We start from the raw sequence: 135,645 nt of genomic DNA, 5'->3' as shown, positions 1-135,645 counted from the left end.
ATATTATGAATTTCACTATAAAAAAAAAACATACATTTCTTGGGGTTGCTTAGCAGTTGCTCGGCCAATTGTTGGTGTTGCTGTAGCAACTGCAAGCTACCGCCTGGCGCCGCCCCTACATGCACGTGTATGCATGCGCGAGTCATAGTGAGTGTCTGCATTTTGGGGGGGGCGCCAGCTAAAATCTTGCCTAGGGCAGCAAATTGGTCAGGGCCGGCACTGTGCGCCCTTATGCAATTTATTTTTAACTGTGTAATAAAGTTAATTATTCATAATGTTAAAGTTCCTTATTTTTAAACTGAAACTTGCACTACTGTTCAAAATAAATAAAAAACAAATCTAGAATTATGTATTTGGGACTTTTTTTTTGCTTTTTCTTGTTGTACCGAACCCGTACCGAACCGTGACCCCCAAACCAAGGTACATACCGAACCTTGAATTCTGTGAACTGTTACACCCCTAGTCACTTTATTTGACTAAATGTGTTTACTTATACATTTAATAGGTTTACACCTTCTGTCCATATGTGCTTTTTATTTAAAACATGTTTGATTAACTTTTGGTTCACATTTCAATAAATTGTATTTGCACTCCTTTTGTCCATTATTCTTACTGAAAATGTTAGATTACACATTCAAATCTGACTGAAGATTGGCCCAATTTATTTGTGACGTTGCAAACTCTGCGGTACAAGGCACAAGTGAGGCAAATAGAAATAATCAGCTGATGGAGTGTAGATGTGGAAATAGGTGCATTCGATCAGCTGACTGTGTTTTCACAATAAAAGTAGTTTCTTAGTGAATGTCCTGTACTGGTCTTAAATCTTATAACATCAGCTTTTAATTTTCCTCTTGGATGTTCTTCTTGACCCTCAGAGAAGGAGAAAATGTTGAGTCGTGTCTTTCAGGCATGTCCTTTCCTAACAAAAATGACAGGAAACATAAAAAATATTATTGCAGAACAAGTGTGTTATTTATGAAAGCGGTATATTTGTGTGTGTTACGGTGAGTGACACATCACTAGGGCCACCAGGGTGGGTGGAAGGGGTCAGGAGGACGGGATTGTGCTGATAACCCAGGGGCACAGCGGAGGACCCGGAAGGGATCTCGGGCGGACAGCCCGGGGGCAAGGCAGACACCATGGAGGGGGTCTCGGGCGGACGGCCGGGGGGCAAGGCAGAGACCATGGAGGGGGTCTCGGGCGGACGGCCCGGGGGCAAGGCAGAGTCCATGGAGGGGCGAGGGCCACAGCGGGCGAACTCAGGGGGCCGAGCATGAGGGCGAAGGCAGCGGCAGGAAGAGTCAGGGGGCCGGGCCCGAGGGCGAGGACTGCGGCCGGGAAAGTCAGGGGGCCGGGCTCGAGGGCAAAGACCGCGGCTTCCAGGGCGCCGGGCTCGAGGGGGAAGACGCGGCTCTCAGGGGGCCGGGCTCGAGGGCGAAGACCGCGGCTCTCAGGGAGCCGGGCTCGAGGGTGAAGACCGCGGCTCTCAGGGGGCCGGGCTCGAGGGGGAAGGCGCGGCTCTCAGGGGGCCGGGCTCGAGGGCGAAGACCACGGCACTCAGGGGGCCGGGCTCGAGGGCAAAGACCGCGGCTCTCAGGGGGCCGGGCTCTCAGGGGGCCGGGCTCGAGGGCGAAGACCGCGGCTCTCAGGGGGCCGGGCTCGAGGGCGAAGACCGCGGCACTCAGGGGGCCGGGCTCAAGGGCGAAGACCGCGGCACTCAGGGGGCCGGGCTCGAAGGCGAAGACCGCGGCTCTCAGGGGGGCGGTCTCGAGGGCGAAGCAGGCGATGACGGAACAACTCCGGAGGACGGGCAGGAAGGCGCTGATGGGTCAGCTCCGGAGGCCGGGCAGGAACCGGAGCCGGTGGGACAGGCTTCGGCAGGATCTCCCACGGAAGAGTACCAGGAGTTGGCAGGACCCCCGGCGAGACAGGTGGCGGCGGGACCTCCAACGGAATACGACACGAGATTGGTAGGACTCTCAGCGGGACCTCCAATGGAACAGGACATAGGGTTGGCAGGACCCCCGGCAGAAAAGTAGTTGGCGGGGCCCCCAATGGGACAGGACATGGAGTTGGCAGGACCCCCAGCGGAAGAGTTGTCGGCAGGACCTCCAACGGCACAGGACATAGGGTTGGCAGGACCTCCGGCAGAAGAGTAGTCGGCGGAACCCCCAACGGGACAGGACATAGTGTTGGCAGGACCCCCGGCAGAAGAGTAGTCGGCGGGACCCCCAACGGGACAGGACATGGAGTCGGCGGGACCCCCAACGGGACAGGACATGGAGTCGGCGGGACCCCCAACGCGACAGGACATAGTGTTGGCAGGACCCCCGGCAGAAGAGTAGTCGGCGGGACCCCCAACGGACAGGACATGGAGTTGGCAGGACCCCCAGCGGAAGAGTAGTCGGCGGGACCCCCAACGGGACAGGACATGGAGCTGGCAGGACCCCCAGCGGAACCTCCAACGGCAATTCAGTAGGGACTTGAGTAGGGACTTGAGTAGGGACTAAAGAAGGGACTTGAGTTGGGACTAGAGAGGGGACTCGAGAAGGGACTAGAGGAGGGACTAGAGGAGGGACTAGAGGAGGGACTAGAGAAGGGACTAGAGAAGGGACTAGGGAAGTGACTAGAGGAGGCACTTGAGAAGGGACTTGAGAAGGGAATTTAGTAAGGACAAGAGAAGGGACTAGAGAAGGGACTTGAGTATGGACTAGAGGAGGGACTAGAGAAGGGAAGAGAGAAGGGACTTGGGAAGGGACTAGGGAAGGGACTAGATGAGGGACTAGGGAAGTGACTAGAGGAGGGACTGGAGAAGGGACTTGAGTAGGGACTGGAGAAGGGACTAGAGGAGGGACCATGGCCGCTGGGGCCAGAACTGGGGCCGGGACCATGGCTGCTGGGGCCAGAACTGGGTCTGGAACCATGGCCGCTGGGGCCAGAACTGGGTCCGGAACCATGGCTGCTGGGGCCAGAACTGGGTCTGGAACCATGGCTGCTGGGCCAGGACTGAGGCTGGAACCATGGCTGCTGGGCCAGAACTGGGGCCGGAACCATGGCCCTTGGGGATCGGGCAGCTAGCCTGGACTTGCGACTCCTTCTCTTAGGAGCCGTTTGGAGGCTCCGTGGACCTCCAAAAGGAACTGGGGCAAAAGCAAGGGTTGACTCCAGACGGAGCACACCGAGGCGTTTGGTGTCAGGTTGGGAATTGGGAGGCAGGGAGCTAGCATGCCTGGGGCTAGCAGGCCGGGAATCACACACAGAGAGGAAATTCAAAATCCAGCCAGGTAAGAATTTCACCAAGCCTGGTTTCTCCGTAGCCATCTGGCGCGCCTCTGCCAGAGCAGCCTCTCGCTGCTGAACCCCGGATGCTCCCCTCCATCGATCAGAGCAGTAACCCAAAGAAAAGGAAAAATCCAATAATTCCTGCTCAAATGGATCTGCTTGGACCATCCTTGGTTGGTTGGTTCTGTTACGGTAGAGTGAAGCAAGCAGGACCCAAAAGCAGATAATACTGATAATACCTTTATTTCAAGGATAAGAATAAAAATCGGACAAACAGAACACTCCCCGGTGAACTCAGTCACCAACAAAAGACGAACCAACCCTGAACACAGGAAGAGACAAGACTAAATACAGGGGTAATCACGAGACGAGAAACAGCCGGGCAGGGGAGGAGAAACACAAGGGCAACAGGTAAACACACTCAGACAATTAGACACACCAGGGAAACTAACGACAGGGAGGAAAAACACAGGGAGAGGGACCAGACAATACACAAGGAGGAAAACATGACAAGGAGAACCGAACAGCAAAATAAACCCAATACAAGACACAAAACTAAAAACGTGACATAACACAAGAATCGTGACAGTGTGTTTAGGGGCTGTAGATATAATTATTTTTTAATTGTAATGTTTTTTTTTATCAGATTATGAATCAACAGTATGAAATTCATCAACATTGAAATATATTGTATTATCAAAAATAATATTTAACTGTTATCAAAACTTAGTGCAACTGTAGAAGCTTGCTCTGTTGTCTCACTGAAAGAATAACTTTTACCACGTTTTTTACAGACAATATTCAGAGACAAATAGTAGCAGTTCTCACTATGTGTTGAATATCTTTGCCTTCAATACATTAAATTAGAAAGCTGACAAAGTCATATTGCTTGTTAACATCTAAATGTAACTTTTTGAATGGAAAAACCCCTCAACTTAACTGATGTGTCAATACTTCATTCATTTAAACCAATATCTTTCTTGATTCTTTGTACAGTGTGAAAAAAATAGTCTTTATACCTGTGCTGGAGTTCACTGCTGTGAGGAGTCCAGTTCTGTCTCTCACTCTCTGGTCCAGCCTGTCTGCATCACCTGGAAACTTTGAACAAACAGATATATATGTAAAGTACCATGTGTACAAACAATATCACTTATTCTCTTCTGTTGAACAAGGATTTTGTATTGTCCGAGTCAGGGTCCTTTTTATTTTACTGTAACTTTGGAAGTTGGATTACCAATGCTTACTGTTTATTTGATACCAATTTGGTAATGCAATTAATAAAAACAACAAGGTTTGGGTTCGTTCTTCAGATGACTGTGACGTTAACGTGTAAGCTCAATAATGAACTCCAGCTCAACCAACCATATTGTAATATCTAAGTAATCATCTTGAAATATGACATTAATAATTGTAATATACACACATCTTATTGTGAGGTTGATTTCACATACACTACTTCGACATTAGCTTACTTGAGCATAGCCAATTTAAATTAACCTCAGCGATGCATACAGTTCCTACCTACATAATAAAATATCTCTCTAAGTTACAAGGATGACCCTATTTTATCAACCTCAAACAGAAGCTGTTTGTTCTACAGTATTATCCCACTTAACGCTTAACACTTGTCTATTTCGTTTTAACCTTTATATACAGTCTATGGTTTTAACTTGGAGGCTACGATTAGCATCGTTAGCACCGATGTAGCTACCACTCGCTTACACGCTAACCAAAGCCTTAACATTCATTACGTACACACATAAATAAAGTACTCAAATTTCACTTACCGCAAAACCGCATTCATGCACCGTCTGTTTTAACGAGTCACAATAGTCCGATATAAGTGTAACAGTGTAAATAATGAATGTTTGTTTTATTACATCCTGTTAAACTGGGACTCCAGCCATAGTTTTTTCATTTTATTTTATTTTGAAAAGCCGCAGCCGCTAGCTAGTGTTGCGCTGAATGTGGTGCATTTTGGGAATCCGTCAGTGTTAGAGGATTCTTAGCTTTGGGTGAGTTGTTGCTCTGTTCACTCAGTTGTAAATATAATAATAATTGTGATCTACGTGTACTATTCTGTGTATAATCTATCTGCATTTATTGGTTATATTTTATGTTTAGCTAAATGTCTTTAGATTCCGTAGTGTATCACTTTTTTAAATAATTGTACATAAACTGAGAGTGAGCCGTTTTCCAGCGAACTAGTTAGCCGCTAACGTCTTGTAGTGCATGTGGCATTTACGTCACCGATGTGAAACTTTCCTTTGTAGAGCAACATCTCACTGTACTGTGGCTAAACTGTGGATCTGTGTGTCTATTCCATGGTTTGCAGGTATGTTTATTTTGAGCTGTTAATTTTTTTTATTGAATACTGTTCATCTAAGTCATTTGATTAATCTTTATTGTCACAATTACAAACCAAATTGTTTTATGTTTGTAATAAATGTTATTGGGTTTCTTTATATTTGTATTTAGAATCCTTTTTCTCCAAACAAATGATACCACTATACGATCACTGTAAGAGTGTTAGAGGATTCTTAGCTTTGGAATAAAAGCTGATTGATATCTCAAACTGACTCCGGTGAAGTACAAGAAAGCAACAGCAAAGCAGGACCCAAGTGTCACATAAGCATGAAGAACAAACAAACACGGCCGGTGTCAAGTTGTTTCCCTGGATGTACTGAGCAGGCAGAGTCCCTGTAGCTTCACGGAGCAGCTAGCAGAGAGACAAGAAGCTAACAGCAGCAGTCACTTGACAGAGCTGTCACTCAATGTGACCACGCCCTAATTTATGCAAAAACCTTAAGACCTAATATAAATAAAAGGGTCATGTTATAAAACAATTCACTCAACAATTCCTAATCATGAAGGTGGAATCTAACTATATCCCGAGTATTTTGTATTAGGGGTAGAAACATGTTTATTTCTGCTGTAAAGTTAGGCATTTTAACATGGGGGTCTATGGAAATTGATCTTTTCTGCAGTCATCGCCTATCGGCCAATAGATGTGGCACTTCCTTATTGGCGTCCCGGCTCTGCCCCAGAATAGGCTGTGGGAAGAGAAAAGTTCTGCAGGCAATCCTAAAAGAAACAAAAAATGTAATTCCTAATAATGGTGGCGTAAAACGAACCCTACTGTCTTGAATATCAAATTAGTTTAATTTCTGATATATTATATATTTATACAGTCAATGCATTATTTTATTGTCTTTTTTGACGTTGGCGTCTGCGCTATTGGGTTATTTGGTAGCAATTTGAAGGTCAGTAGTTAATGACACATCAGGCTTAGTTTATCAAGCTCCACATTTGTGGAATCAGCTTCCAGTTTGTGTTCGGGCGGCAGACACCCTATCTGTTTTTAAGAGTGCGCTTAAGACCTTCCTTTTTGATAAAGCTTATAGTTAGGGATGATTATATGCAGCCCCTAGTTTTGCTGCTATAGGCTTAGTTTGTCGGGGACACCTTACTTCTTCCTTCTCTCTGTCTATACCTGTGTACTCTCATGTTCCGAATAACCCAGCTTCCCCAAATTTCTTTTTGGTGTCTATCTACGCCAGGATCCGGAGTCATGGCTGATCGTGTTGCTGTGGTCCTGAGTCCTGGATCGCAAGCCCTGGATCTTGAGTCGTGGCTGTGCCTGTTGCTGCGGTCCTGAGTCCTGGATCGCGAGCCCTGGATCTTGAGTCGTGGCTGTGCGTGTGGTCCTGGATCATGAGTCCTGGATGAATATATCCTCGTGGATTCGTCTTATTATTATAGACACATGCATTTCCAAACATTTGGACTACTTATGTTGCAAATGTATTATCTTTTCAATTTACACACGGTATCTATTGCACGTCTGTCCGTCCTGGGAGAAGGATCCCTCCTCTGTTGCTCTCCCTGAGGTTTCTCCCATTTTCCCCTTTAAACTGTGGGTTTTCTCTGGAAGTTTTTCCTTGTACGATGTGAGGGTCTAAGGACAGAGAGTGTCGTATTGCCATACTGATATTCTGTAAAAACTGTGAAGTCCACTGAGACAAATGTAACATTTGTGATATTGGGCTATATAAATAAACATTGATTGATTGATTGATTGATTGATTGATTGATTGATTGATTGATTGATTGATTGATTGATTGATTGAGTTAGAATTCAAACATTGGTACCCTTCACGGTAACACTTTTTGTTAGTGCGATAGACAATAAGACATGTTTAAAGTATTTGTTGATTGTTATGTGTGTACCTGCCTAGATGGAAATTAGGCTTTAGCCATATTCTTTCATATAGCATATTTTCTCTCTTTGAGATTAAAGTATTGTATGCATTGTCCTTGTTCAATAAAGACTAAGATAAAGAACATGACATATTAAAGTAAAACAAAAACATACTATCATCCATATTATCACAAATATAGACAGGAAAACATGACTTGCTTTGTTGAACTTGTATCATTTCCAACCCTTTATAATTGTGCGAGAAAATCGTCCTGAACCTGACTGAAGAGCAGAAGTCAGCAAAATGTCAGTTCTGATTGTAACACCCTTATCTTTTACTGAATTATTTCCAATATTACATTGTAACTCTTGAATTCTTCCAGAAGGATAACATTATCTGCTGGACTGAAGGGCGCATAGCAGTATGACTCCATTCTTTAGCCTTTTTTTTAAGCTTTATAAAACGATTCCAAACAAGTCCAATTTTTTCTCAAATGTATAGCTTATTAGCTGTTTTTTGGTTTGATCTAAGCCAAAGTCAAAGTCTCTCTTTCTAAAACTGGCCCCTTTCAGATCACATGATGAAAATGACCAAAGACACAGGAGCAGGTATAGACATGTTATCTACTTATTGTTATCTACTGTGTGCGCTTGGGGCAGCTTTACTCTATCTGGGTTGCTGACCTTGCTTTTTTAGCATCATCATGTTTACAAAATTGAATGGAGACCCTAGCTGTCTACCTTTGTGTATTTGTCAAGCTATATTTAAAACTAATCTAATGTTGTATGGCTTTTTAAGCTAAGACGTCTAACCAAGAAGACTTTCTAATACTTTACAGGATAAAATGTAATTAAAACCTTAGTGTTACAAATGAAAAACATGACCCAGACAGATAACAGTGGGGTAGTGTGATTAACACAGCAGGGCTCCTTAAGGGATGTGATTAAATGAGGTAAAGAGTCGGCATGAAAATAGAAGAAGGAATCCAGATTTAAAGGTCAGAGAGGAGGGAAAATGAAGAAGGAGATACTGACCTAAAATTGAAAGAGGGCCAAACTCATGGTCTTCACAATGCCAGAGAAGTAAAACCCTACGGAGCATGACCACCAGATCAAACTTTGGCCCTTTGAGGCTGAAAAGACTTAGTGCGACCTAGATAAGCAGGAGACAAACAGACATCTTGTCTCTATTCCATGCCAAGGCTTTCAGGGGGCGTTTGTAAATTAAATGCATTGAAAAAAATACAGTAAATATGACAAATACTATATTCAAACTTAACCTCGCTCCATTGTGGAGATATTCCCGCGAGAGTGCGGAAAACTGAAATGTATTTATTTTTTTCAAATGTGAAATTTTACCAATATACTCACGGACCACTAGGGGGGCGCTCACGAACCACCAGTGGTCCGCGGACCACACTTTGAGAAGCACTGGTCTAAGATATTCTAAAAGATAATATTTGAAGACATTAAAAAAAAAGTCATGGTCAGGTATAAAAGTCATGGCTCGCCACTGGAAATACCAGAGTGTAGGAATACTCTGTTACAAGTAAAAGTCCTGCATTACAAAAGTTACTCAAGTAAAAGTACCAAAGTGTTAGCATAAAAATATAGTTAAAGAGCATCTTGCAGGTTTTTATTTTTTCTACATTTATGCTTAAACTTGCTTGAAAATTACAATTAAAAAACTGAATGCAGGATTTGATATGTTTTACGAGACATAAGGGCAGGAATTCAGAGGGAAAGGAGCAATTTTGAGCTCTGCTCTTAAAAACGGCTTTTTTTTAAGGTCATACGTCAAACGCGTCATATTACATCACACAGGGGACACATCTCCGCTCTCTGACTGCGGGTATAGTAGAGTTGCGTTGAGTAGAGCGGTTGTGTTTCAGTGAGCTGGTATTTTTCGGTAGTTTTACATTGTATTTCACCATTTGTAATCATGGTGCAGTATTGTGTTTGTGCAGGTTGCACAAATACCAGCCTGTCAGGACATCGAGACCACAGTAAAAAGGACCGGAGCTAGCGTTCGTTCCTGGGTGCGTTGTGCATCCACCTCCCTGCAGCACATACTCTCCACAGCTTTATCAGTAAACCGTATTACTTCTCTCTCCCCCCCCCCCCCCTTCGCTGCTCTATCTCTCTCCCCTCCGGTACACGGCACCGTAAGACTAGTGTGGAGTTGCATTAGGTAACGCTTTGGTGGCTGTACTGCTCCAGCCATCTCCTTTGTGTTTGTTTGTTTCCCCCTGTCTGTGTTGTTTGTGTGTGCGTGGTGGCTGTCACTCCCGGCTCCCGGCTCAACCTCCACTCACCTGCTGCAATCAGCTGTGCACCCTCCCCAACTACACACCTGCTTTCCATCAAACCATTTACAACGGCATATCAACGGAGGCTCCACAACCTTTCTCCGCCAGATCGTCAAGTATCAGCCGTATCTCGCGTCTCTCCTCCGGTACACAGCACCGTAGTGTGGAGTTACATTAGGTAACGCGAGATACGGCTGATACTTGCGCATTCGTTTCTGTTATGGATCAGTATCAACAGTGCTGCCAGTAAAGTTACTATATTATCAATGCTACTTTAGTTATAGCCTGATATATGATAGCTAACTTTACAATGTTGTGATGTGACGTTAGCTAACATTCTGTAGCTAACGCCGGTCACTCACCAAGATAGCTGCCCAGTTCTCCACTGGTTCTCCTCACACCACAGCTCAATTTCTCTCCGATGGCCGTTATTTCTTCTAATCCTTGGCTGCTCCTGGTCTCTTGGACGCCTGGCAGGCTCATAATTATAAGGTTGTGGTCCGTCATATTCATGTTCAACTTCTTCTGTGTCTTCTGTGTCGAAACTAGCATTGGGATCCATGTTTATTAATACGTTACACCTGCCGCTCTCCCCCTTGTGTCCCCCGTGTTACGTCACACGCGGAAGGTCACGTGCCGAGGCTTTTTTATGCGGAAGTGAACATTTCTTACAAAAACGACGCCAGATGTCACTGTTGTGTATATTTCTGTATATTCTTTTGAAAATCTAGTGTATTCATCATTTTCCTACACATTTATTTACAGGTGTCTTAAACCTGGAAGTTGCTCTTTAACTTATCATTAGTAGATATTTTGTGCATACAAAGACAATAATACGTAGCAAAAAATAGTAGGCTACTAATATTAAAGCATTTAAAAAAGAATTTTATGACTATTGTTTCAAATAAAAAAATTATATAATATTTAAAACAACAAAAAATATGTGAGAAACTGAGAGTACAGTTACAGTAAATATGACAAATACTATATTCACACTGTTCCCATATACTTTCAATGAAATAAGCGAAAACTATATGACAAACTTTTAGCTAGGGGCTTTCAGGACCCCTGTTGATATTAAACCTTGGTCAGGCAGGCAGATATTACATTCTGGATATGCTAAAATAAATCAGACATTTAAACATTGACTCCACAGTCCCTTCGCTTGGCTTACCGATAATAAGAGGTGGAGTACTGTTGCTCGGTATTATGGATTTAGCGTTTGGCGGGAACACGACGTTGATTATCCAGAAGCCGGAGGCGTGATGGAGCCCCAGCAGGAAGAAGAGCAGCAGCCCTGAGCAGAGCCGAGCAGCCGGCCCCATGGTTCCTTAGACTGCGTGTGGGACTGCGCGGTGCTGGGTGTCGGTGTGAGTGTGTGCTGGAGGCGGGGAGCTGGCGGACCAGTGTAAAGGTTATATTCCCTGGACGACTTGGAAAAAACGACAGAACATTTCTGTTATGCTTGGCTCTCAAACGCGATGATGAATCAAGCTGTCAGAACCAGAACACACATGTAGGAGGCAGCAGTCACAGGGACAAATACAACGTGTCACGTTGCCCATTGCCCTATGGATTCTCCCCAATCCCACCAATGTATTTACACAATAGAATGTCAATGACTGACCAAGAGAGAATGCGTCATTTTTCTGAGACAAGAAATCAATTTGTTTCTACGAAAAATAATTCAATTGTGTTAAGTGTTCCTTTAAAAAGACATGTTGTTTTGCCTCTCTTGGGATTATTATTAATTATACTTTATTAAATTAAAAGACACACCGGCAAAGGTAAACTGTTTTAATTTCATTTTTTTTTAAAGTTGAATTTACATGTGTAGATTGGTGGAATTTACTCAAACTGTTCTTATGAACAATTTTGAGGTACTTGTACTTCCCTGGAGAGTTTTCAAACTATAATACTTTTTACTTTAATACATTTTGGAGGCAATTCTGACTTTTTAAACCACTACATTTATTTTCCAAATGTTGTTACTACGTTGTCACGATGTATGTATAATAGAGAATATAGATTAACAAATACATTATTATGTATTATTATGGGTCAAGTTACCCAGCAGTATATCACATAATTGTAATAATCCCCCCTTTACCAAGTGCAACAAATGCATACCAATGTATAGTAAAAAAAATACAATCTTTTTTATTATTTTTTACTTTTTGTACCTAAAGTATATTTTGATGCCATTACTTTTGTACTTTTACTTGAGTATACAATTTTGAATGTAGGACATTTACAGAGTACATTACACTGTAGTATTGTTACTTTTACTTAAAGGTGGGGTAGGTAATTTTATTCTGTACACTGATCTATTCACATATGGAAACCTCAATGATCTTCAGCCATTGAAATCACATGTTTTACTGATATTTTCGACATGCCTTTTCTATGTTTTTTGTTTTTTTTACAAACTATACAATTAAAGGTGCACTGTCGGAAATAAAGGAACAGTACAGGTACATTTGTGTTCTTTAAAGTGGACCTATCATGCTATATTTGAATAATATATTGTATAGGGCCATACCTATTTTATATATAAAACATGTCTGTGAATTTATTTTTTCAAAATACCAAACAGATAATGCATTTTAGCCATGCCTCATTTCGCTCTATTTGCTCTATTCCAGCCCTGTCTTCACAAGGGCTGATTCTGTAGCAAATGAGCTGCAGCTGACCACGCCCCCCTGCAAAGGAGGGGGGCGAGGCACGAGCGTCATGTTACCATGCTGTTACCATGCCACGCAACCTCTCATTCCCCTGATAGGTGGAGAGTTGCCCATATAGGCGGAGCCGGAGCACCCCGTTTCTGACGTCAGAACAATTACAAATCTGTATCAGTCTGTATCAGATCTGTTGCAGCCCCGTTTTTAGAGATTTGGGTATGGAGGAAAAGAGGGAGAGTTGTCTTTTCTGACACTTGGTGAGTTCCCTGACACACCGGGGACACATATTCATGTATAAAAGACGTACAAAGGTGCATTTTGCATGATAGGTCCCCTTTAAGGTACAAAATATACAAATGTACCCTTAAAGGTACAATCATGCTCCTGTATGGAACTAATAAGTACCTTTTTCAAGTATAAGGTACGCATGAAATATGTTTTGCGGAAAAGTAAGTGTACCCTTCACATAGTGAATGCCTATAGGTTAGCCTGCAGTGGCTCTGCTGACTTTATTAAGTTTTTATATTTGTTCAGGGTTGAAAGTAACCATGTAGATCACCAATAAGTGGACAGTTTATCAAAAATAGCGGTCTGTTTGTAATTATTTCGGGTATTTGAACGTATACGCTCCTTGTTGAAACATGGTAGACTGCTCCACACAGCTCTGTTGCAAATACCTTGCGGTTTAAAAACAATTCTATTTCACTAATTTCATGAATTATATGTGATAATAAACTTGGTTTAATTTAATTGTAATTATTATTGCTGTGCTTCGCTGAGAAATATACGTTAATGTTACACAACACCTGATTGGTTAAGAGAGCTGAGAGCGGGAGATAATCTAATGGTCAAATTTGGCCAGACTCAAGACTCCGTCTTTTCAAAAGACCTCCGTGTTACATGTTACATGTAACGAGTGTTGGGCAAGTTACTTTTAAAAAGTAACTAGTAATAGTTATAGTTACTGCTCTCAAAAGTAACTAGTTACTTTATTAGTTACTAGATTATAAAAGTAACTAGTAACAAGTTACTTTACTTTACTTTAAAAATAATAACAATAAAAATACAAGTTTTTGTGTTGTTTTTTGCTGACTAGTTCTCTGAAGGCAACAGACTCGACCGTTGCGATGGACAGCATGTCCTTAACAACCTACCTGGAAATCTATTTAGTTGACTCTGGGTGACATGTGGCGATTTGAAAGAATAGTTTTTTGGCTGTTTAGATGGTGTTGCTCCATCTGGGTCACTGCCGGTGGTTGAGAAGGTGGGGTCTTTGGCGACTAATTTTATAGCCCCATGCACATTAGTTAGGTGCTTCAGGAGATTGGCATTGTTGTTATTCGATGTGGACAATGCTTCCTGTCCTGCACACAGTTTACATTTGACCGTAATATTTTTTGCGTGCTTTATCCCCACAAATTGAAAATAGTGGTTATATTTCCAAGTTGTAAATGCGCTGCTGCTCTCGCTGATACTTGCATCTGCCATTGTGTGTGTGTGTGCTGGTGGTGAGCGTTGCCGTGTGTGTGTGTGTGTGTGTGTGTGTGTGTGTGTGTGTGTGTGTGTGTGTGTGTGTGTGTGTGTGTGTGTGTGTGTGTGTGTGTGTGTGTGTGTGTGTGTGTGTGTGTGTGTGTGTGTGTGTGTGTGTGTGTGTGTGTGTGTGTGTTAGCATTAGCAAGTGTTCGTGTGTGTGTATTTTCCCCATAAGGCAAGACCCGCCCAACTCTGTCTCTGATTGGCTTACCCTGAAATGTTACCCCGCGTTAACCAATCATCACTCCTCTCTGGTTACTTTCACTTTTCAATGGTGCTGTGAGAGGACATCGCTGTATTCGCCTGTAAGTTACATCCGCAGGGAGATTCGGTTCAGCTCCATCATATAATGTAACGCAGCAACGCACCCATTTAAATCACAGTAACTATAACTGCGTTACTTAACGGGTATAGGTAACTAGTAACGCTATTAGTTACCGCAAAAGTAGTTGCATTACAGTAACGCGTTGCATGTAACATGGCGAACAGTGGGACAACTTCTGCCTTGACTTGTCTATCCACTAGTGATATTATCACCAAGGTAGTAGAATATGGGATAGAAGTAACTGAACTGGAAGCTAGGAAATTCAGAGGTAAGTGAACTTTACCTTCATTCATGACTAGTCAAGTAGCTAACATTTAGCTAACTAGGGCTAATGCTTTTCATGAAAAGACCGGGGAGATGGTATCTAAACAAGCGGCAAACTCTGGGGAACAGCAGGGACGCCAATACGGAAGTGCAACCACTGCAGTTCATACATGGGCCACTAGGGACTGACTGCAGAAAGAAGCAATTTCCATAGACCCCATGTTAAAATGCCCAACTTTACAGCAGAAAAAAACATGTTTCTACCCATGGATGCAATACATATTATTATCGATGTAGTTAGATTCCACCTTCATGATTATGAATCTGTGAGTGAATTGTTTTCTAACACGACCCTTTTATTTATATTAGGTCTTAAAGTGTTTGCATAAATTAGGGCGTGGTCACTTTGATGGACATGTACATGCCTCACTGTCAGCTAACAGCAACTTGTCCACTCTGCTAGGCTACAACCATAGAGGCTACAACGTTAGTTAGTCATAGTACTGTACTTGACCCTTTAGCTTTAGCCGTGTTCGTGGTGATTGTGCCTTTTAGGGAATATTGTTACAAATACCAGACAATTAAAATGTCGTGCTGTGCGCTTGAATGTACTAACAGAACCTCCAAGAAGTCTAAAATGATAATATTATACATGTTAATCCCGTTCGCAGGTGTTTGTGTGCTTGGTAGCTTAGCTTGTTAATTATTAGCCAGCTAAGGACGTAACCCTTTATACATACATATACATTTTAGTTTATGATTCAGCCTTGGGTTAGACTTTTATAGTCTATGGCTATGACGCCCATAATGCTAAACGGGAGCAAATGTTAATAGGGGACCCAATTATCCCATTGGTGGCCGCCGGAGCTAATGGAGCCGCAGGGGGCTAGCTCCAGCCGGCGTCCCGGAGCTAGCCCACTAGCTCCGTTAGGTCCGGGCGATGGAGTCCGTCGTTATAACTGGAGATCAAGGAATGCAGTGAAATGAAGACTTGGTTCGCCTACTGTATTATTAGCTAAATAAATTATGTTGAACAAGGCTTATTAAACTGAACATCACCACAATTGTTCTGCTATGTATCGATACTTCTTTTCTTAACGTGTGAATGACAAGCATTAAGAATAACAAAATATAGCTAATTCTCTTGCAGATTGTCTCATTTGACTATGAATGTAACGTTTATATAGGGGAACTACACTGTTAGCAGTAACTTGGTATGCATGTATTTCATGTTAGCTTAGCTTCTTAGCCTGAGCTAGCTCTGTTTACTTCCAGTTCGGAGGCAGCAGGTCCCGCCTCGGCTCCGCCTCTTTGCCCTTATTTGGATTAGAGTGGGGATTAGACTCTGACGTCGCTGTCAAGCGTTAGTGGCCGACTCCGCCTACTAAGGGCTTCTCGGCAACTCTGCAGAATCCTATGGGTGACGTCACGGACACTACGTCCATTTATATATACAGTCTATGTATCTAACGCTAGCTAGCGCCACAGTCCCTGGAGAACAACAGAATACTGCCGGTTAAATGTTTGTGAATGTATTGGTCATAACACAACCGTGTGTGAAGCTAACTAACGTTACCTAGCTAACTGAACATAGTTAGCCTAGCTAACTAGCAGAGCGCCGACGCTAGCCATTAGGCCTACGTTATTTCAAAGACATAGAGTGAGCGCGCGATGGAGGCGTTGTGATAGTTGTCTGCCTACTTTGCTGGATGGGTGATTAGCCTTGTGGCTTTCACTAACGGAGCGTCCACACAGCAGCGTGCGTTGACGCTTGGCGGTGGGCGTGTCTGAAGCTTGGGGAGTCAACGCGAACAACGCGACCAACAACCAATCACATGAATCTCCCGCCCCCGACATACGAAGCAAAAAACATTCCATGCTAGCTATATACAGTATACTGTCTATGCCTGCTAGCTGTCCATTCAATGTTTAAACGAGGTACACTGGATATAAACTCCCAAAACAGGCGAAAACCTACCAGTTTCACCCACTATCTCTGCCACCTCCCTCCATGCCTGGCTCCTCCGGTTTGTATCCCGGTAGATGAACAGAGACTGATCATACAGCACAGGGTGATTCACTAGCGCAATGATTATATTCTCCTCCATTTTATGGAACATAGAAATGACCTGCGGTATGGCTCTCGCAGCAAACACGCGGTTTGATTGGCTAGAGGTTGTACTGGCAGATAGTGATGGGATTTATGGCTCTTTGAAGGGAGCCGGATCTTATGGCTCCGTTCCTTTCAAAGAGCCGTTCAAAAGAGCCGTTTTTTTTGGCGGGGTTACTTGGTTTGTCTGTGAAATAATCACCAGGATAATGATTGACTGTATTGCCAGACCTAATGTCAATAATCTGCTTTGTAAACACGACACAAGGTGGCGCCATATCCATGTCATTCATGTCCGTGAATGTACTACTTTGAATTTACCCTCCGTATGTGTTAAGTAAATAAAGTTGCCTTGCCTTGAATGAAATTCACGCAACTCTTAATATAGATACTGTGTTTTTAAGTGGCAATGGAGATCATTTGTTGGCCCTGCTTTAAAGGATATTTTGCCTTTACAAATGGTGTGCTTTTTTGGTTGAAGTGCATCAAAATGCTGCTGCGTTTGGCTCATTTTCCATCCGAAAAACACGTCGTCTACCTGTCCTGTAGCCTACCACTTGTTATGACTTCTCTCTCTCGCGTATTCCGTTAAGACCCACCCCATCTCACTCCTCCTGCTGAAACCTACTAATCAGAGTAGGGGCGGGTCTTCACAGAATACGTTTGGGGAACAAAATCAAGCTTTTTAACAGGCGAGTGGATTTTGGCAGGCAGTGAGTGCGGACTAACAATTGAACGATAACAAGAACGGCTCTCACCAAGTACGATTCGGTTCCCCTCGTTCATACCAAAGAGCCGTTCAAAAGAATCGGCTCGTTCGCGACCGACACATCACTACTGGCAGATTTTCATAAACGGAATTTGATTGGCTGACGCTTCCGTCGAAGCTTCAAAACTTTTTGTTGAACATGGTTCAACTTTTGATGCGAGCAACGCATAGCTACGCTCCCCACAATGCAGTTCGGCGAAGCGTGACGTTACTGTTGAGCATATTTGTATAATATCAAAGTCATGTTTATGTTCATGTGTATGACATCATCATAATGTGCCTGAAACGTGGTGATATTAATGAGCATGCGCAGAAACAATAAACGGCTCTTACTCCAGGCCAAACTCTGAGCGATAGTGGTCGTTTGTTTTTCTGTCCGTTAGCATACTGAATTATGTCTCACACAACAGGTTATGGGCCCAGTCAAGGAGGCCAAAGGTGGTTTAAGTTGTTATTCGACGGTGACGAGAAAAACTTTGAGTTATGGGAGACAAGGTTTTTGGCGCACATGGAACTGCGCGGCCTCAGTGAAGTTATCCTGGAAGAGCCAGCGATAGACTACAACGACGAACAAGCACTTGAAGAAGACGCCACAAAGAATGTAGAAGCATATGCTGAATTAGTGCAGTGTCTAGATAATAAGAGTTTATCACTCATAATGAGAGACGCGAAACGAGATGGAAGAAAAGCGTTGGCAGTACTCCGAGAGCACTACGCGGGAAAGGACAAACCACGAGTCGTGAGCCTGTACTGTGAACTCTAAGTTTAAGACAATCGATAAGAGCTTTAGACCCGAGGACCATGTGATAGAGCTGGCAGATGGAACGAAAACGACCGGGATGGCGAAGATGAGAGGAGAAGCCAAAGTTGTTCTGCTCGACAGCGAGGGACGGCAAGTGAAAACGAGGCTCAAACGAGCACTTTACATCCCACCTTCCCACAGGACATTTTCTCCGTGAAGGCAGCGACAGCCAGCGCAGCTGGGGTCCGCTTCAAGGACGGTGATGATTGGCTGATTCATCAAAATGGTACTAAGTTTAAAATGGATGTGTATGGTAGGCTATATTACCTTAGCACAGTAGAGGATGAAAATACTGATGATGTTTGTAATGGTTGTCATGACATCCAGACATGGCATAGAATACTTGGTCATTGTAATTTTGAGGATGTGTCTAAACTTGAGAAAGTGGTTAAAGGTATGTCGATCAATGGGAAACATGACATGTATAACTGTGAAATATGTACGCAGGAAAAATGTACTCAAAGCAGAAACAGGCAGGCAGATGCAAAAGCTAAGACAGTACTAGAGCTAGTACATACAGACCTATGCGGTCCAATAGAACCAGCAGATAAAGACGGGTACAGATATGCAATAGCATTTACTGATGATTATAGTGGGATGATTGTTCCCTACTTTATCAAAGCAAAGAGTGATACAGCAAAAGCTACTGAAAAATTCATAGCGGATACTGCTCCATATGGACACATTAAGTGCATAAGATCTGACCACGGTACTGAATTTACCGGGCATGAGTTTCAAACTTTACTTAGGACGAAAGGGATAAGGCACGAGACAAGTGCCCCATACTCACCTCACCAGAACGGTACTGCCGAGAGAGGTTGGAGGACCTTATTTGAGATGTCACGATGCTTGCAATTAGAGAGTAACCTCCCAAAGCAGTTATGGACATATGCTGTACAAACAGCAGCACAGATACGTAACAGGTGTTACTGTAAGCGTCTAGAGCAGACACCATACCGTGTTTTTACTGGCAAAACACCCGACTTGTCCAACATGAAAATACTTGGCTCTGAATGTTACAGGTATAAGCAGGATGAGAAGAAGCTAGATTCTAGATGTGCAAAGGGTATTTTTGTAGGATACGACAAATATAGCCCAGCATTCCAAGTATTTTATCCTGAAACAGGGAAAGTCCTGAAACATAGGCTGGTAAAATGTATCACAAAGAGTAGTGCAGATAGTCAGACACAGACAAATCATAATATGGATTTTGACACTTATGGAGAAACTATTCCCACAACACCAGACGGGACAAAAATGGTGAACCAGAATCAGAGAGAGCCTAATGTCGGTGTACAGTCCTATAGTGAGGAGAATATTGAGGCTAGTCAGATCCAGACAGATGGTACTCAAAGAGAGCAGGGAGAGAGTGCATGACGCTATCCCACTAGACAAAGAAACGCTCCAGAATATTTAACGGAGTATCAGTGTAAGGCTGATTGTAATGATGAAGGTGAAAATGTAGATTATTTCTACAGGGTTGCTTGTGACGTACCCAAAACATACATGCAGGCTGTAGGCTCTAAGAAATCAAAGATGTGGGCTGATGCAATGAAAGAGGAGATGAACTCTTTAACAGAGAATGAGACCTTTAGTCTGACCACACTGCCAAAGGGCAAGCAAGCAGTGGGAGGTCGTTGTGTCACGGTTTGTGAAACAAGCAGGACCCAAATGCAGATATAAACTGAAACTTCCTTTATTTCAAGGCTATGATATCTCTATACAATGACAAACAGAACACTCACCGCAGAACTAGTCAGGGAACAAGACGAACCGACCAAGACAGACAGAAAACCCAGAACTTAAATACACACAAGACTCAATCACACAACAAGACACAGGTGAGGAGGGAGGAGAAAACACAGGGGCCCAGGTGAACATAATCAGACAATTAGACACACCAGGGAAACTAATGACAAGAGGAAAACACAGGGAAAAGGACCAGACAATAACCCAAAGGAAAACATGACATGGAAAACAGCAAAAACACCCAAACCTACAAAACTATAAACGTGACATAACATGAGAATCGTGACACGTTGGGTATATGCAGTAAAGGAAAGCCCAGACGGATCTGAGATTTTTAAAGCCAGATATGTAGCTAAAGGCTATAGTCAAGTAGAGGGAATTGATTACAAGGAAACTTTTTCACCGACGGCAAATATGACTTCTGTACGTACATTGATGCAGGTGGCTATACAGGATGGTCTTATCTGAAACCAAATGGATGTGAAGACAGCTTATCTCCATGCACCAATAGACTGCGAGTTATATATGGAACAGCCCGAAGGTTTTGAGGCAAAATCTAAAACAGCTACTTAGTGTGCAAACTCAACAATTCATTGTATGGTTTAAAGCAATCCTGGCGAAACTGGAACAAGTTACTGCATGATCATCTTACAGAGAATGGGTTTGTGCAAAATGATGCTGATCATTGTGTCTACAGAAAAGAGTCTGAGAAAGAAAGAGTTATTCTATTGATATGGGTAGATGACCTACTTATAGCGGCCAATAACAACTGCTCACTCAGTGATGTCAACAGATGTTGAAGAGGAAGTTTAAAATGAAAGATTTGGGGGAACTTAAACACTTCCTAGGTATCGACTTTACACAGAGTGAGGGGGAGATCAAAATTGAACACTGCTAGAGAAGCTTTTGTTTTGTTTATTTGGATTCTGTGTACCACTGTAGAGAGTTATCAACATTTCTTTGAGTGGGAGTGTTGAGCATATTTGTATAATATCAAAGTCATGTTTATGTTCATGTGTATGACATCATCATAATGTGCCTGAAACGTGGTGATGCTAATGAGCATGCGCAGAAACAATAAACGGCTCTTACTCCAGGCCAAACTCTGAGCGATAGTGGTCGTGTGTTTTTCTGTCCGTTAGCATACTTACACTACTTTGGCTGACTGAAAACGTGGAGACGTCTGCTGAATTATGTCTAACGCAACAGTCACACCATTCAAAGTGAATGGGCAGAAGCGTTGAAGCTTCAACGCACGCCGCTGTGTGGACGGGCCGTAAAGCTCACAGACACGGGGCTGTTGACCAACATGAATCTGTTCATTGTGGAAAAGGCACTCATATTTATTTTCTTCTGCTTAAATAAAGGAGATATTGTTAATTTCCGAGACAGCGTTAGTTAGCCATAGCTCAAGATTAGCTACAGCTGTGCTAGTGATTGCTTGATATGAGCGCATGCAGACATGTAACGTTATGCGGGAAGCTATGAGGTGTGATTTGTGCCAAAGAACAGATAACTAAGCTAACTGAGCGGAGAACTGACGTGTCAACGTGCGCCAATGCTTCCATCAATTTTGAATGGGTTGATGTAGAATACAGGCGACGTCATGGGCGCGGGAAGGGGGGTGCTGAGGGCGCTGCAGCACCCCCTAGCGGCAGGGGGTGCGGAGCTCCCCTGTCTGAATTATTATTTGACGGTTATTGCTGCTCCCGCTGTGCATAATCTGTGCAATATGTAGCCAATACATTCCACATTGTTGGTAAAATAATATTTTGGCCTGCCCCGAATGTTTTTTCTGTAGCCCCGGACAATTCTACCTCAATAATATAATACATTAACCGTGCTTTACGTGAACCTCATCAAGACACTAGAAAGGACGGCAGGACTTTAATGTCCCGTGTTCAGTGAATGCAACAGAGGCAAGACACCAGACAAATCAGAGAGTTGCATGGAAATAAAAGTGTGCTTGTGTCATTCAAGCTCGCGGCTCTGTGTGTGTGCGGAAATAGCGCATTTAGTATGTGTGAGAGAGGGGGAGAGAGAGAGGGACCGGTGCCAGCAGCAGGGACCTTGTTGTTAGCATCTGGTTAGCTAGCTGCACTAACGGACATACGGAGCTGTTTGTTCCACAACAAGCTGGAGGAGAGCTCTCCTCTCAGACTGAGAGGCTCAGGTGAGCTAAAGGACTCTCTGAGTGTTTAGATAGTTAACTTTAGTCTAAGTTATCTCAGTGGGTCTCAAACGGTTTGGTCAAACATTATTCAAAAGATTATTTCCGCGGCACACCTTCATATGATCATTATAGTTAAAAAAATAATAATAGAATAAAGGAAAAACAGTTATGAAATACTATATGGCAGTAAAACAAGAATACAGTTTGAAAGGGGAGTGATTTGTAAAATATCCATAAAGAAAAAGAACATCTGCTTACAGATGTGTTTCATCTGGGTGTTGAGAGATGTATCCATAGATCTCTTAATGTTGCTCTCAAAGTGCACCAGATTGATGCTTTTAACTTCAATATTTAAAAAAGATCTTCCGGGGGGGAGCATCGTGAGCTGATTATCAAGCCTTCATTGTAACAGTCGCGGGTTTTGTGTGTTTGCGTGTGGGGAGTTTTTTTGTGCGTGCTCAGTCCAGCACCTCAGCACCCCCACTCAAAATACCTTCCCGCGCCTCTGGGCGACGTCACGACGATGTCAGACGTCACGGCGACGTATCATTGAAAGCGCTATCTTAGATATGCGTGTTGATAACGTACGTGTGGATATGCACATGAATAACGTGCGTCTCGCCTCCGTTAGCATTGTATGGCATTATCCTATATTATATTTTTCGAATGATTCCGCTCCTATAGTAATTTGGAGAGTGTTACAGGTACTGTACACTTTCTCATAGGCACAGTATTGGTATCCGGTCCGGATTAATAAGAGTTGTGTCTAGCAGCTCTCTCTCTCTCTCTCTCTCTCTCTCTCTCTCTCTCTCTCTCTCTCTCTCTCTCTCTCTCTCTCTGCTCGGGAACAGCTGATTGCTGCATGGCGATCAGCTGTCCCTCCCTCCCTCAAGGTGTGTGTGTCTGTGTCTGTGTGTCTCATTCACTGTCCCTCAGGTTGTGGCATGTTTCGATTGCCAGTTTGTGGCTTGTATTGTTGTGAACGCAACGCTGGCATAATATGATGTGCCCTGCTGACATGGCCTCTAATAAACACACAGGACTAAAATAATACGTGTTTAATTCAGCCCAGATGCGGTTTTAATGCGGCATATATTGAAGTCGTTCAAAGTTGCACCGGTATGAGGCCCAGTGAAAGCCACGCACCTTTCAGACTAGTGAATGTGCACATTTAAATTTCAGGAGAATAATGAAGATGTGATTGGTTGTTCCACTCTCCATTTCTCATGAAACCAGCGCGCTGCTGTTTACATTAGTGTGGACTGGACCGACTGAAACTGATGGCAAGGTTAATTATTGTGGAAGGATGGACCCCCATCATACAACAAAAACAGGAAGCGAAATGTGCTGAAATCAATGATTTATTCAGAACCCTGGAACGACGAAGCAGAAAGTAAGTGAGCAAACATTATGAGCTACATTTCTTTCTATATTGTAGACCGATGTGCACATCTACTGTCAACAAAACAGTTTCTCAGTCCAATGCTAAGTTAGTGGCAGGCTCTGTGTGACTGGAGACTATAAGGCTACAAAAAACCCAAACATGTCCTTAATGTTACTCAAGGCAAATATATGTAATATAACTGTTAGACTACAGCTAACTCTGGGGCTACAAACCCCTCATACTGTGAGTGCATAACTTGAGATGGTTATGTTGTCTATAAAGGGGAGACACTCATTATGGTATTGGGCCATACAAATACAGGGTCAACTCAGTGATAAAATAAGTGTTGCATAATTTATGTTCTTGAATAATGTTATTTCATAAATAGTTGTTAATGTAATGATTACATGTTCTCCTTATTCAGTTCCACTATCAGATGATGCTGATGGTGATGACCCTGAGGGAGAGATGCAGGCAGAGCTCAGTGGACAGAACTGGCAGGTACAGAGGAAACTGTGTCAATAGGCTATGACTGGCACTGAACAAAACCAAAGGAAATGTAATGACAACAGTATAAGCAAGCTATGTTCATGTTCTCTCAATAAGTTACTACAGTTCAGAGTTTAATCCATTTGGGGTCCACCCCCAAATAAAACATGTTCAGATGTAAAGGTTCCCAAATACATATGCACACTTTTTTTTAACAATATCCTATATCCATATGTTTCTATTTAAGTAGTAGATTCAAACTGTAGGGCTATCACTACGGGCAGCAACGTTGCAAATATTGACGATACATCCAGCAAAACGCTCCCAAAAAAAACTGGTAGTGGCCTGGCTGGGTGTATAATTCCCGGCCTGACCTATGGTCCCAGTCCGGCCCTGCTGACACATCACACACCCATACACTACACACACATTACTGATTAACTAATATCACAATTGAGTTACTCTCTTTAAATAAATATACTGTAATTGGAAAACAATCATGTGTGGTGTCCTTGTTTTGTCCGTCCTTGAGCCAGGGCTCCCTATTGTTGTATGTAGGTTATTCTTGGTTTTTAGAATGAATTCAGTAATGGTGTGTGTGTAACACAAACATAATAAATCATTGGATAGTGTTTCTATATAATAGAAATAAAGTAATGTATTAAGACTCAGTGCGAGTTATTACTTTCTTCCTTTACTTGGCATTCTTCAAAAATACACGGACATTGCAGCGCATCGTTTCACGTCTTTGTACAGCCTTTCTCAGCAGTAGAGTGCAATGTGTTGGCGAACCTTTGTTTCCTCCTGACAGCTCACTTAAAGGTATACTCAATTCAATTCAATAGCTTTATTAGTGTGACCTCAGTTACATATAGTATTGCCAAAGCTCTGTATAGTTGCAACATCTATACAAAATATATATATATCAATATATAAATATATCAATATATATATACTCCCCCTTGTGGCCAAAGGGCAACACAACTCTTGTCTTCAGATGTATGCTTGAGTGCAGCAAAATGTAGCACAGTGACTATTTTGTCAACTAAACATCATAAAACAATACATATTTTAGTAAACCGGACATTATAATCTCCGCACATTAACTCTATATTTTCCTCTGCCATGGTGCCAAAATGAAATGAAATAAAATAAACAATATCTAGGGGTTGCTTCTTCTCTGAACTTCTATGTATACTGCATCCCTCCATATCAAATAAACCATAAACAAATACATAAAGTCATGTTCACTGCAGTGATCTATTTTACACACAAAACTATGTGAAAACTTGGTGATATACAGTGGCATTTTCTCCTAGAGACCAAGGGAAGACAGGCATCTTCTGTTTTTTCAGCCTTTGTTATCATTTTGATAATTAAAAATATATATTCTTGTCTGTGGTTGTTTTTGCGTTCAGGGCATACAAGAGGTGTAACATTATTTGAATACCTAAACGATAATGAAATAGAGTCTAGCTTGAACAGCAACTAAGTAGCTGTAACATTACTAGGTTATTTGGTGATAACTACCAAAGTAAAGTAACTTCGGAAGCAGATGTCACGTAGCTTCTCAGACGAGAGGGGTGGCGACGAGAGTGTCACGTTCTATTTCGTATATGGCTTCGCACTCTAAGGCTATCGCTATTGGGTAATCCCCTGCGCACCCGCGCAGCAGTCGGCCCCACGTGTCCCTGGGGCCGAGTGCCGGGACAGGAGTCGGACGATTCCTACCCCACCTCCCTCCACGGTTCACCGTTCGGTTCTCCCCTCCCTCCTCTCCCTAGGACGGGGGAGACAGAGTCGGAGCAGGGTTCCAACATGCTTTCCCCTTCTCACAGCGCTACCGGCGATAGGTGGCATCCTAGGGAAACTGCCGGAGATCATACGCAAGGCGGCCACCTGCAGAGATCTCCCCGTTCCCCTAGCTCAGGACAGGTGTGCTCCGGACGACATGACCAGAGTTTTTTCGGGAAGGACGCAGACGGTCAGGAGTGACCCGATCTGGCCACGCTTCCCGGCCATCAGGAGGTTCCAGGAGGGGGCGGCGGCGAACCCGAGGACTCTGAAGGCTCTGGTGGCCACATTTGTTCCCCTCACCAAGGTGGAGGGGTTTACAGATGGTGGTTTCCCAGCCGCCCCTTCTCTGGAGCCGAGCCTGACGGCGTTTTTTGGGGTAAGACAGGCCGACATAATCGCCGGACTGCGCCCTACGTTGAGCGCCCCAGAGACCAGTATGTCGCCCGCCAGGCCGACCGGGTGCACCAGGGTACCTTTCAGGCGGCGGCGGCGGCGAATGACATCGCGCTGCTCTCCAACTCGGTGGTGATGCTGGTAGAGCGGTCCACCATCTTGGCCGCTGACGAGGCAGAGGAGATCAGCAAGGCGGCCAGCACGGCGCTCACTCTGCTCGAGTCCGTCGCTGTCTCCCAGGCAAGGATTTCCGTGTGGGTGACACAGATCCAGCGCCACCTCTGGCTGCAGCAGGCGTCTGTTACGGAGACGGCCAGAAAAGTGCTACTGGACGCTCCAATCAGCCCGGACGGGCTGTTCGGACCCCAGTTCCACAGCCATTTTGCCTCACGGGCAGCGGCGGCGAGGGCAATGGCGTGGCTTGTCACCATGACGACCATTACAGCACATCACAGAGAAGCCAGAATGGGGAAATGAGACCCATCCTTGATCTGTCAGTATTCCAGCAGCACCCGCCACGGCATCAGGGCTCGCTGCAGAAGCCTGCTGGTTTTAACCTGTCGGTTAATAAACTGCAGAGCTCGCTATTTAAGCCGGCTGCCACTAATCTGTTGATTAGTAGACATTCAGCAGGGCTCGCTGCAGAAGCCTGCCGGTTTTAACCTTGGTTAATAACCTGCAGAGCTCGCGGCATTCCTCTGTCCGAGATACGCCTCCTACACACGGTCATAATAAACCCATGAGCGCCGTTATAACGCCTTGTGTGGACAGCACTGCACACACCTCCATTCATCCCCTGAGCGTGTACACGCCTCATGATGAGAGCCGGAGTGAAACGCAGTGTGTGGAGACTCCTTGGGTTGGCTCGTTGCCATGACAACCACAGAACATCTCGAGCATGTGTGCCCACTCTCAGAGTGTTTCTCAGAGTGGCAGCGCGTGTGTCTGATGGACAGATGGATGAGCAGGCTGATCAAGCAGAGGGTACACCCTGCAGTTTGCCTCTCCCCCCCCACAGTTCAATGGGATACAGGAAACACTCCTGTCATCCCAGGAACAGTGTCTTGCGCTCCATTCAGAGCTGCTGGAACTCCCGTTGAAAGAGGATTTTTCCAGGGTTCCTCAAAGGGAGGAAAATCAGGGGTATTACTCCCATTATTTTTCTAATCCCGAAAAAGACTGGGGGAATGAGACATCCTCGATCTGTCAGTATTCCACATGCTGACGATCAAGCAGGTGCTGGAATGTGATCACCAGGACGACTGGTTCACTTCCACCTGAAGGATGCATTCCACGTAGCCTACCCATCATCCCGAAACAAAGGAAATTCCTGCGTTTCTCATTTCAGGGAATATCAGACCAGACAATCGTCTGCCGTTCGGATATTCCCTGGCTTTTGAAACCCATTATCGCTGCTTCCAGCAAAAAGTGTATTTTGTCTGAAAGGGCAATAAGACATTACCATGTAGCAACCAAAACTGACCAATCAGGTGTCTCCATAACATTGTTTCTGGAAAGTAATACATATGGCCAATACTACTAACAGCAATTTTGCAAACTGGCCAATTTGTTTTTCTGTTTCAAAGACAATGCCTTTTTGCTGTCACCTAGCAAATACATCTGATCAAACAACTATAGTTTGGCCTTAACATAAAGCTAGTCGTCAAGATACTTTCGTACAGCTCCAACAAGTTCTCGAGAATAAACAAGTTAAACACATGTACCTTTTTTTATCTCACATTTGGTCCCCACCTTAGCTTTTTTTTCAGGTTCTACGGAGCTCACCAATTGTTCACAACAGAGCCTAAAAGCATTTTATTTCTAATAGCCTGCTATATCGTCCTCCAGTCACTGTCCTCAAACATCCTGTTCTGTAGCCCGCTCAGTGGATGCTGTGATTGGTCGTAACCCTCTGTCAAGGATAAACAAATAGCAGTGGAGCACCAGCAATCTGTTACTTTACCACGGTAAAGTAACGTGTTATAGCAGAAAGTTTAATACAGCGTATTTCTGGTATATCCATTTTAATGTCACCTGATATATAGGATGTGTGTTAGACTTGAATGGACAAGTCAATTTTTTCCTCTTAATTATAGAGAGGTTTTTTCATATATATTCCTAAAATAATGTCCCATTTTAAGTAGAAGTAGATTAGCGCAAATGGTATTTTCTTCCACTTTTGTGTTATAATCAAAAGGTGGTTTTTGGGCTATTTGTGAGTAGGTAAGGGACAGTCCAACCTGTGATTTCTGCCTTGAATAAAATTATTACCCGTTGATAAGTATTTTTCAGAAAGTCATTTTGGGCTTTCAAGGGCGGAACTCAGTAGGTTATCTGTTAGAGTTTTATCTGTAAGAGTTTTATCTGTAAGAGTTTTTGTATGATCTGGAAACTTAAATTAATAAAAGGAGGAAATGTATGTGCGCTCATTTGCAGACGTATATTGTTTGTAAATGGGATAATTCATATCCTGCAAGACTCCTAAAAGAGCATGAGACGGTTGAGTCACACACAGTTAAAGAGACAATGGTCGGTCTGAATTATAAATAGATGTATTCATTTCCAAGTGAGCTGACTTCGAGGTGAGAGGAAGTTCAGAGAAGGCCTTAGGGTATAAGAACAGTTAACCTTTGTTAGTTAACTAATCCTATGGATGTCATGAGACAAGGACGTTTAAACATTTACAAATATAGCTTTCAGAGAGATAAACATGTGACATTTGTGTTGTAGGCTGCATGATAAGATGTGTGTGTGTGTTGCATGGCTGTGGGACTGCTTGAGGGCAGAGGGACATAGACACACACACACACACACACACACACACACACACACACACACACACACACACTGTAAGGAGATGGAGCGAAACAGATGGAATCAACGACTGCTGACTCATTGCCTTGGGCCACGCACCGAAGTGAAACCGGCCAATGGAGAACTGCCAACTCACTGGCTAGCTCGCCCAGAAGTGAAATCGCCAATAAAAAATAGCTAGGGAGGAGCAACCGACACAACTCCTCCCCACTTGTGTGTATAAATATTATGATATTCTGATGCTCAGCGCCCTTTCTGACTGGCTGTCGTGATACGCATTATCGCACAGTGGTGGACAGAGTACTCTGCATTTGTGTACTGTTACAGGTTGCTCTGTATTATGTATTGTTGTTTTTTACCATTAAAGCAGATTATTGTTTAACCTTTATCCTGGTGCTTTGAGTTCCTTCTTTTGTGAACCAGCTCATCAAGGGACGCACGGAGCCGAGGTGAACCTTCCAACCACTCAATTGGGTGGTGCTCCAACAACGGCTTTGCGCGGAGGAAAGTCAGTGGAAGACATTTGCACTGCTGCATCTTGGTCTTCCCCCTGTTCATTTTTTCTATTTTATTTGAGGGATGTCTCCCATTCCTCTCTGGCACACCCTGTACTGGGTGTCTTGTCAGAGTGAGGGACGTCAGGGATCCAGATGTGCGCCTCTCTCCTGCCTCTCGGCACGCGGAGAGCGGCCCTTTTTCCCTCTTATGAGAGGGATGTTTCCTTTTTTCCTCTGACACATTTTGTACGGAGTGTCTTGTCAGAGTGAGTGACGTCAGGGATCCAGCTGTGCGCTCTCCTGCCTGTTTGCATGCAGAGAACTGCTGTTCCTCCTCTTTTTGTCACTGGGCAAAGTGTGACCTTCGTCTCTACTTTCTCACAGTGGCAGGTATGTATTGTTCCCAGCCTTCGTCCCCTCATGCAAAAATCCCCACAACGTCATGACGTCACCGTTTACGTAGCTGATTTTCTCCTCAACGGTGCTCACAACAACAACAACAACAATGGGTGACTGCGTCGGGTTGATGATCCTGTTACTTTTAATCATACGAAGAAGGTTAAATTAAATAACTACTTCTCCAACCTTATACTTTTCTCCGATAGCTGCTATAATACAAAACAAAACGTCTGCCTGCTCTCCACAATGATCAATAACAGCGAACGGATGGTCAAAGTAAGGTACAAATAAACAGAATCACACAAAGTCTGGTTAGTGTTGCCTGACTTTATAAAGTGTGTTTTTTTAATAAGTGTGTGGTTGCGTTCTAGTCACTTTGCTCAGCGCTACAGCTTGTTACAACTTGTATTTGCCGTACTTAAACTGTTAGTTCAGTTTAATCTCGCCCCCCCTCCTACGTAAGGACAAAAGCCTTTTCGAGAGCTCGTTTACAAATGAACTTTTTCTAATGAGGTGTTATCTGGGTTACATCACAATATATGTTTTGATTTCCATAACCTGACATATGCCTGATTTGTTTGTGTCACACAACCAACTGGGAAGACTCTATGGGAAACTGTTTTGAAAAGGGCAGGCACTTTCATATACCTGGCAGGGGATTGGATGAACCACCTGTCTATCATATCTGTGCACATGACGTCTTTTGATTGACAGTCTGTCAGCTATGAAAGTGCGACCAATACATGTGTGCCATATACTGACAAAGAATCCCCTTTAGCTCAACAGCTCCGTAGTGGCCAAACATCTGCTGCCTTCTCTTTAAACTCAATGAGTTTCACGAAAAAGATTTGGGTTAATTTAAAAAGTTGTCTCCTCTGATTAGAACACCTGGCATATGTCTTTAAAACGGCGGTTCAAAGCTGAAAGGACGCCCCTGGTGCACCACGAGGTATTTCGAAACATGAGGCAAAGATTTGGGCATCATAGATCACCCCAAACGCCAGAAAATAACCAGGGAAGCATAACGACTTCTGTCAGACGATCTTCAGCGAGTTTATTCCTATCAGCCTGTACAGTATACACTTAAAACTGAGTCAGTAAATACAGTATATAGAAAATGGTGGCACTGCTATATTAGGGCTGCTCAGTTAATCGTATTTTAATCGCAATTACGATTATGGCTTGCAACGATTACGAAAAAAACGTAATCGAAATAAAACGACTATTTCTTTATTATTATTACTTTTTTTTTTTTTTTTTTTTTTGGGGGGGGGTTTTCAGTTGAAATATACTTAAAGTTCAGGGTAATCGAGTGTCAAAAACATACTGTAAATGTTTTTCTCCAATAAATTGATGTTTTCAAAGTAAATGGATAATCGTTTTCAATAATCGTGATATCAGTTATTGACCCAAATAATCGAGATTAAGATTTTTGCCATAATCGAGCAGCCCTATGCTATATGGGGCACCTAGTATGAGAGAAACACAGAAGGGGTTTGTGACTTTACTTCAGAAGTCGCTGGACCGAGAGCTGTTGACGTTTCACTGCATCCTGCACCAAGAAGCACTGTGCTTTAAAACATTTCCCCCCGAATGCAATGAGGTAATGGACCTTGTCACTCAGATAGTGAACAAAAATAATGGCAAAAGGGTTAAACAACTGACAGTTCTGTTCATTGTTGGATGAAGTCGACAGTGCATATTCGCATCTCCTGCGGCACAATAAAGTCCGGTGGCTGTCCAGGGGAGAGTTGCTGAAACGGTCTGCTGCTTGTCTAGACCATAAAGCAAGGACCTCACTTATCCAGAACTGGAACACCCAGATTGGCTGGAAAAGTTGCACTTCATGGTGGATATGACAGGTCACCTTAACATGCTGAACAAAAGTCTCCAGGGAAAAGGAAGCACGGCCCTTCAGATGCTGGAGGATGTTTTGGCGTTTGAGCCCAAGATGACAGTGTTTGCCAGAGATGTGCAGAAAGGTACGTTCTCTCACTTCCACTCCCTGAAAGAGTTCAAAGAAGCACACAACCACATAAATTGTGAGTACTTACAGCGTGCAGTCCTCACAATGCAGACGGCTTTTGGACAAAGATTCAGTGAGTTCAGAAAGGAAAAAAACACATTATCCTTCCCCGTAACATCCCTGGACATCGACCCATCCATGCTGAACATGTCACCATTCACAGGAGTAAGTCAACCCGATCTTGAAATTGAACCGGCCGACATAGCTGATAAAGAGTTATGGGTGTCCAAGTTCAAAAGCCTGACAGCTGATCTCGAAGATGTCGCCCGTCAGAAGGCTATTCTCGCTCGGGAGCACAAATGGAGCGATTTGGAAATCCTCCCCAAACCCGACAAACTTGTGTTTGAGACATGGAATGCCATTCCCGACACTTATATGAACATGAAGAAGTATGCATTTGGAGTCCTGTCCATCTTTGGATCCACATACTTATGCGAGCAGATTTTCTCCAGCATGAACTACATAAAATCCAAATATCGCTCTCGCCTCACAGATGACAGCCTGCAGTCCTGTGTGAAGATCAAAGTCACGTCTTACAGCCCCGATATAGAGAAGCTCAGTAGTGATGTTCAGAAACAGAAATCACATTAAACAGGTGAGAACACTACCATTTAATAGGCTATTATTTTGCAAAAAATACATTCTAGAACCTGAGCTGAGTAGTTTTGTTTTATGTTCAGGGTCGATCGTTGATTGCTGTACGTAGCTGAGGAAAAAAACAGAAGAGGATGACAACAAACTGAGATGGACTGAAGTCATCATTAAATACAAACTGGCGTATTTTTTACGTTTACTCTTTTTAAAGCTATTAGGCTGCAGCTATATGTTTTATTTATTTCAAAGTGGGCTACTTTTTATTTTATAAATGTTCCACAATTAAGGGAAGGACTCAAAAAGACCTGCATGGTTCCGTGTTTTATTTCAAAGAAGCCATTGTCATTGTTTTTTCTCCTCTTCATAAGAGTTTGAGGTTTTCCTTTGTTATAACAGGTAAAAAAACAAGAAAATGTCAACAATTTTCTTTGTGTTGTTTTATTATTTCATAAATGCATCAAACTATAGTTCTTTTACAGTGGGTGACAAGAAAAAAATGGAAATAAAAATGAAAAATAACTAGATACACACTAGAAATAAGCTTTTCAATAAGTTCCAATCCCTCATATATAGTATAACTATATATAAAATGTTATACACTGTGTTATCCTCGTTTTAAGGGTAAAATAGGTTTTGCTGCTCCAGATGAATTTTATTTCGTGGGCGAGGGGCCAAAATGGCTCTATTGATAGTAAAGGTTGCTGACCCCTGCTATATTGGACCCCCCAGAGCGTTGCGTATGCCGGTCTATCCACCTTGGGACCCGTTATCGCTACCGTAGTGGTTTAGTGCCATATTCTGTCGTCCTAGTGTGGCCGAAAGGTCTATATGACACAAAACGGTAACGGAAATGACCAAATGCGTCCTCGTGGGGCCGGGGCCTAAGTAGCCGTCACCAATACAAACAGTGCTGGGAGTTTTCCTCCAAGATTTTATGTGACTTTGAAACAGTACCAGGAAAGGGTATTGGCACACCATTTGAATCTTTACCAGCCCAACTTCAGACAGCTCTTTCAAACTTTGTAGGAATAGATTTTAATGGCAAGGTTGTTCAATGTGTATCTGAGGTTTTATTACACAATGTTAAGTATGCCTTAAAGGACATTTCGTTATTGCTAAAGTTCATTCTGAGGAAATTCCCTTGATTTTTGAGGTAAAATACATTTTAAACATGGACACAAAATGGGTTTTGTGTGGGAAAATGCTGATTCCAGTATCATATCTTAAACATTTCCATGCACACCAAGTCCAGTATGACCCTGATTGGTCATGTTTTCTGCCAGGCCAAGAGATCCATTTTTCACCTCTAGCTATACCGTGGATGACAGATTGTTGCTGAATATTTCCAAGTAATATTGTGACTGACCGACTGGGGGATTAACTGACTGACTGGATGACTGATTGACTGACCGACTGGGTGACTCACTGACTGACTCAGACTGGGTGACTCACTGACCGACTGGGTGACTCACTGACTGACTCAGACTGGGTGACTGACTGGGTGACCAGTATGACACCGATTGGTCATATTTGTACATCTTTATATAGCTATGCAGTTGATTACAAATTGTTGATGAATATTTCAAACTAATGAGAATTGTGAAGCTTTGATAGATTGCTGTATTTATGAAAATGTGTTTCATTGTATTTGTGAATGTTTCACCCATTGATATGTGGATGAAGCGTTGTTGGTCATCAGTATATCAAAAGTATTGTGAAGCTTTTCTATATTGATGGGTGAATATTTGAAAATGTATTATCATTTTTCAGCGGTCGTAGGAAATGAATTGATGCTTTTATTGATTATTGTTGTAGCATGCAAGTTGCCATTTATTTTATGTGCTGACTTTCTGATAGGAGTGATGTGAGGGATAACGTGTTTTGATATTGACTAAATGAGATTAAACTAAAATATTCAGATCTTTTCTTTTTTTTTCTTACAAAAACCTATGCTCACTCAGGTACAATATAGTACAATAAAGTGATAAGGTACAAATAGCCTTGTCACTGGGGTGGTACCCTAAAGAGAAACATTTGTACCATTTCAGAAGGTACATTTATATGTACCTATGTAAAAGGTACATATTTGACCCTTGAGGTACATACAAAGGTACAAAGGTATAACTTTGTACCCATAGTTTTTGTACTTTTTTTGTACCTTTAGGGTACTACCCCAGTGACAAGCGTTTGTACCTTTTTAAGGTCTTTTTCGTACCCTTTTTTCTGAGAGTGTGGGGTAGGTAATTTTGGAGAAACCAGCTTGAGTGCGCTATCATTTGAAAATACACAGCCGTAAAAAATCTGCCACTTCCTTACAGAGCCCCTCATCCAACACACACAAACGCGCACATGACCAATGAGGGCACGAGATAAGTTTGTGCACAGATTGAAGGCTGACAGGCAGGTAGGCCATCCAGTTATTTTAGCCGAGCCGGCTAAAATGAATGGTCGTGCTTTTTACAGTACTACGGCTTCCACAGATGACATTTTTTGTGGGTTTTTTGTCAAAGCACTTAAGATATTCATTGCTATAGGGATGTTAAGAGCATTCCATGGAATATAACAAAAAGTTTATCTCGAGCCGGTTTCTCAAACTTACCTACCCCACCTTTGAGTAAAAGGTCTGAATAATTCTTACACCTCTGATTGTAAAACATTTGCATGATAATTTAAACAAAAGGATAAACTTGACTTCACATTCAGGAGTATTCGGACTGCCAGAGCTTTCCAGTCAATTTATGGTGCTTTCAAGTTCAGCGTAAACTCCACTTCTTTCAGACTTTATTATGTAGAAATTTTAATAATTAAGAAAGTAACATAGTATAAGGTACAACAACATCATTATAACATTGAAAAACACTTGTGACCTTTTAAATTGTGTTTCACAATTAACCATTTTGTTTTACAGAGACAGAATGAAGCGAAAAACGTAGGGTGTTTCTATGGCCTACAGATTAAAACCATAAATTAGGAAAGACTTTAATGCCCCCATAAAAGCCTGTGTAACATTTAAACTGCCTATATGTATGTACTGTAGGTACTCGTTATTTATACAGGTTTGCTTTGTTGTTCAGTGGCATTTTGATCTTTAAACCCCCCCAATTCAAGTTTTAAACTACACTAAGATAGCAAAGTAAGGCAGAATATTAAAACGTCATCAGACTTTGGTTTTACCATGGATACAGAATACCCCAGCCGGTGAACTCATAATCAGGGAATCACATAATTTCATAAGTTTTTTATGGTAGATTTTTTTCACAAGTCCCATAAAATATGTTTTACAGTAAAAACTGAGATATCAACATCCTGACCATAATAGACTCTGCTCACTTGCAGCTATAAGTGCACATGAACTATAGTGACCCAGAGTAAACATGCCTTATTGGACATGTTGGGACACTGTCAATAACTTTAGGGCGTATGATCATTGCCTCATACACCTTTCTATCCATCGTATACATAATAATGTGAGGGGATGTCTTCCCAAATGAATGGGCCTATTTCAAACACATAGATTCTCGTTGCATAAAATAGTTTATACAATTGCTTTAATAGTAGAGTATGAATAAATACACTCCTTCGAAAAGAAATTGCCTCTGTAGCTCATATCTATGGTGTTACATGTGCACAAGTGATGTCAAATAGTTATTGATTAAAACACGTATTGACTAAGTGACCATGGCAAAGGATGTTGTTGTACTCCTTTCCTTACTAAATAAAACTAGCCCCCCAAAAAATGGACATTCCTTCTGTTATTCTCTCAAGCTGATTTTTCTGGTGTTTTTGCAAATCCAAGGTATGGATTCTGATATATATTTCATATTTAATTCTGAGATATTTCCTGAGACTTGGAAACCCTTCGTTGATTAGAAGACACATAAAAAAGAAAGATACAAAGTCTCTCCTCAGACCTTATTACTACCTGAAATGATATGATGACCCCTAGAGCAAATGTTGGAAAGGTGCAGCCATAATATCATCATGGATGTTTAATTTAATTCAGTTTTCGCTGTCTTTTATTTATGTTATTATTTTTACTAAATTAAAGTTATTTTATTATCCAACGTGCCTTTATGTCAAGTTTTTATTGTCTCCATTTCATTTGTGTGACATTATTTAAAACCAGCATGTAAAATAGTCTATTCAAATTGTTGCGACAACAATGAAGTATACAGAAAAATGCCCATTGCATTTACGTTGGTTACTGAGAGGAAAACTCCGGATGTGTTTATTTATAATACCTACATCTCAACACCAAACAAACGTACTCTACGTTTCGTTGAGAACCGTCCAGAAGAGGGGGCTAATTGGACAATCAGCACCCCAGAACACCATAGAAGAAGTTAATTAACCCGGAAGTAGGCGCGACTCCGGTTCTGTAGAAGAAGAAGCAAGTCGCTAGCCTCTCTGTGCTGCAAGTTCGGATTCTGTCTCTATCTGGTCAACATGGTCCAACTGGTGGGTCCCCTCCGAAAAGAACTCGCCGACTCCCTCTCCACCTGCAAGGTGCTGGTGGTGGGAGCGGGAGGTATCGGCTGCGAGCTCCTGAAGAACCTCGTCCTCACCGGCTTCAAGAACATAGAAGTGGTCCGTCTCACTTGTGTTTGTGTGTGTGTGTATGTTAGCTAGCTAGCTAGGTCTTTGTGCTACCCAGACAGCGCCTGGGGGTTTTCGGGCTGAGGCTAATTGCCGGGTCGTGACATTCCAATAAGTAACACATACATTCTTGGTGGTTTCTTGATACCCCTCTGTACCCGAGTGAACAGTTAGGTTTCCATGCTCGTGCATTAATTTGTATAAATATGATCACCGGTGGAGCATATTCAACTGAAGCATTTGGCGCCATTAGCAGTGCTAAATTAGCTAGTAAACTTATTTCAGATGCACTGTAATTTGGACGCCCCTTTGTTTATATGCGTAAGGTTATCTTGTTATTTTTTTCCATAATATGTTGCATATTTCTGACCCACTGGATCAGAGTGAAGTGTTTAGAAACATTTGAAGATTATGTGTCGTTGAGGGATGCCGGTACACTGAAAATAATATTGATTAATACATTCTCACCATTATTAATTTTCACTTTACAATTAATAGTGCAGCCCCTATTCTGGAATCTTAAGAAGTTTAGAGCCCCTTATTGGAACTGTTCCTGTTTGTCTACCTGCACAGACATATTTCTGTCCAAAATCAAATCAAAACAAATTGCTACATCCAAGGCTGTGACATGTACATTGTAGCTGCCTGATTCTGATATGTCACATGACATCACAACCATATTGATTTTTGCAGATTGACTTAGACACAATTGATGTCAGCAACCTGAACCGACAGTTCCTCTTCCAGAAGAAGCATGTCGGCAAGTCTAAAGCACAGGTATGAGAAACTCAATTAACCTCTGTCGCTGCTCATTATAAAAAAAACAATGCTGAAATGCATTCTTTCTGTAACACCACACCGTAGTCTGAAACATTTTTGGTGTGCTGTTTCTCTTGCTCAGTTGATTTGTGTTGTTTTGCAGGTGGCCAAGGAGAGTGCATTGACGTTTTGTCCCACTGCAAATATCACTGCCTACCATGACAGTATCATGAAGTGAGTTCCTTTTTGTTTCTTATTCTTTTTAATTTGTAAAATTAATTAAAGAGTTTGGAAACGGATGGTGTTTTTTTTCTTCTCCCAACAGCCCTGACTACAACACGGAGTTCTTCAGACAGTTCATCCTGGTGATGAATGCTCTGGATAACAGAGGTACTGTTCTCATGTGACCTCACCTCCCACACATAGTAGAGGTTTTTCAATAATCAAATTTCCCCTCCTCGACTCCTACGGTAGTGACCTGGAAATGAATTTTAGCGCGCCATTTTGAAGGACATCTAATTTCTCTCAATGCACACCAAGCATCGAGTAGGCTCTCTGTAGGTGCTATAACCGAGGATACACTGATGGTTCCTCCACGGATGCATTTCCGGGAACGGTGGAGGCGTGACGCACGGCCGGACTTATCTCAGCCAATGACGGCTCTGCATGCATCCCCTGGATATTATTTTAGAAACTGCTTTCATCGCGTTGCGATGTTTCCAGAGAGAACAGCTGTGAGGTCCGTGCAGAAAGCAGAGCAGTGTGTACAATATATATCACTCAGTATAACAGGCATACTCTCTATTTGCTGTAGTTTAGTAGATATCTACAAACATAGTCGATATTTTTCTAAGACCATTTAGTGCTTCACATAATAAAATACACAACTGCTGTAGCCTGATAATGCTTTAGGAGCTGTAGGTGTGTATTTCAATTCCCCATTTCAGCGACCAGAGAGAGGGGGGGGGATATATCCAGTCTCTGATTGTGTTACGTTATTATGAGAGTGCTCTCATACTTGTTTGATTCTGAAAGTGTGTGTGTGTGTCTGCATCTGTAGCCTGTTATTGTCATTATACCGCACTGTGAATGAATCAAAGTAAATATATAAGTCGTCATGAACACATCTGTCCATCAGACAGAGGGCTGCTGTGCCTCCTCTCATCATTAATGGACGTCTCTTTAAAATGACCGCTCAGAGGAGAGGAGTTCTCATTTCTCTAACGGCCTGCTGCTTCCCCTCCTCTCTCCTCGGCTCCTCCGCTCGCATCTCCTGTGGGCGGAACTAAATATCGAGGATAGGAGTCGAGGAGGGGACATTTAAGAATTGAGAAACCTCTAGTGTGTTCCTCCTAACTGCCAACACATTCAAATAATGAGGAAAATAAAACCCTTTCTGTCTCCATAGCGGCTCGTAACCATGTGAACAGGATGTGTTTGGCAGCAGACATCCCTCTGATAGAGAGTGGCACAGCTGGATACCTTGGACAAGTCACAGTCATCAAGAAGGTAGAACATGCACTTCATTATTTAACTTGTAATGACATCAACAGAGTGGTGCAGTGATGATGTATTTTTTTTTAGGTAAACCCAGAAAGTAGCATAGCAATTGCTTACTTGACAAAAAGCAAGCGGATTCTCCTTTGGATTTTAGAATTTTGCGGGAAATTAGTTCTGTCAGAAAAATCATGTTTATGATACTTACATTTTTTGTTCAGCAGGATAATCTTCTCACATTAACCCTGCTATATTATTTATAAAAAGTAAATGCAATCGCCAAAATCTTCCATTAAAATGTGATGACCACCAACTATACTGCCTCTCACCATGACTGTGTCGCACTTTTTCCTTCTTTTATTCCTTTCCGCTGCCTCAGGGACTGACTGAGTGCTACGAGTGCCAACCTAAACCCACCCAGAAAACCTTCCCAGGATGCACCATCAGAAACACGCCGTCTGAACCCATTCACTGCATTGTCTGGGCCAAGTACCTCTTCAAGTAACACTCAATCTCATTTGAACTAAGAACAAGCATCATTAAAGTTGACTGTTTCCGACAAAGATGCATTGCACTATGAAACCTAACTAGACTATCTCTTAACAATATAAACCAGTATGATTTATTCTTATTGTCATTTTCTCTGTTTGTTTATTGCCACTATAGTCAGCTTTTTGGTGAAGAGGACGCAGATCAAGAGGTGTCACCCGACACAGCGGACCCAGAGGCTGCATGTGAGTGAGAGCTTGGCAATGCATTTTTTTCCCAATATTTAATGAGTTATTTTAACAGAATAGATAGTGATACAGCAGGAAATACACACCTAGCCTACTTTAAAATATGTGTGTGTATGTGTTCTGTAAACAGGGAATCCTGAAGACACGGCAGCTCGCGCCACAGCCTCAGAAAAGGACGGGGACATCAAGCGAGTCTCCACCAAGGAATGGGCCCGCTCCACAGGATACGACTCCGTTAAACTCTTCCACAAGGTACCAGTCAAAACATTTAAATTGCAGCCCCTGAAAAAATGTGTTGGACACGCAAAATATATCTTTAACTTTACACAGGGTTCGTACAGGTGCTGGAAATCCTTGAAAATGCTTGAAATGTTATGAGGTGTTTTCACTCTGGGGGTCCAACGGCTCCGTGTGCAAGCCCTATATGATCATTTTCTGATAATGATGAAATAGCCCCGCCTCCCTCTCCCCACGTCTCCTGCTGCTGGGCTGTCAGAAGAGGGGGAGGAAAAGAGAGGCAGGCACAGTTTATTAAATATTATTATACAGAGAGTCGTTATCAATTTGTTTTAAAGCTCAATAAATAACAAAGAAGACCTCTGATCGAAACTTTTCAAATTTTGTACGGAAGATTTAAACTTTAACGGACATGCTGACCGGCGGAACAGTTTTTTAACGGAAACTCTGCCGCACGGTTCCCTCGTTCCTTGGAAGAGGCGGAGAGGTGGGTGTTTTTCATCTGCTGGTGGACAGTCCGGAGAGATATACAGCAGGAGAACACGCCGTCCACCGCGGAGAATAAACAGAAGTGCAACAATGGCAACCATGCTCCGGGGTCTTTTTTGCTGCTTTTGGTGTATTTTGTGGCGGCAGCAGCGCAACTTACAGGCCTGACATATGTACTACAGCATTTCCAGCGTTCTATTGTGAACGGACACGTTAATGAATCGAATGCGTGTGAACGGAAGATTTTTTTGCGTTTGCGTATGCGTTTTAACGTATGCGTCCTCGTGGGGCCGGGGTCTAAGCCAAACTATATCCGGTCACAGAGATCTGCTATTTTAAAGTAAAGTCAACACATATAGACCCTAAATATAGTCTATATTAAGAACGAGAAAAGTCTTAACATCGTTTTTTGCGAACATATGACAAATGTGTGAGGGTGATGACGTCAGAGCATCGTCCTATGTGCCAGGGCTTAGCCCCGGACAGCCCCAGCCCAATTTAACCCCTGGGTATTTGTAAGGGAGCTCCTATATGGCATTACCCCGCTGAAGCTCACCGAAGTTTAATATGTTTCATAGTTCAAAGTTTTGTCAAGTGTTTTGTTTATTGGTCAAATACTGGTTTCTAATGGTTTCTGAGGAGTTTTACTGGAATGAAAGAGCACAGAAGCAACAAAGCAGCATACTGCATTAAACCTGACCTTCACAGAGAGGTTGAAGTTCATGTGGAGAGGAGGCTTCAGTAGTCTGTCTGCACTCTGTTTAGTTGTGCTATCTTACAATCAATATAGTAAATGTGAGGTAAAGTGTGTTACCAATGTAACCGGTTAGAACTCGAAGTTGCGATGAGGCCTTAACATGTATGGAAAGGGTCTTGAAAAAGGTCTTAAAAGGTATTAAATTTGACTTCAGGATTCCTGCATATACCCTGTACATAAAACAGCTCCGCTCCAGCCTTCCTGCGCTATGCGCGTGACCGGCAAGTATTTGTGTTACGTGTGACCTGGGCATTCTGATGAGTGATAGATTACAGTATGCCAGGAGGTTGCAGTTACAAAGAGCGTTGGCTAGCAGAAGACAAATACAAGCCATGGCTAAGACGAGGGTCAAGCCCACGAGTAGCCTCCTGTAAAGTTTGCAAAAAAATTATTTCAGTTGTTCACGATGGGAGAGTCTGTGCTGACGAGCCACATGAAAGGTACGCCGTAGTAGAGCATTTTGGATTAGGCTAACGTTGCATGTTACGTTTGTTTAAGCTAACGTTAGCAAGCTGAATAGCGAACTCGATGAGAGATAATAATTTCAGAGGAGCGTACCTATGTTAATATGTGCGTTTCAGTCGCCATCCTGTGGTGTTCAGAGGATGAAGCACTCACTTGTAATTCAACCCAGTCTCACTGCATTTCGTGTTGTAGTCACGAAATATAATCTATTGATTTGACACAGAGCGATTTTGAAAAGTAATGTATTTCTACTGGTAGTATGTTTTCGTGCCTAAACCAAATATGACTTGCTCTATTGAAATCAGTCACATTGACCCGAAGACACATTTTCGTTTGTATTACTGATCTGGGGGAAGCTCGCGAGTGTTTGTTTGTGTGTATTGTGTTTGTGTACCGGGGAAACACTCACAAGAAACACCGGCTGTTGTTATGCTTCTCGCATTTACATGTAGAAAACCTAAAGCTTTACGAGAGCAGAAGTCAGGGAAACTCAGATCATTGTGACAAAGATTGACATCAGGGCACAGGTCAGAACTAGGGCTACATACAATAGAAGGTCCAGGATGAACATGCACATATCATCAGTAGTAATACAATCAGAGCACGGCCAAGAGCTAGCAGTGAGTCACAATGCCTAGTTTGTTTTGTGCGCACATTGACAGTGGAATGCAACGTAATCATCTTGTGTAGAGACCTCATAATCACACATGATAGTAGTGGCGGTTTGCATTTGTTATGCGCAGGAGGGGGTAGGGAGGCGGCGAATAACGCAAGGAAAAAGCAGTACAGTTTGGGATTAGCCATTGTTAGTCCAGTGAAGGTAGGAAGCAGCACTCACCCAGAGGTCAACAGTCCTTGGTTGTTTATAGCATAAAGAACATCTGATTTAATGTGAGGTAGGGAAATAATCTTTTGAGTATAAGTATGTGTATATAAATATGTAATTTACAACAGCTGTAAGATGCTTGAAAATGCACCTTGAAAATGCTTGAAAAGTGCTTGAATTTGACTTTGGAAAAGGTGCAAGAACCCTGTTTACAAATGAACAAAGAATGGGTTAATTTGGCCCCACATGTGATAGTAAACTTAGTAAGATTCTCGAGCGGTGGATTAAAAGTTGTCTCCTGCCGATTTATTGTTAATATTTACATACAGCATTTCTGCAAAACAGGTGGTTAATACCAATACAGTAACAAGCTTTGTTCTGATTTGCTCCCCAGCTTTTCAAAGACGACATCAGGTACCTGCTGACCATGGACAAGCTGTGGAAGAAGAGGAAAGCCCCGACACCTTTGGACTGGCACCAACTGAGGAACAGTGGTACGTTTGTTTACATATCAATGTCAGAGGCAACTTGACAGCTACCTGTTAGTTAAATGGTTAAAGTTAGAGGCTTGTTTGCTGCTTGCTCATTCCACCTTGTTGAGAACCTCTGTTCTCCCAAAAATGGCAGTAACTGCTGCATTTTAAGCAATAAACCAAAATCCTAAAAAATCACAATCAAAATAAGAAACGTGGAATGGCTTAGCAGCTATAGGTGTGAGTGTTGTGCGTTACAAAAGCCAAACATGTTAACTACTTGAAAAACAACAACTTGTCTGTCAGGAAAACAGTGAGCATGTATCTGGAATGCAAACTGTAGTTTAGCTTTAGGGTGAGCAGAAGAGTTTTCCCTCACAAACAACATGGAACCAGATCGGTTATTAAATGTATGTGCAGAGAAAAAAGCTTTTATAAAAACGGTACCACATGCTGCAGAAAAGGAGATGGTGAATCTTCTGAAGCATTTCACAAATGATGTTAACTTTACAACTAGACAGCTGTTTTAAGTTGGTTACTTCATGCTTAACATGGGGTTTACTTCTGTGTTTCTGTTTGTACTTTCAGATAGGGCTGGCAAAAAGAAGTCATTGCAATCATTTTTTACTGATATTGCAATTGCTAATATAATAATTTTAGAGGGAAAATATTAGTTCTGTGTTTGACACGCACACCTCCAACAACATCAGAGGTCTGTCGCTGGCGTTAATTTGTTAACATTTCTATGTTCATCCAACTTGTTGGTGTGTCCCGGCAGGTCCTAAGGAGGAGTCTGTGGGCTCAGGTTTGAAGGACCAGCAGGTTCTGAGTGTTTGGAGTCTTTGTAAGATGTTCCAGCGCAGCGTGGAGACCCTCCGCACAATGCTGCAGGAGAAAGGAGAAGGAGCCGAGCTGGTGTGGGACAAGGTAACGCACAAACACAGACTAATGAAAAGTTATTTGAGAAACCATAGAGTAACATACACCCGTCTTTATAGGTCGATATGATATCAGCTTCACGTCTCAATACACAGCCATACTGAAATGTTAGTGACACACAGATACATGAGCTTTCACTGCCTCCTCTTGTTCTCAGGATGACGCCCCAGCCATGGACTTTGTTACTGCAGCAGCCAACCTTCGTATGCACATCTTCAGCATGAACACGAAGAGTCGCTTCGACGTGAAGTGTACGTTTATTGTCTCACATCTGGAATCAAATCATTAATGTAGAAATTACCTCGTTTGATTTAATAATGAAAATGTTCTTAATTGGTTTTACATATCTTAATTGCATTCTATAGTTGTAGTGCACATTCAGATGCCCCTAATTCAAAGTTTTGTCTTTGTTTGTTTCAGCCATGGCAGGGAACATCATCCCAGCTATCGCTACAACCAACGCTATCATCGCTGGACTCATTGTGCTAGAGAGCTTGAAGATCCTGTCTGGTGAACTGGAGTCCTGTCGCACGGTGAGTACCAGGGCTGGTTATTCCAGTCAAATGTCACAGCCTAAGATAGTCACCTGTGGTTAAAACATGTTTATTTAACAACACTATGCTAATGGTTAAACGGTTTAGAACTAAGAAAGATAACCTGAGCGAGATCTAAAGGAGCGGCTTGTCACTAAAAAGACAGTGGTTGGTCCACCTTAAAGTGCAGCCTACCTTAAGTAAGCATGAGTTGTTGCTAACTTCAGAGCTAACAATCAGCAGTTTCGGAAGGTAGTCTTAAGGAGCAGTAGCATTTTGTTCACTGATAAATAAACTGTACACGCAGTGCTTTGTAAACAGCTATATTCTTTATTTATATTTGACACAATTGGCCGCCTTGCATACATTGATAGATTAACACTTACCTTATAATAAAACTTAATCAATTGAATTGGCTGGTTAGTGTTATTGATGAATCCATGTTTTTTTTTCCCCAATGTCTCTGCCATTGTTGGCCTCTTTCTGCTAATGCATTCCCTTGCTGAAGCAGTCTGTGGCTGAGTAGTCTTCCATAGGCAGACGTAAATTAAGACTTTCCTTTTAGTTCTTGCTTTTTTTCGTAGGCAGATCATTAAATAAGCACATAGAATGACAAACTGCCAAAAAAAACTCTGGCGTACTCAGCCTTCCAGCAATATATTCCTCCAATCTCCAAACCCTACTGCTAGCTCTGTGTTTTTCCACCTTTCACATTGGTCTTTGTTTCCCTCTTGTCCAGATCTTCCTGAATAAGTGTCCCAGCCTCAGGAAGAAGCTGCTGGTCCCATGTATCCTGGATCCGCCCTGCGCCAACTGCTACGTCTGCGCCAGCAAACCCGAAGTCACGGTCAAACTGAACGTCCACAAAACCACCGTCCTCTGTCTGCAGGACCGGGTAATACGATGAACCTTTTTTACACCAACATGAAGGGGTGCTTTTGTCATTTATACACAAAGATCTTGAACACAACTGAGTTCTAAATTATGCCAACTCTTTGTTTATTAAAAGTATTACAACTTTCCACCGCTTCAGTTCAAACGGAACATTTCTCCAGGTCATAGCTCCCACACTACACAAGATGTTCTTACTTTGCTCTTGGATGATTCTCAATTTCTTTTTGTAAGACCCAAATATGGGGCATAGCCTGTATTGCTTGAGGAAAAAAGCTTGAATGCAATTGTTGGCCATGAAAATCTCAAAGTACCAGGCCCTGCCAACACACATCGAAATAAGAAATAAAAAATGTGCAATAAAATCTAGTCATACTATTTTGCAAGAATAAATAAGCTTCTGTATGTACATAAAACATAGCTTTAGATAAAATGGAATGTAAAATTAAATGCTGTACATTAGAATAAATATTGTATACTGATGGCAATATATAGAGATGTAGATATTTGGAATGTATAGATAAACGGTGCATTATAGACATATGCGAGTGGTGAGCTCAGGAGAACAGTCTTACGGTTTGTAGAATCATTGAGGATATAATCTAAAGTACATTGTCTTTATCGAATGAGGAATTATTGTTGTTGAATTGTAACAATTGCCTAGATCAGTGGTGTCAAACTCAAGGCCCGGGGGCCAAATCCGGCCCGTGACTTCATTTTCTGTGGCCCCACAAGAGCTTGCAAAGAATATAATATGTTTATTATACGGTTACATGCCGATTTACAGAAGCACGTTGCCAATAAACTACATGTCCTAAAATGCATCTCAAATTAGACTTTTTTTCTCAGAATTTGACCTTTTTTCCAGAATTTGGCTTTTCTTTTTAAATCATTTTGTGACATGCGCACTGAAGAGACTTGCAATTATTTTCCCCAGACTTCTTCTTTCAAACGTAGTTAATTATGTAGTTATTACCTTATCTGATAATAATCCAATGCAGAGGCAAAAATGTAATATAATACAAACTGTCCTTCACTGCAAACATCGCTGCTACAACCCGCTGCTGCAGATACACGCTTTACAACATCAGGAGGATACGTCCACAGCTGACCCAGACATCAGCGCAGATTCTGGTCCAGGCTCTCGTCATCTCACGCCTAGACTACTGCAACTCCCTCCTGGCTGGTCGACCTGCATGTGCCATCCGACCTTTGCAGCTCATCCAGAATGCAGCGGCTCGTCTGGTCTTCAACCTTCCCAAATTCTCCCACACCACACCGCTCCTCCGCTCCCTTCACTGGCTTCCAGTAACTGCTAGAATCCACTTCAAGACACTGGTACTTGCGTACCATGCTGCGAATGGATCTGGCCCTTCCTACATCCAGGACATGGTTAAACCGTACACCCCAGCACGTGCACTCCGCTCTGCATCAGCCAAACAGCTCGCTGCACCCGCACTGCGAGGGGGACCCAAGTTCCCGTCAGCAAAAACACGTGGGTTTGCTATCCTGGCTCCAAAATGGTGGAATGAGCTCCCCATTGAAATCAGGACAGCAGATAGCTTACACATCTTCCGACGCAAACTGAAAACTCATCTCTTTAGACTCCACTTCGAGCGATAGAATTACTAACAAAGCACTTATATACTAATAAAGGGCTGGCTTTCTAAATGCCAGTTGAGTAGCACTTGAAATGTTTGGCTCTATGAAACCTGATGTACTTATATGATTCTGTTTTCTTAAAGGTTGTATCTTCCTGGTCGAATGCACTTTTTGTAAGTCGCTTTGGATAAAAGCGTCAGCTAAATGCAATGTAATGTAATTATTTTATATATATATTAAATATTTATATATGTATTTTCATATAGTCTTAAAGTTACAACCAGCCCTTTGAGTGCAGCCATAATGCTAATGTGGCCCGCGATGAAATTGAGTTTAACCCCCCTGGCCTAGATGGTGTAATGTATATGCTGTAAATGTTTATTATTGCCCTACTTGTGGTTGACTGGATTTTGTTTGCTTTAATCAGATCCTAAAAGAGAGGTTCGGCATGGTGGCTCCAGATGTTCAGATAGAGGATGGGAAAGGGACCATCCTCATCTCCTCAGAGGAAGGAGAGACAGACGGTAAGGAGGAAGCGGGAAAGGCAATGCATCACATGCAGCAATTCTTCATCTCCACAACAGAGGGCGGTCTGGCTGCGTTTGTTAATAAATAATCTAAAAACACATTCTGGCCAAAAAGGGGGAGGGAAAGAGGAAATAACAAATACAATTTTTAGCATCTCTGTTGATGTGTGATTAGACAACTGTCTACATGCTCGGTTTTAGAAGAGTTTGTCATTTCAAATGTATAAAATAAAAAGAGCAGTTCTGGATTTCATCCTGTAGCCTGGCACTGACAAAATGAGTGAGATGCTCATCAGAGAGAATGATGTTCAAAGTAATGAAATAATAACAACTTTAATTTTTTTTAAAGTGGGCATTGTTTATAAATGTAACAAGAACGCACATCAAATTCAGTTGATGATGAAAAAAAACTGGAAATGTATTTGGGTTTGATACTTTGATTTCCTTTAAATGATTTGGTATTCCTGTATGACAGAATGGATTATGCCTACATGTCAAGAACTACAAATACATATTTTTAGGTGTGGGTGTAACACCATTCCTGTCTGTCCTCCACAGCCAACAACCACAAATTTCTCGCCGATTTCGGGATCCGCAATGGCAGCCGCCTCCAAATCGATGACTTCCTCCAAGACTACACACTCCTCGTCAATGTCCTGCACACGTATGTCCCTCTGTGAATGTGCTTTGATGAATGAAATGCATTGTGAACAGTCAAATGTGTTACATTTGCATGATTTGTTTTGAATGGTGACTTAACAGAACAACTAACAAAGTCTGTCTTCTTTGGAAGTGAGGAACTGGAGCGGGATGTGGAGTTTGAAGTCGTAGGTGAAGCCCCGGACAAAGCTCCGCCCCCTCAGCCAAACAAGGAAGAGGTTAACAGCGTCACTAATGGCAACAAGGACTCCGCCCAGCCATCCACCTCTTCTAAAGGTCAGCATGAGACAAACACTTTATTTATTTCTAGTTTAATATGGTATTAAGTGTCTTTGTTAAATTCACTGAGCAGAAATGTATAAGCTATATTTCATTTTTTTTTTTTCAGTGAGTGTGTACTGGCCTTTATTTTATGTGCAGATATAAGAATCATATCTGTGAATCTAAAGTCCTATCAAAAACCAAGTGCTTTGTAATAGCAATTGACAACTCTAGAAAGTTATGCTTCTGTTTTCTCTTTTACTGTAACAATGGCAAGGTAAACAGTAAAATAAAGCTTTCATGTTACAAACTAATCCACTAGGAATTTGCTCTCTCTCCAATTTGGTTGGCCAACACCTTCCATTGCATTCAAGAAAGAAGTTATGCTAGTTTCAAGGTGGCCTTGGTTAATGTATTTTTCCTCTGTGCCATCACCCTCAATGCATACACAGACTGGTCTCATTCAGATTAGGGGAGCTGCCTTTTTTTTACTTGAAAATATACATCAATTTAGTTTTGTTTTTTTTAAGTATCTGATTCCAGTAGTTTAAATGTAAATGTTTTCTTTTTCTACATCTCTTTGACAGAAATATAGCCATTTGAGCATGTTATCTTGGGTTTTGCGAAAAACTTATATGCATATTTTTTTGTTTTGTTTTTATTGACCAAACAACTCATAGACTCGCTAAAATAACCTTCCTTGCCAGAAGGTGGTACAGGTTTGCAGATGGAGGACTGTAGTTTGACACTGCCTGTACTGAGGCTCTGTCATAGGATGATTTAAGCTTGGCGTGATGCATGACCTCTTGAGTCTTAAGTCGTCTTTAGCTGATCTACAACAACACAAAATAATTGCTGTGGATCTACAAAAACATAACTTTTATGAAGATTAATAGAGTGGTGCAGGGATGACGTATTAACCCGGATGTAAGCTGCGCATGGCTTCCCTCGACAAAAAGCAATGGGATTTCTCCATAGGATTTTGGAAAATAGCTCGAAATAAGGTCTGTGGAAAACAAACCTGTTTGATAAATGCACGTTTTGTTCAGCCGGATAATATCAACATTTCTACCCTACTTTTATAATTTTCGAATCATAAATCTAATCGCCTGAAGCAAAATGCTAACGTTATGCTATAAACAAGCTACAGCCGAGTACAGCAGGGCAGCACGACTTCAACGTCACGCCAACTTAAGATCGATATTCAAACATACAGATTCTAAATGGTACAAGTTGAAGCGTTTGTTTTAACAGTTAACAGGAGGCAGGTACTTCCTTTCAAGCAGAACAGGAAAAACAAACTTAGAGGAGTGTTTACGTGTTCGGAGTAATGACGTACAACGTCCTCGGCAACTTCTGTAGTCCTATTCAGCCACTTGTTAAGAACCATCGTTTTTCAGACACGTAAACTCTTCAAAAGTCACCAGTGGGGTCACTGCTGATGTATTTAATGTCGTAGAACAAAACATAATCCGTCTCTTCAATGTGTGTCAACCACAGACCTTATTTCCAGCTATTTTCCAAAAACCGTTGACTCTGAGACGAGAGAACCGGAAGTGGTAAAATGCTAACTCATTTCCGGGTTTTAGGACTTGTCACTGCACCACTCTATAGCAATTAGTTGTTTGTTTTGAGCATTCTGGTGTTGGTGGAAACAAATAGTAGTTGTTTCTTCACCATCTGTAAACACTGTTGTCCTCCATCTTTCAGCTCCGGCAGACGATGATGACATCATGATCGTTGAATCTGATGAGGAAGGGGCGTCGTCCAGCTCGGCAGCAGCAGCACCATCCAGCGGGACCAAAAGGAGGCACTCAGACGCAGAAACCGGAGAGTCCTCTAGTAAACGTTTACGAATGGACCAGTCGGGTGCAGCTGCTGCCCCTACCGATGATGATGATGATGATGATGATGATGATGACATCATCGCTCTGGACTAACCCCTCCTGTCTGAAGGACTGAGAACTCTTTGAACGCTTACCGTTTTGACTCGAGACTGACAGGTTTGAATAAAACACCTCTTTTATGAAGAACAATTTACTGCCCTGCTTCATCTTTCGACACCTCCACCCCCCCCCCCCCCCCCCCCCCAACTCTGTGTTTGTGCTTTCATACTCCAGCCGTTCTGACATGATGCTGTAAATAGACTTTACATTTTTAAATGTTTTGAAAAAAACGGTAAACTTTTGTTATCTATATTATTCACTGGTCCCTATAAAATGCTTCTCTCAAAAAAGAAAGGAAAAAAATGTTTTTGTTGTCCTTTTTTATAAGCGTACTGTATTTTTCAGTCAGGGTGTTTTTGTGGTCAGGTAACAAAAAACCAAAACATTTTCTTGGATTGTAATGATGATTGGTTGTAAAGGGACGGTGAGACCCAGGGTTCTGCAGCTTGTGCTACTGTAGGTGAGATACAGATGGAAAATGGCCATGATGTTCAGGGGGTTGTTGGTCTGCTACCTCTTTTCTAGAGGTAAGGTGTTTTGGATGCAATTTCGTAATCATGCCTTCCAAAACTATGCAACAATGAGGCGTCTAGCTTTTAGAAAAGGCAAATAAAAGTGACAAAATAGTTTAGGTGTATCCTGAAGGCTAATGATACAGGCTAGTAGTAGTTTAATGTTAACATGTTGCAGTCACTTTTTATTAGCATAAATTGGTTATTTTTAAGCAAAGAAGCATTAAGAAAGAACCAGCAAGAAGTGGTTTGACCTGAAGCAGTGGTTGCTTTCATACTGTAGAGGAATCCTTCACTGAAGTAACATGAGAACCTCTCGCACAATGCACAGCAGTTGAGCTCCTGCGGTCTTCTCCAGTCCATCTCCTGTTTCAGTGTCCATCATTTCATATTTCATTGTGATCTGACTTGTTTTTGAAAGGCTAATGCCACTGGACCAACAATAAACTCAACAAAATGCAGCATGTAGTCTTGTTTATTTGACTCACTTTCAATTTAAAAGGCCCTATTATGTTTTTTTGTGTTTTTCCTGTTCCTGTAGTGTGCATGTAAATGGTCTGTAAAGTCTGAATTGCTCGATTGGACTCCTTTTTTACTTTCATAATATAATGACATCACTATGTAACACTCTTGTTTCTATTTCTATAATAAAGATATTTTGAACATTAAAGCATGGAGACAGACATGTCCCAGTAGAATACAGATATGAACATAAGCAGAATAGAGCCCCTTAAGTAAAAAAATCCTAATCATTTGGCATGTTTTTACTATACTAAATATCCATCCTAATATTATAAACCGGAGAGGGAAAGTTTTCCTTAGAGCTGTTTTCTATGCCATAAGCGCTTGTTTATCATGACTATGTGAAGGTTCAGAGAAAGTAAACACTAATATCACATGAGTCTGTTTCTTGTTCTGATCTATTTGTTAGTTTCAGGGATTAAAGTCTGACAGTCATGTGGTCAGCTCTGTACAGAGCGTCACATTCTTGAGAAGAGTAACCTTTATGCATCACTACATCCCTCCACACAATACACACTACGATAAACAAGCTTGATGATAAATTGTTTACTTAGTTGAAATGCAGAATAGAAATTCACAATGGAAACAAAACAAAAAATGGTAAACATAAATACGTTTCATGGACCAACGCAGAAAATATTCTCAGGCTTTTCTTTTCAAAATAACCTTTTCAAAACATGACTTTACTTGCTCTTCATTCAACGATACATACAAAAATGTAACAATATAATTACTTTATCAGAAAATCTAATTATGATTATATTAAATATTACACATAATATAATAAACTATCCCACCAGTCAGTATTACACCATTACACTTAACAGCTGCCTTAACATCATGTATTTCCACTACTTGCAATATTTCAATGTAATATTGTAATGATACTTATGTACGTTACCTGCAGTACAATTTTGAATGAAGGACCTTACCTTACATGTAATGTAGCATATTTACAGATTATGTACTTAATTAAAAGCAGCATGGTCCTGTAATTTGACAATTTAATTAGCACACCACAATCGGAAAGCAGTGTTAAAAAACAATAATTAAACATTTTTTGGAAAGTAACAAGGGAATTAAAAAGAATAAAAAAACAACGTTTGGCTAAAATGGATAAAAAAACAAAAGGCCTTATGATGTACTTCGGTAGGCTATATCAATATATTGTTAATAATAAATCATGTTAATAATTACAACTAACAGTAGGGTATTGTGCTGATGATAACTATTGTCGAATATGTCCATGTACAATTAATTTGGATAAAACAGATCCCACCTGTCTATTTAATCTGTCCTTCTTCTTCTTCATCATCATCATCATCATCATCATCATCACCATCACCATTTACGCCCCTCAGTGCAGGCCTCTGATTGGTCAGCTCTGTTGCCCCCCTCCCCTCACTTCAGCGTTGCGGAGCAAACAGTTTTCTAACGGCCGGGCAATCTTATCGTTTATCGATTTGATCCGTCACTGACGCTATTTATCCCAATTAAATGACGCCATAGCTTCAGGATAAACAGGTTCAGGGTTTCTGCGGTCACATTTTGAATGTGTGTAAAGAAAAGCCTGCCCCTTCCCCCGCCTCCCGGACACACGGTAGGAGGGCAGACTGCGAGCAGAACAGGCAGAAGATTGTTTTGTTGTGAACTGACTGTTTACCGAGAGCAAACTTTAGTACTAACATCTAACGTCAAATAAAACAGCGCGCGGAAAAAACAAATTTTGCATCCGCTTGTTGCAAAGCTATTCACGTTAGCTTTATCAATATGGTGACTTTGTCATCCGTAATAAGACCTTTCGCCTCCCAGCTTCACCGACAGCTCGTCAGACACGCCAACCGTCACCGGATAACGCCCGTCCGGAGATGCAACCTCGCGGCATGTTCCAGCAAATATGTGCTGTCACAGAGTAAGTACTATTATAAGTTAGTTGTGCACAAGGGGTATGTTTTACGAGCGTAAAAACACAGCAGCTCATTATCAAACTGCCTTCAAAAGGAGCATTTTAACCTCGGATATGACTGTAAACAGTGGCAGGTTGTGTATAAGCATGCAAGTGGTGTGGTTTTTGGTCGAATTGTGTGTCTTAAGCCTACAGGGCCCTATCATTGTTGCTCACATAACATCCGATAATGGTCACTTTTGTTGTCATCTGAAAACGTGCATTAGGAGCATTGGAAAGCCCGGGCTGGATCTCCGGATCAGTGTGTTGACTGAGCTTTGTGTGAGATAGACCCAGGCTCCAGGGTTTCCGAACAGGAATTGTTGTCCTTATGTATAGGGATCATTTGAAGCCCTTTCACCTAAATAGGGGGCCAGTATGTCAAACCACTGCATTATGTATTGTGTGTAGAAGTGGGGAAAGTAGTCAGTTTTAACTATTTGTATTTACCAAAAAAGTGCAATAAGTACAAAAGTATACTTGCTTTAGTAAAGTAGATATATATTAAATTACTGGATTATTGATAAATTAGTGTCTTTATCTAAGCAGGTTACGTTGGAGCTCATTTGAATTACTTCGAATACTGCTGGTTGAAACTTTTATTTATATGATTTTTTACAATATTGTAATATTTTGTATTCACTTATAGTCTGAATCTGTAAAAATAATTAAAAGCTGTCAGATACATTTAGAGGAGTAATAAGCACAATACTGGCTTCCAAAATGTAGTAGATGAATAGAAGTAGGCCTACAAGGTAGCATAAAAGGAAAATACTCAGCACTTAGGTACAATGAGTAAATGTACTCTATTAGATTTCACCACTGGTGTCAGGAAAGTTTGTTTAAAATTATTATTATTTTTGTGTGCAATCTGAAAAAATTACCTCACACTTTTATTAGTTTATGACTTTACTGACTCAGTCACATCTTCAATGTACAAATCCTTATTGAGGTTTGTTTTCCACATGTTTCTAGTTATAGTGCACAGAACCGAGATCATGTGATACACGTAACATAACATGTTCAAATGAAATGTTTATTTGTGCAGTTATAGCCCAGTAAGTCATGATGAAACATGTTTTATTCAACATGGAGAGCAAGTCTTTCGTTTTTTATGCATTTGACATGAGTCATTCTCCTTTAGAAAATGTTGTTCCCATGGAATATACGAGACTCCGAAGCTCGTCCGACAAGTCCTAACAACTTCCTCACCACACCCAGTGACAAAAAAAGAATGAAAAGATGAAACAAATATGCCAGTGCAGCAGAACTTTAATGTTCAACCGTAATCATAAACAGAGTTCATATTTAACTTTTACAAGGTTTTTGTATTGGGCACTCTCTGTCCAAAGCTTTATGGATTGTTGGCTTATGAGTTGGGCAATAGAAAAGTATTTTTTCGAAATCCTTTGGCCTACCTTTTGCCTTCTGCTTTCCCCACTTCCCAGGTAACAACATGTGACTTACAGGAAAGGGACAGTCTGTGCGTCCCTGATGTAGAGAGGCATGTCAGCATTTCAAAATGCCAGGTGTAAGGTCTGAGCACCTCTTATCCTCAGTCAGCTATTGATTTTCATTACATTTCTATACCGTGGGCTTTGCATATACATACAACATCATTTAAACTATAGTTACCATCCCTTTAACACGTTTAGGTGCAGGGCACAACATTATCACCATTTACCAGATAAATGGTGATCAAATATGCATGTTGCTATTTGCATCACGCACTCATGGCTGTTGGACACAAACGTTTATTTTGCACTTTTTTTTGTTGGTGTTTTGTGTCATTGTGGGCTATGTTTGAAATCAACAAGAAGAACTGCTATATAGCAAGCATATTTAATTTGTATATGATTTTGAGTTCAATATTACAAAGCACCTAGTGTGAATCTTTTAAAACCTTTCACACGCATTCAAGCATTTCAGAGTTGCCAGTTAGCCTAACCTGCCTGTCATTGGTTGGAAACCAGAGAATCCAGACTATAAAGTATGAACATAAACTTATTGTCCTTTTGAATTATTCTTAAACTTACATTGTCGTTGCATGGTTTTGCATTGAAGACTGTTCAAATATGTCTGCTTGTTTGCCTGCTTGATGTTCATACTGAACCGATCATTGTTAACAGCAGTTGACTGGAATGTAAAAACTAAAAAACATTATAAATTCAAACTCAGGCTTTGGAAAATGGTGTCAAGTAATGTGAGTGTTCTCATTCAAACCAAAGCCTTGTGCTAAATGGCTCAACACATTCCACTCCCTGCTTCCAATCAGACAAAAAGCATGTTTTAAATTACATTTATTTTTAGGTCTCTTCTTTGTAAATTCTGAATCATTAATTATTGTGGTATCAAATGCTTCAAGCCAACATTTTGTTGATGCAGCTTCACATTAAAAACGTTGTTAAATTATTGAAGCAGCTAATGGCCGTATAATTTCTTCACCACAAAAGCATAGAAACGTTGTTAATGGGGATATCAAAAAACTATAATAAAAAGAAGAATATTTAGTCATCCTTGCAAGATATGGACTTATTCAACAAACACTTTTTTGTTTTAACATTATACTAAAAGAAGCACAAAGGCAGAACTGAATACACTTAAACATCTGATTATTTCCCCCAAAACACTGTTATCCAGCTATTCACTTCATCACATCACAGATTTTTTCATGACTATATTGAGTGAACAAGCATCTTGATCATCGGCCCAGCAGAGCTGATGTTTAATGGAGGAAGTAAACGTAGTTTCTGGTTATTGTGGCTGTTGATGTAGACTCAGCTGGTGTTTCAGAGCTAGTTATCCACACATCTGGGGATCATGTGGCGCTATCAGGACATGTGACACCGTGACACTGACACGCCACGATTCAGCTCTGCGGCTGATTCATCACCCGGCGAATTAGCATGAATTGGCTTTGCAAGCAGTTATTTTGTGTCTGTGCAATAGTAGAGTCCGGTAGCCAACTCTCCCAGGAGGAGCCACTGAAATCTGATCAAGACGAAGGTCAGCTCCCAGTCGGACTTGTTCAGCTCGGCTCTCAGTGGAAACCTTAAGCCCTGTGACGGATGAATGGACATGAAAACAAAAGACTGAGCTGCCTTTGTGCCCTTTGACAACAACACCTGAAGGATTTTTTTGTAGAATGTACAACCTTTTACTCAATTTTTACCGTAATGTTTTTTTTGGTGGATTTCATAGGATAATGAAATGAGAAGGAGGGAGGAAAGGAAAGTGAGCGGAGTTTAGTGTAATTAGGAGTCAGGACGTTGACAGACATTGGCCCAAGCCGGCAGTTTGACTGGCCAGAGGTCCCGGTCGGATTCCCCCGCTGTGGAGGGGAGCTGGGGGCGTGCCAGGACATTCCGCGTGTCAGATTCTGTACAGCCAGCCCACTTCTCTCTTATTTTGTAATTTCCTTTTGAGAGGACTAGAAGGAAGTACTATTACTCACTTCTTCCATATTCATTCAGTTCCTTTAAACAGCTCAAGGAAGAAGACGGACCTGTGTGTCTAGCACTGAGTCGTTTTTATAATATTTATTAAAGAGTTTGTTTTTAAAATGGACTGTTGTAGAATGAAGGAAGCAGCAGAGCACAACATGAAAAGTAGGTGTCAGCTTTTTTCAGTTTGTTGTGTGTCTTCTTGAACAGCAGACACGAACAAGAAGAAGTCCTGGCTGTTTGTTTATTCAATATGACTTTTCTCTTTAATTGACTTCCTTCTTCTCCTTTCTCTCCTCCAGTGCATCCCATGTGGCAGGAACCCCTCGCGATACCAGGAGGCGATCGCCAGTCTCCCATCGACATCGTGGTCCGGAAGAGCGTCTACGATTCGGAGCTGAAGCCTCTGGTCACTGATTACGACCCGCAGACCTGCCAACAGATCTGGAACAACGGCTACTCCTTCCTGGTGGAATATGATGACACCACAGACAAGTCCAGTAAGTGCTCTTCTGTGTCTCCTAGGTCTAAATCGTCTTAAAACATCTCAAGATGTGTTCACATTTACATCATCTTCCCTTTAAATCTGATTCAAGGACATTTCAGTATGGGGAATGCATGTTTTAATTCACAAGAAAGGATTATCCACCCCTTAAAGAGCCTTCTGTGTGTTAGAGAACCCTGTCATCAATGCTACACTTAAAGCTGTTGATAAAAAGCAGAATCGGTCTGGTGACTGTCATGTGACTCCCGTGATCTCAACAACTACCATATTCTATCTTTAAAGCGATGTTAACCACTGGGCTCCACTCAAAACTCTACATAACTTTCCAAAGCATACAAACTAATCACAAATGCTTTTTAAAGGCGTCAAATGCCCTCAGTCTGTGCATAAAGAGCTTAGTGTGGTAGTGAGAGAACAAAACAGGTTAACAATGTTGAGAACAGCGTTTTATCTCCAATTAAACACAAAGGAAACAATGGAGGGATCAAGGCATGCCAGCGGGTACTTTAAGTACAATCTTTAATATACCACCTTATCTTTCCTTTCCTTATCTTATCTGTCGGTAGTATTACTGGAATGTACAGGGGTAATGAAAATTCATTGCCAAATAGGAGATAATTGTCTCTGCTATACAACATGTCCTGGATTCAACCTATTCCTTAGCGTGCTCTGTGGGATCATTTCCTCCATTTAGAGGAGGAAACAGATACTAGACAGACATTTGATTCTTTTGGATGACGAGCATGTTCTTTTAAAAGGATTGTGAAAGCTGTTCATTGTTTCTTCTTGGTTAACAGCTGGGGTTGGGGGTGCGCTAACACAAATGCAACACAATAAACTGCTCTCAAATGTTAAGTTTCTTCTAAAATGTACACTACTTGTCTTTTAGCTGACAGTTTTTTCAAGAGACATTTTCGGGACACTTTGAAATGTTGACTGAGGATCAAACGGCTCACTATCCGATTAGTAGATGCCTATTTACCACGAGCAACAGTCAAACCACAAACCTTACGGGGGTTTGAATTGGCCTTTAACAATATTATATACAATTATATGGCAAACCCGCCTGTATGGTGCACTGATCCGTATGTTCTGATCCGAATATCTTTCTGGTGCAGCGGTGAAAGGTGGCCCTCTGCAAGACAAATACCGGCTTTGCCAGTTCCACTTCCACTGGGGGGAGAGCAACGCCTGGGGGTCGGAGCACACCGTGGACAGGAAGCTGTTCCCTGCAGAGGTAGGTACCGTGCTGTATCATGCAGCAATACATTAACACACAGCAGGTAGTGAGCACCAAACATATATCCTTCCTGCAGGGAGGTCTGATTCAGCATACTTCTGTAATATTACCGATAAGAAAAGGATATTTGCTGTAGAATAACTTGATTCAAAATAAATAGAACCCACGAAGCATATCTATTCACTTTTATTATGATCATATTTCATACCCTTAAGGCATTTATTTTATCTGCCTCGCAATATTGTGAGCATGTCCAGGAGGTGTACACAATAATAAGAACACTTTGCAGTATAAAACTGTGGTGCAGTGATGATGTATTTTGTGGGCCGGACCGTGAGGCTCCATCAACAAAAAGCAATGAGATTTTTCCATTGGGTTTTGAAACATCGCAGAAAATAAGGTCTCTGGAAAAAACACGTTTATGAAACCTTCAGGTTTTATTCACCAGGATAATCTCCACATATTTACTCAACTAATAAGGTTTTTGTTGCATAAATGCAGTCACCAGAAGTATAACGCTAACGGAAAATGGGTGGGCCCATATGACCAGTTGGAGTTATGGGCCTGCCAGCACAAGACCACATACATGACCCTAGTGGCTAGTGGAATTTTCCATTCATTGCCTTCGTCAGCTCTTGCACTCTCTCAGTGTTAAAGTCACTGCATTTCCTAACTGAACAACACAGTTGAGTTTAAGCTATATTGAAACAGATGAGCTAATTTTAGCAGTGAGGGATACCATTGTGCATGGACACAGCTAGTGGCCTAGAATAGCTATATATATATATATATATATATATATATAGTCTCAGCAGCATCTTTGTACCCTTTTTTGTACCCGCTGTTTCTTAAAAAAAAGCTCAACTGCTTGCTGCTGAGCAATATAAATATGACCAATTAGAGGGTCATTGGTTCGATGCCCACCTCTTTGGCAAGACACTTAAAGGGGCTTTTTTTTTAGTTTTCCCTTTCCTGTTTCCTGTTATTTAGGTTTGAGTTGATGTAAATGGTCTGCAAAGGCTAAAATCCCTGTGTGTGTGTCCCTCTAAAGGGAGTTTCTCTCCCACACCCCCACACCCCCAGCCCCCCTGCCTGAAATTCCTCCATTTGACTCCTTTGTTTACTTATCCAACATAGTGACATCACTACGTAACACTCGCAATTCTATTTGCTACCACTCCAAGACATTGTACGGGATAGGCTAAGGGGCGGGACATCTCTAAGCAGTTGACCAATCACAACAGAGCCGGCCAGCGAACCAATCAGAACAGACTGGACTCTGGTTTCAGACAGAGGGTGAAAAGAGGTACTGCAGCACAGATAGTATGTCACCATGTCATTTATAAAACATTTGTACCGTACATACAAATGCGCTGTGACGTGTATACCAGGTGTGTGTGACCAGGTCATCGAGAGGAGAACAAGTCAGATAGGTATTTTAAAAACACAGCTATTTCAATAATGGAGAGAAGAAAAAAACAGTTAGTGCCCAAATTGTCTCCTAAGGGTTAAAAGAAGAAAGAAAAATGCTGTTTAAACATCATAGGTGTTGACTTACTTTACAATCTCATTTATTTTCTATTCATGTGTCCTTCTGGAAATCTCTGGCAAAATACTGAGAGTTGTGATTCAGGCATGTCTTTTAAACCAGCGGTATTTCTACATTTCCCTTTATATCAATAAATCTAAATTCAAACATAGGTTGTTTATTTTCTCTCAGTGTGAGGGACATGAAACCAGTTACGTTGCCTAACCCCACATATGAACACTGAATATCTATTTTCACGTTGTTCCATTAACTTTAGGACACTTATGTAACACAAGGTTGCACTGACTGTCCGTGTGTTCCTCTGCAAAGCTCTTGTTGTAGCAATGGGAATGTGTCCGTGTCATAGTTGTCATCACTCAGCAGTCTTTGTGTGTGTGTAAGTGTGTGTGCAGAGGATCAAGTTACAGTCCTGTCTGACAGCATTGAAGCTGTCAAAGACACTGTGCAAATGATTAGTGCTGTGGGTAAATCTAATTGGGTTACTTTTATGTATTTCTCCGTACCCGGTTTATAGAAAATGACTTATTTAGATGTTTGTTTTTTAGTTTATTCATCCATAGTTAGGGCTGCTCAATTAATAGTATTTAAATCTCGATTTTGGCTTGTAACGATTACTAAAATAACGTAATAGAAATAAAACAATTATTATTATTTTTATTTTTTTTAATGTAATTGTTTTTTTATTTTGTATTTTTGTAATTGTTTTTTCAGTTGAATTATACTTAAAGTTCAGGGTAATCAACTGTTAAAAACATACTGTTCACATTTATTTTTCAATAAATTGATGTTTTCAAAGAAAATGGATAATCGTTTTTAATAATCGTGATATCAACTATTGACCAAAAATAATCGTGATTATGATGTTTGCCATAATCGCACAGCCCTAGTCATAGTCGACTTTTGACTGGTAGTTTTGAATTATGCACAAACAGATCTGCTGCTCTTCTACACATGCACTGAATTTGTCCTAAATATATGGTATTTTAGGTATGTTTTAGAATTAAAAAGGTCACAGGAAAAGGTCCAGCTTCTTCATGTAAAGCCCCACAAGTGAAATTAAACAATAGCTATACAGTATGTTTCTTTATCTAAAACAATGATATAGCTTGGGCTGTTATTGCCTGTTCTGTTTCATTTATTCTCCATTTATTTAGCTTTCAGTTAGGACAGAATGATTGGGCTAGGGTTTAAAAGATCAAGGCTATGGGGGACACACACACACACACACACACACACACACACACACACACACACACACACAGAATTGTAATCTGCAACACTGCTTTTGTACATTGTCTATACTTTCTACAGTTACATTTTGTTATTACTCTCTGCTACTTTCACTACTTTAATATGTTCACTTTTTTTATAGTGCTACTACTTGTTATTTTAAGATTGCTGATTTCTGATGATGTATTTGTGACCTGCGTGTGTTTTCAGCTCCACTTGGTGCACTGGAACTCTGATAAATACAGTTTGTTTGAGGAGGCCGTGATGGAGGAAAACGGGCTGGCTGTCATTGGAGTCTTTCTGAAGGTGCACACGTCACACATGGAACGCAGACATGTTTCACTCGATAACCTGGTGTGTTTTGCAAATGCTGCTTTAAACTGACAGATTAATGAGTCTAATCCTTGTGTAGGTGGGAAAGAGACACGAAGGGCTGCAGAAACTGGTAGACGCCCTGCCTGCTATCAGACACAAGGTTAATGCACACACACACACACACACACACACACACACACACACACACACACACACACACACACACACACACACACACACACACACACACACACACACACCACATTCCTGCTTTTTGAAGATAACATTCTGATGCCTTATATAGATATATTGACCAATATAAAATCTATAAAAAATCTGATACGGTTTGGTAGCACCTGCGCCCTCTGGTGGTTCAGTAAAGACACCCAGAAGCTATATTCACAAGCAAAATCCCAAACTTAAACAAATCTATCAACTAATTCCTGTTTGCCTATCCATAATAGACCAATTGGATCCGTCATTGAATAACCGTTGAGATGTAATACTTGTGTGACGTTGCACAAGCACAGTGTCAGTGTTTCAAATACCAGGAACTATAATGCGAAATACATTAATACATTATTAATAGTTATTAATTAATCTACCAGTTTAGAATTGACTGATCTTGATGCTTAAACAGCCTAGGAGTTACTAGTGTGTAATGAAAATACATTATTTTCAGAAATGTACTTCATATATGTTTATATGTTGTTGGTTGTACATGTTTGCCCTTCTTTCACATCACTGCTACTACACTGCTTATCTCTAATATTGTCTGATAAGGCTGTTGTTTGTCCGATAAAAGGAAATGCGACAGTTGTATACGACATATTTATACTGGATAATGATGATTGTATTACTTAGATAATATCTTAATTCTTCTATGGTTACCGCCTGTGCTGTAATGATAATGACGTTTTTCACGGATACATGAATGAGTATAGTATAACAGGAGATATGGATAGTATAGTGTTTTATCTTTTAAATATAAGACCTTCTGTGTGCACAGTATGTGTCTGCTATGATTTTGCGTGTCTCATGCCCGTAACATTAAAATCATTTCTTCAATGTCTCTGTGTGTTTGCAGAACAGTGTGGTGGATTTTAACCGGTTCGACCCAGCCTGTCTGTTACCCAGCAACACTGACGACTACTGGACCTACCACGGCTCTCTGACCACCCCCCCTCTCACTGAGTCTGTCACCTGGATGGTGATGAAGCAGCACATCGAAGTCAGCCATGAACAGGTGTGTGTGAGATTTAAACTAATTATCTTTAGTTCTTGCATGTCCATTCTTTATGTTTTAAACATGGTGAACATAATGCAGCATTTAGAGACATCTTTTCCTCAGGAGTTGGCACAAAACAGAGCTAGAAGGAGATTCATTATTTACATTTGACAGGAGTCAAGAAACCTAAATGCTAATGTTTCTCTTTGGCGATCTTAAGTGTTTCTTTCAGTAGCGGTTATATTTTCAAGGTAAAAATGAAGAAGCTTATCAGCGTTCCTTTTCAGTAGAGCATTGCAACAATCCTGACCAGCAAGGGGTGTGCCCAGCTATTCTAACAATGAAGGGAGTAACACTGAGCTGTACAAACCTGCACGGCAGCATGTTGTTCCTTAAGATGTGCACCCTTCTACAAACAGGATGAGCTAAATGAGCCTGTGTATATTATGTTTTTCTGACTGTGTCTCTTCCTCCTTCAGCTGGCGGTGTTCCGCAGCCTTCTCTTCACCTCAGCTGATGAGGAAGTGCAGAAGGGCATGGTGAACAACTTCCGCGTGCAGCAGTCTCAGTGCGGCCGCACCGTGCGCTCCTCCTTCTCTCCCTTCCTGCAGGAGGCGCCGTCGGCTGAAGAGGACAAACACTGACGCTGCTGGAGCCAGAACACACAGTAAAACACACCTTTACTCTGTGCCCGGACTCTGCTTTCCTTTTTTACTCTGTCACCACAAACACCAATTTTTAAGCTTGATGACGTTTCATCACAGGATCTTCAGTTTTACTGCAAATGGATTTATTTTTTAATACAAACCATTTTTGATTTTGGTGCGGACTAATTCGCAAGAAAGGATGGTTGCTGTGGGGGAAATACTTTGTTTAACTGACTTTTCTTTAACAGACATCCTATTTATTCTACATTAACAGTCCATTAGTTACAGCACATGTGGGTTTTACCTGCAGCTCAGCGTAGAACGAGCTTATGAAACAAATCAGCAGCACCATGTGCTGGCTGCAGTCTGTGCTACACCTCTCACTTCCTCTGTGATGTTTATATCCATAAAATGATACAGCAGGAAGCCCAGGAGATGTAAAAATAGAAAAGGAGTTATCACTGTTATACGTGTCTCTCCAGTAGAATACACAATATATCATCAAGGGCTTTTAATCCTGTATGGCGGGTTGTTGGGTTTATCGTAGATGTTATCATGTATACATTAATAAGATGATTAGAATGTATGTTTTTAAATGTGTTACAAAGAGATGATACTGTATACAGGACATCTGACATTCAGAAACCCTAGTTTCTTACAGTATGTGACGTTCAAACATCCCTCACATACAGAAGGGTTTTTAAAAAAACATGACTTTGCGCACAATAATGCCAGGTCACTGTAGCACATAAATGCATTTTAGGAAAAAGCTGATTGAGAGAAGCAGTTCCCTCCCAATATCCTTCTTTCTTTCTCTTCTTTTTTACTGAAGTTTAAAGTATTCAAACTACAGTGCCTTAAATATTCCGAATCACTGCCATGAGTTTCACCAATACAGGACTTCAGGACACTGGTAGAGGAATTGTTTAACCCAGTGGTTCCCAACCTTTTTCAGTCAGGCCCCCCTTGTGTAATTGGAAATATTTCCGAGCCCCCCCTAATCTGGTTCCCACCGAGATTGGTATAATTAATTGTATATAGTTGTACAAACATTACATTTTCTCTGCTAATAATAACAAGAAAAAACGGTTCAACTATAATTTTATATTTTATTATGGATTGAACATGAACCAAAGTGCTTGTAATGGCAGATGACCCTGTGCCACTGTGAAATAATGAGGCCTAATTGAAACAATTACAATCGATCTGGTTCTTTAACAGTATTTTTATTATAGGTTCTTTCTGTTCTTTTTTAGGGGGAAAACTAAACAAAGTAGAAACAGAATTCACATTGATTAATTTTATGCATAGTGTGGATTATGGGCTGCTAGCACAAATAACATAGTCCTACCTGTAGTGGTGGTAGTAAGTAGATTTACTCAAGTAATGTACTTATATTGAGGTACTTAAGTATAGGGATAGGTACCGAGACCCGGTATTAAACGGGCCCCGGGGCTGAATTATTAAACACCGTGGTACCGTTAAACTCCGACGTTATCGGTCTTTGTATCGGTACTGGAGACATGTAAAAAATATATGTGATGTTTTATTGCTACACAAACATTATATTGCAGTTTTAGTGTCGCCAACTCCGTTTCTAATGTGCAAAAAGACTACAAAATGCGTTTATGATTATTTTTTGTATTTTCGATCTTTCCAATCCAGACGAGAGATTTCTCTCCCCCGTCTGTGTGCGAGGGGGACATGGCGATAAGAGAACCGTTAAAGGACCGGACCGATAAGCGGTATCGATAAATGTAGTAGTACCGTTTGAACCTTAATGATACCCATCCCTACTTAAGTATTTCCACTTTTGCTTCTTTGTACTTCTGCTCCTCTACATGTATTTAATACATTTAGTTACTTTACAGATGTGGATGAATGATGTGAAATATAATCAACTCTTAAATCAGACTTTAGTTACACCTGGAGTAAATTCACAAGCTACCCTGCAGTGCAGTATACTACTTTTACTTAAGTACTTGATCTGAGTACTTCTCCCACCTTACACGTAATTGGGGCAACAGAATTCCGAGTTAAGGAAGTTGAAAACGGTGCATTTCTCAGTATGAATATGATGCCTTTTGGCCAGCTGGTGGACAGATTGCTCGTGTTTCCGAGAAAATACTTATGGCAAACGAGCATTGACCACATCGAGCCTTGTAGATTGTCACTTTTGAACGCTATGTTCTCCACCGGCAGATCTCTGTGCGCATGGTGCTGAAGCGAGTCTGTGAGCGAGCTGCCCCCCCCCCCCCCCCCCCCACACACACACACACACAGACAAGAGAGAAAGAGAGATCTCCGCACCGAACACGTTACATGTCAAGGGAGATGTATGCCTCATCATACTTTGTTGATTTAGGCATTATAGCTGAAAGACTTGTCGTGGGCTCATCCACTTTTCTTTTAACTGCCGGTTGTGTTAACAATGTTTGTTTATAACTTCTTCCCAAGCTTCACGTGCCCCCCCTGCAATAGCGCTGTGCCTCCCCTAGGTTGGGAACCACTGGGTTAACCTGTGGATAACCAGCTGTTCAGGTCCTCTCAAGTCTATTTCTGGAGGGAACTGCTGTCTCTGGTTTGGTTGGTTGAATGTTGTCTTGTTCACAGCTGTCTGTTTAATGTTTGTGGCTGAGATGAATCAAAGTGAGATGGTTAAACAAATTGAAAAGTTACTGTTAATAAAAAAAATAGTATTTTACTGTAACGTAGAATCTCAGAACTAGTTTAAATTTCTTCAATCTTTTTAAATTGAAATCAAACTGACAGGTGACACAGTGGGACCAACTGACTACAATTTCCTTGTGAATCACAACGCCTGTCAAGCACTTGGTTTATATTGGCTTTCACTGCTTCCCAACTAAAAGTAATCTCCCATTCAGGATTTCTTTCTGGGGAAATGAAGCCTCTTCTTGGGGTTTCTTTTACACATCCTAACCCAAATTAGCATCTACTATTAGCAGCGGCTACTACAATTCCAAGCCTTCGTGATTTTAATAAGAGCTAAACAAGTTTGTAACACCCAAGAAATGTTTGCACAAATACTTCCATCGTCATAACTTGTTTTTATGCATCTCTAAAACAAAATCTGTGTTATCTCTGCCGGTTTAAATCTCGTACATCGTATACTGTTATTACAGACATGTCAGACCCATGGGAGTATGGGAAATGGTGTTCAATTAAAGGCCACCATAAACCACATATTGTTAACCAATGATACTAGGGTGATTCAAGGAAAAAACGGTAAAGCTCTTTTTGCTGATGCTGGATTTTTGTTTCATTTTCCACTTTTAAAATGTATTTTTTACTAAAAACCGAAAGCTCTACTTTACTGCGGCTTTATTTGATCTTAACGAACACTTCATGCACCTTATGACGGGTTTACGGTCATCTACATAAATCAAACCCTCCTTTGTGTTTTTCACTTGATCCAACAACTCTGCAGAAACATTGCAGATGAGGATTTTGTCATTTGAACAGAAAGGGCATCTTATGCAATCTTGCATCATATAAAGAAGTCTGGCAATGTGCCTGTTTGGCTCCTGTCCAGTAGCTGCTGTACTCTGGGTGAATCTTACTATGCAGCGCTATTAGAAAGAGAAGGATTGGTTTGAAGAAAAGAGAGTAGGGCGGATACAAAGTTACAGGGGGGATAGTTCCTTTTTGGAAACCCAACTTGGAATGATCTGTAGTTCCTCAGACATGACTGATCATACGTCTTTTACTTTAGAAGAGGAATTTGCACTAAAATCCAGAAACCTGCATGTATCTGGCTCCTTCTAGTTTCCTCTGACGTACAGTTGAGTTGGGGGAGGGGTGGGAGGTCCCGGCTGTCTTTATAATCCTAGGGGAACAATGCAACAGTCCAAAGGGGGCCTAAGCTTCTTAGAAATAGCCGTTTCTTCCCTCCTGCCCATCAGGCATTCAAACCCTGCTCCCTCTCCCCCTGGCCCCCGTGGACGCCATATTCTGAATGGACGGCCTTCAAATGTATTTCAAAGATCCGACTCTATGCAGATGATGCTGTTATAAAGGCTTCAGATTTGCTAGATAGACCCTGACAGAGTGGACGTTTTGGGAATGTTTCATGGCTGCTTTTTTCTTTTCTTACACATTCAGTGTTTCATGGAGACGAGGGACTCAGTACTGCCTTCATCTCGCTCAACCATGTATTTGAAATCGTGCACCATTGACTGCCTTCATCTTCCATGGCATTTACTCCTATTTCTTTTTTTGAATGCCTTTTTTCAAACTTGAATTCAATGTCAATTATTCCAATGCAAATGTTGGGGGAAATGTCCGTCTACATTGCCTTTTTTTTGCAGATTTCTATCACTGTCTGCCTTTCTAACCATATTATAGGACTCCGTCATGATGCTGTATTTTTCTCATTACACCATGGATACTTGTTCCCTGCCGTGTTTAGCCCAGTGTGATGTTTTAGCAGGTGTATGCAGTACATATTTGAGCTGTTTATTTGTTTAGTGGGCAGCCGACATTCCTGCCCCGTGGGGCTTCAGCTGGCCCCTCTCCCTCCCAGCATGCTTTGCTCCACCTGGATGGCTCCTTATAGGCAGCTGTGCAACCATGATGTGTTTTTCTCCTTGCTCCAGAGGGGTGGAGGGAGAATGTTGAAAACCACCCAAAGGTGTCACATGATATAGATGTAAAAATGATTTTAAAGAAACTGATATATATATATATAGATGGTGTATAACAATAAAGTATGTGTGATGTGAAAAGGATCTATATCTCGGTGTGTTTTCTTTACTTGCTTTCCTATGTAGTGAGACACCTTTATGCAACGATGTTTTCAGTTTGTCCATGGGAATACAATATCCCAGGAACAACATCATTAAATGGGATCATATTTGGCACATAAATCCACACCGACTCGATGATGATCTGATCAGATTTCCAAATTTATGGAAAGTATTTTAGTACATTTAATACAGCATTTCCATTTATCGCTACTTTTTTTACTTGTACACTCCATTACATTTCAGAGGCAAATATCCTACTTTTTACTAGTGTTGTAGTACTCGAGACCGGTCTTGGTCAGACCACTTTTTAAAGGTCTTGGTCTTGTCTCGGAATCGACGGAATAGGTCCGAGACTTGGTCTCTCGGTCTCGGACCTATAGGACTCTAAATTCTCGATAATTTGGCTACACAAACCACACATTTTTACTAATTTACTGTTTTTAAATGAAATCACTTTTTGAATAAATATGATGAAGTTGCATTGATATGTACTGTTTGTATGTGGGTCTTTTTATGATGATGTGGATCTTTCAGATCAAATGTATGGTTTCTTCCACATTTTATTGTAAGTGTATTATGTAGTGTTGGTTCCGGTCTTGACTCAGACTCGCCCTGCCTTGGTCTTGGTCTTATCTTCGTCTCGACCTCTTAAAGTCTTGGTCTTGGTACACTCCGCTCTTGGTCATGACTTGGTCTCGGTTAAGGTGGTCTTGACTACAACAATACTTTTTACTCCACTACATTAATTGTACATTCACACCAGTTTCTGCATATAGAAACACATACTACTAATCTACACAGTATATCTCTTACCTACATTTGGTCCACATTGACAAACTGAAATGCTCTTACATGTATCAAAAGAGGATAATGTAACCATACATTTAACCAGTGTAATATAATAGTGTGAAAAGATTCATTCTGCAAAACAAGTACTCTTACTGTTGATACTTAGCTGATAAGTCATCTGTATTTAATTTATTCCGAAATGGGCTATTTTAAGTAACATTTTAAAAGCAGGGCTTTTACTTGCAGTGGAGTGTTTGAAGACCATGGTATTTTTGTATTTGTTTTCAGTTAAGGATCAGAGTATTTCTTCCAACACTAGATTTCGGTGGTCAAAGCTCAAGGTCACTGTCATCTAACGAAACACTTGTTGGGGCATAAATCAAGAATTAGCACGCTAATAATGTTACTTTAAAAAATATCCCTATACTATAAAATGAAGTGATGACATTTTGGCAGTGGTGGAATTTAACTACATTTACTCGAGTACAATGAAGATTTACTTGACTTCAGTGTTTTCTTTTCATGACACTTTATTCTTCAACTCCACTACAATTGAAAGACAAATATTAGAATCTTAACTTCCCAACATTTATTTTACAATTCTAGTAAATTCATAAAAAACAAGTTTCTAAAAAATGTTAAATGTTGTTGTAAATTAAACTAGCCAACAGTTTAAACAAAGAACAGCTTAGTCGGTTCGTCAACTAGCCAACTGAGAGATCATTAATTATCGTTTACAAATATCTAAGTAATTCGATTTTTAACACTTATCTAGTTACATATGTTTTCCAAACCTTGATCCTCATTGGAGAACTGAAACATAAGACAACTATTATATGTGTTTGTTAGAAAATAATAATATAGAATAATAAAATACTTTTAAGAGCCATTCTCTATGATTAATACTTACATTTTTTGAAACATTTACATACATTTTGCATAATTCTATACTTTTACTTTAGAGGTGGGGGGGGGGGCATACATGTACATACATTACAAGGCTGTAATGATAGTCATTTCAATGACAGCTGTTTGAACCTAATCAAACCTGAAAAGCCAAATGGAGTCTTTAAAAACGTTCACAGATTTTCTAAGAAATGTGTACATCCCTTATATATACTGTCTATGGTACATCCTCATTGTTCCTCCTTTTCTCATAGCATGAACCACAAGTTTCAAAATAAAAACTGTGCCTCTTTCTCAACCCCCGCCCCATTTCCGCCGATTTCTTTGAGGCCTTGTTAAGGCCCAGATACACCGGCCAGTCACCTGAGAAGTCGCCGACACCGACTGTTGCGTCGCCGGACTCTCCTGCGTATTTGCCGACTTCGCGCACTGGAACATACCGCAAATCCGAGCCAAGCGCGTATGAATTGCGCCTGCGTGAGTGGCAATAACTCTCCTTACCAGCAGGCGGCGGTAGTGTGTATTCATCATTCAAAAGAGGCAACAACCGGAAGACAGAAAAGAAGAACAGACTCCGTGATATAAACAAACAACAAATAGCGTTTTTCTTTCCATTTTCACTCTCGTCCATTGAAAACATGAACGAGCAGGACGAACGGGAGGTACTGGAGCTAGCAGCCCTTGGACTCACGCTTGTGTTAAACCATTTGTTTACCTCCCTCACTTCCGTTAACGCTTCTCATGCACTGATTCGCTAGCTGAACAGCCAATCAGTGTTATCCCTTTGTCCGACTTCCGGTGGTGTTCTCGACTCCGATTCAACATGTTGAATCTGCAAGAAAAGGCGTCAGGTCGGCAGAAATGACCCGACGGTGCAGCGCACACCAGTCCGAATAGGACGTGCCCACGCTCATGTTCGGCCTGGCTCCCATTTACTGCCGATTTCGGGCCGGTGTATCTGGGCCTTAACACAGCGGGGGGGGGGGATGATGTTTGATGACCCCCACCCAGACGCCTGGGGTCCTGAGGGCGGGTTGTTTCAACTCTTTTATACACTGTTACAAAAGGCGGGTGTGATTTGGGTCTCCACCTGATTCTAAAGAAATGGCGATTGAAGCTGACCTCTGGGGGTGTTTATTGTGTTTGGCTGCGGAGAGATGGGCCTGAGTGTACCGGGACACACTCAGTCTGGACTGGGCTTCCCTTGATTGTATGAATGGACAGACTGACTGGAGTCCAGGAGCTTTGAACTCTACATGGTATGTGACTCTGAGCATGAACATGTTCCTTATAGGAGGGGAATGAGAGGCTAGTGCCGCTAAAATAGGTGAAAATGGCAGGGATTATTTAAAGCTACTTTTGTTGCTCGAGTCTAGTGGTTATACAGCGGCATGATGGTCTCTGGGGGATTGAGTCAACATAAACTGTAGTGTGTATGTTTACCGGAATGAATGAGTTACTTGTCACCCAGTGCAACAGTGTGACACATTTATTTGTTTTTAAATACTTTTAGCCACGTTACGACACAGTCCATTACTTTGTTGCTGGGTGACACAGCTCAACTGCTATTGGTTGATAGACACATTTTGTACAAACATTGATGGTCGCCAGAGGATGAACCCTGCTAACATTGGTGATCCTCTGATTTCTTTTTTAGGGCCACTACGATATGGACATTTTGGTTTTTAATGAAATATTTCAACAAATATAGTGATATATATATAAGAATATTTTACAGATTGTCATGAAAGTATGTGCATAGTCCCCAGGTGATGAATCTTTTTACTTTTTAAATATTCAATATTCAAAGGTTTATTGTCATAACAAATGCAAAACTACGGTGTAATTATTTAATCTATGAAAACACTCAGATTGCAGGTTCCTCAACTATGGAGCCCTTGAGGGTTCATAGAGAGAAAAATAAGTAAAACGTGGCTTCAGTAATTTGTGCGCACAAGTTACTAAGGCGTGCGCACAAGTTAATAAAGCGTACGCACGAGTTAATAAAAGCGTGTGCACGAGTTAATAAAGTGTGTGTGTGTGTGTGTGTGTGTGTGTGTGTGTGTGTGTGTGTGTGTGTGTGTGTGTGTCTTTCTTTCTTTCTTTCTTTCTTTCTTTCTTTCTTTATGATAGTATCGTTCGTTCCGGTGCACTCCGGCAGGACTATAGCACATCGAGATTAAGATTAAACACATTTCTTTCACTTGGGAATACACATATAACTATGGAGAACCAGATTTGTGTAAATTACTGTTCGTGGTAATGAGGTGGTAATTTGGTAACGTGGTAATTTGAAAACAAATGCCGGTGGTGTCGGACACACACAAACACACGAACACGCACACACAGAGCGGAGCTGAGCACAAACACACAAACACATCATGCGCCCCAGTGACAGGACATCTCCTTCATAAAACGAGGGGGAATACTCTGGTAGTTCGATGTGTGTATAGGTGTGTGTGGTTAAACGTAGCAGCCTCGATCTCTATTCAGCTGTTCTAATGAAGGGAAACGCAGTGAGGTAAACAGTAAAAGGCACAGCTCTTTGCAGCTGGTGCTGCTCTTCTCAGATTCTGCTGAGTTACACGTTACTGCCTCCAGTGCCCTGTACGACGAAGCCAGTTCAACAGACCCTGGATATGTTTGATTTACCCGGCTTAACTAACCCTAACACACGCGATGTCGCTAAGCGGTCCTACGAAGCTGGTTATCAACTCAGTAAATCCACCAGGGTTTCTCTGTCCGGCTGAGAGGGCGTTCACCTGAAAGGGACGGGGTTAGCAACATTTGACCAATCACAAACATGGAGATGCGTGCTGACAGCGCAGCGTCATACTTCATGAATGAATAGTGTAAATAGCAAATCCTGCTTCGTAGTACAGGCCACTGGTGCCGCAGAGATTTCATAAAGTGAAGGAGGTTTTCCTTCTATAAAACAGCTGTGGGCCATTTTATAAATAAAACGAGGCCACGCTTTATTAACTCGTGCGAACGAGAAAGTAAAACGTGGCCACGTTTTATTTATTTTTCTCTCAATGAACCCTCCAGGGCTCCGTACTCAACAGTGTAATTTACAAGAGATGAAAAAGTTAAAATTTAAAAAAACAATAAAAATAACAATAGTGCAGACTCAGGAAGCACTGTCTGTCCCTGAGTCTGGTGGTTTTTGTCCGGATGCTGCAGTACCGCCTGCCAGACGGCAGCAGACTGAACAGTTTGTGGCTGGGGTGATGGGGGTCTTTTATAATCCTGAGGGATTTCTTCCTGAGCCGCTGGGAGTAAAGGTCCTCCATGGATGGCAGCTCCGTCCTGGTGATGTGCTCTGCAGTTTTCACCACCCTCTGTCAGGCCTTAAGGTTGTGGGTGGTGCAACTGCCGTACCAGGCCGTGATGCAGCCAGTCAGGATCCTCTCTATATTGCACCTGTAGAAGGTCAGGATGCTCTCTATGGTGCACCTGTAGGAGGTCAGGATGCTCTCTATGGTGCACCTGTAGAAGGTCAGGATCCTCTCTATGGTGCACCTGTAGAAGGTCAGGATCCTCTCTATGGTGCACCTGTAGGAGGTCAGGATCCTCTCTATGGTGCACCTTTAGAAGGTCAGGATCCTCTCTATGGTGCACCTGTAGAAGGTCAGGATACTCTCTATGGAGCACCTGTAGAAGGTCAGGATCCTCTCTATGGTGCACCTGTAGGAGGTCAGGATCCTCTCTATGGTGCACCTGTAGAAGGTCAGGATCCTCTCTATGGTGCACCTGTAGAAGGTCAGGATGCTCTCTATGGTGCACCTGTAGGAGGTCAGGATGCTCTCTATGGTGCACCAGTAGAAGTTGCAGAGTATCTGTAGTCCATTTTGAAGGAGGAAAAGAGCTGCTGTCTAACTGTTTTAGTGATGGTGTTTATGCGATGATTCCATGTCAGGTCCTCACTGATGTGGACAATACATTGGCATCACTACCGTTTAGCGCCACTATAACATTTATATTTTGGTTCCCATCATCCTCCACTGTATTTTTTGTCTTTGTGCTAAATGAACAAATGTTAATATTCTAAATTAAGATATTTAACAATATGAATTTGTCAATTAAAGCATGCATAAGGTATAAACTTCCAATCAGTGCTAGTGTAGTAGTATTCTTGTTGCCACTTTCATACTGCAGGCACTTTCTGTTCCTAGATGTTGTCCAGTATCTCCCACTCCTGTGTAACCTTGTGCATGCTTCAGCATAATGCCTTTCCTCCAGTGGTGTCCAGTCAGCACAATACATGAAGCTTGTACCAGTTCCTCTGCTTTCTTTGACTTTTCAGTGGCATGCAATAATGGTAAAAATGTGCACAGGAATTATGGGAAGAAGTCGGGGTCAAACTTGGTAATGTCATTATTAGTGTTCATTTTTTTTCCTGATTAATCGCAAGCTTTAACATTGACAAGTCTACTAAATAATAAACCTGAGCAAGCTTTAAAAAATGGTTAGACACCATTTATTTAAACTGTTTTAGGTGAACTCTTATTTAAGAGGTAAATATCTCCTTGGGTGTTTCAAAAAAACTTAGATGAACGTCTGACAAAACATTTACCAGGTCTACCGGCAGTTCATGTATGATATCCAAAAATAGATGTCGATTGACATAAAGCGTTTAGTCTGCCCCATTGTGACTGGCCATCAATGAATCAGAGATGAAAAGAAGAAGATGAAGAAGAGAGCAGCTTCTTATTTGAGAACTGCTCTTCCTGCTGTCCTACTGTTCTTGCTTTACATCAACAAGCCAAAAATCCCACCAGTTCTCCATACAGGCAGCAGATATATAAACAGGAACATACAACGAGGGGCCCTCTTCCTCAGAGCCAGGTGCTCTTCCTCCTGTTTTGCTCATCTCTGCTCTTCAGCATCTCTGATCTGAATGTTTGCTGCTTCAGATATTTCAGACAAAGGACTTCCCCCCCATGTGATCTATGTTTTGACTTTAATGCTAAATTGCTTTGCTGCGAGGCATTTGTGAGCACACTTTCATTCACTGGATCATGTCCATACAGGCTGCACCATGTTTTCACAACATTATACATACAGGCACAGTTAGTAGCAACTCCTAGGACACATTTCTGTAGTTCAAACTGTTATTTGCTGATATAATAACTTACACAGTCCATTTTATGCAAAATAATGTTTCAAGACTTTCCAAAAAATACAGCAAAAGGTTTATGGAGTTGGACTGGCGTACATAAAAGCACCATTCTGCTGTTTGGGCATATTGTAATGGCTTTACAGAAGAGAAATGACAGGAAATGAGGGCGGAGAGAGAGGGACAGCCTTGCAGAATATTAAGGCCCCGAAGCTTGACACCAACCAGCGTTAGAGTTCACAGTTGCTTTGCATTTGTTCTGCTCCTTTTTTGAAAAGAGAACTCGGTATCCTGGAGTAAAGGATACCCCAAATAAATGAAACAAAGTAAAGCATCATTTAACTCAATAAAAAAGGGATAAAACACAATATAAAAGCATAAAGTTTAGTATAACGAAGTCTAGTTTTATTACGTTTCCTAATACGCATCTAATGCGGCTTTCACACCAGCACTTTTCCCTTTCTAGCTCCGAGCTAGAGCTTTTCTGGTTCAGCTCCGGTTTCTCTTTTCTGCTCCCGCTCTGTTCACACCGCCAAGAGCCCGACTGGTGCAGCCGCTGCTGCGTCATGACGTCACCATTTACGTCGCTGATTTGCTCCCCAACGGCGCTCACAACAACAACAACAACGGGGGACTGCGTCGGGTCGATGATCGTGTTGCTTTTAATCACACAAAGTCAGATTAAATAAAATAACGACTTCTCCAAGCTTATACTTTTCTCCAGAGTGCCGTGGTTCATTGTTTATTAATTTTTTTTCAGCGGCATTTACCGATCGCTGCAGTGCTGGCTGCTCTTCCACGGGAGTTTATTCTCCCGTTAGCTCCGGGTTAGCTAATACTTTAGAGCGGCCTCTCTAAAGTATTCACTGTCTGACTGTCACACAAGCAGCTGATACATATCCCCAATTCCCCTTAAGTATGTGTGTCAGTCTGAATTGACGCTGTTTGGCATCACAACGCTGTTATTAAAGTGTCTCTGGTATAAAATGGGTGATGTTAGCATAGCAACCGAAGGTAAATGACTACTTGCTATTGCTATCCTATTGTGGCATAAGCCGTTTTCTACAGGCACATTTTACCGGCGTATTTTTCATTATGATTCTACTTGTGATAGTCGGACATGAAAACCTGTGCAGCCCATGTATTGATTCCATTCCGATAGCTGCTATAATACAAAACAAAACGTCTGCCTGCTCTCCACAATGACCAATAACAGTAAACGGATGGTCAAAGTAAGGTGCAAATAAACAGAATCACACGAAGCCTGGTTAGTGTTGCCTGACTTTATAAAGTGTGTTTCTTTTTATACATGTGTGGTTGCCTTCTAGTCACTTTGCTCAGCACTCCTGCTTGTAGGCAGGCATGACGAGACTCTTCAGTCGACCCATGTTCAGGGGAGGCGGGTTTAGTTTCTTGCACGCCTCGACGACGTAAGCGACGCCGCCTCTTAGCTCCGAAGCTCTTGCCTCTAGACCGACAATTTTTTGGAGCTGGAAGTGAACCGGATTCCGGAGCTAAGAGGCGGCGCCGCTGCGGTGTGAACAGGAAAAACCATGGGCGCAGGAAGGGGGGTGCTGAGGGCGCTGCAGCACCCCCTAGCGGCAGGCAGGGGGGTGCGGAGCTCCCCTGTCTGAATTATTATTTGACGGTTATTGCTACTCCCGCTGTGCATAATCTGTGTAATATGTAGCCAATAAATTCCACATTGTTGGTAAAATGATATTTTGGCCTGCCCCGAATGTTTTTTCTGTAGCCCCGGACAATTCTACCTCAATAATATAATACATTAACCGTGCTTTACGTGAACCTCATCAAGACACTAGAAAGGACGGCAGGACTGTAATTTCCCGTGTTCAGTGAATGCAACAGAGGCAAGACACCACACCAATCAGAGAGTTGGATGGAAATAAAAGTGTGCTTGTGTCATTCAAGCTCGCGGCTCTGTGTGTGTGCGGAAATAGCGCATTTAGTGTGTGTGAGAGAGGGGGAGAGAGAGAGAGGGACCGGTGCCAGCAGCAGGGACCGTGTTGTTAGCATCTGGTTAGCTAGCTGCACTAACGGACATACGGAGCTGTTTGTTCCACAACAAGCTGGAGGAGAGCTCTCCTCTCAGACTGAGAGGCTCAGGTGAGCTAAAGGACTCTCTGAGTGTTTAGATAGTTAACTTTAGTCTAAGTTATCTCAGTGGGTCTCAAACGGTTTGGTCAAAAATTATTCAAAAGATTATTTCCGCGGCACACCTTCATATGATTATTATAGTTATAAAAAAAATAAGAGAATAAAGGAAAAACAATTATGAAATACTATATGGCAGTAAAACAAGAATACAGTTTGAAAGGGGAGTGATTTGTAAAATATCCATAAAGAAAAAGAACATCTGCTTACAGTTGTGTTTCATCTGGGTGTTGAGAGATGTATCCATAGATCTCTTAATGTTGCTCTCAAAGTGCATCAGATTGATGCTTTTAACTTCAATATTTAAAAAATCTTCCCGGGGGAGCATCCCCCCGGACCCCCCTAGAGCAGGTGAGGTCCGCTCCCCACTCGTAAAAAATAGCACTTTACCCCTGCCAATATGCCGTGAGCTGATTATCGAGCCTTCATTGTAACAGTCGCGGGTTTACTGTGTGTTTGCGTGTGGGGAGTTTTTTTGTGCGTGCTCTATAGTGCCCGTAATAGTGTTCACTGGAGTCCAGCACCTCAGCACCCCCACTCAAAATACCTTCCCGCGCCTCTGGGAAAAACCGGTACTTTTCAGGCTCCAGCTCCGAGCCGGAGCTGAAAACGCGTTGGTGTGAAAGGGGCATCAATGAAAGGTTATAATCTAAAGAGTTTCTTACATCGGGGGCATTTTTTCGTCCTTGCACGTCAATATGTTTTTCTCAATTATGTTTGCTTTTAACCTCGTTCCAAGGTAGATTTTTATTAGCTTTTGAACTGTGAATAAAGGCATTAAACAATCAAGTTTTGGATACTTCACTGTTACGTCAAAAACAAAACCTATGGTCAAAAAGTTCACTAGCTTACTAGTTACCTGTATTAACAACAACACAGAGGCTCCTTAGTTTGACCAAACTTTATTGTTCCTTTCAACGTTCAAGTCAAAGGCAGGGTATAAAAAGATGCTCTAGAAATCGACATGAATACGCAATGTTGCGTATCTGTTTACCAGACAGAACTCTAAATCATTCAGAGCATTTAGCTAAAGTAAATGAATAAGTGTGGTAGCTTGTACATAGTTCTGGTGAGAAATATTTGCAGTTGAGTATTCCGAATTTTCGTGTTGATATGCATCATGCCGCTTTCACATGTACTCACCAGTTTAACGCTGCCTTGCTGTGGTCCCAGTATATTTAAACTGCATGGGATAACGGCTACTAATGAGCACTGCACATGATATATATTTGGAATGCTTTATGGATTAAAGTGGGGGCTACATTTTGAATTCTTAAACAAGTTATGCTTGTTAGACTGTGGCATGACCTTTGCAACACAAATATAATAAAGACATGAGCATCTTTAGTAAGTCTTGATATTGTTGCATGCTGTTTATACTTTTTTTGACATAGAAAAACTATGATTACTAATGTACATATAGCTTTACGCTGGTTTGATCTGGAACCGTGACAGGCTCTGAAAGACTCCAATCCACTTCCGTAGTTGCACTTATAAAGGGAAACAATGGCCTTAATGAGTCTAACTTGTCACAAAAACCAAACATTTTTCAGTTTTTTTCAGGGTTTTAGATCAGGACCTGGTCCAATGTAGTCTAGATGCGAAAAAAGCACTGAAATCTTCCTTTTTAAATTTTTCACAAATAGAATTAAGGTTTCACAAATCTCAAACTGTGTTTTTAAGAAGGTTTAGCCTCTCTGGGATAATCCAGTCGAGATTTGATGAGTCTAGGTATAGTGGTTTTAGATCAGAGCCTGGTCTTATGTGGTCTAGATGCGAAAAAAGCAGAAATATATATATATAAAGAATCTTTAGACTCTCTGGGATAATCCAGTCCAAATAAATTGGCTATGCAGCGATTTAAGAGGTTCGAGGATTGTTCGCTCAGCGCTGCAAATTAAATTTCCCTTAACTTTCCCCTAAGCCCCACGGACCGGGTTCCGAGGCCGAAATTGCATCATTTGCAGGAAACAACGTCTAAGGAACCTTAATATTTAATAAACTATGAATATTTTATATCCATATAACGGGAAAAACTAATTTAACTAACGGTGCCCACCTCAACACTGAAAGATACAAACTCGCGACGTTATTAAGAAAAACGTACATCAAAACATGTGGCGCTAGGTAGCCTAAAACGCTAACATGGCTTACCTTGGTTTTGTCTGGTCAAAACCGGTCTTCAATGGCATTAAAACGATAAAAATTATGCTGTAGTTAATCCATAGGTTAATATCCAATGTGACTGTGTCCCCTTTGAAATGTTCTGATAATCTATAAGCAATAAAACTGCAATTCCGTTTTCAAATATCAGAGCAGACCATTCCTATGCTCTGTAGCAAGATTGAATGCCCAAGGACGGACCTTTTTTTTAACATGAGTGTGTGCGGGACGATTTCTCTTCGATTCTATTGGTTCTAACGGTCAGAAAGAGATGTCACATGTCAAAATCGAACAAGGGGGGCCAGAGATAAGGAAAATCCACCCAAATGGCCCCAGAAGAGTTTTTTTTTGCTAAATCTGTCTAAAAAGGTCAAATATTACTTGTTTTGCATCAATCTTGATACAGGGTACTTATTATATGTTGTACTTTGGATTCCTAAAGCTTTTAGTCTACTAACCCATCATCCAAGGTTAGTTTTTGAGTATAAGTACAACATATGTTTTGGACGGACACTATAATTTACAGTTTTTTACCATGTTCAATCTGAATTTTCTTTAAAATAAAAAAACATCTATATTGATTCTGACTCTTCTACATCCAACTCACAGGTTTATCAATACTTTGAGAAAAAAGATTATTAATTTAACACTTTTAGAAGGGAAGATATGGTCATTTGTTCCGGGAATGTCATTTTCGAGCCTGAAACCTGAAAAACAGGCTTGGGGCGCCGAATCGGAAGCTCTGAATCGGAAGCCAACTTCAGCGTCGTTCATAAGACTGTCTTTTTGTGACAGGAAGGAAACAACAGTACTTTGAGTTTCAACCACAATGTGGCACAGGCAGTATGGGAACAATAAAGGACTTTTTGAACATTAAAGCGAGGAGACAAGTCACAGTAGAGACACTAAATACAGATTGAAACAGGGGGATGCCCGCTCTGTATCTGTAATACTGTACCTGTATCTGTACCGGGCGATTGACACTTACTGTTAGGTCCTAAATAAAAGCAGACACACTAGGCACAATACCACAGAGGATGAAAAGACCCATCCACTGGAAGGAGCTGCGTATCTTTGGGGAGCTCACTACATGGGCAATCAATCAAATGTTCAAATGTACCTCATAGTAGCGAACAATGGACATATTTTTCCATGTAAGGGTCTTTCACAGGGGAATTAACGAGCACAGTCCAACCCCCTGCTTGACTGATACTTTTTCAAAGCATTTGCTGCTGATAAAAAGCATGTTAAACTTAAAAGGCAAAAGCTTCATTCTCAGCAAGAGCACACTCTGACACGTGTAGCCTAAAAAATGCTACTCTTTCCACCTATGCATCTCTCAGACTTTCAAAAAACATCAGAAGGTATATTAAGCAGTACTACAAAGTTCTTGAGCTATTGCCAAATGTTATGTTGGGGAAGGTTGTTTACATGTTTGTGCTTTTGATGACTTCAGGGGTCAGCCTACATCCAGATCCCCTGGGAGAGAAGGGGGAAACGGAGTGGATGTTACTACAGCTGCAAAAAATAAAGGAGCTCTCCCACGCCCACTCCACAGAGTCACAGCTTTGTTTACCGAACCTTTTAACCTTTCATATTTGCTTGTAAGAAAGTTTCAAGTGAAGAATTGTATAAGTCATTGTTATATTTATTATCAGACAATAGTAGCACTGACACTCAGCCTCTGTACACTGTGCTTCCATTGTGAATGTGCCTGTGGGAAACGTGTTGATTATTGTATGACACAAAACAGAACACCGTCTGCAGTTACGTTTAAGATAAAGTGTATATACCTGAGTTTTTCACACCTGTTTACAATAGTAAAAATCTCCAAAGAAACAAAGACTACCGTTTTTTTTATTTTGGCCCTCTGTGTATTTGAGTTTGAGCATTGCAGCATATCTTACAACATAATTCCTGCTCATCATTTCCAGCTGTGGGTTTGGTAACAATACCAACATAGAAACCTGTGAATGCCCATGCTTGCACACATGAATGCAAAGTATATTAATCAATTAATCGTAAAGAATGTTAAAAATAGGCTTTGCCAAAAATATCCTGTTTAATGAAGATGATTAATCATCATTTTCTGTCTAAAGTTGGGTGTATTTTACAAAAAAGAGCGTAAGGGGGAATTTGTCCCTTTGTCCTAAAAAATAGCAAACAGTAAGTTGCTGATCTTTTTTTTATGTAAATTTATATTTTTTCAATGAGAATAAGGAATATTTAATAAAGTAAACGCTCTCAATAGTGGCTGACGCTGTCTGCGGTTCTGAGCCCCAAGTTGGTAACTGTGCAGAAGAATATCTCAATCAAAGATGGATTTGGATAGGGGTTGGACTCTATTCTTCTCCGGAGTTGCTCAGGTGTGAGGCGCCGGGCGGGTGTGGGGATACTCACAAGTCCCCGGTTGGGTGCTTCGTTGTTGGAGTTTACCCCAGTGGACGAGAGCGTCGCTTCCCTACGCCTACAGGTTATGGGGGGGGAAACTCTGACTGTTGTGTGTGCTTATGCACCCAACAGCAGTTCAGAGTATACGGCCTTCTTGGAGACCCTGGAAGAGTCCTGTATGAGGCTCCTGAAGGGGACTCTTTAATCTTGCTGGGAGACTTCAACGCACCTGTGGGCAATGATGGAGACACTTGGAGGGGAGTGATTGGGAGGAACGGCCCCCCTGATCTGAACCGGAGTGGTGGTTTGTTACTGGACTTCTGTGCTAGTCATGGATTGCCCATAACAAACACCATGTTCGAACATAAGGATGCTCATAAGTGTACGTGGTACCAGAGCACCCTAGGCAGAAGGTCCATGATCGATTTCGTTATCGTATCATCGGACCTGAGGCCGTATGTTTTGGACACTCGGGTAAAGAGAGGGGCGGAGTTGTCAACTGATCACCATCTGGTGGTGAGTTGGGTCGAGTGGTGGGGGAAGCCTCTGGAAAGACCTGGTAAGCCCAAACGTGTAGTTCGGGTGAACTGCGAACGTCTGGAGGAGGCCCAAGTTCAGGAGGCCTTCAACTCACACCTCCGGCGGAGCTTTTCGGGCATTCCTGTGGAGGTTTGGGACATTGAACCTGAGTGGTCGGTGTTCAAAGCCTCTATTGCCGAAGCCGCGGCGGGGAGCTGTGGTCTCAAGGTCCTAGGTGTCTCAAGGGGCGGTAACCCTCGAACCTCCTGGTGGACACCGGTGGTCAGGGAAGCCGTCCGACTGAAGAAGGAGGCCTTCAGGGATTTGTTATCCTGGGGGACTCCCGAGGCAGTTGCAAGGTACCGACAGGCCCGAAGGGCAGCAGCCTCAGCCGTGGCCGAGGTAAAGCAGCGGGTGTGGGAGAAGTTCGGAGAAGACATGGAAAAGGACTTTCGGGCTGCACCAAAGTTGTTCTGGAAAACTGTCCGACACCTCAGGAGGGGGAAGCAGGGAACCATCCAAGCTGTGTACAGTAAGGACGTTGTTGACCTCAACTGATGGAGTGTTAGGGCGTTGGAAGGAGCACTTTGAGGAACTCCTGAACCCGACAACTCCGCCCTCTATGTTAGAGGCAGAGCTGGAGTATGACGGGGGATCGACACCAATCTCCCGGGGGGAGGTCACTGAGGTCGTCAAACAACTTCACAGTGGCAAAGCCCCGGGGGTGGATGAGATCCGCCCAGAAATGATGAAGGCTCTGGGTGTTGAGGGACTGTCATGGTTGACACGTCTCATCAACGTTGCGTGGAAGTCGGAAACAGTACCGAAGGAGTGGCAGACCGGGGTGGTGGTTCCCCTTTTTAAAAAGGGGGATCAGAGGGTGTGTGCCAATTACAGAGGCATCACACTACTCAGCCTCCCCGGGAAAGTTTACTCTAAGGTACTCGAAAGGAGGGTCAGGCCGATTGTCGAACCTCAGATTGAGGAGGAACAATGCGGATTCCGTCCTGGTCGTGGAACGACGGATCAGCTTTTTGCTCTTGCAAGGATCCTGGAGGGGGCCTGGGAGTACGCTCATCCAGTCTACATGTGTTTTGTAGACTTGGAGAAGGCGTATGACCGGGTTCCCAGGGAGTCACTGTGGGAGGTGCTGCGGGAGTATGGGGTGAGGGGGTCTCTACTCAGGGCCATCCAATCTCTGTACTCCCAAAGCGAGAGCTGTGTCCGGGTCCTCGGCAGTAAGTCGGACCCATTTCAGGTGAGGGTTGGCCTACGCCAAGGCTGCGCTTTGTCACCAATCCTGTTTGTAATATACATGGATTGGATTTCGAGGCGTAGTCGTGGGGGAGGGGGTCTGCAGTTCAGTGGACTAAGGATTGCACCACTGCTTTTTGCAGATGATGTGGTTCTGATGGCTTCATCGGTCTGCGACCTTCAGCACTCACTGGATCAGTTCGCAACCGAGTGTGAAGCAGCTGGGATGAGGATCAGCACCTCCAAATCTGAGGCCATGGTTCTCAGCAGGAAACCGATGGACTGTCCACTCCAAGTAGGGAATGAGTCCTTACCCCAAGTGAAGGAGTTCAAGTATGTCGGGGTCTTGTTCTCGAGTGAGGGAACAATGGAGCGTGAGATGGGTCGGAGAATCGGAGCAGCGGGAGCGGTACTGCAGTCGCTTTACCGCACCGTTGTGACGAAAAGGGAGCTGAGCCAGAAGGCAAAGCTCTCTTTCTACCGCGCCATTTTCGTTCCTACCCTCACCTATGGTCCTGAAGGATGGGTCATGACAGAAAGAACGAGATCGCGGGTACAAGCGGCCGAGATGGGTTTTCTCCGCAGGGTGGCTTGTGTCTCCCTTAGGGATAAGGTGAGAAGTTCGGTGATCCGGGAGGGACTCGGAGTTGAACCGCTCCTCCTCCGCGTCGAAAGGAGCCAGTTGAGGTGGTTCGGGCACCTAGTTAGGATGCCACCTGGGCGCCTAGGGAGGTGTTCCAGGCACGTCCAGCTGGGACCAAAGCTTATAGTTAGGGCTTGCTAAGGCTAGACTTGAACCAGCCCATATGCTGCAAGAGGCTTAGACTGCCGGGGGACTTTCATCTCTATCTATGCACTCATGTCCCAAAGAATGCACGTTACGAACTCAGCATCCAAAACATGGGCCAAAAGAAAAGATCCTTCATGTATTACCTTGTTTCTTGGGGGCCTATAACTGTTGGACAGACAGACACAGGTAGACGATCCAGGGATGACACGACAGACATGGATTATGGGATATTTGTGTCTCTTGATCTGTGAGTGGACCTGAGATGGGTCCTGAATTCTTCAGGCTTTCTGTAAATGAATAAAGGCAATTTGAAGATGCTGCTTCAGGCTGATTGGGCCAATACATGTTGACCTCGTGCAACTCGTCTGAACAAAGGAAATTGTCTGTGTGTGTGTGTGTGTGTGTGTGTGTGTGTGTGTGTGTGTGTGTGTGTGTGTGTGTGTGTGTGTGTGTGTGTGTGTGTGTGTGTGTGTGTGTGTGTGTGTGTGTGTGTGTGTGTGTGTGTGTGTGTGTGTGTGTGTGTGTGTGTGTGTGTGTGTGTGTGTGTGTGTGTCAGTGTTTAAGGTTTCAGAAGTATTAAGAACGTAGCTCAGACCTGTGTGTTTGTCTCACAGAGGGGCTTTCATAGTCAAACTCCACTGAGATATGTATGGAGGCTATTATAACAAGAAACGCTAATGCAATTATGAGTATGTTTATCACAAAAATGATTTGTATTTGAAAAATTATATCTTAGAATATGAAAATAAAGATTGATCAAAATAATGATTATGAACCTAAAATAATGATTATGAACCTAAAATAATGATTTATATCTCAAAAATAATTCCATAATATCCCCAAAAAAGTAGAGTAGAGCAAAATATGGTTAGTATCGCCAAATAATGATTTAGAATTTCAAAATAATGATTTAATATAGCAAAGGAATGACTTACTGTTGTATTTCAAAATAATAAGTTAGTATCCCAAAATAATCAAGAATGCTTTTCTTATGTTCTAAGTGACTTGGTAGCTAAAGAATTACATAGTTTCCCAAAATAATGAGGAACTTTCTTCAAATAATGAATAACTTATTTTCACACACTGAGTTAGTATTTAAAATATTGCATTTGTGTCTCAAAATTATACCAAGTATGTCATAAAAATGACAGTGTCTCAAAATAAGGAGCAATTTTCTCAAAAACTATGAGTAACTTATCTTTACACAAAAAGGCTACTTTCTGCAGTTCTGTAAGAAATAGTTGAGAACTTCTAAATCTAAATCTGCAATGGAAAAAAACCTAAAGCTTGAAGAATTTTTTTTTCCATCATAAGGAAAAAACATGTTTGTGAAATATAAAGTATTATGTAAGGCAAACTCTGAATAAAACAAATACAAAGAGTATTCCTGAATGTGTTGCAACATAATGTCCACTCATCATTTCCAGCTGTTGGTGTGCTAGCCATACCAACATTACATTATAAATGCATCCTTGAACACATACTGATATATAAAGCAAACACTTCTCGCCAAAGCGTCTTACATGCACTTCAATACTGTAGACATGCCTACAGGGAGCAGTTTGGCGTTAAGTGTCTGGCCCAAGGACACTTTGAAATGTTGACTGCAGGGACTGTGATCCAACCCTCTGATTGGTCGACGCTTATTTACCCCCTACATAACGGTTGTCAATACAATTTTCTTTTCTTCTTGCAACCTGTTGTTGGCCATGCTTGTTTGGCTTGCTGGCTACAACAAATGTTCAGTGACATTTCAATTAGCCAAAAAGGCTGAGGGGAACACTCTCAAAACAATCAGTAACTTATCTTTAAATACTGATTTAGTGACTTAAAGAGCGCCTATTATGCTATATGGGATTTTCCCTTTCCTGTAGTCTGTTATATACATATGCATCACATATACTATATACATATTTAGGTTTTTGTGCATGTAAATAGTCTGCAAAGTCTAAAATCCATAAGTTTCAAGGGAGGCGTGTGGCGCAGTGGGTTAATGCGCTGATCTTTGAATAAGAGGATAGCAAGTTCGAGTCCCACTGCAGTCAGCATATCGTTGTGTCCCTGAGACACTTCACCCCAAATTTCTCCTGTGGGGATTGTCCACAGTACTGAATGTATGTAAGTTGCTTTGGATAAAAGTGTCTAACTAGTGACATGTAATGGACTCCTTTGTTTACTCCCATAACAACTGCTCTTCTCTTGGCTAGAACTCAAACACATTGTATGTGATAGGCTTATGGGCAGGACACCTCTAAGTTGTGGACCAATCACAGCCGAGCCGGCCAGCTAACCAATCAGAGCAGACTGGGCTCTGGTTTCAGACAGAGGGTGAAAAGAGGTGCTGCAGCACAGGCAGTATGAGAAAAATAAAGAGCTTTTTGAACACTAAAACATGGAAACATGGAGACACAACATATGAACCAGAAAATTAGCAGAATAAAGCTCCTTTAAAAATAAATAAGTTAGTATTTCAAACTTCTACGTTTTTATCAAAAATACGTGTGTATGAGTAAGTAGCTCAAACATACTATATAATAAGACACTTTTCATTATATTGCAAGAGTTAGTCATTATTTGGAGAAAGTTTGACATTAAAATGACTAACTGAGGAACTTTTTTTTCATCACATTGGTAAAAAAGGGCTTCATAAGATAAAGTTTTTTTGTGACAGGAAGGAAACAACAGTACTTTGAGTTTCAACCACAATGTGGCACAAGGTATGTGTGTGTTAGATTGGCATTAAGATGGTTTGAGTCAACTATCAGAGTTGAATAGCAGCTGCATAATTTGGTGTGTGTGTCTGTAACTTTAAACTCGTCAAGAACACTGTCTTGCATCACCACCACGTGTAAAATGTAAAACTCTGACACAATGCGAGGCCACGCTCTAACCACACACTCGAAGCCTCGCCCTATATTCAGCCACTCCTGTCCCAGATGCCTTCTGCTCTGATGTATAATCGCTGAGGAGAATCTATAGAATGTAGTTGGTGGAGCTTCATTGATTTACCATGCAATGATATGCGTGTTTGAATATGGCCTGGGATCATTTTCCCATACAAACTGAAACGCTTCCCCGTATATCATATCTCTTTAAACAGCTTTTCCTCATCACCATGATCAAATCAAATCAAGTTTTATTTATATAGCACATTTTTAAACGATTTTTGGTCGAGCCAAACTGCTGTACATATAATAGAAAATAACCTACAGTAAAGAAACTTTACAGCAAATACAACAGCACAGTTTGTGCAGAATATCAGTATGAGAAAAAGACAACCTCTGTCCTTTCACACCGTTTAGTGCTCAAAACCACTCAGCACAGTTTTACAGGAAGTACATTTTGATCCGATTGTAGATTTCTCCTTTTACTCACCAAAATCGTGCATTTGATAATGTCTAATATGCATTTTTAAATGTAAAATGTTGACATTTCAGTAGTACCTACCTACACTGATTTCTGATTATTTGAGTGATACAAAGTTGTTCTGTCCCATGACTCTAATATGCCAACGCATTGAACTAAAGCGTCCTCAAAAAAAAAATGGAATGCAAATTAAATCTTTCTCGGAGGGGGATTGGGCCAGATCTGTACATGTTCTCTCTTCCTCAGAGAGTATGATGCAATGAAACCAGTTCAGCTGGTTTGGCTGTCTGACAGAAACAATTGAAATGAACCCTTAGTGTTAAATTACTCTCGCTACTGTATTATTGCTGGTGCTTCTTTGTTGTTTTATGTAGAGATAACACCAAAGTATACCTAACAGGGACGGATCCCTCAAATCCAAATCAGACAGGAGTTGTAGGATTAGGTGTTTAGTGAGGGGTAGTACCGCTTTAAGCCGCAAGAAGGCGGTAAAGCCACGAAGTGATGCGGGCTCTGATGAGGAGGAGACACCGAGCAGGGGCTGGCCTTTACGGAGGAGGGCTAGCGTGCCTGTCTTTGTACCCAGACATAGTAGCGTGAAAGCACGCTGCTCTGAGTCAGACGAGCAGACAAACCGCGGACACCTCGTGGTTGAGCCCGGCCGGCATCACACCGCACACCCAACCGACGGAGAGAGGAAGAAGAGACCTGCGACACACCGACACTCGGGAAAGCGCGAAGCTTTGTGTCCCTCAAGTGAAGAACAAGAAAGAGGAAACTCAGCTGAAGATGTCGGGGTTAAAAAAGAGAAACTCGAACTCCTCTGCGGACAAGGAGGAGGACGACAAGCAGGTCACGGAAAAGATGCTGTCTCCGGGCGGGGAGACGGGAGAGTCGAACCGGGGAGGAGAACCGGGAAGTGAGCCTAGCAGCCCCAACCACACCGCCGGAGGAGAGAAAGCGGAGGGAGGGGTCGCCCTGAAGAGGACCATCACCCTGTTGAACGGTGTGGCTCTCATCGTGGGCACCATCATAGGCTCGGGCATCTTCGTCACCCCAACCGGCGTGGTGAAGGAGGCCGGCTCGGTGGGTCTGTCCCTGGTGGTGTGGGCGGTTTGCGGGGTGTTCTCCACTGTCGGAGCCCTCTGCTACGCGGAGCTGGGGACCACCATCAGTAAATCCGGAGGGGACTATGCCTACATCCTGGAGGTGTACGGCTCCCTGCCGGCTTTCCTCAAACTCTGGATCGAGTTGCTCATCATCCGGCCGTCCTCGCAGTACATCGTCGCCTATGTTTTCGCCACCTACCTGCTGAAGCCTATGTTCCCCGAGTGCCCGGTGCCGGAGAATGGGGCCAAGCTGTTGGCCTGCCTCTGCATCCGTGAGTATCCGAGCCATGCTGCACGGGATGATGCAACTTTACGTGATTGATGTGGGCAGCCTAAAGAATACACATGAGTTACACTTCCTGTGTTTTATTTTTGCAGGACATTAATACATTAATACAGACATATCTAATAACCTACTGCTACAATTCTCACATAGTTTACATCAGCAGCATCTTTGCGTTATTTCACGCTCCACGGGTGATGCCAGAGCCAATGCCCAAACAATGACACCTGTATGGAAGGCCAACAGTGGTAAAAATGCCGCGTTATTTCATCAGCTATCATCACTAGATAATTGTCTCATTAAGTTATGCCCATATATTCTCAGTTAGTTATTTATAATTTATGATTTTATACTTTATCGTTTTGTTATAATTGTTTTATTTATCTCTTTTTCACTTTCAAAACTGCGATTTTCTTCTTAATATTACAGAACATAAAGTGGAAAGGTTTTGAAATTAAATGTATTATAATATGAACAAAATTACAAAAGTGAATTTGATAGGCATATATTGAGTTTAATTGGTAAAATCTAATTAATAATTAGGGATGCTCCGATCGCCAATTTTGGGGCCGATCGCTGGAATCAGTATCAGCCGCTACCGATCGCCGATCCGATCGAGTGGACGGGGCCTAAATGGAAGATTTAAACATCACTTTAAATCTTCCATTTAACGTAATGTTTAAAACTCAGTTAATGGGGCTCATTCACTGGAGCTTCCACAAACAACAATCAACTTAATTATTACATTCAAATGATGTACATTATTCAAGTTCACATTCACTTTGGATAATAACACGGGAGAAATGAGCGGAAGCGCTCTCTTTTCCTCTCTCCCCCTTTTTCTCCCCCTCTCTCCCTCTCTCTCTCTCTCAGCAGTTTGTATCTCGCCTGTCAGTATCTCATGCAGCTCACTGATCCAGTAATGAGTGACGCGACAGTGAAGAATAAATATATGTATAACTAGTTTAGCTTGTTCCAGAGGTAGATAAAATAGCTAAGTGTGTTAGGTCTAACTCTTGTGTGTTTCGCTCCGCTCACTGGTCCGTCACAGCGGGCGGAGCTGCAGGATTTCTGCTTCACACGCGCTGCATACCGCTATTTTACTGTCTTTTTCGGACACCTTAAAATAATGCCAGACCGGTGAAGCCATTTTGGCGAGCTTGTTTTGCCGCGCACAGAGAAAAGTGTCATGTATTTTACGTCATGCGATCGGCTCTTGCGATCGACATGTTTAGAGAGCACCGGTCGATCGCTAGAGAGTGAGTATCGACCGATCTCGATCGGTGACCGATCGATCGGAGCATCCCTATTAATAATTTCATTTTTCTTGTATTCATGGGGAAATTAGATGTATTACCTGAGACACACATTTTAGGCTACTAAATACTCATATAACAATAGGCGCTTTCATACAAGTACTTTGCTGTACTTAGTTCCCAGTACTTAGTTAATCAGAACTCTTTAGTTCTGATGAACTGAAGAGCAGATCGCGTTCACACCGGATTAAGTCCCTGATTTATGTCATTTATGTTTTATGTGTAAAATAGCCTATCACAAATCATTACATATGAGAATTTAACTAAACAAACATTTATAATGTAGTCAAAGCAGCCAATTAAACCAAAACTATGCTGCTGTTTTTAGGGTTGGTAGATTTTTTGTAGCAGTTCAGTTGTGAGCTTAATAAAATGCTAGTAAATGTCAGTGCTTTTCAACCTGATTTCGATGGAGTCTTAACAAGATTAACCCTGGATTATTTGCTGCTTAAATTGATCAGCACCAGTCTCAGGTTGTTTTTTGACTGTCGGCACCACACAACAGACACCCCCACTTTCCCCTTGCACACTGCATCTCTATCCGAATACATGATCGCACATGACATTGTGCGTGTTTGTATATAAATGTGTGTGTGAGTGCATGGGGTGCTTGCTAGTAACCCTAGTGCCTAATCTTCAGATTGACTAAAGCCTAAATCCTGACTAAGACCACATGACAGAGCCGTAGACTGAGGCTCAATTATCTTTGTGCGTGTGTGTGTTCACGAGGATTGCACGCTTCGTTGTGCATGCCTGAAGTGTAGGCGGTGGGGTTGTCAGGGTCATCAAATCTCCACACACACATATCTACAGCTCCATAGGTCTATTTTGGTGAGAGTTATTGTTCCATTTGACCTGTTTCTGTCGGAATCTGTGTAATTGAGATCAGTGTGTTTCTGTTTGTCCGCTCGCACATATGCATGTTTGTACATACATGTACAAGCACATACATATATATATATATATATATATATATATATAGCCAGAGGTGTTTATGCATGCCTGTGTAAATCTGGATGCATATAAAGAAATGCCTGTCCATGCCTCTACTGTACTCAGGCTCTCACTTTGTCCCAGTCTCTTTTCAACACAGAGCCTCATTGTGCTCTGTCTCGTCTTTCTGTTGTGGCCCCCGACCTGATTCAGGAGCTTTGAAGGGACCTGCTGCTTTAGTTAATCACTTTGTGTGTGTGTGTGTGTGTGTGTGTGTGTGTGTGTGTGTGTGTGTGTGTGTGTGTGTGTGTGTGTGTGTGTGTGTGTGTGTGTGTGTGTGTGTGTGTGTGTGTGTGTGTGTGTGTGTGTGTGTGTGTGTGTGTGTGTGTGTGTGTGTGTGTGTGTGTGTGTGTGTGTGTGTGTGTGTGTGTGTGTGTGTGTGTGTGTGTGTGTGTGTGTGTGTGTGTGTGTGTGTGTGTGTGTGTGTGTGTGTGTGTGTGTGTGTGTGTGTGTGTGTGTGTGTGTGTGTGTGTCAAATCTGTACATGGTGGGTACAAGAAAGAGGGGTGGATTTTATTCAACCAAGAATTCTAAATCTTTTGAGTTCTTCTCCAGCCCCCAGCATGCTTTAGAACATGTTGAGGCTTACGTTGCTTTATATTTGCGGAAACAGAAGGTTCAAGGAAAGATTGTGAAAAGCTATTTTAATAGGGTGGTGTAGTGACGACTTATTTTTGTAGGCCGACCAAGAAGTTAGCTTTGCAAGTGCTCCGTTGACACAAAGCGATGCAATTTTTACATTGGAATCTAGATTCTAGACAAATTTAGGGTCTGTGGTAAACACACGTTTATTTTACTTAGTTGTTTTATTAGGCATGATAATCTTTACACATTAACCCCACTTTAATGATTTAAGGAGAGTCAATTCAATAGACATAAATAAGAAAGTTGCTAGCGTTAGGATATAAACAAACTACATGACGGTGATATTACTTCACAGCTGAGCTAAACGCGGCTAATGTTTGGCGTGATGATGTTTAATTGTCTCAATTAGCCACTTGTTAGCACCCGCTGTTTTTAAAAACTATTAAGCTTGTGTTAATTACCTTATTTCAGGCATTTCCCCAGAAATTCATTAAAAAACCATTGACCTTGAGACAAACAAACCCGGAAGTGCTGAAATGCCAACTAATTTCTGGGTTTAGGACTTATTCTTGCACCACCGTTTAAGAGAATAAGAAAAGATAGTTCTTCGTTTTTTACGATAAAAAAACAAACAAGTTTGCTGCACAGTTTTCCACAGACAAATTGATTGAACATGATGGATTGAATGTGGTTAATGGTACTGTAGAAGCCACCAACCATAGAGCTGCTTCCTACAGTGTTTCTGACTCGCTGTCTTTTTCCCTCTCTTGCAGTCCTGCTGACTTTTATAAACTGCTACAGTGTGAAGGCGGCTACCAGAGTGCAGGACTTCTTTGCAGCAGCCAAGCTCCTGGCCCTGGGCATGATCATCATCATCGGCTTCATCAACATTGGACAAGGTGCGTCACACATAAACCTTCATTCACACAAATACACATTCACAATGTTCCATAGAAGGGTCATAAACATCACTACAAGTGGGCTGGAAGCAACCTCTAAGATTAGTATAATAAAGGTTAGTATTCTTGGTGAATTCAATGTATTTGTGCAGATAGCATGAAGTAAAAAAGATCGCCGATCCTAATGTAGCGTTAGCGTTAGCATTTCTCCCCGGGAGCATCCAGGCTTAAACGGTGTATTATAGAATGATCACACCGGTGGGTTCACGAAATATTACTACTACTCTTACTGTTTAACATTTTGGGTTACTTAATGTTACTTCATGTTAAAGAGCCTGTGACACGATTTTCCCCCATCATCCAAACCCATCAATTTGAGTAAATATTGTCCCCTTGAAAACTGTTACTAAACTGATTTTGGATATTTGTACTTTGATAACCATTAATCTGCCCTTCAATGTTGACCATTTCCTGGATCTTCTCGGGGATTCTTCAAGTCCCGCCAAATTATGGGTGACGTCATTGCGGGCACAGCGCTCCAGCTGCACCGTTCAGGATCCCAGCATCTGCATGTAATCGCACGATGGCGCACACAGCAGCAAGCTCAGACAGCGATGACAGTTTAATTTTGAACGTGTCTGAGAGCTCATATGAGGCTGAAGGATCGGTTTATTTTGTATCTGTTAGAAGTTTAGGAATTAGGTGCGTCAATATGGGCGGTCATACGGTCATGTAGCCAGTGGTGGACAGGGACTAAAAACCTGCCCGGGACTCTCGACCGGCCCACTTCGGTACAACTAGTAAATTGTCAACGGGGGGAGTGGGGGATGTGCTAGTGATTTATCCGACCGGCCCACTTCGGTACCGGCCCATCGGGATTCCTCCCAATGGCCAGTCCGCCACTGCACCCAGCCCAGCCCACGTAAACTGTCAACGGGGGGAGTCTCGCTGCGGGGAAACGGTGGACCTAGTGTCCCGATCGGAGTGGGAATAATAATAATAATAATAATAATAATCCGTGCATTTTATCCATTAATTTCCCCAACATTGTGGTAAAAAAAAAAAACACGTTTAATCCATGTTGGTGTACTACTACAACCAGTGGTGTAGTGGGGATGTTTTTACTGGGTGGACGGGGTGGTGGGTGGACGGGAGACACTATGGACGCGCTCGTGAACTGTCAACGGGGGGGGGGGGGGGGGGGGAGGCTTGGGGACCTCTGTGTCGCCTGTCAGCGCAACTTACATGATGCCGTTTAGACAATATAATAATAATAAAGGGCGGTGCCGGCTGTCAGCGAACCGATCCGGCCTTTCTGCGCGACTATCACTCAAATGCGGGACACAGTCTCAATGTGTGGGACGCGGGACAAATAATAAAAATGCTGTGTGTGCAGTCCCGCACAGTGCGGGACACCTGGTCACCGTACACACACAGTTCTGCCCCTCACACACACGCTTCAAATCAAGTTGCATAAATGCTTGAGCTACGTTTTTATTATAATTACTGTGAAATCTGCCTATTATGTTTTCGTCATTATTACAACAAACACACACTTGCAACTGATAACACTGGCAATGATTTTAGATGTATTAGACTATTAAAAAAAGAAATCATGCTTCAAATAAGTGGGGGTACGGCGTACCCCGCGTCCAACGCCCACTACACCACTGACTGCAACTACAAAAAGCTAATGTTTGTTTTCTCATCAGGAAATGCAGACCGGCTCAAACAAAATATTTTTAAATCATTATCCTCACGATCATTTAATGTATCATATGTTCGCCGAATTGACATGAAAGCACTAATAAATGTAGTTTCATCCACTTAAGTTTACAAAAATAATCGATTTGTTTTTATATCACATCCGACTGGAGGAAATTCAGCAGCTCTCACTACCGATTTTTAATCCTAATTTAATCATCATCTTCACCACGAGCATTTATGTTTATGTTCGCCGAATTGACATGAAAGCACTGACAAATATGAATATACTGTAGTCAACTTCATTAAAACGTTATTAACGTGCCTAAACTCAGTAATTCACAATTTCTACGCATGACAACACACTTTGTCCGTGTTTGGCTCTCTCGCCGCACAGTGAAGCGTTCCCGCATTGACGTCACTTCCGGCTTCCCCCAAAACCTCAAAATGAGTCGAAGGAATTTTCCCGCGATGTTCGAAATTATTGATATTTATCGGAACGGTATCGCTTTTTCTTTTTTAAACTGACGGTTCGAGATTACTAGTAGCCCACTATTTCATTGCACAACAGTTGTTGGGTTCGTGTCACAGGCTCTTTAAGCCGAGACACCCCAGGTGAATGGGGTCAATTTCTTTACCTTAAAGCTATCAGCTAGACATTTCTCCAGTTAATTACTTATAATAAGGCAATTGTTTTTTGTATTACAAGTTTTCTGAAATAGCATGTTTAAATATGCAAATTAGCCATTATCTCATTAAATATGTGCATATTTTAACACATTTCAGGAATCGAAATCTGAACTTTGGATAAAGCCAGGTTCAAAATTCTTGTTTTATTTTGTAGTCATATTAGTATCTAAGGCTTTTAAAGAAGGGATATTGGATATCTCTTTTTATCACTCCATAAATCAGAAAATACTGTCAACAGCCCAAAAAATATCAATTTTCTTCATGTTTTTAGGTATACAATGTTGTATAATTCAGGCTATGAATGATATATGAACAAACCCTTCTGTAAAAGCCTTCATAATATTGATAGGAATATAACTGGAAGGTTTGGTGTATCTACGTCAGGGGTCGGCAACCCCTGGCCCAGCATTGGCCAGAGCACGTCTACCTGTAGAAGGAAGCCATTCACGCAACGCAGCCCCGCTCTCTTTAACTCCAGGTGACTTTCTGCCGCTTTCCTCCGTGGTGCAGTGCTGATCATTTCACCACAGAGGAAAGCACTTCACAAATTGCAGCAGGCCTACCCATAAGGAGCTGTACAAATGCCGCAGTTTTTGCGTGGCTGTGTCTTTAGTTGAAAGCCCAGTGGCGATCTGCTCATCGAAATAATATGCTACAAAGGGGCGGACTGGCCATCTGTGTGTTGAACTTTCCTGTCGGCTCCCAGACCGTAGTCGAGGAGGGCAGAAGCAACAAGCTTCAGGTTCAATAACCCACTATAGCTTAAATGACTGGAGAGAGGCGAGCTCTTCTTGGGAGGCCGTTACATTTATTTAGCTGTTCTTCTGTTTCACAAAATACATCACAGACCTCTGTTTTTCTGCTGCCTTGTTTCACTTCCAGAAACATACACACGTTCCCTCACTGTCGCTCTGCCATCCACACACACACATGCACAAGCCACACCCCTCTCTCTCTCTCTTAAAGGGACAGCGATCTCATCTCACTCTGCATGACCCTAATATCATAACATGTGTGTTCTGGAGAATCACAGAAAGGACGATTGTCCTTATTATTATTATGCCGTTTAAACCAATTATTTAAATGTGGTAAATGTGTAAGTTTCGTTGACAGGTCCACACACTGCTTCCCCGCAGCGAGGCTCCCCCCGCCCTCCGGCTGATAGTTCATGAGCGTCAAGCTCCTCAACCCCCCCCCCCCCCGTTGATAATTCTCGATCGTCTGCATTTTTTAAATGGCACTTCCTATCAAAAAGGTTGCCGACACCTGATCTACGTGATACTGAAATGGACATTTCAAACTCAGTGTAGGAGAAAAAACTCATTTTGAGAAAACAACCTTTAAAGATTGCAGTGAGGCGCTAGCTAAACCCTCCTGTTCTTTGGATGACAGCTTGAACATCGACGCACTCCGTGAAGGTATTTCATGTTCGGGGTCATTCGTTTTTTGTATAACCTTGCTTCATGCAAGTGACAATTGTTGTCGTCTTCTCTGTAAACCGTTCTGTTGCCATTTTGAGATTTACATTTCTAGCGGAAAGCTAACCAGGAAGTGTTTTAGCACACCACGTGGCGCATCTGAACGAATCACGTTGTCAGAAGTTGACAGCAGCCAATGAGATTTTGTTTCTTGGTTTAAGACCACTTTGCACTTTCACGATTGGTTGCTGATACAAAGGAAACGACCATATTTGGATCTGGTGAGATTGTGCAGGAGAGACACAGCTTTCCAACGATATCTCTGATGACATGGTGCACACAGCGGTCGTGGTACTTTATGTTACGTTAGAATGCTAACTATTGGTGAATTTAGGAGAAATCTACTGACGCAAATAGACAAACTATAGTAAAATAAACACTTAAATGTGTATCTTGTACGTTTTCCTTCCAAAAGCCTGAAAGAAAACATGTTATGGAATCAAAATAGCACAAAATCTCAAAATTGACCAGTGCTTGAAAAACGATGTTTTTTCCTGCCGTGTCTCGCCTTAAGGCAAATAAAAATGACAAGGCTAACTAACTAACTAACTTACTCTGGGATTTGTAGTCTTTCTAGTTGCGTATTTTTCATAGTCTTATATTTCAACAGTTTTACGACAAATTGTGACTTTTTTGACATGGAAATTATTTTTCTAAGATTCTAATCATGTGTGTAATTCATGGCACAATTCAAACGGGATCGAAAGATAAGTTTTCTCTCCCCATTGACTTCAATTCATAATTTTTCCGAAATAAGGTCCCATGGACCGGAAGTAGATGGGCGTGACTTCTCCTCTCTATAGATTTAGTAACAACACTCTGATGGGGAACCCTTCACGGGAATTTGTTAGTTACAAATACAAATAATTTGTATGTAATTTAACCATGGAAGCAATAGTCTCAAACACAACACACGAGTCAAAAAGAGAAATCTTATTTATTTTATAAATGTCCTTAACTATAGGAATCCGGAAGGCTATGATGGCACTTTTGATGCCAATCTGAACCCTTGTTTTTACTGTTTATCTGATCAAAGTTTGGCAGTGTGATCTGAACAGGGAATGTTGTCTTTGTTGGAAGAGAGCAGGGAATCAGTGGGAGCGGAGAGGCCATTGTTTGGCTCTCTGGAGCAGGGCCTAACTCTCATTAGGGCCGCAGGATGTTGTGGAGTGTAGCCAATGACTGGAGGACGGCACAGAGAGCAGACAAAAGCTCTTCAACAGAACACAGCCTGCTATTACTGGAAATCTACTTATAAGTTGCAAGACGCTTTAGAAACACAAACACTCCAGCAGTGTGTTTGACCAAGCAACGACTCGCGGCCCATTCACTTTGAGTCGTCGGACAATTGAAGGTTTTCTTTTGCTGTTTTATAAAGTCGAAAAACATCAGGAGTGAGCTCAGGAAATCAGACTGCGCACTCTAGAAGAAAGCAGTGCAACTATCAAATAAGTATTAGAAGTCAAATGAGTCCAGAAACGTGGGCACAACAGGTCAATAGGAAAATATATAATTCTAAAATAAAACTATTACACAACGACGCGTCATTGAAACTTTTTTTGTTGATTACTATAAAAGCCAACAAAACAAAATTACTTTTGCAGTGTTTTTTAGGTAGTACAGGGATGACGTATTTTTGTAGGCCGACCCGGAAGTAAGCTGCGCATGGGTTCCCTCGACAAAAAAGCAATGCTATCTCTCCATAGGATTTTTGGAATATTGTAAATAATAAGATCTGTGGAAAACGATAAATGTTGTTTTTAGATAAATGCACGTTTTGTTCAGCCGGATAATCTCCACATGTCTACCCTACTTTTATAACTTTCGAATCATAAATGTAATCGATAGATTATTTTTTACAATATTCCAAAATCCTATGGAGAAATCTCATTGCTTTTTGTCGAGGGAACCCATGCGAAGCTTACTTCCGGGTCGGCCTACAGAAATACGTCATCCCTGCACCACTCTATGATATATGAACAACTCTGTAGAAACCTTCAGAATGTAGGTAATAAATATACTACATAAATAAAAAGAATACATTTTTTTAATGATAAAATAAAAATAGTATAATAAAACAAAATAGGAATAAAAGCAAAACGTTTGGTTAATGTAAGTTCTGGTCAGTGGAGATTTCTTGCTTGAGTATAAGCAGCCTTTAACGATATGTTTTTCTAAAATTCCAAACATTTTCATAGCAATATTTAAAATAGCTTAAACGATAATACGTTACATAAGAAGAATATATTTTTTAAATGTTATGTTTTAATATGTGAATGTGGCTTCATCTCATGTTTTGTTCTTTTTTTCTTTATTTATTTTAAGACAACTCCAAGAATTCATCAGGTTGAAAACCTTCAAAGGACAAACAAATGTTAGCTTAAAAACATTTTGCATGCCTCATTGCATTCTCAATAATAATAACAACACAAACTCAGTCACATTCCTCCCTTTTCAGTTGTCATCCTATATCTGCTTCTCTTCCTGTCTGCTGGGGTGTAGCTGCTGTAAAAGGGAAGTGTACAAGCACTTTGTTGAGCATACATGTGTCGGCATGAGATGCAAAAGACTTGTAGAATGAGTATAATCACAAAGCAAATAGAGTTGGAGATGTATTTTTGTTCAACAGTAAACTCATTTGTTGTTGAAAGAGAGGAGTCACTGGGTTCAGACTGAGGGTGAGTTCACCACAGACTGAGCATGGATTGTAGAGCTCAGACATTTCATGTCTGGAGCACTGACTTCCCCTTTGACCTTTTACCCTTCGTCCTTACACCTGACATTAACCCTAGCCGAGCTGTGAGATTCCACTTGAATCCTCTACTTTCCTGAAACACTCACTTTAACATCAGACAGTTAGAGGGAAAAGAGGCCCGATTAGGCTTTTGGGGGTTCTCCCTTCCCTGTAGTGTGTTCTATAGGTTTTCGTGCATGTAAACGGTCTACAAAGGCTAAAATCCAAATGTTCCTTCCAGAGGGAGTTTCTCTCCCACACAAAGGCGTTTGCCTGAAACGCCTCCATTGGACTCCTTTGTTGATTTCTCTAACACAATGACATCACTACAGTATGTAACATTTGGGCTTCTATTGGCTAGCACTCCAACATATTGTACATGATACGCTAAGGGGCGGGATATCTCTAAGCAGATCACCAACCACAACAAAGGCGGCCAGCTAACCAATCAGAGCAGACTGGGCTCTGGTTTCAGACAGAGGGTGAAAAGAGGTGCTGCAGCACAGGCAGTATGAGAAAAATAAAGAGCTTTTTAACATTAAAGCATGGAAGCTTGTCACACTAGAGACACTAAATACAAATATGAACCGGAAAATGAGCATAATAGGTCCTCTTTACAAAAACAGTATTCAAGTACTGAATACTAATTCGAAATTATTTACTTTTGCATTTGAAGATTGAATGATTAATGTACATGATTTATACAGAACAGATGTAATGCAAACACGTATTGTTTTATAGTTAGGGCAGTTTTACTGTCTCTACTTTGTCTATTGTTTCAGAACTTTAATTAACTGCTGCATGTTCAGAAGTAGGTCAGCTTTCTGTAATCCATCATTTAATTCCTGGCAGCATTAAAAGTTCTCTAATTCTTAAATTTGCCCTCCTAAAACCTTCCTGTTTTGTTAAAATATGAAACAACGTTTAGCTTGCGGCTGGCATTGTATTCAATGTGATGGTACCCTCTTTTGTCACTAAGATTATACAAACCAGGACCCATTAGGGCTAAAAGACAAAATAAGTAAATGCTTGATTAAAAAGCAAAATCCAAGCTCAGTCTTCCATCACACACTAATGCATTGTGGTTTGATTGTGCGGAGGTCAGAGGCCACAGGTCTCTCATCAGCTGACTGGTGGGCAAACAGGAGCTCAACACTGAGTAGAATTGTTCAGAAGTGGACCAAAGAGAGGGAGGGAGAAAGTGAGAGAAAGGGAAGGTGGGGGTGAGAGAGAGGGAGGGAGGTTTGTATTGTTCACAGAGAAAATGAGAGATAGAGTGATAGAAGGATGTGGTTTCACAGATCTGAAGCACAGGAACAAAGATAAAAGTGAAACCGTCTGTCTCTGCGGTCCTGTCTGACTCTCATCACACTACTTCCCTGATGGCTCCCACAGGACTGTTGACATCCTTGTGGATTCATCTTCTTATTATAGACACATTAATTTCCAAACATTTGGTCTTTGCTGTAAAATGTATTATCTCTTCAATTTACACACGGCATCTATTGCACGTCTGTCCGTCCTGGGAGAGGGATCCCTCCTCTGTTGCTCTCCCTGAGGTTTCTCCCATTTTACCCTTTAAACTGCGGGTTTTTCTCTGGAAGTTTTTCCTCGTACGATGTGAGGGTCTAACCCGGACAGAGGGTGTCGTATTGTCATACTGATATTCTGCATAAACTGTGCTGTTGTATTTGTTGTAAAGTGTCCTTATTGCAAAGTAATTTTAATGTATGTACAGCACTTTGGCTCGACCAAAAATCTTTTTAAAATGTGCTATATAAATAAAACTTGATTTGATAACTAATGTGATGAGCGTTGATTTAGATATACTGTATATTTCATTCATCCCAAGTTTGGAAATTGTTTAAGGATTCTACAGTTGACCCATCCTGATATTAAGAGCAGTGTGTAGCTATTATGTACAGCTATTCTATTCTGCTTCCTGCAATTTCAGTCCATATTGCAATTCGATAACATTTAGATTATTTTTGCAGACCTAGTGGCGAGACGATACTTTACCGGAAGTGGTCAAATGCCAATTAATTCACAGGTTTTATGACTCATTCCTCCACCACTCTAAAGTTAATGTCAGAGATTGTAACACACCGATAAAGTGGATTATTGGAGTTTGGTGAAGTAAAAACAAATCCAATTGGAGTTCTTAAAATCACATACTATAAATCTACAGTCTACCTCATGGCCAATGTTCATCATAGTAGTGACTTTCAAAATAATCCTAAAACCTGTTTTGGCTACATTTAACGCAGAGTTATCAGTTTAATAAAGGTAATCCTCAGTTTTGGCCCCTTTTGACAATATAACAAACTGCCTTCTTATTTGTGTCATCTCTACATTTTTAATTTTCCCATGAAGAATGGGTGTAACTTTTTATATTATTTTGAATCTTCTTTTACTGCAGTTCCAGTAAATCAAGTTAGAACCTGATCATCTCCACCTGATCCTCCCTCTGGTAGTTATTTCTCCATGAGAAGCAGGAGCTGTATCCACCTTTTATCCTCTGACTCGGATATCAATGTAATGCTAATCCGGCTCGTATCATACGGATTGGGGTGTGTTGCTGAAGACTGAAAAGGAGTTCAACTCATTTGTAATTCTAGTCCTTTACTGCGCTATTTCAAAAAGGGAGCTTTGCTAACGTATTTAGCATCATTGTAATTCAAAATCTTTAACACCAGTCTTTTTCATCACGTTGCCTCTAATAACTGTTTATCTGAAACACCTCAGATTATCTGGATTTAGACAAAGACTGGGTGTGTGGCTGTGATTACTCTAACACACTCACCTGAGAGGTGTCTTCTCTGGCTGCTGTTAGCAGCTGGAGGGAGGTTACTGAGTGATTCACAGGTCTGTTTTAGGATTTGATCAGGGATCGCCTTAAAAAACACTCAGTTTCAATTATTAAATCATGAATATCTTCACTTGATAGATTTGAACAACAAAGAACAGACTTGCATTACTTTTTTATTTATTTACGTATTGGGACTAGGGCTGTCCCGAATACAATTTTTCGGGCTCCGGATATTCGGTAGTAATCAGCAGCGGATATTCGGCCCGTGGGGGGGGCGGCGTAGTAATCAGCAGCGAACCGCTTCAACACGTGAATTTAGGTTTATTCACAGCATTCATTTTGTTATTCTACAGTATTGTTGTTTTATAGTTATTTGTTAATGTATACAACCCAATTTGTGTTCTTTGAAATTGAAAAGGATATTGCATTGTGTTACTTTCGTTGCAGTTGTATATGTCTTAAGTGTAATTTGGCTTGGCTTCCTATTTTGTATGGACATGCTTTTATTTTGAAGGAGAGTTAGCACTGTTGACAGGAAGTTGTTGTTGCTATGGAAACAACGTGACGGAGATTAACAGAGAAAAGTCATATCTGCATATAAAGACGGAGAAAGTAAACGATAAAGTTTATGGTTAAGTGTTAGCACCCCCCAAAGAGGCACAAGCTCTTACGTTGATATTGGACATTTCAATAAATTATATCAAAAACGGAAAAAAAATATATATAACGAGATTGATAGGGTACAGCCCTAATTGGGACCTTATGATTTATGATGACCTTAGTTACCTAAGATGTTTAAAAAAGTGTTAAATAAAAATCTGATATAAATCTAGGTACAGTCTCAGATTATGGCTATCATTGAGCAAGAGTCTTTTCCTGGTCTTAAAGATTGCATTGCGTTAAAGTGACATACAGTAATTTCCTTATCTTACCAGACTTTTCTATTGTTTGCCTTTAGCCACTTAAAGTGGACCTATCATGCTATATTTGAACAACATATTGTAGGGCCTTACCTATATAAAACATGTCTGTGAAGTTTTTTTTTGAAAATACCAAACAGATCATGCATTTTAGCCATGCCTCATTTCGCTCTATTTTCTCTATTCCAGCCCTGTCTTCACAAGGGCTGATTCTGTTGCAAATGAGCTGCAGCTGACCACGCCCCCCTGAAAAGGAGGGGGGTAAGGCACGAGCGTCATGTTACCATGCTGTTACCATGCCACGCAACCTCTCATTCCCCTGATAGGTGGAGAGTTGCCCATATAGGCGGAGCTCCTCGTTTCTGACGTCAGAACAATTTCAAATCTGTATCAGTCTGTATATACGGACCCCCCCTGGTGACATTGGTGAGAAAAATATTAATACGTGGCCACGTATTAATAATGCATGGCCACACAATAATCATTGAGCTCTGTAATGAGGAAACTCAAGATCCCTCCGCTACGCGTCGGGACCCTGATCTGCCTGACGAGGCTCCATTAAAATATAAATATTTTTAGTGAATTACTGAGTTTAGGCACGTTAATAACGTTTTAATGAAGTTGACTACAGTATATTCACATTTGTCAGTGCTTTCATGTAAATTCGGCGAACATAAACATAAATGATCGTGGTGAAGATGATGATTAAATTAGAACTAAAAATCGAGAGCATTTCCTCCCGTTCGTTTTTGGAGCCGGCGGGCTTCCTGATGTTTTTTGTACAGTAGTTGTGGACTAACCAACATTCTTTTGTTAAATAAAAACTTGGTGATGTTTTGTAGCCTAAATTTTTACATGCCTCTTATTTTGCACATAGTATGATCCTATCCGTGACATATGGATCTTAACAAAGATCCGCCATACAGTAGTAGCATACCAAACATGAATCTACCGTACTGTATCAGAGTCCATGATCCATTGCAGCTGGCTTCATTATAATTAAATGTATTTATCAAGGGGGCGATCTCAAGTCACGCTGGAGGTTTTCCTTTGAGCGAGGGCAGACCCCGTGCCGGCCACGGCCCTCGCGTTTCAAACTATCTGAAATGAGGTGCTACATCTGTAGTGTTGTCACTAAGTCATCAGTTTCTATAGACTATCTGGATTTAGTTATTGCGTAATCATTATTGTGTTCCCACAAATTACTAATGCGTGGGAACTAATTAGTGGCCACGCATTATTAATAGGTGGCCACGTATTAATATTTTTCTCACCAATGTCACCAGGGGGGCTCAGATCCGTTGCAGCCCCGTTTTTAGAGATTTGGGTATAGAGGAAAAGAGAGGGTGGTGTTTTCTGACACTTGGTGAGTTCCCTAACACACCGGGGACACATATTCATGTATAAAAGACGTACAAAAGTGCATTTTGCATGATAGGTCCCCTTTAATCTTATATCCATATTACTGATGATTGTTTATCAAAGATATGTATGTATAAAGGTATATATGTTTTTTCAACGCACCAATAATCACCCCTACCATATTGTCGTTATATTGAGGTATTTGGTCAAAAGTATTGCAACAGAGGTTTTTTTTCCAAAATATAAACAATTCCTGTACGGTTTGGTTATTTTAAGTATTATTATAGGATTATCCCCAGTTATCGCTCAGGGTCTAACGATTATCTGCAGTCAACATTTCAAAGTTTCTTTGTGCAAGATACCTATACATAAAACAAATGATATAAATATAATTTACTGAATTAGATGGCTTTTAAGTAACATTTCCATTGCTCAGATTAAAGTGGACCTATCATGGTATATTTTAAACATATATTGTAGGGCCATACGTATATAGAGTGGCTCCCCTTCCGGTGGACCTCCATGGGACCTTATTTCTGAAAAATTTCGTATTGAAGTCAATGGAGAGAGAAAGATTATCTTTCGATCCCGTTTGAATTGTGCCACGAATTACACATATGATGTTTGTCAATATAAAAGATAATTTTGCAAGTCAAAATGAAATAAATGTGTCGTAAAACTGTGAAGTAACACATTTGTTTGTGTGAAACGCTGAATGAACTACATCTCTGGTGTCGCAGAACAACACACGTAACCAAGATGGCCGTCACTACTGTCTTGTCAACAAAACGATTGACTACCCTCACTATCACCACAATGAAACACGTCCAGAAGAATGTTATGCAAAGCTGCCTGCCTTCCTTCCTTTGATTCTCTCTGAACTGCCTGGTCTTTTTAATGTTCAATGTCAACCATTTGTGCAGATAGCATGAAGTAGAAAAGATCGGCAATGCTAGCGTTAGCATTTCTCCCCCGGGCTTAAATGGTGTATAGAATGATCACACCGGTGACAGTACTCTTCAAAGGGTTCACGAAATATGACTACTACTCTTACTGTTTAACATTTTGGGTTACTTAATGTTACTTGATGTTAAGGCTAATAAAAATGACGGGAAGCGAAAGAACGAGCAAGACCCATTGCTGGTATGATAACAACCTGGTACTAAGCACACAGTCATCTTGTTAAAGTTATCTTATCTTAGCCAGCGCCATATAGATAGATTCTATCTATATGGCGCTGATCTTAGTTATCTCTTAGTGGAGGAAAACAATTGTGACATCACTTACGCGACTCTGGGATTTGTAGTCTTTCTAGTTGCGTATTTTTCATAGTCTTATATTTCAACAGTTTTACGACAAACTGTGACTTTTTTTACATGGAAATTATTTTTTAAGATTGACAAACATCATATGTATAATTCATGGCACAATTCAAACGGGATCGGAAGATACGTTTTCTCTCTTCATTGACTTCAATACATAATTTTTCCGAAATAAGGTCCCATGGACCGGAAGTAGATGGGCGTGACTTCACCACTCTATAAAACATGTCTGAAGTTTTTTTTTGCATTTTAGCCATGCCTCATTTCGCTCTATTTGCTCTTTTCCAGCCCTGTTTTTGCAAGAGCTGATTCTGTGAGAAGTCTCCTTCGCTGCTGTTGTGGCAGACTACAGCGCCACCTACAGGCCTGGCATATGTACTACAGCGTCTCCAGCGCTTTCGAGCGGTCTCTCATTCCCCTGATAGGTGGAGAGTTGCCCATATAGGCGGAGCACCCCTTTTCTGACGTCAGAAAAATTCAAATAATAATCAGCTCCGTTGCAGCCCCGTTTTTAGAGATTTGGGTATGGATGAAAAGAGAGAGGGTTGTGTTTTCTGACACTTGGTGAGTTCCCTGACACACCGGGGACACATATTCATGTATAAAAGACGTACAAAAGTGCATTTGATAGGTCCCCTTTAAGTTATAGACATTAAAACATTTAGTACCAGTATCTTTAAGGAGACCCTTTCATTAATGAAGTCAAACTAAGCAATCACTTAGTCTCTTATTTTGAATAATGTTGTGGGGATACAATCATTTACACCTTTAGCACCATGGTGATGTGAGTTTATTAAAGATAAACCCAACACACACTCTGCTCGTGTTAGCCTGATGCTAACCGTTAGCTATCTGCGTGGCCCATAAAGTCAGTCTGCTGCTGTCTCAGATTAGAGAACAGTGTAATCTGATTATCTGCGGTAAACCGTTGTTCTGTCAACCTGTCTGAGCACAAAACACACACTGATCTTTTGTTGAATTAACCGTAGTTTCTCCCTGTCAGTCCATCTGTGTTGCAGAGATTTCCTTTGTATTACCTCTGCAAAGAAGGTTATGTTTTTGCTTTGTTTTTTAAGTCTATCAGCAGGATAACCGGAAAACTCCTGTCCTGATATTAATGAAACTTTGTGGAAGGGTGTTGCATGGGCCAAGAAGAAATAGCTACAAACTGCTACATTTTGGAGATGATTGGTCTTTGCAGAGATCTGCGCTCACCAAGTGTGCTTTTACTTCTTTATCTATCCAATACTACCATGGTTTATTTAATCACACACAGTTACACCTCTTACCTCGTGTTTTAGTCCGGTTTAACATGTTGAAGTGGTTTTTTAATGCTGGTTCACACACTAGCGCAGCGTTATTGAGTTGTGTTTGTACAATGGGAGGGTTCCAAAACAGACTTCTTGGTCGATATACAAAAGATCATTTTGTACTCCTTTGAACATACTCAAAAGGGGGACTCCGGTCGATTTCATTCACTCTGTGTTCGTAGTAAATGCACTTTTTGAGTGCAGGTGTTCTGAACGGCGCATAAATATTTCATCACATGTGTGTGTCTCACTTTCACCGCCTGGCACCAGTATCATGTGACCAGCTGAGTGTTTTCTGACCACTGTGGTGATCTGGAAGCAGCACCAGAAGGAATGAGGCTCTTACTGTGAAACATAGGAGATTGAATTGTTGGTTGGCCTTAAATTATGTTCTTATAGTTATCATCAATAAATGAAAAGTAAAGAAAGGGTCAAATATGGTCAGAAAATTGCAGTTTTACCATGATGAGAAGCTTCAAAGGTTAAGTTGAAATCACAGCTCAAGCCGTGTGTGTGTGTGTGTGTGTGTGTGTGTGTGTGTGTGTGTGTGTGTGTGTGTGTGTGTGTGTGTGTGTGTGTGTGTGTGTGTGTGTGTGTGTGTGTGTGTGTGTGTGTGTGTGTGTGTGTGTGTGTGTGTGTGTGTGTGTGTGTGTGTGTGTGTGTGTGTGTGTGTGTGTGTGTGTGTGTGTGTGTGTGTGTGTGTGTGTGTGTGTGTGAAGGGCAACCAAGGCCTGAGGTGTATTATAGTCTGATGTGATCTCAGTGTGCAGATAAAGCTGTGGTGTAGGAAAAACAAACTAAACCATTATGTTGTTTTTAGTGCTGGGCAACGATTAATTAATTAATCGCAAGATTTTCTGCAATTAATCGCAAGATTTTGTTATGCGCAAAATTCAACAATGAATTCAAAAGTATTGTATTGCTCACTTTAATTAATTCACTTTAAAGTACTGCTATATGAACAAAGGTGCAATAACATTTGGTTTGCAAACACTTTAAACAAATGAGGTGTTTCTTAACAGCAGCATTCGCCTTTACACAGTAGCAGTTAAAATATTGATTGGAAATCTCAACCTAAACATTAATTAATGTAATCAAATCAAATATAAAGCTATTTGCCAATGCCAGTGCATTACCATGTTTGTTATAGAAGAACAAGTTACCCTCAGATTCCAGAGATAAGAAAATTCATCTTAGCAGTGGTTACAAATAATTCTGGTTCTATCAACTCTGCCGTCTGGAAGAGATGTAAAATGTCCATGTAAGAGTTAGGTACATTTCTCCATGTTCTCCAAAAAGTGTTTATTAATACAGTTGACCTATTTATCTGGATTTCATTCATTTTTGTGAATATAACCTTGTGAATTTGCAATTTTTTAAGTTTGCATTGTTATTTCAGACAAATACATTTTAACCAATTTCCCAGGATAAAGGCATGATGAAACAACAAAGGAAGCATATTGAATTAGAGCTGCACGATTAATCGAAAAAGTATCACATTTTCAATATGGACTATTGCAATATCAAAACCTATGTTAAAAAAAAAAGTAGGAACAAATATAATTGAATATGAATTATGCCTGTTTTACACATATTTCTTGTTTGGTACAAATCACACCATGGTCATTTGAATATATTTTATCACGATTGCAAAATAATCACAATCAATTGTTTTTCTCAAATGTGCAAAATAACTGAGTGTGCACATTAATCACTTAATCCCATAATTATGATTAAGTGATTTTTATTATGAGAGGAACAACATAAGAAAGATAGATAGAAGTTATTTTAGATCTGTCGTGCTCAGCAGCACTGAGCAGATGTTGGGATGCTGTGGCCGCGGTGTGAGGACAGCAGTCCGTCACATGGACACCAGCTTACAGCTAACCCTCCCAGTACCAACACTGCTCCAGGGTGTTGGTTTAGCAACCGTCGCTGTGTCTGAGAATGTTGGAGCTTGTTGTGGGGGGGCAGCTCCAGTAGAAATGTACTCAGATCCCCTCAAACCAGCAGTGATGTGAAGGGCTGGGACCAAAATGCTTTAAATCCTCACAGAGGCTGTGCCCTTGAGCAAGGCAATACCTATATCTTCTAGCCCATTCATACACATTTGTGTTGTTTTATTAAAGAATGTCTTTTAGTATATTTTAAGATTTGTAAACAGTTTTTACATCGTAAATCTGTCATTTATTTTAGCAAATATTTAAGCACATGCTATTTAAAAAATATATATATATATTTAAGGTGGTTTGGCTTATTGAAAGATCATTCCAGTGTTGTCACTACATCATATTTTTGAAATGTATGAGCTCAAACAGAATAAGCAAACATGAAATACATACATTTAAAAAAACAAACAGGTGAACAGTACAAAATGAAAAATCCAGAGTAGTCCCTCTAAATAAAGTATACTCACAAAAAGCAATGAAAGAAACACTTAAGTAAAAAAAAAAAAACAGGTGAACACAACAAAAAGAAAAAAGAATCCCAGTGCAGACCCAAAACATATGCATGTATGTAGCACGGAAAGGATTTGGCTTATTGACAGCTGATGTACTTGCAGGATTCTTGTTGTTTTGAGTTTGTATCTTCATAGTGGATGCCTGTTATAAGTTGCGTTAGGTAAAAGCTTTAAATATATATGACATTTAGTGTAACATCCCTTCTGTTTGCCTCGTGTGTGATCTGTTGTTCCCCTCAGGTCCATCCACAGTCTGGCTCCTTATTGAGCGCCTCAGCCTGTCTTAACTTCATTTCACTCTGCAGTCCTTCCTGATCCACATACCCAGACAGATTTAAGCTCAATGTTCCCCCCCCCTCCAAAGGCTGTGTGGTGTGTGTTCATTTATTGGCCCATATTTGGGACTCTGGTTGGTAAACATGCCTACAGAGCAATAATGCAGACAGAACTAGATGTATCGGCAAATCCTCATCTTTTATTTTTATGAAGCCACCTGATGTTATGTGAAGATGTCTGACACACTTTTCCAAAAAGCATGCTCGGAGATATTGTTCAATTCAACAGACAAAAATTATTTATTGAAGAATAAACTCTGGTAAACTTTCCAAAAATAAAAATCCTAATAAATAATTTTAACCCAAAAACAAACACTTCCTCTGTCTATTTTAATTCTCAGCTGCCACACCCACTACAGGTGGAGAAGGACCTCATAGGTTCAGTGCAAAAAGCTGAAGCCCATCATCAGAACATTATCACATAAAAAGCTCAATGTTTCTGTTCATATATTACTCAAAAGCTTAAAAGTTGATCTTGTGTTAAAAAAGTTCTCTTTCTCTCTGTTCTTCTCCAGGTGGCACAGACGGTCTTCTTCCAGAGAATTCCTTTGAGGGGTCCAAATATGAGTTTGGCAGCATCGGCCTGGCCCTGTACAGCGGTCTGTTTGCTTACGGCGGATGGTGAGTTACACACCAACGGACCTGTGTTATCAGGATGCAAGCCACTGTGCTGCCCTGTTCATTATATAGTGTCCCACGTTCTGATAATGTTTACACATTGCAGTAAGAACGAAATATCGAATTGACATTTTCTATGGTTGGTTTTACACTTCAGTGTTCAGGCTTGCAAACAACTGTTGATTTAAACACAATTCATGCCTAGATAGGTTAGTCTTTAAAAGTTTTCACTTTTTTAAAAGCCTACTTAACATTGAGTGGTGCAGCGATGACATATTCTTGTAGGTCGACCCAGAAGTAAGCAATGCAAGGGCTCTCTCGACAAAAAAAACTTTATGATTTTTGAAGTGTAAATGCAATAGCCAGAAATAGAAACATAACATCAGGTAGACCCTCCAGAAAAACGCGGGCAAAAATCCTTAATTATGCGGGCTAAAATCCTTGATTATGCGGGCTAAAATCCTTGATTATGCGATTAAACATGCGGGGTTTTCATGTGATTTTATGCTGTGAAATTGCGGGAAGTTGCGAAATATTTTTTTCATCTTGGTGTTTTCTCTCTCGTGTGAGTTCCACACGTTCACTCTACGGTGTTGTTTACCTTCTGTGATGCGCGAGCTGATGACGTCGCGTCATCATCATCACTACTTCACGTCAAGACAAGTTAACTTTTTTTCTCTCTCAACTTTGTGTGGAAAAATGCGGGGATTATGCGGCCTTTTGATAAATATGCGTCCTTTCAAAATCTGCGCCATTTTGCTGATTATGCGGTAAATTCTGCGATTGCAGAATCACGTTTTTCTGGAGGGTCTAATCAGGCTATAAACAAACTAAATCACAGTCACATGACTTTGTGTCAACAACCTCTAAGCAATAGGTGGCAAATGTTTGGTGGTAGAATGTTTAGTAATCTCACTTTATGTTTGTTTGGCCGCATCCCAACATTTTGTCTGCTCTGCCTACAGGAACTACCTGAATTTTGTCACTGAAGAAATGATTGAGCCTTACAAGTGAGTATCCATAAGAATACGTTTATGATCAAATACAGGCTTGTTTGCAGAACATTGATTAGTAGCCTGGATTTTTTTACTAAGAATGTTTGCTTATGTTCTTCAGAAACCTTCCCCGGGCCATCATGATCTCTCTGCCCATCGTGACCGTAGTTTACGTTCTGACCAACCTGGCATACTTCACCTCACTCTCACCTGAGGAGATGCTCGGCTCAGAGGCCGTGGCTGTTGTGAGTACACCCTTACCTTCTGCTACTTACTCTGTATAAAGTATGCCATATTCCAGATATTTACTATAAACTTACCTTTTAAAGCTGGTAAAAATTATAAATGTACATATCAGTTGATCAGTTATTTAAATTACTTTTATTGATCTCAGCAGGAAAATTAAGTTGTTTCAACAGCACAATGACAGCTTAAGAAGCGTTAAATAGACAAAAAACTAGAAAAAAAAGGTATATAAAAAAATGTAAGAATAACAAAGAAAAATATATTAAAGCATATAGAGACAAAATGTATGGTGACCGACACGTGCAAAAACACTACGACAGCACAAAACACTTTCATTAGGAGAAACGTTTGTAAAGTTGGCCATCTGACACTGTCACATAGTTATTCTGTTTCTTATTTTTAAGTATTTTGTCAGTATTCTTTAAATGACTTAGTTAGCTAGCTAGCTTACAGCAGATCTTCAAATATATCGGAAGCAATCATGCAATCACATTGTTAAAATAAGCCGATAAAACTAACATTTTAGGTACGTTTCTAGTGACCGTGATGGCCAACTGTTTTGAGGGTTTTCAGAATCAGAATCAGAAAACCTTTCTTCGTACCAAAGAGGGGAAATTAGCATTTTTTTGCATCAGTATTTAGTTTATGCGCATGTGTTGTCAAGTTGGTGAAGATGTGTTTTGGCAAATGTGTGTTTTTATATTTCCCTTTTTTTTTTTTTTGTGCAACGCGTTTCTTCTAATGCAAATGTTTTGGGCCGTTGTAACGTGTTGTCAACTGTCAACCACCGTAGTTCGTGACACTTTGTTGTGCGTGTTTACTTTCAGTCCGTTCAGTAATCCGTTCATAAATATATGACATAACATATATTTCAAATATGAAAATGGTGTATTTGGGTATAATCTACTGATGATTTTTGCTGAAGTGGCTGGCAATTAAGAGGTCGATTTTTGTCAGAAAGTCGGTGGTTCAATCCCCACTCCCTGCAGGCAACATGTCGATTTGTCCTTTGGGCAGAATACTTGACCCTAAATTGCTTCCGATGGCATGGTAAATTATGTTTAAATGTGTGTGAATGTTTCCTGAGTAGGTGGCACCTTGTTACTTAACTTATGTGTGTGTCCTGCAGGATTTTGGCAACAAGCACCTGGGTCCCATGGCGTGGATCATCCCGGTGTTTGTAGGTCTGTCCTGCTTTGGATCTGTCAACGGCTCTCTGTTCACATCATCCAGGTATATACATTCACACTATCTAACCAGGCTTGTGGAATTGATTAACAAACATGCATAAACACACACAGAATATTAAAAAAAGATGATTGTAATCATTTATCTGTTCATACAAGAGTGATCAAGTGCCAACAAGCAATATGTGAGACAGAATATGTGTGTGTGGGACATGTTACCGTGATGCTGAGAGGTGCTTTAGATTTCGATATAATGTCCATCTAACCCCAAAAGATAAACCCCGCCCAGTTTCTGGTGAAAACAAAGAATCGTATCCAGGCAGAAACCTTTTTTTTTTTTTATGCCTAAAAGCTGCCAAGTGATATTGCACGTCAAACAACAAAAATATCAAAGTTTCGATTTTCTAAACTTTAGCAAAAAAAAATAAGAATAAAAAAAATTAAATAAGATGATATCCCGGACAGTCAATACATGTACGTCTAAGGGAAACACTTCGTCACAGCCAAATTGTGATGATTATAAGGTTAACATTCATCGTCAAAGTAGTGACAATAGCCACGTTCAAACCAAGTACTTTGCCGAACTTAGTGCCCCGGCACTTATTACCCCAGGGCACTAAGCACAGATCGCGTTCACACCGGAATAAGTTCCCTGAGGGAAGATTACGCAAATGAGCCGCTGACGTGACTTCGTCGTCTTCTGCTTTTGGTTTACTGGCAGGACGCAAACCACTTCACGGTGTATACTGCCACCCGAAGTCCCCGGCCGGAAGTCCCCGGAGTTGGGGACTGGCTTCTACTGAAGCCTTCCGAGTAAATCGCCAGAACGCCTACACCTCCTCATCTCCACCGTTCCCATGTTTTATTTTGTGTTACCATAAGTTAGTCTCTCTGCGTTTTGTGCGCTGGGCGAATGCTAATGCTAATAATGCTAATGCGAGGATAATAAAATGGCGGCTCTACAAAACAGTTTTACGGGGCGTGGTTTGCAATTCGGCTAATGCTGCATTGAAAATACCAGTTTAAGTGTAAGCTTGCTGCCTGCCACTCGTCCACCAAGAGACTGACAGGACATCAATCCCCTATAGCTTTTAATTTATCTTTATATCGATGCCGATCAAATCTGCACTGAGGTAGTTGCGACTTTTATTGTTTTAGCTGCTGTCACCTTGACATTGTTCCTTATGAGCCAGACGTACTCTTGTTTTCATGTTGTGTGTTGTTTAAAATCCCATTCACCCCCATATGCAGTTCAAAAAAACCTAAAATTTGAAAAAACTTTCTGGTAAAAGCCCTCCACCGACTTCACCAGAGAGTAAATCCTTTCCCAGACTCTGTTGCAGCTGCATCTTCTTTTGCTTGTCGTACTTTCTGTCATATCTGTAGCTTGTACTGTTTTTTGCCAGTAGGGTTACATAGGCAACAAGAATGGTGACAGGTTGGCAAACCCTTGAACCCAGCCGCATGTGTTGATTCACTGACTTCTGAAATGATGATAGCTCTCTCTAGCTTCCTACTCAGTAAGCATGCCTCTCCTTCCTCTCAGGTTATTCTTCGTGGGTTCCCGGGAGGGTCACCTGCCCAGTCTGCTGTCCATGATCCACCCCACCCTGCTGACCCCGATGCCCTCACTCATTTTCACTGTATGTACCCTTATTTTTCACACCAATACCTTACAGCACGAGTTGAATACAATTTGAAAAAATCTCTTTAAACCACAACGGCACCGAAAGACACATGTACCGCTGTGATGAAGCATACATTATTGCTTCTGTGGGATATGTGTAGATATTTATTTAAATAAAACGATTTTCTGTTGTCTACAGTGCATGATGACGCTGCTCTACGCCTTCTCCAACGACATCTTCTCGGTCATTAACTTCTTCAGTTTCTTCAACTGGCTCTGCATCGCCATGGCGATCGTTGGGATGATGTGGCTCCGTTATAAGAAGCCAGAGCTGGAGCGACCAATCAAGGTGAGCCAAAGTTGATGTAATAGGAATAAAAGAAAAGACTCAGCACTAGTACGTGGATACAGTATCCCCCCCCCCCCCCCCCATAGCATAGTTCACATCAAAAGATTGCAGAAGAGAGGCTGGATGCTAGTCAGCTGGTGTTGAGGCCTAGTGTGTGTTTATGAATGTGTGGAGGGTGTGTGTGTGTGTTTACGTGTGTACAAAAGGAAGTGCACTATGCCTCCTGACTGAACCAGTTGCTGCAGGACTCCCCAAAACACAGAACACCATTGTGCTATTGTTGCACTTTGTTCACATGTAAGTGTGTGAGTTTTCACGTGTGATTGTGTTGCGTCTGTGTGTGTGTCTCCTTTCAGAGCATGATAGCTGTCCTAATTCTACTCATCTGCCCCCTGGCACGACACTGTGTGTTGTCAGAGGCAGTGAAGTGAAAGAGACGGATAGATTATTATATTGGCGTGTGTGTGACTATGTGTGTGACGACCCCACTATTGGTTTGAAAAAGGTTGGGCCTCACGAGGAGGGAACACGGGTATTTGTGTGTGGTGGGACAGTGGAGGCACTGTCTCTGCTGACATCCATCTCTCTCTTTCACTCTCCCACTCTATTTCTTTCTCCTTTCTTTGTCTGTCACATTCCTGCTGTTCAACAGATCTGGAGCCGAGATGCCAGACAATCACCCAATTAGATTTACTGATCCATCTCTTTAAAAGTTTAAAGTTAAAAGTATCTGTTTATCATGAATCTAGTGGATTCATTCTCTTTAAGAGAAAACTAAAATGTGCAGTATAGGATGAACAGCTCCATGGATCAAACACTCTTTGTAGCTGTAAAAGGAACAGTTAAAAATGTTGGTAAATACTCATACTCTCTTTCTTACTGATAGTTAAATAAGAGTTATCTGTCCAAAAAGCAGGAAGCTAGAACCTTTTTGACACAGTGAGTAGAAATACACTTGGCAGATGTTTGGTAGAAATTAAATATCTATATAAAAGTCTTCACAACATGTTTTGTTGGTTATTATAAGTAGCCAATACATTGTCAGGAAAAATACATTGATGTTGATGATGATCAAACACATGTTCTGTCTCTTAGTCAAGTGTAATCTATTTCTATTATATTGGAGAAGAGTCAGACATTTCTTCCCTCTCTTCTCCCTGCAGGTAAATATTCTGCTGCCGGTGAGTTTCGTGCTCGCTTGCCTCTTCCTCATCATCGTCTCCTTCTGGAAGACTCCAGTGGAGTGTGCGATCGGTTTCGGCATCATCGCCACCGGAGTTCCCGTCTACTTCGTCGGTGTGTGGTGGAAGGGCAAACCCAAGTGGATGTTGAATGGCATATGTGAGTATAACATCTTCCCCACCTGTGAACGTTTAACACTGTGACAATTGAGACTTGTGTGTAATTGCCGACTTCATTTGTGTGTGTTTTGCAGTCTCGACCACAGCCTTGTGTCAGAAGGTGATGGAGGTAGTTCCTCAGGCGTCTTAAACTGACTTTCCGGATGCACCAACAGTGACCTCGGGGCTCTGACATCACAGTTGATGACCTCTGTTGACCCCTTTCAACCCACTCCTTCTCCTTCTCACACACACATACACACACCCTCTGCAGGGTGCTGATAAGGACCTGATGAAGACGAGCGTAAGAGGCTACTGTGTCTTTGCTGTCTTAAACTTTTTTTTGTTGTTGTTATGTTGCTGACTTTTTTAATGCGGATATTTTTTGTTACTAACTTCTCTTATGGTAAGTTTTTATGGATTTCATTGAATTAACTGTTTGTTTCATGTAAAATATCATCCCTCATCAGAAACGTGTTTTTAGCAAGTTGTGCCTTACGTGGCCACGAAGCTTGTGATGTGGTATTAACCTGCAAACAGATGTATACATCTAGATCCATGCAACCAGGAATTTTTTTAAAACCCTAACGAGACTCCACTTATAATCTCCTTGAGCCAACTTTTGCTCTTAAGTACTGTAGAAGTTGAATATCGTTTGATATTCATGAAGCTTTCTGTCGACAGTGTGTCATGTCTGTCACTATACGTGTCTGTCTGTTGAGTTTTAGCTCTGCTCTCTAGTCTGCCTTTATATGCTGCTGTAGGGAGAGAGTGAAGTTGACTGAAGATCTTGTAGGAGATTTTTTTTAAGTTTCACATTTTTACATTAAAAATACTTACTTTTCTTATCTAAATCCCTCAGAGGAAGGAGGAATAACTATAAATAGACGTTTTTGTTCAAAGCCTTTTCATTACCAACTTATCTACAGCATAACTTGGTAAACCTGAGCATATTATGTGCAGTCTACTGATGCCACCTCACAGGATTCCTGGGTAATGCAGTTTTTGAACTGGCATTGCTCTTTAAATCATGTGGTCAGATTGAAAGAGGTGCATAAACCAGTACTCAATATCTGAGCGTACTGAGCCGAGCTTAGTGTGTGTGTGTGTGTGTGTGTGTGTGTGTGTGTGTGTGTGTGTGTGTGTGTGTGTGTGTGTGTGTGTGTGTGTGTGTGTGTGTGTGTGTGTGTGTGTGTGTGTGTGTGTGTGTGTGTGTGTGTGTGTGTGTGTGTGTGTGTGTGTGTGTGTGTGTGTGTGTGTGTGTGTGTGTGTGTGTGTGTGTGTGTGTGTGTGTGTGTGTGTGTGTGTGTGTGTGTGTATGATTTTTTACATTGTGGCCCCAGTCAGTTTCTCTTGTGTTGCTCCATCTACAAGCTGCTGTCAATGAAGAGAGATAAGGAAGGATATGTTTCTTTTTTTTAGGGGGGGGGGGTGAAGAACAGAGGGAGCACATTTACAGATCCTCGTATGAACTGCTAGTTTTTTTTATTTCATTCATTCGTTTTGTCACACACAGTAACAGTTACAATAAAAAGGTTAGTGCTGTATTATTAACGTCGATCCTCTTCCTGGCAACGGACCAAAAGTACACGTTACCGTGGATGCAGGAGGGGTTAATGTGTATGTTTTCGAGGTAGAGCCTTTCTAACACCAGCCATCGCACAGAGCGGATGGGAGACACTAACCCGAATAGAACTGTAGAAAGTTTATTTATTTATTTTTAGTAAACTTGTTGTTTATTGTTATTAGTCCCTCTAATTTGTTTAAAGGGCATTTTTGTGAAAAGTGCTTTACAAATAAATCTTTAGGTTTTTTTTCCAACTTTTGTGTTCTGTTGTTTTTGGTTTTGGTGGATATTTTTTGTCTCACTTGTTCCCCTATATAGCAAAAAATACAGAATGTAGTGATTGTTATGAATAATAATTCAAGCTGTTTAAATTTTCAATTTCAAAAATGGATGAAATTCACTTTGTCAAACCAGCAAAAACAAGCATCAGCAAACTCTATAGTTCCCTTAAGTGTGCTAGCTTCTTTTAGCCCTTTGTTTTGGTTTCATGGCCCACATTATTATCTGTTTCAGTTCAGGCCCGTGGCTCATGCAGTATATGTGTTCATTTTGGTACAGAAGATGAGATAAACATGCTAAATACTACCTGACCAGTGGCCTGTACTACGAATCCAGTTCAACAGACCCTGGATATCCCTGAGTTATCTGGCTTCTAACAAACGAGATCTCGCTAAGCGGTCCTACGACGCTGGTTATCAACTCAGTAAATCAACCCAGGGTTTCTCCGTCCGGCTGAGAGCGCGTTCACGTGAAAGGTTGCTTAAAATAATACTTCTGCATACAGTATGACAATGTAACAATGTAAGTGTTGCACGGCCAGATACGGCTCGAGAAGCTGACAAGGATAAGGAAATATATGGTACATTATGATGTATGTGATATGAATGATAATGGGACACATCGACGGCTTCACTCACAGTGCCGCGGACTGTACAAAATGTTACTTTGATCCGGTTACTTATGTTGTGGCCAGGGGCGCCGTAAGGGGGTGAAAAGTTGGGACGATTCTAAGGGCCCGTGACTGACAGGGGCCCCAAACCTTTTTAGAACATTAAGAAAAAAAAATTAAGTAACCATCATTGATCAATCATCAATAATTAACAATAATAGAACGTTATATTGATAATGTAATCACTAAACTTACGATTCATTTAACTTTTTTTCTTCCAAAAGTTAATTATCCAAAGCCTCTGTACACCAACTTCTATTTACATGTAATGGTTTGGTCCTGCCTCCAAACGCTGTGCGGCACCGCACTTTCTAGCAGCAGAGTGAGAGCATGTGAGGAGGGATGCTAATACTTACGTGTGTGCCATGTCTCAACCACTCACAAAGTCAGGCTTTCAAAAAAGAAAAGAAAGGAGAGAAAGACAAGAGAGAGGGACTAAAGGACGACAGTATGTCACCCAATTTTTCAAAGAAAAGGTGGGTGTGGTCCATGGGTGGTGGAAATTAGTCTGTTAGCTAAGCTTAGTCCATTGTAAATAATAATTGTAATGTTTTGCTGGCATTAAGTACTGTCAATATCTTCACAGAAAATGCTGAGGTTTTTCATTTCACTCTTTTAGCTGACATTTAATAAATGCAGGTACATTTTTAGCAGCTATTCATACTAAATCAGTTGTCCCTCCCCCTGGTGCCAGGACCAACAGATCCATATTTAGGCTCAGCAGCCCTGTCCCCCCATAAGGCTTTGCAGTCTTGCCATGCTGTCCATTGAAAGCCAGTTGGCTAGAAAGCTGGACTTCAAGGACTTGATCAGTGACTTTGCCTGTAGGAAGGCTAGGCGCTGGGCTCTTGGTGAGTAAGGCTGAGCAAGGCCTCGTAATAACTGTTAAAGGGCAAGGCTATGGTAACGATATTGGATCACTACACAGAAGATGCATGATGAGAAAAAGACTGAGAACAGGTAATAGGCTCGGATTTAGCACCACCATCAGGCCTTTTCACTTCCATTTCCGTTTTGTTGTCCATTTACACTTTAATACCCGCTTATTTTGTAGTTGGTATGTATATATTTAATAAAAACATCTGCTGCTTATGTTATTTTTTTTGTTATAGCATTTTATAAATGATAATATTGGTGTTAATGTTCACTTTATTTTAATTTCAGAAGTCATGTATATTTAAGTTACATTTATTTTGATTTTATGAATGTTCCATTCAAAAATGTTATTAAAAAGGCATGTACACCATAAAAGATGACTATTGAGATCTATTGTCAGGAATGTTAGTGTTATATCAAATAGTGAATTCTACTGCAGCAGAATGTTGCAGTAGAATTTGCAGTCTGCACAGTGTTATATTTTCACCGCTTAGTGTCAGTAAATATTGTGCGGTTAGTATTGGACTACAAGATAGATGCAACAAGCCTGTACAGGTAGAGTTATTTAAAGCATAAATGAGTCGGTTGGGTTCTGGAGGTGTGGTTGCAGCATTGTGCTTGGTTGGCGCGGCCTGTGCCTGGTGGTGGGGCCCAATGTGATATCTTTTTATGGGGCCCAAAATCCCTGGCGGCGCCCCTGGTTGTGGCAGGTGCTTTCACTGAGTTGATGTCTTATCTGTAACCTGCTCCAGAGCAGTTTTGGTGTTCAGCATAAGTTACCATGGAGATCTACCGCGGTAAGAAGTGAACCAGCGTCGCAGGACCGGAAACCTAGAGTTAACCCTGAAGTTACTTCGCTAACTGCAAATCCTGCTTCGTAGTACAGGGCACTGTACATGATACTGAAAAAGATAGCTACTAGCTAAGGACCACGTGGTAGCATTTAGCAGTTTAAAAGTGAAATGAAAGTAGAATTAATATTGGACTTACATTGGTCGTCAGGCCTTAAACAGGACTCCAAATGCTAATGTTTGATGTTCAAATAGGCAAATGTTTTTCACATGTAAGACAATATTTCTTTACAAGATTGTACACATGTCAACACTTTGTTTACAGTTTAATGCACTGCACCCTAGTGGCCAGAACAAAAATAATATATCTTTAGTTTTTATTAAAACAGATTTGATAAAGATGGAAGAATTCTTTAATCAAAACATGTCCTTAATTTCACATCCTAAGTCTGTACAATTTTTTTTTCTCCAATTAATTATTTGAAAAAATAAATACATCAATTGCACCAACTATTACAGACAGCTTTTTATGGTTTGGGAACTTCTCAAAAACTTAATGTCGTCCAATTTTCAAGTCTCTAAATCCATTTTTGAATTATTAGAAATTACACAACAAAATCCATGTTTGTCTGGATCCATTTCCGGATTCATGATTTGTTATTGTCACTAATATAATACACACTCGGTATACATGGAAACAAAGTTGTTGGTTCCGGAGAAGCCCCTGCAACAGTGTGAGCCATTCAACACCGGTACTCTCACTATAAAATGTGCCATCCTGTACATTCTATGTATTTGCGCAAAACGTGTGCAATTAAGTAAAATCAAGTTATTTTAACCTTGTTACTCTTTTAAATTATTATTGAATTATTAAAAATGTCATTGATGTCAAAAGCTGCGCCCCAGGACTTGGCACTTCAAACTAAAGTTTGACTAGTTTCCCAAGGCGCTGTGCCAAAGATTACACGCATTAAACATTAACTAAAACAACTGTGTCATTTTTAGTCACCTTGCCACATCCTGATTCCTTCAACCCTGGACTCGTGCCAAACAGCCGTTAGCTGTTAACCCAGCCTGGATTCTGGAGAATCTGTTTCTTGTTGTCCTTCATATATCACTCTATGTATATTAGACATTGGCAGGTGTAATATTAGCTTCACCAACAGACCTTAAATTATGTCTGTTCCTTCTGTCTTTACTGTCTTACCCATATCAACTTTGTATTGCCTCATTTGCAAAATGAGATCTAGAAGGGAGCCAAGGTTATCCCATTACCCAAGGATAAAAGAAAAACCATTGCTGGTTCCAATAGTCAACCTATAAGTCTCCTCCCAGTATTAAGTAAATTAATAGAAAAAATAGTATACACCCAAATTCAATACTACTTTTCCAGTAACAGTCTGACAACGAACTACCAACATGCATATATAGATATGGTCACTCTACAAGTACAGCACTTGCACAAATGACGACTGGCTAAAACTACTGCAACTGTAATGGAAACGCAGAATAAAGTGAAACCTGGACTAACAAGGCCTAACAAGGCCTAGCCATACCGTACTAAGCCGAGCGAGGCCCTGCAGTGGAAAAGCGCCATTACTCTGCCTTCACAAGCTCCTCTCACACTCCTCCTCCTCTTCCTCAGTGCTCCAGATAGGAGAGTACTTCAGTATTCATCAAAGACTTGCAGGCAGTGGTAAATTCCTGAATCCCACTTTTGTTCCCACTTGTAGCTTCTAACTAAATGGATGTCGAATGCCAAAGCCTTTGAATTGCCTTCTCCTCAGACCTTGTACTGAGCAGATGTTGCCATTGTAACAAAATATATTTTCCAATAACTTAATGGTACAATAGTTAGTAGAGATAATAGCAAACACTGCTTGTTTTCTTCCAGTGATGTGAAATTAGCTTCTGACTTGTGCAGTGGCTGTTTTTGTAATTTTAGATGAGAGATTCAGAACGCCGAAAAAATCACATTGCTGCTTTAAATGTTTTATTTCCTCCAGATCATTATATGTCTTTTTAGTTTTTATTCTGGAAAGAAGAAATCAAGACGGACCGAAATACACACTTTTCCCCCCAGATCAATTTAAGTTAATACATCCATAAATACCCACCCACAAAAATCAAGCAGTGTTTCATTCATTGAGTTTTAGTATTGCTGTTAAGTGTGAACAATCATGTGATCATGTCTTGGCTGTGAACCGAGCAGGATAAAGGGCAGACCCTGTGAGGGTGGTTGCTGAGGTAAACATGGGACACAGCTGATGAATGTTCAAAGCACCAAACAAACTAATCCTCTCAAGTATTCAGAGCATCTAGTGCAGCATCGGCTGACTGAACCCAGGTCAGCCTTACAGCCACATGGTAACGTTAATGTATGAGGACCGGGATGTTGGACCCTGAACAACCCAGAGAAGCAATCTTCAGCTTGGCCTGATGCAGGTTCTTGGACTCTGGACTTGGGTCAACATCTTCAACAAAGGAGTCTCCATTTGTACTTATTCTTTTGTTTTGTCTGGAGCTTTCAATACCTTTTGATCTACGTCATGAGGTGGAGTTGGCCAGATTTGAGCCAAAAACCTTGGACACAAAGTGCTATAATCAAGACTTTTATATTTACACATTTATTATGAAAGGTGTTGCCTGATGTGATAAAAACACAGAGAATTATCATCAAACTATTGTTCTCCTAAACTCTCTAGAACAGGGGTTCCCAAACTTTTTCAGCATGAGACCCAAAACAGAAATGTTGTGGTCCTAAGGGACCCAAGTTATAAAATGTCATGATTTTCCATAATATCTACAGTTATAAAAAAAAGAATGCAACACACCATGAATTTAAAATGTAAATGAAAATATGTATTTAATTATAAAAGTGCATCGCAGCAATTAGGTTTCTCACCATAACAACCTTCCCTTTGGGCTTGCCCAGAAAAAATAAGGATCAAAGCAGAAAGACGAAACATGGGACGTGCAGTCAAGTATATACAGTACAAATCAAATTTTAGTTATACAATTATCAAAAGTGCAATATTAAGTTTGTCGCTAGCTCAAAAACTATGTCCACACCATTTTTAACTATTTTAAATGAACAAATAACAAACATGTTGTAAACAGAAAGGGACAAAACACTAACTATAGGAAGTGCAGTCAAGTGTATTCAGTACATCACAGGTGAAACCACATTTAAATTCTCAGAAGTGCAACATTAAGTTTGTCACTAGATCAAAAACTATGTACACACATTTTTAAAACACTTTTAAATGAACAGAGCTGTTTTAAAACACTATGAGAGACAAAGAAACTCCAACACTTGGCAACTGATTAACTTTTTTTTTGTGGAGGCTGACTTGATAGGATTCCCTCAGTGCCCCTCTGTTCCCTTTGAATGCCTGAAAATAACAGAGAAGATATTATCATTAACATTGCTGGGTTATTGGGTGATTTTTAACAGCAGCCGGCGTACGAATGTGGACCTGGCAACCGCATTTATAGCGCATTACATTACATGTTACTTGATAGACGCTTTTATCCAAAGCGACTTACATACTCAATACTATGGGGAATCCCCACAGAGGAATTTTGAAAGGGTTGTTGCACAAAAGATCCAAGCGCGCACAGAAGAAATCTGAGAGCAGACATTTCACGAACGCACAGAAACAGCCTGAGTGCGAGGAGAAGGTTTTAAGCTGGAACACAGGAAACCTGTAAGCAGATATATATCTGAGTGCAAGCGTACAGTTTGAGCAGAAGCAGAGCAAGTCTAAGTGCAAGCAGGCACTATTTGAGTGTGAGGACAGGGTTTGAGGGAAAGAAATACATATTCTGAACGTGAAATCAATAAATTATGCTCTCAAATTTAAAGACCACGCTCTTGAATAAAGATAGGGAATAACCCCCATATGTATTCCTATGCATCACACTGCAGCAGTCACGTCCGTGCGGCTGATACTTTCTCCCGCTTTCCTTCTCATACTGCCTGTCACTTTCCCTCTAATCTTCCTGTGGTTATTGTTTCTCTGTCTTTCTCCCGGACGTTTTAAAAACATTTCAGGCTAGTAAAAGTTGAAACACCGCTCTATGCCGCTGCAGAATGTAGTGGACTCGCGGGAGCGAGTAGAGGACGCGCGAGAGCGCGCAGCTGGCGGTCCGCTCCGGGGCTCAGTCTGCATTTCATCCAACATTGCATGAACGAAACAATTTCACAACAGACCCTGACAAACTCACAAACACACAAAACGAATGATTAAAATGAGTGACTTACTTTTCCGCCGTCAAAACACTGCTTCGAAAGACTCTTCTTTGCAGATGAAAAAATCCTTCGATTTGTCCCGATGCAGAGGATGTTTTGTTTGGAGATGCCGGTCCAGTTTATTCATTTTCAAGCTTTCGTTACTGAGCACCTCTCCACATAAAACACACTGAGGCCGCTCCTCTCCATTTCTAACAGCTTTTGTGAAGCCAACGTTTAAAAACTCCTCTTTGTATCATCTTTTTGCCATCATGTACGATCGGGATTAATCAACAGACAATAAACAGACAGCGTGAAAACTTTCGCGGGGGACGCGTCAGAGCTGATACAAATACTATCTTTTATTTTTAGTTTATTTGTATTTAGAAAATTAAATCATTCAATATACAATGCTATATTGCATAATTTGATTTTAAAAATTAAAAATAACATACAATTGTTTTTGTATTTTTGTATTTGCAATTCAGCCATCAGCTCTGACGCTGTGTGTGTGTAGCAATGCATTTAACTGCGACCCAATCAAAACGGGTCCGCGACCGGACCCTGAGTTTGGGAAAGGCTGCTCTAGAATGTTGTGGTCTTTTTCATCACGATCTTGGGTTGCGGTCGAATTGTCCAAAGATCCGCTCCTCTTTCCCTAACCACTATTTATTGAGGAATAATGGTTAGCAGAATTCAAAAGGACTTTGAAAAAACGATCAGGCTTCAAGACAATCCAACTCCGACTACTGTAAGCGCACCTAGATACTTGGCACCGTGCGCTAATATGTTGTTGTTTTATGCAGCATTATGAACGTGGACAATAGTGACAGCAGGTCTCCCTTGAAAAAGAGATCAATAAATAAAGGTCTGAAATGAAATATATTCTTCATTAGGTTGGAACTGAAATAAAACATGTAGTTTACACCATGAAATATTGACTTTCTTTGATCATCCTACAGTGAAAAAGTAACGTTATATTTCTCCTTTTGATTATTATAGTGTTGAACGTTCAAAGCAAAACACTTTGTCAAGTTATAACACAAGTTGTAAAATGCTTAATAAGCACTGTAGGCCTATATTAAATGATACGCATTTCCCTTATCCTCTCCTTTATCTTAGGATACGCTGGACCAACCGTTATGAAGGGAAAGTAAGAAATTATGTCCCAATATACCTTAGGACTGCAACATTTAACGTGATGGCTGACGGAAAATAGCATTTCCCTGCGGCATCAAGAGCACCCCCTGTCTTAATTGTGTCGCCCAATGTAAGTGCAGTCAGATTCTCTTAGCACCACAGTTGTCTTTTTCTAAGTCCTGATAAAGGATCCTCCATATCTTTCCTTAACTCCATTACGTTTTTTCACTGGGGTTATGGAAAAGGGATTAGGAAAAGACAGACTTTTTGTGTTCCTTTTTGGATTTGCTTCCTCTGTTCCTCCTCATCTTTTTCTTTACCTAAAGCTTGCTTATACATAACTACATTTTGTTCTGCGTTGGGTCTTACTAACTTTCATGTCACCAGCACATTTGTGGGAAATTGTTGTAATTAGCATAGGAGTTTGTAATGTGTCCAAAGAAACGGTCTAGTGAGAAAACAGTGAACTTAACCTTTGACATGACCTCGATCAGTGGTTCTCAACTGGTCAGGTCTCGGGACCCACTTTTTCCTTAGTCAATAGATTGCGACCCAACATTTTTAACCACTCAAATCTATTTAACAAAAAATCCTGCAGTAATATATACGCTTTGCAGCATACAATATCAATTAAAGTGAAGTACAGTGCATATCCCTTATATCCCTTCACAGAACAAAAGAATGCTTTTAAATAAGGTTTAATGAGATGATGGAATCGAAGCTGAACTGTATAACATAAAAAGGCACACGTGCTGAAAACCTAACCCCAGAAGGGGGTTCTGGAGGTATTCTCCCCCCTGAGATTTTTTGAAATACTAACATATAAACTACCCATTCTGGTACACTCTCAGAAGAAAATAAATAGATGTATTACGACATATTAATAATATTTTATGCCATTGTTTGTTTTTCACTTTGTTCTGACAGCTGAACTTGCTGCTCCACACAGAGCAAAGAGGAGGTAGTCTGTGTGAAATAGTTTAAATTGTGTGTAAGGGTAGATAGCCCCCATTGTTCTGTGACCTGTCAATCATCAAACCGGGGGTCATATGTCATTATGTGTTCATTTTTATCTGAAGTTGTACCCATGGATGTATAAATAATAGTTCTACCGCAAAGTTATTCTCCGTGGGGACTTCCGGCTACAATCTTGATTCTGATTGGCCAGAAGACTCGAAAAAACATCAGCAAAGATGTTTTATTGAGGAGATGATCACTAAGTGACAGAAGTTTTTTTAACCGTTTATGGTCTCCGGTACTTTCAGTCCAACGCTTACTGCATGCACAGCGTTAGAAAATCGGGCCTTCAAAATAAAAGTTTGACTTTTTCCCCCACAAAAAAATAAAATAAAAATACATTTCTTTTTTTTCAATTTTCTTTTTTTTCACTCACACATCTGCGACCCACTGGAAACGGGTCCACGACCCACTTTTGGGTCGCGACCCACCAGTTGAGAACCACTGACCTAGATGTTGCGTTCAGAAGAATTACGGTTAGGTGACCTTGACTTTTGAACATTTGAGTCAAAGTGGAGGTTAATGCCAAATTTAAAGAAATTAACAAAAGCATTTCTGACAACCCTAACCCTAACAATTAAAATATAATGTAACAAACAGAAAATCAAAACTATGTAATGGCTCTAGCCACGAACGGCACAAATGACCCTTTAAAAAATTGTTTACCATTCATAAAAGTTAAAAAACCTACAAGTGATGTCACAATAAACCATTAAATCTCTCACATTAAGAAGACCCCAAAGAAAAAATTAAAACTACAAAACAAAAACAAAGTATTTCAGAAATTCCTTTTCTTGGATCTCCGTTTCATGGAGGTTGTTGCATGTTGTTGAAACATTTCACAGAGAGGCTACAGTAATGAGTAAGTCTGTGTTAAAGTTGATCATGAGACTGCTGTTGGAGAAATACCATTGTGTGTATGTGTTTGTATGTGGAGGTGTGGAGGTGTGGAGGTGCAACTCAAATTGGCTTCAATCCAACACATTGAATTTATTGGATTTGTTTTGTGGATCCAGCTGGAGTCATTATTGGATCTCCTTTGTTTTGTTAAAGGTAAATAAAGCATGGAATTTAACCTGGATTCCACAGTTTTAACACAATTATGAGAGAATGTTGGACCTCAGTGAAATCCATCTTCGGTTGAACTTTTCTTATTGAATTTTGAACTCAGCTGAACCTTTAGACATGGGCCTTTTGTTTTATTGCTTCTTTGGTCAGTGAGACGAGGCGTGTACATCTGCCTGCAATGAAAGAGGAAGGCCTCCGCTTTTATTAGGAAGACTAAATCACAGAAAACAATCTGAGGAACTTAAAGAGCATCTTGCAGGTTTTAATTTATTCTACATTTATGCTTAAACTTGCTTGAAAATTACAATTAAAAAAGTGAATGCAGGATTTGATATGTTTTACGAGACATAAGGGCAGGAATTCAGAGGGAAAGGAGCAATTTTGAGCTCTGCTCTTAAAAACGGCTTTTTTTTAAGGTCATACGTCAAACGCGTCATATTACATCACGCAGGGGACACATCTCCGCTCTCTGACCGCGGGTATAGTAGAGTTGCGTTGGGTAGAGCGGTTGTGTTTTAAGGAGCTGGTATTTTTCGTTAGTTTTACATTGTATTTCACCATTTGTAATCATGGTGCAGTATTGTGTTTGTGCAGCTTGCACAAATACCAGCCTGTCAGGACATCGAGTCCACAGTAAAAAGGACCGGAGCTAGCGTTCGTTCCTGGGTGCGTTGTGCATCCACCTCCCTGCAGCACATACTCTCCACAGTTTTATCAGGAAACCGTATTACTTCTCTCTCCCCCCCACCCCCCTTCGCTGCTCTCTCTCTCTCTCTCCCCTCCGGTACGCGGCACCTTAAGACATTGCATTAGGTAACGCTGTGGTGGCTGTACTGCTCCAGCCGTCTCCTTTGTGTTTGTTCGTTTCCCCCTGTCTGTGTTGTTTGTGTGGGCGTGGTGGCTGTCGCTCCCGGCTCAACCTCCACTCACCTGCTGCAATCAGCTGTGCACCCTCCCCGACTACACACCTGCTTTCCATCAAGCCATTTACAACGACATATCAACGGAGGCTCCACAACTAGTGATGGCAAAATGAAGCTTTGAATGAAGCGTCGAACCACTTGGACAATTGTGTCGGAAATAGGTTCATTTCTCGAAGCTTCAGTTACAGCGACCTCTCCTGGCGAAGTGCAAGGCTGCAGTGGGTTTAACGTATCTTTGCCTTGAAAAATATTAGACACACACACACACACACACACACACACACACACACACACACACACACACACACCACACAAAGACTGAATATCATGTTCTATTTGCAATTAAAGATTGATAATAGTGTGTATTGGGTTATTGAGAAGAGACTAGAGAGTGCTTAACATTTTTTTGGGCGGAGAGGGCCTTTTATCAGTTATTAAAGTATTAAAAGCAAAGATTAAAAGTTTAACTATTCCGTGCTTTGAACCAGCTGCGCGGAGGATATCACCGCATCTTGGCCGCCGGCTCTATCCACTGGGCTATCAATTCCTTAGACCACCTGAGTGTTTTTATATTACTCATTGTCTTTTTGTTCACAACTTCTCCACATTTCGAAGTGTTTCACGAGCGAGAACGACCTATTTTTCTTCCTAGCTTGCTCTATAATGATCCAATTCAAATGCAATGCCAACAACAACTCAACAGCAACAATGCAAACTACGACAACAACCCACACATTGCGCATTGTTTAGAGCGGTTCTAAAGTGTTGAAGCGCTCAAATTTGAAACTGTTTCAACCTGTCACCTAATCGAGACGAGGCAGTGCATTGAATCACCTGATTGGACGGCGAACCAGTGAGTTGATTCATTCAGGAAATGAAGCAGTTGCTGGTTCGGATGTCACATGTCACGTGATTTGAAGCAGTTGCTGCTTTGGACGTCACATGTCACGTGATTTGAAGCAAGCTTCGAAGCACTGCTTCTATGGAATAGGAAGTCCAGGGTTGAAGCTCCGTTCGAAGCTTCAGTGTCAAACTGCCATCACTATCCACAACCTTTCTCCGCCAGATCGTCAAGTATCAGCCGTATCTCCTCCGGTACACAGCACCGTAGTGTGGAGTCGCATTAGGTAACGCGAGATACGGCTGATACTTGCGCATTAGTTTCTGTTATGGATCAGTATCAACAGTGCTGCCAGTAACGTTACTATATTATCAATGCTACTTTAGTTATAGCCTGATATATTATAGCTAACTTTACAATGTTGTGATGTGACGTTAGCTAACATTCTGTAGCTAACCCCGGTCACTCACCAAGATAGCTGCCCAGTTCTCCACTGGTTCTCCACACACCACAGCTCAATTTCTCTCCGATGGCCGTTATTTCTTCTAATCCTTGGCTGCTCCTGGTCTCTTGGACGCCTAGCAGGCTCATAATTATAAGGTTGTGGTCCGTTATATGCATTCGAATATTCATGTTCAACTTCTTCTGTGTCAAAACTAGCATTGGGATCCATGTTTATTAATACGTTACACCGGCCGCTCTCCCCCTTGTGTCCCCCGTGTTACGTCACACGCGGGAGGTCACGTGCCGAGGCTTTTTTATGCGGAAGTGAACATTTCTTACAAAAACGACGCCAGATGTCACTGTAGTGTATATTTCTGCATCTTTTTTTGAAAATCTAGTGTATTCATCATTTTCATACACATTTATTCACAGGTGTCTTTAACCTGGAAGTTGCTCTTTAAATGAACTTGTATCGCAGACAACTGCAAGACATACTAATGGCACATTTCCACCGCAGCGGGGTACATGGGCGCAGGAAGGGGGGTGCTGAGGGCGCTGCAGCACCCCCTAGCGGCAGGCAGGGGGTGCGGAGCTCCCCTGTCTGAATTATTATTTGACGGTTATTGCTACTCCCGCTGTGCATAATCTGTGTAATATGTAGCCAATAAATTCCACATTGTTGGTAAAATGATATTTTGGCCTGCCCCGAATGTTTTTTCTGTAGCCCCGGACAATTCTACCTCAATAATATAATACATTAACCGTGCTTTACGTGAACCTCATCAAGACACTAGAAAGGACGGCAGGACTGTAATTTCCCGTGTTCAGTGAATGCAACAGAGGCAAGACACCACACCAATCAGAGAGTTGGATGGAAATAAAAGTGTGCTTGTGTCATTCAAGCTCGCGGCTCTGTGTGTGTGCGGAAATAGCGCATTTAGTGTGTGTGAGAGAGGGGGAGAGAGAGAGAGGGACCGGTGCCAGCAGCAGGGACCGTGTTGTTAGCATCTGGTTAGCTAGCTGCACTAACGGACATACGGAGCTGTTTGTTCCACAACAAGCTGGAGGAGAGCTCTCCTCTCAGACTGAGAGGCTCAGGTGAGCTAAAGGACTCTCTGAGTGTTTAGATAGTTAACTTTAGTCTAAGTTATCTCAGTGGGTCTCAAACGGTTTGGTCAAAAATTATTCAAAAGATTATTTCCGCGGGACACCTTCATATGATTATTAAAGTTATAAAAAGAATAAGAGAATAAAGGAAAAACAATTATGAAATACTATATGGCAGTAAAACAAGAATACAGTTTGAAAGGGGAGTGATTTGTAAAATATCCATAAAGAAAAAGAACATCTGCTTACAGTTGTGTTTCATCTGGGTGTTGAGAGATGTATCCATAGATCTCTTAATGTTGCTCTCAAAGTGCATCAGATTGATGCTTTTAACTTCAATATTTAAAAAATCTTCCCGGGGGAGCATCCCCCCGGACCCCCCTAGAGGAGGTGAGGTCCGCTCCCCACTCGTAAAAAATAGCACTTTACCCCTGCCAATATGCCGTGAGCTGATTATCGAGCCTTCATTGTAACAGTCGCGGGTTTACTGTGTGTTTGCGTGTGGGGAGTTTTTTTGTGCGTGCTCTATAGTGCCCGTAATAGTGTTCACTGGAGTCCAGCACCTCAGCACCCCCACTCAAAATACCTTCCCGCGCCTCTGGCGGGGTAGCCCCATTTAAGCGTCCCTAAGCGTCCTCGCTAAGGCCTCGGGCTGCCTCGCTGGCCGTCCGAGGCCGTGGCGCATTCCCATTACAGTTTAGGACCTGGGGTAGCAACGCAGTGTAGGCGGGGCGATCAGCTTTTTGGTGGGCTTTTTGGGCGGAGCGATGCTGGGTAAAACTGCAGTGGTGTCATCTTCAATGCGACACAACAAGACACAACTCACAAAACACACACAACAATGGAGGATGTGGAAGCAATCATTTACTTGTTTCTTGGTGTGTGGCTTGTTATCACAGCAAGAAGGAAAGTGATCACAGCAAGCAGGAAAGCGATGTTTCAAAGTAGGTTGGGTATAGCAAGACGAGATGCAGAAGAAGCTGACGATAGAGTTTTGGAAGTCCTACAACGCTGCAGAGACTACAACAGGACTAGACGACAACGCTACTCGGTAAGCTAACGTTCGCTAACTAGCCATGTGTTTAGGCTCACGCTCACAATACGACCAAACTAAAGTGGTTCAAGTATTTAAGTAATTGTAGCTACCACTTTTACGTATTAAAATATGTATGCTTTTGTTTGTGTATTTCCGAAGTTACGTCGCCGCAAACCATGTGTTTGGATGCTCGACCGAGCTACCGAGTGGTGGTCTGTGATTGTTCCATCTTTCACACACACTCAGTGGGTGGATAACTTCCGGATGTCTGAGGAAACATACATCTACCTGTGCAACAAACTGCGGCCAGCGATGGAGAGACAGGACACAACATTCCGCGTGTGTATACCTCTAAAGAAGAGAGTGGCCATCGCACTGTGGAAGCTTGATACCGGCTCAGAGTACAGAAGCATTGGACATCTTTTCGGAGTGAGCAACACCACTGTGTGCCGGTGTGTGCAATACTTCTGTGCTGCTGCAGAGACGTTGTTAGTACCGGAACTAATTCGTTCACCAGACCGGCAGAAGTTTGCAGAAATGGCTGCCTACACTGAGAACCGGTGGGGGCTCCCACAGTGTGTAGGTGCTATTGATGGATCACACATACCCATCTTGGCACCACAGGAATACCACTGTGACTATTTCAACCGGAAAGGCTTGCACTCCATCATCCTTCAAGGAGTTGTAGATGGAAAGGGACATTTCTGGAATGTGTTTGCAGGAATGTCTGGGAGCATGCATGACGCTTGGGTTTTGAGACTGTCCTCATTATGGGAGTTGGCCAGTCGTGGCAACTACTTTCCACCTTGCACCAGGGACATTGGTGGGGTGAATGCTGGCTATTACATCCTGGGAGACAATGCCTATCCCTTGCAAAGCTGGCTCTTAAAACCCTTCCCAGACACTTGACGGCTGACAGCAGAACATGTGGTATACAACAAGCAAATTTGCAGCGCACGGGTAGTGGTTGAAAACGCATTTTGTAGACTGAAGGGAAGGTGGCGTTGCCTCATGAAAAGAAATGACTGTGATGTGAAACTTGTGAAATCCATGGTGCTGACATGCTGTGCTCTGCATAACCTCTGCGAGAGTCATGGAGAGGACTACGATGATGGGTGGAATGCACCAGCAGCAGCAGCAGAGCCTGGGGTAGCAGTGGCTCAAGGTGCAGAGGAGGAGGGCACTGACATCAGAGAGGGTTTGATGCGCTACCTGAATACCTAAATATGCATTGTATTGTATTCATTGTATTGAACATAAATAAATCTTTTTTTTTCATATACATGTGTTTGTCAAATGTTTTAAACAAAAATGTTGTTATCTGAATTGAATATTTAGTAAATATTTGAATTTCAAGCACCAGTTTACTGCCCCATAATAAGAACATTTGAGGAAATATCAGATCATGAAAAGAAAATCTTTCTAATAAATTAAGAGAATATCAAAGCTAACTATAGACATAAATACTAAAGTGTAAAACACAGCAAAACTATATTCATAAATGCAAGTGTAAAATAGTGTGGACAATTGTAAACATGGATGGAGGCTAAAGTATCCACAACATAAAATAATATATTAAAATATAACCTCAATCTTTCTTCTAAACATGTTAAAAGCTTGCTTGAATGGGTTATAGGTTTCTTCTTTTGTTCTCTCGTCTTTGAAATATATAAGGAATGTGTTGTTTGAGTCTAGCAGAACGAGGATATTACAATTGAGCAATTTCTACTACATGTATGTATTCTTAATACCATTACAAAATAAACATGTAATAATGTTTTAGAGGAGGACCTCAAGCTAGCAAACTCAATTTCTTGCTTTAAATCTCTTAAAACTAACTTTTATCTTATGGGCTTTTTCCTAACTGATGGTGTTTGTTATTGCTTTATAAATTCATGTATGTTTATATCTTCTCTAAATCAAGATTATGTGAATCTGATTTTGTTTCTGTTGGGTGCAATTCATTATCAACAAGAGATAAGATAAGTCAAAGAAGTACTTTATTGATGGCAGTATACAATACAAAAAAATGTTTGTATCAAAAAGCCATGCCATTAAACAATACAAATAAAAAAGGTAAAACTGTATTGCAGCCAGCATAAATATACATGGCATTGTAAATATAAAATGAATATTTTAAAGAAAATAAATAAACAAGAAAGTACAAATGTTGCATTTAAAAATTAACTAGATAAAAAATATATAATATGTACAATAACTATTAAGGTTATTTGAAGTATCAAGGAGGAGACGGGCCACGTCGGCGGCCACGTCTGCTGCAACGTTGGATGCCCAGCACCTCGCCAAGAGTGCGCAGGAAGGCTAGGTTGAAGGTCTCTGCTTGAGCGGCCTCCTCCCTTCTCAAGACGGCCTCCTCCCTTCTCAAGGCCGCATCCAACTCCCATCTCCGCTCAGCAGACGCTTTGGCCCAGTCCAAGTGCCGTTCCTGCTGGGCCATGTGCTGTTCATGGTGCCGTTCCTGCTGGGCCCGATCCTCTCCTCCTCGTTTCCTCTTGCCTGGGTGACAATAAGATTATATTAGCAATAAGAAAAAAACACAGGACAGGTACAGGTCACACAAGGATATAAGAATAACATGTATAAACAGAACGACAGTAAGGATGAACTAAAGAAAGTTCTGGCCCTAGATGTTTACAATGATTGTGAAAGTGAATTAGATTATGTCCAGCCTGTTGATAATGAATATAAATATATATATATGATAGGATGTCACACACAACTGTACTAGCTGCATACTAGCTAAAACGTTACTTGTAACAGAGCATTCCCACACAGTGGTATAGCTTATTTTAATTACTG

At 41.4% G+C, this 135,645-nt stretch overlaps 4 protein-coding genes and 1 long non-coding RNA gene across 8 annotated transcripts in view; 4 read left to right on the top strand and 1 right to left on the bottom strand.

Annotated features, from left to right (window-relative positions):
• Positions 1 to 11,378, bottom strand: part of LOC307041940 (phosphatidylcholine-sterol acyltransferase-like) — a 229,100-nt gene extending 217,722 nt beyond the window's left edge. The window contains exons 1-2 of the mRNA XM_079685550.1: positions 10,967 to 11,378; positions 10,155 to 10,337 (exon numbers count right to left, since the gene is read on the bottom strand). Of these exons, the coding sequence (XP_079541676.1) occupies positions 10,155 to 10,337; positions 10,967 to 11,117 (334 nt within the window). The 5' untranslated portion in view covers positions 11,118 to 11,378. The remainder of the gene's footprint in view (positions 1 to 10,154; positions 10,338 to 10,966) is intronic.
• Positions 11,379 to 36,922: 25,544 nt separating this feature from the next.
• On the top strand, positions 36,923 to 51,759 carry uba2 (ubiquitin-like modifier activating enzyme 2). Its single transcript, XM_079683283.1, has 17 exons — positions 36,923 to 37,178; positions 37,881 to 37,964; positions 38,110 to 38,180; positions 38,272 to 38,336; positions 39,355 to 39,455; positions 39,823 to 39,944; positions 40,110 to 40,177; positions 40,311 to 40,432; positions 43,349 to 43,448; positions 44,206 to 44,354; positions 44,524 to 44,617; positions 44,787 to 44,899; positions 45,639 to 45,794; positions 47,820 to 47,916; positions 48,478 to 48,583; positions 48,713 to 48,855; positions 50,551 to 51,759. Exons 1-17 carry the CDS (start codon positions 37,038 to 37,040, stop codon positions 50,778 to 50,780), a joined length of 1,962 nt encoding a protein of 653 aa, XP_079539409.1. The 5' UTR covers positions 36,923 to 37,037; the 3' UTR covers positions 50,781 to 51,759.
• A 1,470-nt stretch (positions 51,760 to 53,229) lies between these two features.
• ca5a (carbonic anhydrase Va) lies at positions 53,230 to 68,670 on the top strand. Of its 4 annotated transcripts, XM_079681502.1 has the most exons (8): positions 53,615 to 53,732; positions 55,214 to 55,296; positions 57,511 to 57,708; positions 58,832 to 58,950; positions 61,943 to 62,038; positions 62,145 to 62,207; positions 63,135 to 63,293; positions 63,755 to 68,670. In XM_079681502.1, the coding sequence occupies exons 2-8, from the start codon at positions 55,272 to 55,274 to the stop codon at positions 63,917 to 63,919; spliced, it is 825 nt and encodes a 274-aa protein (XP_079537628.1). In that variant the 5' UTR covers positions 53,615 to 53,732; positions 55,214 to 55,271; the 3' UTR covers positions 63,920 to 68,670. The 4 variants fall into 4 exon arrangements, with proteins under 4 accessions (XP_079537626.1, XP_079537628.1, XP_079537629.1 ...); XM_079681500.1 differs by lacking the exon at positions 55,214 to 55,296 and having other exon boundaries at positions 53,230 to 53,732; XM_079681503.1 differs by lacking the exon at positions 53,615 to 53,732 and having other exon boundaries at positions 55,269 to 55,301.
• A 20,007-nt stretch (positions 68,671 to 88,677) lies between these two features.
• On the top strand, positions 88,678 to 118,653 carry slc7a5 (solute carrier family 7 member 5). Its single transcript, XM_079682036.1, has 10 exons — positions 88,678 to 89,541; positions 93,220 to 93,345; positions 110,986 to 111,091; positions 112,054 to 112,098; positions 112,205 to 112,328; positions 113,459 to 113,562; positions 115,063 to 115,159; positions 115,343 to 115,492; positions 116,656 to 116,833; positions 116,928 to 118,653. Exons 1-10 carry the CDS (start codon positions 88,950 to 88,952, stop codon positions 116,981 to 116,983), a joined length of 1,578 nt encoding a protein of 525 aa, XP_079538162.1. The 5' UTR covers positions 88,678 to 88,949; the 3' UTR covers positions 116,984 to 118,653.
• Positions 118,654 to 131,196: 12,543 nt separating this feature from the next.
• Positions 131,197 to 134,052, top strand: LOC307040764. The gene is made up of 3 exons (XR_013808595.1): positions 131,197 to 131,780; positions 132,689 to 132,840; positions 132,985 to 134,052. It is a non-coding gene; the product is annotated as an uncharacterized lncRNA (long non-coding RNA).
• The last annotated feature ends 1,593 nt before the right edge of the window (positions 134,053 to 135,645 follow it).

This window comes from Notothenia rossii, assembly GCF_949606895.1.
Source record: "Notothenia rossii genome assembly, chromosome: 5".
In the NCBI taxonomy this organism is placed as follows: domain Eukaryota; kingdom Metazoa; phylum Chordata; class Actinopteri; order Perciformes; family Nototheniidae; genus Notothenia; species Notothenia rossii.
The sequence above is the reverse complement of the archived record's forward strand: the minus strand, read 5'-3'. Positions and strand labels throughout refer to the sequence as shown.

Coding starts and splice junctions, on each gene's coding strand:
- uba2 (XM_079683283.1), top strand. CDS start 37,038: ATGGTCCAACTGGTGGGTCCCCTCCGAAAAGAACTCGCCGACTCCCTC. Junction 38,337..39,354: donor GAATGCTCTGGATAACAGAG/GTACTGTTCTCA, acceptor CTGTCTCCATAG/CGGCTCGTAACCATGTGAAC. Junction 47,917..48,477: donor AGAGGAAGGAGAGACAGACG/GTAAGGAGGAAG, acceptor TGTCCTCCACAG/CCAACAACCACAAATTTCTC.
- ca5a (XM_079681500.1), top strand. CDS start 53,591: ATGGTGACTTTGTCATCCGTAATAAGACCTTTCGCCTCCCAGCTTCAC. Junction 58,951..61,942: donor GGAAGCTGTTCCCTGCAGAG/GTAGGTACCGTG, acceptor GTGTGTTTTCAG/CTCCACTTGGTGCACTGGAA. Junction 63,294..63,754: donor TCGAAGTCAGCCATGAACAG/GTGTGTGTGAGA, acceptor TTCCTCCTTCAG/CTGGCGGTGTTCCGCAGCCT.
- slc7a5 (XM_079682036.1), top strand. CDS start 88,950: ATGTCGGGGTTAAAAAAGAGAAACTCGAACTCCTCTGCGGACAAGGAG. Junction 89,542..93,219: donor GTTGGCCTGCCTCTGCATCC/GTGAGTATCCGA, acceptor CCTCTCTTGCAG/TCCTGCTGACTTTTATAAAC. Junction 115,493..116,655: donor AGCTGGAGCGACCAATCAAG/GTGAGCCAAAGT, acceptor TTCTCCCTGCAG/GTAAATATTCTGCTGCCGGT.